The sequence below is a fragment of the Maniola hyperantus genome, chromosome 19, assembly GCF_902806685.2.
Source record: "Maniola hyperantus chromosome 19, iAphHyp1.2, whole genome shotgun sequence".
Lineage (NCBI taxonomy): Eukaryota > Metazoa > Arthropoda > Insecta > Lepidoptera > Nymphalidae > Maniola > Maniola hyperantus.
In genome coordinates this window covers 11,439,164-11,545,470 of record NC_048554.1, presented here as the reverse complement: position 1 = coordinate 11,545,470, position 106,307 = coordinate 11,439,164, and the positions used below count along the sequence as shown (strand labels likewise).

The window sequence follows — 106,307 nt, the reverse complement described above, 5'->3', positions numbered from 1 at the left end:
GTGAGCATCATGGAGCTAGAAATACGCATCACGCTAACAGTATTAACGGTCTGAGTGTGTTCTATATTTTTAATATTTTTTCTGGACCTACGTATTAGGAGGCCGGGCATCATGAGATACAACCTGCTAACAGACAGACGGACAGACGGATGGATAGCAGAGGCTTAGTAACAGGGTCCCGTTGGCATTCTTCGGGTACGGAACCCCTAAAAATCAAGAAATTCAACGTCGCACTAGACCCACGAACCGACTAAAGTCAAGCGGCACTAATATAGGCTCTTTTACCGTTTAAACTATCGTGAGTGATTTCCATATTAAACATATCTCACGCGTTAGATATATCTCACATAGCGCAGGCGTCGCGGTTGAGACTGTCAGTCTCAACCGCGACGCGTGCGCGAACTGACTCTTTTAAAAAAGGACCCCGGATGGGTTCGAAACCAGTCGGGCTAACATTCGACTAAACACGTGAGTAAAGCCGGGTGTGAGATATGTATAATATAGGCACTTTGTCTGTAAAATAAAACTACATAATATAATTCATAACAAACTTTAATAGCAACAATATTTTCATTCATAAGTTAGTCACATAAAACTGCTCTTTATAAAAATATATTTATTTATGGAATTTATAGCACACAATATATTAAATAATATGTATACTATACTATACTATCACACGAATCACTTCGCTTTATATGTATATATATAATCATATTATATATTCCGTCTGTACTCTGTACAGTCGAGACATTAATATAATTAGTGCACATAATGCTAATACCAAATGCCAGCTGATCAGAGATCTAAGGGTGAGATCTATAGAGCGCACTCTGACTTTACTAAGACTTAGAGTTAAAACGAGACAGATGTATATCTCTCACATAAATCTGTCTCGTTTTAACTCAATCTTAAGTCTGAGAAAAGTCAAAGTGCGCTCTATAGATCTCAGCCTAAGTTCTTAAGTTCAATACACTATTCTTTAAAATAAATATGGTATTTAATTTTTTTTATAAAATTATTAGATTGTCACATTTTTCATCATATTTAAATAAATAAAATAGTGAAGTCTGAAATACGTTTTTATAAATTACATATTTCTTTACATTTTCAAACAGCACCAGCGACAATACACTAAAAAAAAACTAAAAAAAATTTAAACACTTCTAAAAAATAATTAATTAAATAAAAAACATAGACGAGCAGAGCAACACGTCCGTCGCGGTGACAAAATAAATTTAATCTCGCAAAATTAAATTATAATATTTCGTCACCGTTAAACAAAAATATGTATTGCCATTAAGAAAGTGTAATCTCAAACTAAGTTCGCTAACATTTTTTTTCCTAAACAGGCAACGGGTGAGCGATTTTCGGATTAGGTGAATATAATTTATTAATGCGCGCTAACTTTAGTGACACGTAAAACTAAGAGGGTATAGTGATACCTATTATGTCTAATTTGAATAATTGCATTAGCGGTTTAGTGGGTTGTAATCGGGTTTTATTACTCGACTGCGGCGAAGCCCAAAGGAGGGTTACGTGTTTGACCTGTATGAATGTATGTTCCTATGTCCGCTCGTAACTACGCAACAGCTCAAGAGAGTTTGATAAATGATACGTCATTAGATTCGTTTTGAAGGCGCTAGTGTCACCTATAGCGCTAGTATACCTAGCCAGGTACATACAATTTTTAAAAATCAAAATGGCGGGTTTTATTTATAAGTAAACTGAAAAACAGTCGGGGTGATTTGAAATATTTTAAATAACTTGTTATTTTATCAGAGTGGTCGAAATATTAAGTAGAACGGCTCAACCCCCTTGCGTTCGCGTTTAGACTAGATACTATACTATGTAACTGACAGACTAGAGGAGATAGGATAAATGGAACACGACCAGCAGTCAATGAAGCCGGTTATGGGAAGCCAACTCCTTGAAGTATATTATCTTAGTGAAATCTTACTGAAATAAGAGCAGTGCATACTACGTCAGTATACATAACAATGTATGGGGCACACACCTTAAATTTCTTCTGATATGTGCACTGTATGCATATAGCCTCAATAGCTCAACGGGTAAAGGAGTGGATTGAAAAACCGAAAGGTTGACGGTTCAAACCCCGCCCTTTGCACTATTGTCGTAAAAATGACGCTTTTTTTAAATTATTCTCTTTAATAATGAATTCTAGCCCCATAAACTACCGCCATGCAAAAAATCACATCATTTTATTACTACAGTCCAAGACATTATTATTATTACAACTGCTATTGTTGTGATTAGCTGAATTTACAATTTTTCTTGTTGTAACAATGCATTGTAGCCAATAGTGAGCGAGCATCAAACAATCAAAGGTGATTGCCATCATCAATCGTATCAATCATCATCACTGTAGCTATCAAACTGGCTGGTAGCGCCCTAGGCTTCACCTTATCAATCACGTTTGTTTACATGAGCTCCGCCTACCTCTTCCCTCTAGTCTGCGGCCACTAATTGAAGACCTAGGAATGCCTAATCCGCGTTATGAGGCATATGATCTTGTACGCAGTCATGTATGATGTCGCGATAATAATATTGTCTCTGTTTTTCGTTGAACGACATTGTTATAAGCGATATTGACTAGTTAATACCGGCGACTTTGTCGGGATAAGGGTGCCTCTCCACTGAAGCAGAGCGCCAATTTGCCATTGCCTAAATTCTAAGACTGTAAAATAGATTTTTTTTTATTCAAATATAAGTAGGTACCTATATTTTACAAGTGCTTTTAATTCGCCAAAAGAACTTCCCACTGGTTCGGAATGCCATTCCTACCGAGAAGTACCAGAAAAAACTCGTCTCGACACCATACCCATTACCCATATTATAAATGCGATAGTGTGTTTGTTTGTTGGTTTCTTGGTTTATTAGTTTGTTGGTTTGCCCTTCAATCACGTCACCACGGAGCAAAGGATCGACGTGATTTTTTGCATGGTTATAGTTAAAGACTTGGAGAGTGGCATCGGCTACTTTTTATCCCGGAAAATCAAAGAGTTCCCACGGGATTTTTGAATACCAAAATACACGCGGACGAAGTCGCGGGCATCAGCTAGTTATATCATAAGTGGCACGAGTTATCCTACACGAAATAAGTAAGTACATATTGATAGACTAGCTGACCCTGCGAACTTCGTTCCGCCTAACAGTCGATTCAAATTTTTTTTTTTAAATCCTCACGATTTAGGACTTCAGTACTTTGCAGCATCAGGATTGAGGAGTTAGGATCCGAAGTTCAATGATGTAGCCTATGCTTGGTACCTAAAATAATTTTGCATCATCCGCAGTTCCTGAAACATTATAGTTTAGGAGTGCTGTACCCTACATCATCAGGGTTGAGGAGTTGAGACTTGAAGTCTGAGAATAAAGTCGTTGCTTCCCCTTTCTAACAAAAAAAGAATGAATGAAATCGGACTACGCGTTAATGAATTACAACTCAGTATACATTTTAACTTTCATCCCCTCTCCTACGGGAACCATGCTGAATTTCGGGATAAAAAGTATCCTATATTCTTCCTCATAGTATGACCTCAAATCGTACCAAGTTTCATTGGAATCCATTCAGTAGTTTCAGCGTGATGCGCGGCCGTGATACAGACAGACAGACAGACAGACAGACAGACAGACAGACAGACAGACAGATAGACAGACAGACAGACAAAATGAAAAAAATTACAGTTTTGTGTTCAGTATCGATTATAGAGTGCCCTCGAAAAAAAAATTTCAAAATATCTTCAATGTACAGAATTTGACCTGTTACAGTTTTATTATAAGTATTGATGACGTAATATTTTATCACGTCATGTCTCAAAAATCCGATTGATCGACTGATCATATCTCGGCACCGCTCGCTTAAGTGGACAGTCACCCTAATAGCGGAATCCATATTAGGCAGAGCGGCGGTCACAAAGCCCTGAGAACCACGACCTGTATACAAGGTGTAACCAGAACGCTAGCAAAATCGAAGACAAGTGATAGTACTGATGATTACTGATAAGATTCCACAAAAAACGCGCAAAATTAATAAAATTATCCTGTATTTTCGAAAAGTTTGCAATGTATTGCAAATAAAGCATCTGACTGGCACTTAAGGTCAATGACCGTTACGTAGATAAGTGCCGTGGGGTCAATGCCGCGTCGTAGGCGGGGCATTAACCCCGAATTTGCAAGCTATACATTGCAGGTTTGAAAAATACTAAATCACTAAACTTACAAGTATAAGGCAAATAGTTAATCATTATAATCATTATCATTATCATTTATTGTTCCAAAGCGTTGGTACAAGTATAAGAATATTTTTCCGACATATTATCGCGACAAAAGACTTCCTTAAGAAATAAGTTATTGGTATTAGATTATCTTTAGGCAGTATCATAATAGCACAAAGTTTTTGCTAGCGTTTTAATTACACCCTGTAGGTATACTAATACTGGACGGGTGATTCCAAACAAAATTTTTGTGGCCTTCAACTCGCTCTGACTTTTTGTCTTTGTCATTTGTATGGGATTGGGCAACAGAGAGGCCTATATTAACTTCTCTCCGTGAATAGAGTATAGTTGGTTCGCACCTTATCAGTTGTATTTATCATCGTTTGGTAGATTCATACAGCTGGTGCAGCTCTTCGAAGACAAGCAGCGAGATTATGGTGTGTATCGCCATCCGGATGTAGTAGGGCACGAAGCCCTTCCAGAAGTACAGCGCGCCCTTCCGGTGGACGATGTCCGAGAATATTTCACGCTGCGTCAGCCCACGATGCTTTACTTGATATCTGGAATTAAATTTTCTAATGTAACTTAAAGCTAGCCTAAAATAATTGATATTTTGATATAATAACTAGTCAAGCGCGAGTCGGACTCGCACATGAAGGGTACCATTACACAAGAAATAACATTTTTTTTTTTGTGATATAAATGACAAGATATGCCCAAGCGAACAAAAATTTTCAAGGTTTTGGAATCAAATAAATCAGCGCCACCTCTTAGATACAATTGAACGACCCGTTTGAAATCCAGACGTCACTGAGGTTGCATTGGTGCTAAAGCACCACTGAGTCGGTGCCATTTTTTTTTATCAATAGCCTCAATTTCACGGTTTAAGGATTTTTCCCCCTTACTCGTGCTATAAGACATTGCTAGCTGCCAAATTTCTTCGAGAAAGTTTAGAAAGATTTATTTAACTTATAAGCAAACTAAGGAAAACTAAGGTATAGTAATGTTTAGGGGTTAATAAAACAATTCAAACACACCTAGTCTTCACAAGGTCTATAGGCAGAGACACGAAGGCGGTAAGGAAGCTGGATATAAACGACGCATAGATGTGCAGTGACAACCCTTTGCTAGCTGCCGCTTGCGAAATTCTTCGCGTACCTGACAATAGCAGTCAACAAGATAGGTGATATGCGGTTCAAATATCGTCATCTGCTTCTTCTTCTTCACTCTGGGCTGGTTTCCGCACTTAAACGTTTCCGTCTGTTGTGCGTAGATCATCGTCATATCATCATCAATGCGAAAGTGCGTTTGATTGTTGGTTTATTGGTCTGTTGGTTTGTCCTTCAATCACGTCGCAACGGTGCAACGTTAGATTTTGCATGGATATAGATAAAGACCTGGAGAATTACATAGGCTACTTTTTATCCCGGAAAATCAAAGAGTTCCCATGGGATTTTTAAAAACTTAATTTCACGCGGACGAAGTCGCGAACATTAGCTAGTAATATCACAAATGCGAAAGTGTGTTTGATTGTTGGTTTATTGGTCTGTTGGTTTGTCCTTCAATCACGTCGCAAAAGAGCAATGGATCGACGTGATTTTTTGCATGATTATAGTTTAAGACCTGGAGAGTGACACAGGCTACTTTTTATCCCGGGAAATCAAGGAGTTCCCAAGGGATTTATAAAAACCTAAATCCACGCGTACGAAGTCGCGGGCATCAGCTAGTGGCTAATAAAAGGAAAAGCTGACTAACTGACTGATCTATCAAATAGCTCATACTATTGGACGGATCGGGCTGAAATTTGGCATGCAGACAGCTATATTATGACGTAGACATCCGCTAAGAAAGGATTTTTGAAATTTCAATCCCTAAGGGGATAAAATAGGGGTTTGAAATGCGTGTAGTCTACGCGGACGAAGTCGCGGGAATAAGCTAGTGGCCAATATTTTCTCATTCTGAGTGGAGACTCGTCCTCAGTAGTGAACCGGCGATGGGTTGATTGGAAGTTAATGCTTGCCTGAGTATAACTCCACACTTGGCAAATGCTGACCAGGACCGATCTGCCGAGGGTAAGGCTCCCGCCTCGCCATAAGGCACCCACGCCTTCCTGTGTGCATATCCTGTTGAAAAAAAATAATAATTTTATTTCACCAAAAATCTGACTGACTCATGAACACCTTATAGCCCTGAACCTAGAAAGCTGAAATTTTGCACAGAGATTCTATCCTCCTTTATAATGTAGACAAGGAATTATGCTGAGATCTATAGAGACTATTTAGACTGCTCTAACTTTACTTACAGCCGTACTCCGAGTCGCTAATCGTTACTTAAGATTGAGTTACTACGAGACAGATGTGAGAGATATAGCTCTGTCTCGTTTTAACTAAACTTAAGTAACGATTAAGTGACTCTGAGTACGGCTGTAAGTAAAGACAGAGTTATGGTGACACTGACATAATTTCGTCTCGTTTTAACTGTCTTTAGTCGAAGCAAAGTGAACATTATAAATCTAAGCTCACACTCTAACTCATAAAAATGGGGAATCGATGGTACCGATCACCAGCTTCTGGTAGATTATGGGCTCCTGGTAGTATTCCCTGTGGAGATTATGATACACTTACTTGTATAGCGCGTCAAAAGTGCCCCGGTAGAGACGCGAGCAGCTGCAGCCTATGCCAGGCCCCAGTGGTCCATCAGCCATCATGCGCACGAGGGCCACTTCCGACGGCGTGCCTGCCAGCGCCCCGCACAGACCTGCTGTGGTACCGATCACCAGCTTCTGGTAGAGTATGGGCTCCTGGTTGTATTCCCTGTGGAGGTTATGTGATCTGATAAACTGCTGTAGTCAAACAAATAAAAACACAAAAAGATATTAAAAACATAGAGGACGTATTATTTATTAAAAGAATATTGCGTGAAATGATTCGTGAGCAATCTTTATCGTGTAGAGCCCTTTTTTTTGGTGTTTCCTTTTTCTATCCTGTGTCTCTTCAATTCCACACGACATTGGCGAAGTAAATTGCGCCCGTTTGGTGCAGCCGCGCGCCATAAAATAAAATTGAATTGAATTTTTCTATCCTGTGAGACGACTATATGACAGTAAATACTTGCCTTTGAATGACATTGATCAGCGCATGGTAGACGGCCAGCGGGTGGCGGTCTAGGTGTTATAGGGAGCGACTGGGCACAGCGCCACAAGAACGTGGAATGTCCAGTAAGTCTAGCAGTGGACGTACGGGTGAGGTGACAACTGAATATAGACACTTTCCTTCGGAAGACATCGATGAGCGCATGGTAGACGGCCAGGCGCGTGGTGGTGTAGGTGGTCTGCCGCAACAGCCCCGCAGACAGGCCAGCGTACAGCGCCGCGCCGCCGCGACACTTGACGATCGCAGACGCCATCTGCAGGGTTGAGCACTCCCGCGGGAACAGCTGCAGCCGCACTTTTATCACGTCCAGGGGATGGACTACTGTTGTTGCTACCATACTGAAAAGTCAAATCTGAAACTTTTAGTAGCAGATGGAAATTGGGAAGGTAACGGTGGTGCAGGGTGCCGGAGGAGAGGACAGGGGCGTGCCGTGTGAGCAGGGGATGAATGCCTTACTTAAAATCAAATCCCGGATCGGACTCAAAATTATTAGGTTTTCTGTCAAGATAATGTTAGTAGCAGACCAGACCTTAGAGCCTCAATAGCTCAACCGGTAAAGGAGTGGACTGAAAACCGAAAGGTCGACGGTTCAAACCCCGCCCGTTGCACTATTGTCGTACCTACTCCTAGCACAAGCCTGACGCTTAGTTGGAGAGGCATTTAACATGGCTAATATTCTTTTTTTTTAATAAAAGAGTCGGGATATTGGCGGTGGTAAACTCCCTTCCCTCTCAGTAGAGAGCATGGAAGTGTGAGCAGGGACTTCTGAATCATACCATACTGAAAAATCACCCCAAACCGTACCAAAAGTTATTTGAATTTTTCTCAAGATATTCTAATTTCTCAGTAGCAGACCAGAGTTGGGAAGCTGGCGGCGGTACACGCCCTTGCCGATCAGAGTTGCTAATTGCTACCATACTGAAAAATCAATCTATCTATTTTATTTCGTGTCTACCCTCATTTTGAAAAATAACATAAAACTACTTACCCAGCCATTCCTCCCAACACCATCGCAACGTGCCATGGTACCTTCCTCTTCACAGGCGGATCTCTTACAGAGAGCGGCATATCTTAATCATGTTCTCTTTACAGTGAACCATGGTGCCTAGGAATCTTGGTGAAAGCACTAAAAGGGTTCGGATACATATAAATTTTGTGATTTTTATTAATAAGATTTATTTTCTTGTAATGTCCATGTTTTGTTTAATAATTTTGATGTTCTATGGGTAAAGATCTCAGAACACGCTCCGAATAACCACGATAGTACATTTCTAAGAAGTGACCACAGAACACATTTACTCCAGGAGGTGACATTCATTGCAACATTCATGACAGAATATTGTAAATTGTCAAAAATGAAATTGTTGTAAGATCTTGTAAGACTTTTTTGTATAAGACTTGTATAAGAGCTTTGATAAGAGCATAGAGTTTTTGACTCTACCATCATCAATCATCTGTGAGCATCATGGAGCTAGAAATACGCATCACGCTAACAGTATTAACGGTCTGAGTGTGTTCTATATTTTTAATATTTTTTCTGGACCTACGTATTAGGAGGCCGGGCATCATGAGATACAACCTGCTAACAGACAGACGGACAGACGGATGGATAGCAGAGGCTTAGTAACAGGGTCCCGTTGGCATTCTTCGGGTACGGAACCCCTAAAAATCAAGAAATTCAACGTCGCACTAGACCCACGAACCGACTAAAGTCAAGCGGCACTAATATAGGCTCTTTTACCGTTTAAACTATCGTGAGTGATTTCCATATTAAACATATCTCACGCGTTAGATATATCTCACATAGCGCAGGCGTCGCGGTTGAGACTGTCAGTCTCAACCGCGACGCGTGCGCGAACTGACTCTTTTAAAAAAGGACCCCGGATGGGTTCGAAACCAGTCGGGCTAACATTCGACTAAACACGTGAGTAAAGCCGGGTGTGAGATATGTATAATATAGGCACTTTGTCTGTAAAATAAAACTACATAATATAATTCATAACAAACTTTAATAGCAACAATATTTTCATTCATAAGTTAGTCACATAAAACTGCTCTTTATAAAAATATATTTATTTATGGAATTTATAGCACACAATATATTAAATAATATGTATACTATACTATACTATCACACGAATCACTTCGCTTTATATGTATATATATAATCATATTATATATTCCGTCTGTACTCTGTACAGTCGAGACATTAATATAATTAGTGCACATAATGCTAATACCAAATGCCAGCTGATCAGAGATCTAAGGGTGAGATCTATAGAGCGCACTCTGACTTTACTAAGACTTAGAGTTAAAACGAGACAGATGTATATCTCTCACATAAATCTGTCTCGTTTTAACTCAATCTTAAGTCTGAGAAAAGTCAAAGTGCGCTCTATAGATCTCAGCCTAAGTTCTTAAGTTCAATACACACCTGTAGAGTGAAGTGGAAATGTTAATAAATATGAAGTCTAAAAAGTTAAACAACCTGACTGTGGTTTTCCCTGCAACATGCACTGTTTTTTTTTTGTGAAAATGCATGCCGGTTTGCCAGTAATTGGGTGTACACTCTAAATTGTTTCTCTGTGAATTGTAATTGTTATTTTATAATATGTGTACTATCTGTTGGCAAACTAATAAAATAAAATAAAAATAAAAACGTGTTTTATTTTGATATCTTCGACTCTCGCAAGATTAAGACAAATCTATTGGTGCAAGAATCATCAAAACCGGTCCACACATACTCCACTGTACAGTACGCGGCCGAAAGTAATGTACATCGACCTTTAGAAGGAGATAGCAGATTTGTAGAGCATTGTCTCTGTCGTTGAGACCGACAAAACGTCATATACATAGGCACGAGTGACAGAGACAACGCTCTACAATGCCGAAATGTCATTCTAAAGGCCGATGTACTGTACTCTTTACTCCACTCCACTCTATACATGTACGCCAGACTTAAGTTATTACACGTTTACTGGAATACGTATGGCAGTGGAAAAATCCAACATCGGGAATAGAACCCGGAACTTAGAGAAGCTTTTAGCATTCACGATTCACATCACTGAGCCAGTGCTCATATATGTATGTATTGTAATATACTATCGTGCAAATAATTGTGCGTTGTTTTGTGAATAAACTCTATCAAAATAGTAAATGAAAACATACTTGGTAAGAAAATAATTCATAAACTCGTCTTGCAAGAATAAATTGTCCTAACGAAATTCAATTTCTTTTATACAATAACTTTAAATAATTTTAATGAAAAACAATGCAACTGGAATCAATTTAAACAATAACTTATTAATCAACAATAATTATATTATTAAAATAAAAATTACTCGCATAAGGTACTAAATTTTTTGAACTTTGATGAACTTCGTGATAACTATTTAAGGCGAGTCACCGAGGCGGGCAGCGCGGCTTTGAATCAAACCGCTTGGCAACGTTCAAATTCTATGTTTCAAACGTTAAATTTGAATTTAATAAATTATAGAAGTCCTGTTGAAAACCAAAATTTAGCAGGTTCTCTGTAGTACTTAAAGACAAATATTTCCATATAAAAATTATTTGCCAAGTCAGAAATTTTAGTATTAAATAGTTTAGTAGTAAATTCGTTTTAGACTTTTATTTCGGCTTATTACAAGATTTTATTTGATCGAGTGAAGTACTTATTGTGTATCAAAGTAGCACATTCTTTAGACAATGTCTTTAGGTATATTGTATATTTTTAGCAAGGCCATTATTTAATAGTAAATACCTAAAACATTTGATCTAGCAAACCAGTTTTTTACGCTTAGCCTCGGTGACACGCCTTAATATTAGTTTCTACAATGCAGGAACCACGGACTTGGAATGGCTACATACCGCAAGCTATCCGTCTAAGCGTGCCGAGCCAAAGGAAAATACCGAAAACTGGGCTTTATTGCATCACTCACGCATGCTACTATCTAAAGCCCGACCAGTACGCTTAATATAAGATTTTACGTCTCACCAAACGTTGCTAGAATTCGAGAGCCGAAACACAATACCGTCAAAGTAAAATGGACCTAAAGAGCCTTGAATTGAAGTCAAAAATTCAATGCCACTGATTTTAATTTCGCAACGTTTCCGCTTGGAGCGCTGGCTGTAGACGTGTAGACAAACTTGAGCTTTAAAACAAGGCAGTTAAGTTCCAGTTTACTATATATAATGCGGAAGGTTACACTCGAATACTATCAACATAAGTGAGACATAAAATCTCGTACAGCGTACAGAAAAATAAAACACCTCGCCATATTGCGGAAAATCCGTGGAACTAATTTATACAAGATCATATACTTGTAGAACATAAACAATATACTAGTGGCGCCCCCAGAGCAAGTTTTTTATATTCCTGGTCCGGGACGTCCACCCTGATTGCCATCTCGACCTTTTTAATTTTTTTAAATTAACATTATAGGCAGCCATATTTTTATTTTTTTATTTTTTTTTATTCAGATACAAGTTAGCCCTTGACTGCAATCTCACCTGATGGTAAGTGACGATGCAGTCTAAGGTGGGAGCGGGCTAACCTGGAAGGAGTATGGCAGTTTTTATTCAACCCTTTGGTTTCTACACGGCATCGTACCGGAACGCTAAATCGCTTGGCGGCACGGCTTTGCCGGTAAGGTGGTAACTAGCCACGGCCGAGGCCTCCCACCAGACCATTTATGAAATTATCATGTTGTAATAGCGGTAATAGAAATATATAATCAGTAAATTTCAACTGTCCACTTATTACGGTACATGAGATATATCCCACTGACAGACAGACAGAAAGACATTCATACTATTTAATGAACATGCGGCATCTAGCTATCCGTCCGTGATAGGATCTATTCTACTGACTATTTTGTACATTACAAAATAAGGAGGCGTGTGAATTTCATGCCATTCTCAATATTTGATATAGAACTGTAACAATTTTGTGCTCATGTAAATTCGTAAACTTGCATTGACGGTTGTCTTAATAAGTGAATACCTGAGAGAGAGCTTAAAATAGAGTCGAATGGATTTCTAAAATATGTATTGTTATTTTCGATAAACTACCCTTTTAAAATCAGTTAATCATAACTCCTCTCTTTAAAAAAATCAGCTATCCATATAGCTATCTTTAAGAATGAGATATTCATAACTTTTTTTTTATAGAATCGAATCAGTTACCCATAAGTCCTTTGTTTTAGAATCAGTCATCCATAACTTTTTAGTCTTTTCACTTTTTTTTCTTTACATTGTGCCTGCCTAAAAGCCCAACACGCCAATGCCTATAAAGCCAAAAGGCTTTTTTAAATATGTTCCTGTATATTAGTCGTATATCTTTAAGTGTAAGCCTAGCCTAGGTCTTGTCTAAGTGTTTGAACTTTGAAGCGGGGTGCACCCATCTGTTTAGGAAAAGAAATTAGTTAATTAAACAGAATATTATAAGTACCGCAAATTGCTAATGCGCGTGGCAGCCATTTTAGTGACGTCAGCACTAGACTGAAGTTTCGAGCTGATGGTATATTTTTATTTCGGCTGACTTCAAAATAACGTCATTTCGATGTTAATGACACATGGTTTCAGCGCAATAGCAATTTGCGGGACTTATACTTCCGCCGAGTTTGTCTATTAGCGTACCGAGAACGTGGATGTTGTAAAAAATAATAAAAAATACGACGGCCATCTTGGATTCCAACATAAAAATAATTTCCGCCAGTGCCCCGAAAAAGGGGAATGCCGAGATTTGGCCCAAAAATCCCCAGCATATTCTTATTGTGAAAAATGATATGATATTTGTTCCAAATTTTTAGGTTTTTAATACTTATGTATGATACATATATTTAAAACCATTTATCAAGTGGCAAAACCTTACTATACGATGCGTTTGTACACTTTGAAAATCGATCATTATGGAAAATCTAAATATATAAAAGGAAAAGGTGACTGACTGACTGACTAACTGATCTATCAACGCACAGCTCAAACTACTGGACGGATCTGGCTGAAATTTGGCATGCATCTTAGTTATTATGACGCAGACATCCGCTAAGAAAGGATTTTTGAAATTCAACCCCTAAGAAGGTAAAATAGAGGTTTGAACTTTGTGTAGTCTACGCGGACGAAGTCGCGAGCACAATCTAGTCTAAATATATAAAAGGAAAAGGTGACTGACTGACTGACTAACTGATCTATCAACGCACAGCTCAAACTACTGGACGGATCTGGCTGAAATTTGGCATGCATCTTAGTTATTATGACGCAGACATCCGCTAAGAAAGGATTTTTGAAATTCAACCCCTAAGAAGGTAAAATAGAGGTTTGAAATTTGTGTAGGCCACGCGAACGAAATCTAAGGAATAAGCTAGTTATTATTATAAAGTATGTCTTCGGGGTGTGGGTAGGCTATACAAGGGGTAGGTTACCTCGATCTACGTGTACTTGAAGTACGCGGAGTTCATCTGCTCGAGGAAGATGAACGTGAGCACAGTGTGGGGCCCGAGGCGCGCGTAGTACGGCAAGAACCCTTTCCATAGAGAGAACACGCCCTCATTCTTGAGGAGGCTGGTCACTACCGTCAGTTGAGATTGACCCTTAGCTGCGTTTTGGATTCTAAAAAAAAAAAAAAATAGATTACATAAATAACAGAGATATTTGACTCCAGCTATACCCTATCCGCAGAAAGAAGTTAGTATGGCGCTTTCTCTGTTGTGTAATCCCATACGAATGATGGAGGCAAAAATCTCAAGAGGCGTTAACCATTTTTCGCCACCAACTTTTAGAACTAACCAAGAATTTGAATTCGAAAATGTTTCAAAAAATATTCGAAATTAAATTAGAAAACATAGTTTCGTGACTGGTTGGTAACTCAAAATGGTAAGCGGCCAAGATTTCTAAACCATACCTAGTATTGTTTTATTTGAAAATATTGGTTATCAATATAATACTAAGTAATTCATTTGCATAAAATCTGTCTTGAAAAAGACAGGGTTATTTTCAGATGTGACAATCCACCACACCACCGTGTGTGGTGTGTGGCACCGATTCTAAGCACAACCTAATTTTAGAGTATTCGCACCCTCTTCTTACTATTGTAATATGAAAAGGACAGAAACAGTTTGACATTTCTAAATTTAATTTTTAGATGGTAAACCCCGTGATTTTAGCACGCACTCGCGAACCTACTGTTTAAAATTGTATTGTGCACTAAAATTTAGAGTCTTTAAATGTGAAAGTCATGTTCCGTTCCTTTTTTAGCATTAGTAAAAAGAAAAGGATGCAGATACTCTAAATTTAGTTTAGAGAGAGACTAGAGAATCGGGGCCAGTAGTTTAAAGTCTATAGTACGCGACAGGTCGAGATGGCGATTGGGCGGGGACACACCCCCATACACCCGCATAGCTCCCGCGCTAACCCGGTGAAGGATAACGTCCCCCGCCTCATACCCCGATTGGAAAATAAACGTCTTTTCTTTTTCGATTGCCATCTCGACCTATCGCGAAATATAGTTTAGACTGTGTACTAGTAAATTAGACTAAAAACTTAAAATGTTGCAGAATATGTACAGTACGCGGCAGAAAGTAATGTTCATCGGCCTTTAGAATGACATTTCGGCTTTGTAGAGCGTTGTCTCTGTCACTTATACCTATTTGTCAGTCTCAATGAAAATGAAAATGAAAATGAAAATCTTTTTTATTCGTATAAACTTTTACAAGTGCTTACGAATAGTCGGATGCATCTACCACTGGTTCGGAATGCCTTTCCTGCCGAGAAGAACCAGCAAGAAACTCGGCGGTTGCTCTTTTCAAATATTTGATATAGGTACAAGATTATGCCATGTATAAAATAGTATTTGCAGTCTTGTGCGTTGCTGGAACGAGCTGCAGGTCAAATCCACGCTCTTTTATCATTTAGATAATCTTCAATTGGATAATATGCTTTTTTCAGGAGCATATTTTTAAAAGATTTTGACAGGGACCACGCTCTACAAATCTGCTATCTCCTTCTAAATGTCGATGTACATTACTGTCTGGTGCGTACTGTACCAACCTTTAGTTATGCCTGTAAAGTGTAAGCCACTCACCGTGTCTTGATGATGTCTACAGGCATGGAGGCGATGGTGGTGACGAGGCCAGACACCATGGACGCACAGAAGTGCAGCGTGATGCCGTCGGGCACGTATCCCACGAACATTTCCCTAGCCTGCGCGAAACGACAACTACTATAATCATATCTAGAGATGGGAGTTATTGGCTATTTCTGGCTACGGTTATCCAACAGTTATTTAGTTTCAATACCGATATTGATAACCGTTGCCGAATATTGGTATCAGAGGTTTCCGTTGTAGTAACTAAGCTAGCTGCCGTATCAATACCGTCTGTATAGCTAGCGCGCGCATATTTCACTGAAATAAAACCAATTTTACTTTCATGAATAGCGTGAAGTAATCACAACCTTAAGTTCATAACAGCAAAGTTTAATTATAATGATCATTGACATAGGTCAAACTATAGTGGACGCCTGCACGGATAGTTTGCCACAGTCCAGTTAACCAAAAACATTTCACGGCGATTGATAAACCAAAGAAGACCTTATCTCTATTACTCTAAGGCTAACTGTAATAAAATTGATAGATCAAAGTGTAATGGACAAGTACTTGTACAGTTAAGCCTTAGCGTAATAGAGATAAGGTCGGCTTTGGTTTATCAAGTTCTTAGTTACTAAGCCGGTAGCCAATAACCGCTCCTTCTCAGCTTTCAGTGAAAGAAAGAAAGAGAAGGCAAAATTATTGCGTTTTTAGCTACCAAAAAACCAAACAAGGCTGTCAGTTGCCGGTTGGCAGCGTTGCGTTGTCAGGTGGTTCGTCATAGATGATAGCTGATAACCTTTGCTAGCTACGACAATAACGTTACGGTACGCTATAGGCACGGCACCGGTTTTCAGTTACGTTAAGCTATAGCGGACACATGTCTAATCATATCTACCATAACATAGACTAGCGCGACTTCGTCCGCGTGGAGTACACACATTTCAAACCCCGTATTTCACCCCGTTAGGGGTTTAATTTTCAAAAATCCTTTCTTAGCGATAAGAAGAAGAAGAAGCCTACGTCATAATAGCTATCTGCATGCCAAATTTCAGCCCGACCCGTCCAGTAGTTTGAGCTGTGCGTTGATAGATCAGTCAGTCAGCCAGTCAGTCAGTCACCTTTTACTTTTATGCATTTAGATTACGAAGAATTTGTAAAGGTTATTTCATCAGTACCCTTATTATAAATGCGAAAGTGTGTTTGTTTGTTGGTTTGTCCTTCAATCACGTCGCAACGGTGAAACGGATTGACGTGATTTTTTGCATGGATATAAATAAAGACCTGGAGAGTGACATAGGCTACTTTTTATCCCGGAAAATCAAAGAGTTCCATCGGGATTTATAAAAAACCTAATTCCACGCGGACGAAGTCGCGGGCATCAGCTAGTTTTGAATATTTCAGTGTAATTACCTGTGAGTATGTGCTCAGCTGTGCCGCGTTAACCACCATCGCGCGCCCAACAGTGGGCATGGCCCCACGCCATAACTTTAACACACCTTCCTCGCGTACTATCCTATAACAACGTTATTATTAATCGAGGTAAGAGAAATCTCTGACTTCTAAGTCTACTTGGGTAAAGTCAAGGTCAAATAAAAGATTGAGTATTGAAAATACTTTTTGACGGTTGTTGGATTTGTAAGATGTTATAGAGGTGATAATTAATTACGTAAAGCTTAAAACTAAAGCTACGAGGGTTCCAAACGCGCTAAGGTGTGAGAAGAGCCCACAACAAACTCAAGTTGAATCGAAACCTTATTACCTACTTTTGGATAATGCATTATTTGAATTCATTTTATTAACTAGCTTATGCTCGCGACTTCGTTTGCGTGGACTACACAAAATTTCGAACCCCTATTTCACCCCCTCAAGAGTTGAATTTTAAAAAATCCTTTCTTAGCGGATGCCTACGTCATAATAGCTATCTGCATGCTAAATTTCAGCACGATCCGTCCAGTAGTTTGAGCTGTGCGTTGATAGATCAGTCAGTCAGTCAGTCAGTCATTCAGTCAGTCAGTCAGTCAGTCACCTTTTCCTTTTATATATTTAGACTAGCTTATGCTCGCGACTTCGTCCGCGTGGACTACACAAATTTCAAAACCCTATTTTACCCCCTTAGGGGTTGAATTTTCAAAAATCCTTTCTTAGTGGATGCCTACGTCATAATAGCTATCTGCATGCCAAATTTCAACCCGATCCGTCCAGTAGTTTGAGCTGTGCGTTGATAGATCAGTCAGTCAGTCAGTCAGTCAGTCAGTCAGTCAGTCAGTCAGTCAGTCAGTCAGTCAGTCACCTTTTCATTTTATATATTTAGATTAATAAAAGTGCTCCGGGAAAATCGCTTAAGCGTTTTTCCGAAAACATTTCTGAGATCTTAGTCTGCTAAGGAAAACAGATAAGCTAGCTAAAGTAGCAGCGGGCAGGCAACGTCTGCCGCAGAACCGATGGCCGCTGGGGCAGACGTGTTCTGGAGTGGAGACCGCGTATCAGCAAGCGCAGTGTAGGACAACCTACACTACAACCCGCTGGACTGACGACCTTAAGAAGGTAAGTGGGTGGATGAGGAAGGCAGAGGATCGTGTATGGTGGTGCGCTCTTAGGAAGACCTTTGTCCAGCAGTGGACGCAAACAGGCTGATTGATTGATTGAAGGAAAGTAAAGCATACCTGACCAGTGCGTCCATAACGTTTTTGTAGTTTCTACGTTGTTCCTTTGGTAGTCTACCGTCGGCTGTCATTCGGATTAACGCAACCTAAAAACAGTCAGTATTTTACATAATATATATAATTTAAAAGCAGTGATAGATAGGTGGCTTCAGCCTTTTATTTGGGGGGCCCAGGCAGGCACGCACCTCTAACTTTTAAGATATCCGCATTTTAAACGCTTCAACGATGAAAAACTTCGTGAGTAAACTTGTATGCCTAAGAGTTCTCTATAATGTTGTCAAAGGTGTGTGAAGTCTGCGAATCTGCACTTGGCCAGCGTGGTAACCTAATGCCTTCACATTCTGAGACGAGACTCGTGCTCAGTAGTGGACCAGCGATGATAATGAAGAGCTGAAATAGTATTCTGGTTAAGTTGTATGCAGAAGAACCTGGGAAGCCATTATGAAGTACCCCAAGAAAATTCCTACCGTTATGTGATTATCAAAAGGGGTTGTGACCCTCAATAGAACAGTCAATAAATTATTCATAGTTACCTCCGCAGGTGTGCCCACGAAGGCACCTACGGAACCGGCTGCGACACCCAAGAACATTTTGACGGCAAATCCTGGTGCAGCGCCCTCATTGCGTCTGGAAAAAACCATTATTTTTTAACCTTCATCCCTAAAACGGCTTTTTAGGGTGTCGTACCAAAGGGTGCCAACGGGAACCCTAAGCCTCTGCTATCCATCCGTATGTCTGTCTGTCATGAACTGTATCTCATGAACCATACCTAATAGGCAGAGCATTGTTGTGCAAAATACACAGATTGTGTATTTTTGTTGCTGCTATAACAACAAATATTAATATATTATTTGTGTAATATATAGTTGTTACAAATGAACAATTTTGACCATCAGTAAACGTAACATTTTACCTATTCTGAATAAATAATTTGAGTTTGAGTTTGAAAAAATCGACCAGTTGCAAGTCGGGCTCGAACATGAAGGGTTTTGTACCATTGTACAAGAAATAACACTTTTTTTTCATGGTGGCCATTCAGTAATTTTTATTACTTGTTGTTATTTTTTTTTTTAATTAATAGACTAGCGCTTGGCTGCAATCAGACCTGGTGGCAAGTGATGATGCAGCCTAACATGGAGCGCACTTGCCTAGAAGATGCCTATTCACGAGATTTCAATAGAAATACACTCAGTGAAAATTTCAACTCTCTACCTATAACGGTTCACGCGATGCAGCCCGCTGACATACAGACGTACGAACGGACAGACGAAAGGAGAGTGGGGGCTTAGTAATAGGGTTCCGTTGGCACCCTTTGGATACGGAACCCTGAAAACCAACTAAACAGTCTGCAAGTTGCAACGCTATTGCAACCTCAAAAAAAATTTAAACCTTGTCAATTTGTTAACCTTGCTTGGTTAGTTCGTCACCTTTAATTTCACAGTGGCCAACCATTCTAAATTGTAATAGTGATTGTTTAAATTCATTTGCTATATGTATTTCCTCAACTTTCAAATAAGAAAACAATAGATATAATCAGGCTAATTCCGTTGTACACAATCTCTAAACTAAACTAAAATGGCACGTCTAAATCTATTGCTAGCCCTTTCATACTGTTACTTTTTTTCACTTTTTTTAAACGGATCTGGGCTTTGGCTTTGGCTTTTGGGCTTTGCCGTAGTCGGGTAAAAATAATATAAAAATAGTTTAAAAAATGATATTAAGATGCAGAATTTGAGTATAAGTTATTTAGTCATTTAGTAATTTATTCAATGCATTCCAATATTACAAAATTCGCTGGTTTGTAGAAAGAGCGAATATACAAATATAGATATTAGAAAATTTATATAGAAAAATGGCTTATTTGCCTTTCTTACAAAACTAGCGACGATATACATATAGTACACGACAGCTTGAGATGACAATCGGGGTGGGGACGCCCCGCACACCCACACAGTCCCCGCGCTAACCCGATGCGGGATAGCGCGGGTGACGTGCGGGCGTGCGCGGCGTGCCCCCGCCTCAAATCCCAATCCATACTAATATTATAAATGCGAAAGTGTGTCTGTCTGTCTGCTAGCTTTTCACGGCCCAACCGTTCAACCTATTTTGATGAAATTTGGTACAGAGTTAGCTTATATTCTGGGGAAGGACATAGGCTACTTTTTATCCCGGAAAGTTGAAGAGTTCCCACGGGATTTCAAAAACCTAAATCCACGCGGACGAAGTCGCGGGCATCATCTAGTTGTTTAATAAATCAATAAATCACGACCTGTCGCGTACTAAAGATTCAATTATTATTAACGATTATTTTTACAATGTCAATATTGGAACCCTGTAGCAAGTATGACTGATACGCGAGTTACTGAGTGATAATCGATTGTATTCTTATTTGAATAGTATATTTGCCTTTGTATTATTTACGTAACTAGGTACCTACTTATTCTTTGTAACTGGAGATCGTAACAATATTTTTATCAATCCATGTCACGTCGATTCTTAATTTATCTTGTGATTGTGTAATAATAATATGTAGTATTTGCCTATTACTTGGTAATAGATAAATAGGCAGGTACTCTTTTATTACCCGACTTCAAAAAAGGAGGAGGCTCTCAATTCGTCGGAATCTTTTTTTATAACCCAGGTGGTGACTGGTGAGGGTGAAATTGCTTACTATCATTGACACTCATCCAAAACGATGCTGCAAAGGAAAATGCATACTCACTCTTTATATGCATCAAACAGTAGATTATAGATCCCAAGTCGTGTGGTAGTGTATGTAGCCTGTCTGAGCAGCCCTGCGGAAAGCCCTGTGTACAAAGAGAAGAACCCCTCCCTGGCAATGATCTCCCCGGCCACTGCGAAGGATGTGCGGCCACCACCACTCAACTGCATCCGAGTTTTTATTAAATCCAATGGCTGGACTACACATGTGGCTGCCATTCTGAAAATCATTTATTTTTTTCTAGAGGATGCCCATGACTTCATCCGTGATTTAGGTTTTGAAAAATCCTATGGGAACTCTGATTTTCTGGGATAATAAGTAGCCTATGTTCTTCCCAGGGACGTAAGCTAACTGTGTACCAAATTTCATCAAAATCGGTTAAACTGTTGGTCTGTGAAAAGCTAGCAGACAGAATAGATACACTTTCGTTTCGCATTTATAATATTAAGTATGGACTGCGATACCAATGACTTTTGGTGGATGTGGATTTGAGTTTTTTTAAATCCTATGCAAACTCTTTTTATTTTCTGGGATAATTCAAGATAAGGGATAAAATAAAAAGTAGCTTATGTCCAGTGATGAACAATTTCATCAAAATTGGTTAAACAGATGGGCTATGGAAAAAGTGACAGATACACATTCACATTTATAATATTATATTAGTAATATTAGTATGGATACATAAGTTTACAATACATAATATCTCGCTTCTATAAACAAACTATTTCTTTGATTATTTAAATAAATACCAAAGTGTCTGTTAGCTTTTCACATCTCAACTAGTAAACCGATTTTGATGAAATTTGGCACAGATAGCTTGCCAACTGCTTGCAAGGGTACAGGCATGAGACACTATACCCTGGAAAATGAAGGAGTTCTCATGAGAATTCAAAAAAAAATATGCAAAGGTTGCTAAAATACCATATTGCAATAAATAATTTATTTTAATGAACGCAGAGTTTATTTTGGATATGTTTCCTTGCATTAAAAATTTTGGGAATGTTCCCATTTGTAATAGTCACAACAGTCTTGTTACATAATCTCTATAATAATTATTATGAATAACAACTAGATAATAATATGTTCGAGGTCATAACAATTACTACATAGTTCCTAATTCGCTAGACATTTCAATGCTAATAAAAACAGCAAAATTGCTTGAATTCATGTCACAAGAAAAAATTTAGTTCTGGTACATTTTTAAACTGGAACGGAATTGTTACCCAGATTGCAAAAACCTGCGGTAACACGGCATTCGGCAATGACATTGATCGTAAAAAAACAAGGTGAATAAATACCCGGCAAGTCCACCGAAGGCAAACTTGAGCCCATTGGGGATGTATCGTTCCTTAGGCGGCACCGCTACCTGTTGAGCCATCTTTGCTTTGCCACAGTATTACTTATCACTATTCCAAAGCAATAATACTTTTATAAAGAAATCTAGCACTACACAAACTTTTACCATTAAAAATTCAAATTAAAAATTGAAAAATAAAATCGAGTTGAGTTTAAAAATCGAGTTGACAATTGACATTGACACATTTTGCTGATAGGTGTCAATTCGTGCGACGATTATGTAAAATCAAGGTAAAATCGTTCTGAAATTCTAAGAATAGTTGAGGTGGGTAACATTGCATATATCCAGAGATCAGGTGCAAGACCGACGGCTTTACGTGCTCTGACTCGGCACGGGGGGTGAAACACTGCCAATTTCCTAACTCCGGGCTAGTAAGTACTGAGAATTTCTTAACAGAAAAACCCTATACCTATTTTTGAACCTCGACAGACCGACCCAGGACCTCGACATCCATAGTCGAAATGCTAACCACCAGCTAGATTAACGAGGCAGACATGGACAACATTGCAACAATTTATTGACCTTACCTACCTACCATCTAAGACTAACCTTCCTCGAGATAGTCTATCTATTGATAAAAAACCGGCCAAGTACGAGTCAGACTCGCGCACCAAGGGTTCCGTACTACAGTCTTATTTTTTCAACATTTTGCACGATAGGTACAACAAAAACTATTATACATAAAAATAAATATAAAACCAGTTTTAGAAGGTACAGCTGAAGCCCTTTCTTACGATACCCCACTTGGTATAGTTACTTTACTTTGAAAATACTAATTATTTGTTCATGAACATAATTTAATTTTTTTTTGATTATCCACATATTCACGGTTTTCGGATTTATTCCTTTTCTTGTGCTATAAGACCTACCTACCTACCAAATTTCATGATTCTAGGTCAACAAGAAATACCCTATAGATTAATATTTCTTAGACAGAACAAAGTGAGGCTATAAGGGTTCGAGGTACGGAACCCTAAAAACCAAATGAAAATCTCTTCAGTAGTATTTGAGATTATGTCGCATGGACATATTAACGCACACCTTTTTACACTGCTCTACTTTTTTTACAGTGACATACTGATTCTGAGCAAAACCTAATTTTAGAGTATTCGCATCCTCTTCTTACTAATGTAATATGAAAAGGACAGACGCAGTTTGACAGTTTGAAATTTAATTTTTAGATGGTAAAACCCGTGATTTTAGCGCACAGTCGCGAGGCTACTGTTTAAACTTGTAACGTGCATTAAAATTGCGTCTTTAAATGTAGTTCATGTTCTGTCCCCTTTTTAGCATTGTTAAAAAGAAAAGGATGCAGATACTCTAAATTTAGTTTAGAGAAAGACAACGGAATCGGTGCCAATGATGATAATGAGGAAATGTTTAATAAATCTGCCTAAGAATACTTTTATTATTATAATGTTATCCGGTCTTAGCGAGCAAGCGCTTGCAATTCGCAAATCCATAGTCCACTCCAAACTTATGAAACGGAACAAATAATGAGGCCGATTCTCTTGTACACAATTTCTAAACTAAACTAAATTAACAGGTCTAAATCTAGTGCTTTCCTTTTCCGCAAGCAACATTATGAAAGGGATAGCAATAGATTTAGACGTGATATTTTAGTTTAGTTTAGAGATTGTGTACAAAGGAATTAGCCACAATGGGGCTAATTCTCTTGTACACAATCTCTAAACTAAACTAAATTAACAGTTCTAAATCTAGTGCTATCCTTTTCCCCAAGCAATATTATGAAAGGGATAGCAATAGATTTAGACGTGTCTTTTTAGTTTAGTTGAAAGATTGTGTACAGCGGAATTGGCCACAATGGGGCCGATTCTCTTGTACACAATCTCTGTAAATCGTGTACAAGAGAATCGGCCCCATTGTTTGTTTAAATACAAACTTTTATAGATGGTGTCTCAAGACGCATACGGTTGATCGACCAATAGATACAGGTGTAACCAGAACGCTAGCAAAAACTTAGCGTTATTGTTATATTATTTAAACACAATCCAATACCACAATTTGCCTCATTTTGCAGCTTTAGTGATTTAGTATTTTCAACCCCGCAATGTATAGCGTTCAAAACTGGGGTCAATGCCCCATCTACGGCGTGGCATTGACTACGAATGGCCTACTAACGCAACGTTCGTTGACCTCTAGCGTCAGTCAGATCAAATATAGATGTTTTAACTTTTTTCGCGGTTTTTTTTGTGGTAGGTATATCAGTAATCATCTGGTCTACTAGTACTATCACCTGTCTTTGTTTTTGCTAGCGTTTTGGTTACATGAATGGGAGGACATGGGATATTCAAGGTCAAAGGTCACGAAAACAGTTTTTTTGGAAATATATCTCGCTTCCTTTGCCTCAAATCATATTTGTCTTAATTATTTTATTATAAAATATGTAAAAATTCTAAGACAGCGGGAAGAGCGCGGAGATTGAGATCAATCGGATAATGAGGCGGGGGATGCCTTTCACACCCGCTCGTCACCCGCAGCGGGTTAGCGCGGGGGCTGTGCAGGTGTGTGGGACGTTCCCACTCCGATTGCCATACATTGCCATAAGTCATAGCGTAAGGTCAATCGCGAATCCAGTCAATAATACAGTATTTTAACTTAATTTTTCGTTAATTACTAACTATTTACCTAATACTAATTATTTGCTCATGAAAACATTTTAATTTTTTTTTGTGATGCAACCACAAATTCAGTTTTCGGTTTTTTTTCTTTACGTGTGCTATAAGACCTACCTACCTGGCAATTCTAGTTCAAACGGAAAGTATAACGCGTAAAATTTACCTCCTCACGCGCCATTTTAACTTTTTGTGTCAATTTTCATGTGAAAAGTGCGGTTTCTGTCCTTATTTTAAAGGTGAACCCGTAGGGCGATTGTCTAAAACCTGCATCAATCATTATTACAATCTCAATTGTTCTGTGGCCCTACCGCGGTTGTTTGACAGCTACAATGTCACGATCGCAATCATCTCTGATTGGTTAATGCTCGCTCACTATTGGCCACAATGCATTGTTGCAACAAGAATCGCACAAATTCAGCCAATCAGAACAATTGAGATTGTAATAATGATTGATGCAGGTTTTAGACAATAGCCCTGCAGATTGGCTGAATTTGTGCGATTCTTGTTGAAACAATGCATTGTGGCCAATAGTGAGCGAGCATTAATGAATCAGAGATGATTGCGATCGTGACATTGTAGCTGTCAAACAACCGCGGTAGGGCCACCGTACTTTTAACATGACAGTTGATCCAGAGTCATTTTGTACGGACTATATAGACAAAAGTGCAGCTTTATCAGGCTGATATTTGGAACTTATCTCTTTCTAGGGTTTTGAATAATATACACCCTTTTGTTAAGAAGCCCCCAATAAACTAATATTTCACTGCGTTTCGTTGGTCTGTGGTTTATACCTACCACCAAAACAATTCTAGATAATTTTGTCAAGAATAATGTTATTACTACACATAATTTCAAAGTAGAAGACACATTTACGCCAAAGTTTGTATACTGCAATGAATTCCTCTGAATTTGGCACATCACACAGAATCGTTAAAGCTTTCAACAACGTTTGGTAAACTGTGATCATTTCCAATTGGCCCAGTCTTGATTCCATTGCTTTGAAGTCCAGTTTGGAGAAAAATTTCTTTTGGAACTTTGATAGTTGTTCTCCGTCGTTTTTCATTAGAGAATCAGAACTGCATCTGCCGCACCCGCAAACTGTTCCATGATACATAAATATTTGGAGATTTCTCAGGTGGGAGTCTAGTGTCTCATCATAATAATATCCATCCCTTTAATCATAATAAAAACAGCTTTAATATCAATATGATTGTGTACAACAGAATTAGCTACATGTCTAAATAGGGTATTCTACCCTTTTTTGAAAAGTGTCTTAATTTGATCCTAATAAAATAAAATAAAAAAAAGCCTTTTTATTCATCCTTAATAAATTATTAAAAAAACAATTGGTTGACAAATTTACAAGTTTTATACATGCATTTTTATTATTTTAAGACACTATAGAAACTTAGTATCGAGTCAGTTTGGTTATAATAAAATAAAATTTAGAAAAATAATTAAAATTCACAGTTATATAAATTAATTTACTTGTGCATGCATTAGTTAATATTTATTACTTCATCTTAAAATATAGTAATAATTAGAAATGTCATTATTTGTTTTATTTTTATTTTTAAGGATCTCTCATCGAGTAAATTTGCATAAGTGCAATAGAAATGCATTTAAATTTCACATTTTAAATTTTGCTGCCATATTTTTAGGTTTGAGTTTGAAAGCAACAGTGTTTTCAAAGTGAAATACATTACAACAAATCCATGTGAAGTCACAGTAGGAATTAACATGGCGGCTAGTTTCATGCATTTTGGATATTTTTAGAACAGATAAAAAAAGTGAAATCTTTAAAATGAATTACATATAAAATTTATTACATAATGTTATAAACTGAAATCAACATTTTTCGATTGCTTATTGCTAAAACTATCTTGTTTATATACAATTTTCTCCCTTGGTGTACAAAAAACTGTTTTGTCTTCTTTCTATCTATCCGTTTAACTGATTTTGACGAAAATAGGTACATAGATAGCTTGTATCCCGAAAATAGACATGATGCTTTTTTCCCTGGAAAATCAGAGTTTCAACAGAATTTTTGAAAAACCGTGAAAACATAGCAGACAGACAGGCACACTTTCGCATTATAAATATTGATATTGATTAGTATGGATAATAAATGTACAATAAACAAGCAGTACAAATACATATTATAATAAAATATAAATATAATATAATAGTTGAGAGTACTTACAAAAATGGAACAGTTAACTCCTCCCCACTCTTAATAGGACGAACAGCTATCAGTAATAATGTATTGTTATTATTAGCTATAATTGAGTTTGGATTGCAGGATTTCTTCAGCTTTGCAATAAAAGAGTACAATCCAAAATTTTTTATTCCGTAGCTACTTTCAGGCAATCTTACGTTGTTCTGACCCTGAATTATGTGAAGAGGTGTTTGATATACAGATATGAACATCATAATTCTGGCCATAGCTCGCATGGCTTGTTGTCTTTTATCAGCACCTTTTGGTAGAAATGAAGGGATTTGATCTTCAAGGCTATGTAAAAATGTAGCAGCAACAATACTCATATTATAAAGAACTCCATAAATGAACGTATTATCATCTTTGCAACTCAAAACTGAGTACTTGTTGTTGGCATCATATATTTCTGGGATGGAACCAGACTTGATCCTACCGCTGCCCATATTGTGAGATGCAGTGATAAATTCATCCCATGATTTGCATGACTTTTGTAATTTCAAACATGCTTTAATCATTAAATTTGTTATTTCATCCAATTCCCAAAAGACGCCCATGATTTTGCATTCATATTCATGATATTCCTTCATGCATTTATTCTTGCATTCTTCATCACAGAACAGCGCATAACAGCAACCATCACACGGTATTAGATTCAGATGCTTCTTTTGGCAAAAATGACACGAGAATGGCGCATTTATTTGCTGAGCGTAGCTCACATAGGCTCGTTCTGATGCTAAAACAGCCCCGACTTTTATGTTTGTGGCGGCGACCACTTTGGGCATCGCTGCCGAAGTAACAATTCTAATATCAGAACTTGCACACGGTATTTGAGTGTTACATCTCATGGTGTTGCGATCAATAAATTTTTCAGCACATTGACACATTGTCTCTTTCACTAAAGCCTCCATACCAAGGTGTGGTAATACATCATTCTGTCTTTTAGTTAACTTTTCTTTGATCTCACTTGGGCAGCCCATTAAAAAAACTCTGTTGATATCATTGTGGCAAGCAGTCCACGCTTCTAGCTTGTGGAACAGAGCAGATCTGTTGCTATATGCTAGTATCATTTCTTTAGAACCCTTTGGGGCTAATAATAGAGCTACATTATATAATGCTAATGCTCTTTGATGCAGGCCATTTCTGAACGCCTCATTACCTTCGTTACGTTTTGATGTGGAATTCTCTTTGGTCTTGCGATGATTTTTGAGTGCATAATGAAAGGAAGGAGTGTGGAAGAAATTATCTTTCCTCAGAATACGCAATGCTCTCATCACGACCTCCGACATATCGTCTTCAGCTAGGGCATCATAAATTTCGTCATGATAGTGGATCTTCGAGAGATAGTCTCGAAAAGTAGAGAGTGCGTTAATCATTTTTCATTCGTCCGTTTTTATATGCTAAAATGCAAAAGTTAAATCAAATTTCAAAATAATGATTCGATTCGAAGATAGATCAAAAAAGACTTACCTGGTATGTTACGCGACTAAATTCTTAAACTGAATTTCTTACCTACTCTTTGTTTCTTTGTAATAAATATAAAACAAAAGTAAGAAAGTGGGGGTTTAATAATTAATACTTAATTTAAAACCTAATTAATTAAACATTATGTGAGAAAGATTGATAAAAGCACCGACCAGAAATAAAAGGATAAAAGTTGGTACCATAGAGTAGGATGTATTAGTAGATAATCTATGGTATAGATAGAGGTACCCAAATCCCATTGTCGAAGTCCCCGTCCAAAGATAATCAGAGACATCACCAATAACATCATTTTTTTATTTTACGGCCCTGGATAACAGTCCTTTAAGGCCTAATAACACATTAATAACATCATATATATAGTAGATAATCTATGATCAAACAGTGCCATTATAGCTCAGCCTTAGATGAGCTCAGCACTAGCTCAGACAACAAAACAAAACTGACCTGACATAATCTGAAAAAGTTGTATGACAGAAGAGTTGAAATGGGTAACATTGGTGGTTTAGAATTTTTATTTGCATAATTATTATATTTTCTCATCTATAGTGAATAGTGATACATCTGTTCTGTTGTGTCTGTTGCTGATCGTGCAAACAACTTCCATGTACTACTATGGATCTGTGAGAGATAAGCTGTGATAGCCTAGCGGCTAGGACTTCCGCCTCCTAATTCGAGGTCGGTGGTTTCGATCCCGGGCACACAACTTTTCAGAGTTATGTATGTGCGTTTTATAATTAAATGTTACTTGCTGTAGCGGTGAAGGAAAACATCGTGAGGAAACCTGCCCTGCATGCAATCACGCAGCAGCACCTCGATTGCGGTAGAATGACAGCTACAATGTCACGATCGCAATCACATCTTACAGCCCTTTCACACGGCGGCGTCCAGTTTTTTCTAGGCGTCCAGTTTTTGATGGCGAATATGTTTATATGCTAGCAAACATCCAGCATGCGGGATGCTCGTGTGAACTCTAGCATACAAACACATTCGCCATCAAACGGGATCCTGCAAAAAACTGGACTGCCGTGTGAAAGGGGCGTTATTGGTTGACGCTCGGTCACTATTGGCTACAATGTATTGTTGCAATAAGAATCACACCAATTCAGCCAATCACAACAATTGAGATTGTAATATTGATTGATGCAGGTTTTACGAACTCAACCAACTGCTTAGGTCTGAGGCTTAGGTAAAGTGTCAGAAAGGGGTGCACAACAAAAACACAAGTTTGCGCGTTTATCGTCAAGAGGACCTCGTTTACCTTACCTCTTCTCTTTCAGAGCACTTCCCTCACTCCTTCCAACCATTCCAGCATTAGGATTCTTGGAGTCCACATAAGTCCAATTTCAGGATCATTGGTAAGGCCATAAAAAAACTGGCCAAGTACGAGTCAGACTCTTGCACCGAGGGTTCCATATTAGTCGTAGTTTTTTTATGCATAAAAATCTGTTTTAGAATGTACCTACAGGTAAAGCCCTTTCATATTATGATGCCGCATTTCGTATATTAATCTTACTTTGAAAATACTATAATTGTATTTGTTTTTATGAACACATTTTAATTTTTTTGTATTGTGACCACAAATTCATGGTTTTCGGATATACCTCTTACATATGCTATAAGAGCACGTGCCAAATTTCATGATTCTACATCAATGTCGGGAAGTACCCTACAGGTTTCTTGACAGGCAAACAATGAAGTGATCCTATAAGCGTTCCTTTTTTCCTTTTGAGGTACGGAACGCTAAAAAAGGAGTCGTAGGACAGATACAGGCTTGGTTTACACACTGCAGTGACAATGATGATAATAAGGAAATGTTAAATAACTCTGAATATTAGCAATCACTTCACATGTTTATTCGAAGTAGAACAACCGTTAAAACATACAATTTCTTCAAATAGTTAGGTACTAGGTAGCAATAACTTTACCACAGTACCCGACAGGAAACATTGCACATCAACCTTGAGAAAGAGATAGCGGTTTCGTAGAGCGTTGTCTCTGTCGTTAAGAGTTGAGACCGACAAAACGTCACAAAGGTAGGAGTGACAGAGGCAACGCTCTACTAAGCTGAAATCCTCAAAGGTACAATATTTTCTGCCGGCTACTATAATTGTGGTTACGTCGCGTCGTATACATGCACATTGCGATGAACAGTACGCAGCCGAAAGTAATGTAAATCGCCCTTTAGAACGACATTTCGGCTTTGTAGAGCGTTGTCTCTGTCACTCATACCTGTATGACAGTGCTATACAAATTTGCTATCTCCTTCCAAAGGTCGATGTACATTACTTTCGGCCGCGTACTGTACCTATGCGTGTCGGACCAATCTGTTTCTATCGTCACGAGCAAGCGCACGCAATTCGCAAATGTATAGAACTGTGGAACCAACTCCCATCGGCGGTGTTCCCACTAGATTATAACATGGGGTTATTCAAGGGGCGGACCAACAAATTCCTAAAAGGCCGGCAACGCATCGGCGGCTCCTCTGGTGCTGCAAATGTTCATGGGCGGCGGTAATCACTTAACATCAGGTGACCCGCCTGCTCGCTTGCTCGCTATATCTATTAAAAAAAAAAAAAAAAAAAAACGTAAGTAGAACTTACTACATATTCTGTGGCGTAGGCAACAACCAATAGCGGACGGACGCGCGCTATGATTGGCAGAGATATTCTCGCGCCATTCAAAAATTAGATTTCTGCGCAGGTACATCGGCGCAACTATTAAAAGTGGTAGTACTGTACTAAATTCTTAAATAGGTAGATAGACCTAAATGGAATCCCTACTTAAGGGAATTGGATTCGCTAATGACAGTTGCCGTTTCACCTTGAAACTAGCAATTTTTGTTTTGGCGTTTGGTTTTGGCGCAATTTATTGACATTTGATCAGCTGATACTAATTACTAACACGCACTTTTAGTACTTTAACGTACTAGGGTAAAGGACTCCAGGAAATGAACGAATACGAAACCTCGAAAAAATCGGTGTACATACATTTAAAAAAACGGGCCGAATTGAGAACCATCTCCTTTTTGGAAGTTGGTTACTAAATGCGAAAGTGTATCTGTCTGTCTGCTAAGGCTAATTTTTAACCCGTAAAATTAGAGAGTTCCCACGGGATTTTCAAAAAGCCTAAATCCACGCCCACGAAATCGCGGGCATCATTTAGTATTTTTTTATTATTTTGTGTATCTATATTATAGTCATAAATTATTTAATAATCAAAAAGAGCAAAAATAATGCGCGGTATTAATTATTGTTATACTTATATTTTTTTATTTAACAGGAAAACTTACAGCTAATTGGAAAAGTAAATTGATAAGAACAGAAGAAAATTGAAGCTGATGACAAGTTTCACAAATAGAATTTATACTAGCTACTAGCTTATGCTCGCGACTACGTCCGCGTAGACTACATAAATTTCAAACACCTATTTCACCCCCTTAGGAGTTGAATTTTCAAAAAATCCTTTCTTAGCGGATGCCTACGTCGTAGATAGATAGAAATACTTTATTGCACACAAAAAATATTACATAACATGACAAAGCAACTAAAACGAAAAAAAAATTGTATGCAAAGGCGGCCTTATTGCTCACAGCAATCTACCAGGCAACCTTTGGTGAAAGGAGAAACTAGGTGTGTTGGATAGTACTTACACGCAATACAGAAAAATGAAGTAGTATAAAACAATATAATATAATTAATTAATAAGTACCTAACTATTTCAGTAATACATACATAACTATCATACATATACATATCTATTATAAATATCAATATATATACAATCCATATTAGTAATATATATATATATATATATATATATATATATATATATATATATATTACTCGACTACGACGACGATAGGTATATACCTATCGTCGTCGTAGTCGTAATAGCTATCAGCATGCCAAATTTCAGCCCGATCCGTCCATTAGTTTGAGCTGTGCATTGATAGATCAGTCAGTCAGTCAGTCAGTCAGTCAGTCAGTCACGTTTTCCTTCTATATATTAAAGATCAAAAAACAAAAAAAAAACTCGACTGAGGGAGAGAGAGAATAGAGGCAAAAGTAGTAAATGTTTGTCGTATACCGTCAATTGTAACACCTACAGTTGACGATTGATTTTTAAAAAACCTAATTCTACGCGGACGAAGTCGCAGGCATCACCTAGTAGTTTATAAGTCACTTAGGACTTAGGACCTTTGTAAACAGCGTCATACTTACTCATAGGCGAGCAAAATCCGACACGATTTTATTCCGAACGTAGAGGGCTGGCAAAACACCCGACATTTCTTGTCGGCGCCAACACAAAATCGGTTTTAGTCAAGCGTGCATCATATAAAATGTTCTGCCACTGGAACATCCGATTAAAATCCGGGTCCGACAACCGACAAGTGGGAACCGACTCTTACGGAAATAATCGACTGTGATAGACAAACAGACGGAAGGACGGAGCAAATCGAACCATAAGGGTTCTATTTTTAGGGTTCCGTAGCCAAATGGCAAAAAACGGAACCCTTATAGATTCGTCATGTCTGTCTGTCTATCCGTCCGTATGTCACAGCCACTTTTTTACGAAACTATAGGAGCTATACTGTTGAAACTTGGTAAGTAGACGTATGCTGTGAACCGCACTAAGATTTTCACACAAAAATAGAAAAAAACAGTAAATTTTGGGGGTTCCCCATGCTTAGAACTGAAACTGAATAATTTTTTTTCATCAAACCCATACGTGTGGGGTATCTATGGATAGGTCTTTAAAAATGAAATTGAAGTTTCTAATATAATTTTTTTCCAAACTGAATAGTTTGCGCGACACTTCCAAAGTGGTAAAATGTGTGTGTGTGTGTGTGTCCCTGTTACTTCTAAAATACTAGAATGATAAAACAAAAAAAAAATATGATGATATTACCATGAAAGTTTGCTTTCACCGAAAATTGGTTTGAACGAGATAGAGTAAGTAGTTTTTGATTTATCGTGCAAAATGTCGATAAAATACGATTGAAGTACGGAACCCTTAGTGCGCGAGTCTGATTCGCACTTGGCTGGTTTTTACGATTATGGTACGGAAACCCTTAAAAACTCTTATTCATAAAAATTTGTATCAGCTGGTTTAATTCCTGGTAGTTTTTATTTATGGTAAAAACCTGTGATTTGTTTATTCACTTGAGTCTTTTACCCTAGAACCTGATTAAACCGACCGCCCCATATCGAAACCCAGTAAATGACATTTTTTGAAAAATCGATATCTTATGTCATAATTCTTACTTCAATAGTATCTCCCATTATTGTAAGGAAAACAGCATTAAAATCTATACTTCCACATCCATAATTATCTATACTCCATACCTACTTAATATTATAAATGCGAAAGTGTGTCTGTCTGTCCGTCCGTCTGTCTGTCTGTCTGTCTGTCTGCTAGCCTTTCACGGCCCATCCGTTCAACCAATTTTGACGAAATTTGGTACAGCGATAGCTTGCATCCCGGGGAAGGACATAGGCTACTTTTTATCTCGGAAAATCAAAGAGTTCCCACAGGATTTTAAAAACCTAAATCCACGCAGACGAAGTCGCGGGCATCCTCTGGTTTTCCATATAACAGAAATTTTGATACCTCTAAAGTCTAAACCTACAGTACGCGACAGGTTGAAAAAATGGTAATCGGGGAGGGAACGCCTCGTATACCCGCACAGCTCCTGCGCTAACCCGGTGCAGTCGTGCGCCTTATGACGTGCGGGTGTACGGCGCGTCCCCTTGCCATATCCCGATTACCCTCTCAACCTGTCGCAGGCTATATATAGTAAGTGCACCTTATACAATGAGAAAACCAATTCAAAGCCTAGTAAGTCGCTGTGACCATTTTAAAAACATAACCCATGATCTAAAATCCAAATCAAAACAGTAAAGACGTTTAATAATGCATTAAAAGTAAGAATAGGAAAGGCAATAAGCTCTATAGTACGCGAGATGAATGATGAGAAAATGACAGATGGAAATCGGGGTATAAGGCCCGCACACCCGCACAGCCCCCACGCTAACCCGGTGCGTGATAGCGCGGGTGACGTCCCCACCCCGATTGCCATCTCGACCTGTCACGTACTATAGGTACATGTTAAATGTTTGCAAGGAAAATACTTTGCATACAATAATGTTTTTTCTGCATTATTTAACAAAGTCTAACTACTAGAAAATCTACTGAAAATACTTAGTCTTAAAATAAAATAAATTAAATTATCTCCCTGCGATCTCGTCTGATGTCGTTTACAGGGTTTGGATTTTAGGCAGCCGAAATGTCACTGTTGACGCTATCAGAAGACCTAAAGCTTACGCTAGAACACAGAACTGTCATAATTCGTGTTCACTTAACCTAACGTCTCTCAGAGGGCTGAGAGGCAATAAATCTTTTTCTTATAATCCATACTAATAGTATAAATGCGAAAGTGTGTCTGTCTGTCTGTCTGCTAGCTTTTCACGGCCCAACAGTTTAACCGATTTTGATGAAATTTAGTACAGAGTCAGCTTATATCCCAGAGAAGGCTACTTAGGCTACTTTTTATCTCGCAAGAGTTCCCAGGGGATTTTAAAAAACCCAAATCCACGCGGACGAAGTCGCGGGCATCATCTAGTTTTAAATATCAATTTAATTTGAAATAGCCTTAATAATTATTATTAAGGCTTCAAGTTAACAGGTTATGCCAGATGCTTTCAAATTTTTTTTTTCAAAATTGAAGAAGAAGAAGAAACGCATAATCATCATCATCATCATCATCATCAACCGACAGACGTCCACTGTTGGACATAGGTCTCTAATAAGGTCTTCCTCATGGCACAGTCTTTCACCGCCTGAATCGAGCGGCTCCCTGTGACTCGTTTGATTCGTCTGTCCACCTAGAGGGGGTCTTCTAACGCTGCGCTTTCAGGTGCGAGGTCGCCATTCCAGAACCTTGGGAATTGGGATCGTATTTTGTAAATATATATTGGCTTTTCGAATTACGAGCGCTCATTGCCACTTGAAATGAAATGAAATTAAATGAAATGAAACTCAAATATGGATCTGACACATAGGTATAATACTTACTTAGAAAATATTACTGTCTGTCAACATAATCTATGACAACCTCACAACTATTACGTAATACTACGATAATTTTAAAATAAATTTGAGTAGTGAGCAGGCTACATTTTGAGATAAATAAATCCCTATTTTATTATTCAACCATTACCAGTACATATAAACACAACTTTCATTCAAAAATAATAAGTTTATAGCGTAATTTTACGAAGAAATGGATGCGCGCAGCTCCGCCCGCCATGAAAGCCAAAAGGCTACTGACAGGATTTAGCGCCTGCAAGAAAATGAATAATTTCCGTTCGTTTTAGATTATTTAAGAAATGAAAAACATTTAGTTTAAAACCAATAATTTAAAATGATAAGATAACCTAAACATATTGTTTTGTGATGGTTTGAATTTAACACGTTTAGCCGTTAAAGAAAAAAACAACAAAACAAGTTGATCATAGCAATGTTTTCAACATCAATTCTTCAAAAAACGGGATAATTTGAATAAATGTGATATAGGTCATTATGATCTTCACAAATTGAAGTTTTTTATTACATGTATTTAATAGCTATTAATGCTTTAGGAAAGAAAATCTTTTTCTTCAAATTTACAGCATTTTCGCGATTTGACAGTTCCTTTCCCCTTAAACTAAAACCTTTTTTTAAAAGAAAATCAGGATTTGGGAACACCAGCTTATTATGCAAATAACACCTTTCTTAACTAGCGATTAATAGAAAAAAGAGGTGACCACCAGGCTTGTTGCGGATGCCAATATTTTAACATCCGCGGATGCGGATTATTAGAAGTTTACATCCGCGGATGCGGATTTCTGAATTAATGCGAATGTTCCGAATTGGCGAATGCGGATGCGAATATCCTTACACCCATGTTGGGTACCATTGCACACTTTTTGATTGGTCGGTTAGCGAATGAAGATATCAACTAGCAAAGACGCGCGAGGCACGCGCCACTGGTCCCGCCAATGTTCTTTACAGGTTGTTAGCTTGTTGCAAATATGAATCCGCATCCGTAAAATCTCCGCAATAATTGATGCGATGTCTGAATTAATGCTAATGTTCCGCATTTGCGGATGCGAATATCCGTAACACCCCTGGTGACGACCATCAGCAATGAGAATTATGGCGATGCAGAGATCAAGAGAAATAATTATGAAAAAACTACAAACTTAAGTTGTTTTAAATGTACCTAATGTAGTTAAATGTAATTATTATCCAAAATATCAAAGGCACTTAATATCAGTTTACAACAGATCAATTATTATCACAGCCTTTTTTACCATTAAACTTATAAAATAATATAATTAAACTTACAAAATAGTAAAAATAATTATAATGGAAATACATAATGCAAAACAGATCCAAACCGCACGAACTTAGTTTTACGAAAATTGAAGATAAATTAAAGATTAAGTAAAATAACAAAACTATTGTTTGATTTAACACGTCTCTTAAAATATTATCTTCCTTCTGTATTGTTTCAGTAAGTTTTATGTGGAAAAATTAAAACATACCGTTTATGACGATTCAAAAAGTTTTGTAGATTGCGTATGTATTTCAAAAAGTTTTGTAGATTGCGTATGTATTTCAAAAAGTTTTGTAGATTGCGTATGCGTTATGTATTTTGCGTAAGTATGTATGTTTAATCGCTAAAATATGTATGTCCTATTATAATAGTTCGAATTTGGGGCAAGCGTGAGGCAACAGGCGAAGTTTACGCACTGCTTCGTGCTTGGTTAATACAAATTATAAATGTATGGACTTTTTAGCTAAACAACAGAATAATAAAAAATCAAAAACACCCCAAATGCAATGAAGGTATAGTACGCGACAGGTCGAGATGGCAAATCGGGTTACAGGTGGGGGGGACACCTCGCACGTCACCTAGCTGTCCCGCATTGGATTAGCGCAGGCGCTGTGCGGGGCGTCCCAACTCCGATTGCCATGTCGACCTGTCCCGAACTATATTAACATGTGACTTTTTGTCAGTGAATTATCGAGAGTTTTATAACAAAAAAGTTTAAGCATAGACAACTGCAGTTCTACAGAAGGGACAAAAAATGTGAATGTAATCAAAACTAGCTAATATAAGGCTGATATTTGGAGCTAGGTAAACATTAGACCTAAACCAAATTATTATCGAGCTTGTTTTGTTCTATGACAAACGGCATTTTTGTTATGGCATATACACCTTTTTGTCATGAAGCCTTCGATATTATATTATAAACTGTAACACTACAAAGAAAATAATTGAACAAACTTGCTAAGTGAAAACTAGATGGCGCTAACTGTAGGTTGGCAAATCACAGATCGCATTAAGAGAGACACCACAACTCTCTTATCACTAAACGTACAGCAAGCGGCAGAAAATAATGTACATCGACCTTTGGAAGGAGATAGCGGATTTGTCTCTGTAAAAAGGTCATATAGGTATGAGTGACAGAGACAACACTCTACAAAGCCGAAATGTCATTCTAAAGGCCGATGTACATTATTTTCTGCCGCTTACTATAGTGTCTTCACACAACATTGTCTTTCAATCACATCGTCCGAATCCCGAACCGTCGACGACGCGGAATCTCCTTCTTACATGACTAATATTTCACTGGATTTACAGTGCGACAAGGCTCTCTTGGCACTTGAATGACATTGACAGGGGGGCGCTGTTGGAGAACAAAGATTAAGAATATTCAAACAAGAACAAAGGGGACACTTGACGGCAACGTTAGTTTCGATTTTCGCCACGCGCCAAGATAGCCTTGTCGCACTGTAGTTTATACCATCAAAACAAATTCTAGACAATGTCAAGAATATTGTTATCACTACACACAATTTCAAAGAAGGAAACACATTTACGCCAAAGTTTGTATACTGCAATGTATTCCTCTGAATTTGGCACATCATACAGAATCGTTAAAGCTTTCAACAACATTTGGTAAATTTTGGTTACTTCCACATGGCCCAGTCTTGATTCCAATGCTTTCAAGTCCAGTTTGGAGAAAAACTTCTTTTGGAACTTTGATAAATGTTCTCCGTGGTTTTTCACTTGAGAATCAGAATTGCATCTGCGGCACCCGCAAACTGTTCCGAGATACATAAATGTTTTGAGGTTTCTCAGGTGGGAGTCTGGTGAATCATCATCATATCTGTGCCATCTGTAACAAATTATACTCATGATAATAAAAAAAATCGGTCAGGTGCAAGTCCGACTCACACACGAATGGTTCCATACTATCGTACAAAAATTAAGTTTTTAATATATTTTTTGTGATGTAAATAAATAACGATATATCAAAAACTATTAAGCATAAAAATAAATTAAAACTTGTTTTAGAATGTACAGGTAGGTACTTTCATTCATTCATTTTCATTCATTCAAAAATACTAATTAATTGTTCATGAACACATTTTAATTTTTTTATGATGTAACCACAAAATGGTTTTCCTTTACTTGTGCTACAAGACCTACCTACCCGCCAAATTTCATGGAATGACAGCTACAGTGTAATGATCGCCATCACCTGATTGGCCGACACTCTCTCACTATTGGCTACAATGCATTCTTGCAACAAGAATGCCTTAAATTCAGCCAATCACAACAGTAGCAACTGATATGATTGATGCAGGTTTTCCGGAATAGGCCTACAGTAAACTTGACTATATCGCTGATAGCCATACACTGTATATAATAATAATAATAAATACACTTTATTTGCACAACCACAAGAAGGATTACATTAAAGAATAAAAAACACAGACAGAAGGAAGACACAAAAGGCGGCCTTATCGCTAATTAGCGATCTCTACCAGGCAACCTCATATATAGTGCATGATGCACGCTAAACTTGACTTTTAATAACCTAAATCCAAGCAAATGTCGTGGGCATCAGCTAGGTAATACCTAAAAACCTTCCAACCGTATTTATACAAATCAATTCAAGATGGCTGCCCCGCCACAGATCGCGCGATATCGGTCCAATTCACCAAATGAAGTTCAATAAGCTAACAAAATTAATATCGATTACTAGTATGGATTGTTAATAGTCACGAGTACTTACAAAAATGGAACAGTCAATTCCTCCCCGTTTCTAATAGGACGGATAGCTATCAGCACTAATGTGTTGTTATTATTAGCTATAACTGAATTTGGATTGCAGGATTTCTTCAGCTTAGAAATAAAAGAGAACAATCCAAAATTTTCTGTACTGTAGCTACTGTGATCCACTCTTAAGTTTTTCTGACCCTGAATTATGTGACGAGGTGTTTGGTATACAGATATGAACATCATAATTCTGGCCATAGCTCGCATGGCTTCTTGTCTTTTATCAGCACCTTTTGGAAAAAATGAAGGGATTTGATCTTCAAGGCTATGTAAAAATATAGCAGCAACAATACTCATATTATAAAGAACTCCATAAACAAACGTCTTATCATCTTTGCAACACAAAACTGAGTACTTATTATTGGTGTCGTATATTTCTGAGATGGAACCAGACTTGATCCTACCGCTGCCCATATTGTGAGATGCAGTGATAAATTCATCCCATGATTTGCATGACTTTTGTAGTTTCAAACATGCTTTAATCGTTAAATTTGGAATTTCATCAAATTCCCACAAGATTCCCATGATTTTGCATTCATATTCATGGTATTCCTTCATGCATTTATTTTTGCATTCTTCATCACAGAACAGCGCATAGCAGCAACCATCACACGGTATTAGATTCAGATGCTTCTTTTGACAAAAATGACACGAGAATGGCGCATTTAAATCCTCAGTGTAGCTCACATAGGCTCGTTCTGATGCTAAAACAGCCCCGACTTTTATGTTTGTGGCGGCGACCACTTTGGGCATCGCTGTCGAAGTAACAACTTTAATATCAGAACTTGCACACGGTATTTGAGTGTTACATCTCATGGTGTTGCGATCAATACATCTTTCAGCAGAATGACACATTATGTCTTTCAAAAAACCTTCCCTACCAAGGTGTGGCAATGCATCATTCTGTCTTTTAGTTAACTTTTCTTTGATCTCACTCGGGCAGCCCATTAAAAAAACTCTGTTGATGTCATTGTGGCAAGCAGACCACGCTTCCAGCTTGTGGAACAGAGCAGATCTGTTGCTATATGCTAGTACCATTTCTTTAGAGCCGTTCGGGGCGAATAATAGGGCTTCATTGTATAATGCCAATGCTCTTTGGTAGAAGCCATTTCTGTAAGCATCATTGCCCTCGTTACGTTTTGATGTGGAATTCTCTTTGGTTTTACGATTTGAGAATCCAGTATGAAAGAAAAGCGTGTTGTAGTCATTGTCTTTCTTCATAATACGCAATAGTGTCATCACGGCCTCCGACATGTCGTCTTCAGCCAGGGCATCAAAAATTTTATCTTCATATTGGGCCTTCAAGTGGGAGTCTCGAAAATTAGAGAGTGTAAACATTCTTAATAACTTTTTATAAGTATCCTAAAATGCAAAAGTTAAATTAAAATACATAATTCTCTAATAGACCAAAAGAAGACTTACATTCATTTACATGCAAGTATAGGTACTGCTTACCTGGTACGTTCCACAGGTACGTTCACAGAACACTATTTTCTCCTACCGGAGGGTACGTTACGCGGCTGAAAGCACCGACCAGAAATAAAAGGCTGAAAGTGAATTTCTTTGCATAAAGACAATATAAAGAAAACAAAAGTAACGTAAATAAATAAGAAAGTACCTACTTTTGGTGGTCGTCGTCGCTAATCCACAGAGTACATTTGCGCTAATCAAAGACACCGTCAAAGAGAATATAATCACCACCGACCAGAAATAAAAGATAATCACTAGGTACCTAGGTACCTACGTTTTATCGCTAATATTATAATCATCCCACTCTATGAACACCGACCAGAAATAAAAGGCTCTATGAATATAATCAACGACCAGAAAAAAAATATAATTCTACTCTATGGTCCGTCTCGTCAGTGGCTTGGCGGCTGAACCAGAAACTTGGCGGCATAGGTAGGTACATATAAATTCCAAGTATAAATTGTTATCACAGATACAGGTAGCCTAAAGAAGTAGCCCTATTGTGACACTTCCTGTTAGAGCGAGATAGCTAAATGCATTTAAGCTCTTATTAGAACGTGACAAAATGATTATGTTTTGTCCTTATCACCGTGCCCACTTTTTTTTGTTTGCCAAAATGTATTTGTACGTGAGTATTTGGCAAACAACGTGAAGTGAGCTTATGTTGACTCAAGTATTGTAAATAAAAAATTGATTCGTTTTGTTGTTTTTTGGTTTGAAGTTATTGTGCAATGGTGGGTTGCAGTACAATAGCCGAAGCGAACGTAAAATAGACGGAATAACATTTCACAAGTAAGTACCTCTGCTTGAGCGAGAGGGACTGAGGGGGCCACGCTAGTTGCATATCTGGACATAATATGATGGTGAGAGAATCGGAACCGAAGAGTATGTAACCACTACGTTCTAAGAGCCGGCAAATATAAAAAAAAATATTAGAAAAACCGACTTCCAAAACCACTACAAAGTAAAAATTAACTTTTGTTTCTAGTTTCTACACGTGTAGGTGTGTATGTTGAAGTCGGGCGAGCTACACGCTTTGATTTCTAGTTTCTTTTATGCTCGCCCGACTTCATACATACAGTTACCTACACGTGTTGAAACTAGAAACAAGTTATTTTTTACTTAGTAGTGATTTTGGAAGTCGTTTTTTCTTATAAGCTGTTTAAGGAACGAGGAGCTGCACGAGGCTACCGACCGAAATATAGCGGATGCGGATTCTTGGGCTGCCCGTGTTCGAGGTGACCGTCGACTCGAGAAGAAAAACATAATATTCTATGCATCAATTCCCTTTTCGCGAATTACCTCGGGATTTTTAAAAACCTTTATCCACGCGAAGTCGCGGGCATCACCTAGTTAATAATAAACGAAAATATTCATCTCTGCTTTATTTAAATTTTTAATACAAAAATAACAACAATCTACATATAAAACATTACTATGACTAATAACATTTACTGGAGTTCAATGTCGTTTTCTTGTGTACTTTTGAACTGTTCCCTCCAGTAACTTGGCTCCTTATCAAATGCCTGAAAACAAAATATACTCAGTATCATCAGCAAAGACAATGTACAGGACTCGCCCGTGGCTTTGCTCGACGAAAATATAAATCCTTTGAAAAAGGCCCCCGGATGGGTTCGAAACTAGTCGGGCTAACGTCGACTAGACACGTGAGTACACCCGGGATAGATAGATCTATCCCGGGGATAATGATCCCGTGGAAATTTCGGAAACTCCGATCTTAGGGCGGTTTCAGACTAGTGTATTTTTTTGCGCGTATACGGTCGATTCAGCATACGCGCTTCAAAAAACCGGACTCGCGTATACGGGCATATTTCGGCGTGTTCGCTCGAATCGGTGGTGTTGTCAGTATCAACATGGATGCACAAAAGACGGAAACGTTTAAGTGCGGAAACCAGCCCAGAATGAAGAAGATGGATGGTGTCTCTCGCGGCTCGCGCTTATACGAGCTTAGAAGTGCGTCAACGCTCGTACGAGTTGAGCGTGTGCCAAAAGGCGCGCCTATACGCGCCTACATGCGCTTCCAAAAACGAGCTCATACGCGCGTATAAAACGCTAGTCTGAAACCGCCCTTACTCCTTGTCTAGATTATAGAGGGAACGTCTGTGGAAATTTGAGCTTTCTAAGTTCTAGGGTATAGGGTATACGGTCAGATGCTAAGGGCCACAATGATGAGAAGGGAGGACAGAGAAAAGCAAGAAAAGAAGGAGAGAGAGCAACCAGAGGGTCAGCACGAATGAATGTAATACGGTTCCGTGCTGATCTCGCAGAGGGGAGGTTCTTTTAGTCCGTGCAAGTCGGACACACCCTGTCGACAGACAGCAGTCCGTTAGGGATTTTTCCTCCTCCTAGAAAAATAAAAGCGGCAAAGTGCGAGTCAGGCTCGCGCAATGAGGGTTCCGTACTACAGTCGTATTTTTTCGACATTTTGCAGGATAATTCAAAAACTATGATACATAAAAATAAATAAAAATCTGTTTTAGAATGCACAGGTGATGACCTTTCATATGATACCCCACTTGATATAGTTATCTTACTTAGAAAATTGAAAATACTAATTATTAGTTCATGACCACAATTCAATTTTATTATTATTATTATTATTATTTATTATTATACCATAATGTGCACTGTCCTTACAGGGTAGTCCTAATGCGACAGTGCACTCTAATCTATCTTATACCTATTAACAATTATACTTAAAATTAAAAAATAAATTATTTACAACGATAATAAAATTATTAATCTACTACTTAACGGCTATCTTATGAATAACTTATAATCCACATTGCTATCCTTGTGAGCTCAGTCAGAGAGCAACAAAAAATATCTATTATTTCGGCTATTAAGTTAAGGGTGCGGAGTGCGCGCGTCAGCGGCGCCTGCCTGAGCAAGTTGGTACGCCCGTACGGCACGGCCAGCAGCGGCGGCCGGCGTCTCCGCTCCACGTACCTCTCCGGGGCACACAGACTAACCTGCGCCAATATGTCTGCATCGCAAACCTTCCCTCTCAATATCTTGAAGATATATGTAACGAGCGCAAGTTCCCTCCTTACCCTCAGCTCGTTATATCCTACCATCCCTAGAACAAACAATGTTGGGTACATTAGAGGATAATATGGATATACCCCATACAGCCTCATATACAAGTACCTGACAAACTTGTTCTGTACCCTCTCCAACATCATACAATATTTGGTTTCATGAGGAGCCCAGATGACTGCATTACCTTCTAATTGGCTTCTTACAAGCGCATTGTATAAGGCAACGACAGCCTTCATATTACTAAAACCGCGAACCGTGCGAAGTATAAAGCCTAAATTTCGATATGCTTTTTTACAACATTTAATTATATGAGAACGAAACGTTAGCTCAGTGTTCAGACTAACCCCCAAGTCCCTTACCTCTACAACCCTCGACATTGGCATCCCGTTGATTTTATATTGATTTAGGATTGGAGCATGTGAACGAGAAAAACTGATGACTGCACACTTTGAGATATTGAACTGCAAGAGGTTATCCTCGCTCCATCTTACCACTCTGTCGATATCCCTCTGCAGCCTTGCACAGTCAGCCTTTTCGGTCACTCCTACAGAGAGCTTGAGGTCGTCCGCAAATAGCAAGCATTTTGCTTCCCTGACTACTCTCGGCAGATCATTTATCATTATGATAAACTGCAAAGGTCCCAAGTTGCTGCCCTGACTTACCCCGGATCTTGTGCAATACGGTTGGGACTTATGCCCTCTGTATTCGACATATTGTTGCCTGTCCCTCATGTAACTGGCAAAAAAATATAATAAATGTGGGGTGAACCCGACGCCTGCTAACTTTTTAAGCAAGACATCATTATCGACTAGATCGAAGGCTTTTCGAAAATCGAAGTAAGCAGCATCAGTCTGGCTCCCCCTGTCAACCGCTGGCACAACACTGGACATGTAGCTAAGGAGATTGCTAGTCGTGCTTCTTGCCGGGCGGAACCCATGCTGAGCGTCCGAGAGCTGCGCGCTTACCTGCTTGTATATGCTCTTGTGAATAGCCGACTCCAAAACTTTTGCAGGAGTCGACAACACGGCGACTGGCCTGTATCCGTCCAACTGTGTCCCAGATCCTCCTTTCGGTACTGGAACAACCCGAGTTATCTTCCAAGTGTCGGGAAACACGGCTGCATTCAGACACTGGTTATATATATACAGTAACGGTTCCGCTAGCACTGACCGGCAATCTCTAAGAATGTAAGGAGGTATACCATCCGGCCCCGCAGACTTCTTGGGCTTAAGTTGTTTAAGCGCCTGTCTCACTTCATCAATAGACAGACGGTCCAGGTGGACACGCGCCGCTCCATTCTCTCCCCCCGCTGCCGCTATCGCCGCGCTCACATTCAGATCGGCTCGCTCTGTCCTATAGACTGACTGAAAATAGTTCGCAAACTCGAAAGCGCATTGCTCAGCACTTAACAAGACCCCATCTTTTAAAATTTTTTGCGGACCTCTAGAACCTCTTTTCGACTTAGTGTAATTCCAGAACGACAATGGGTCCCTAGAGAGCTCATTTTGAGCCCGCTGCTCATAGTCTTCTTGCGCACGAGCTATCATGCGTTTTACATTTGCCCTACACTGAGCGAACGCTTCGTAATCGTTGGACGATTTGCTCGCCTTATATCGTCGGTGAAGGTCAGCTTTTAATTTTATGTTGCGAATTATTTCAACCGTGTACCACTCGGGATAAACGTACCTCGGGGTAGCCGGACTTCGCTTTTTTTTTTGGAACGCAGTCATCGATAATAGAATTAATAGTATGATAAAAATAACTTAAACTATTATCCAAGTCTAACTCATACATCGGAGTCCAGTCCGTGGTTGCAATCGCTGAATATAATGAAAGGAAGTCAGCTTTATTTTTTTATTGTGTGATGTAACCACAAATTCACGGTTTTCAGATTTTTTCCCAAATGTCAGCTATAAGATCTACCTACCTGCCAAATTTCATGATTCTAGGTCAACGGGAAGTACCCTGTAGGTTTCTTGACAGACAGACGGACAGACAACAAAGTGATCCTATAAGGGTTCCGTTTTTCCTTTTGAGGTACGGAACCCTAAAAAGGGCTAGGCGTTGATAAGTGAATCCGTCAGTTAGTTGAAACTTTTCTTTTGGGCGAAAGAAACCGACTAACTTTTCGCCCGTTTTTTAGCTATTGATCGTTTTTATTTTCAGAAAATAAAACCTTAGTTTTTAAAATTAATTTACAAAGTTGCGAGCATAATCTATGTACCCTATCCGCTTAATGAATTTAATACAGTGCTCTCTCTGTCTGGCTCTATCATTTCTTTGAATACATAACAGGGAGAGCACTATACTATCTTATCTTGTATAGAAGCAGGCTTTACTTTGCAGAAGTCCATGATATACAATGAACCAAAAGCTTAATTTGCTATAATCTGCTGAAACAGGTCGAATCTGTATGGTGCAACATGCAGCATGCGAAATGCACCGCCCGCCCTCCCACTGCTAAACATGCAGGAAAAAACCAGGCAAGCAATACCACCACACAGCACCACACAAATCCCAAAACACGACGCACGTTTCGCCCCGACACTGGAGCATCCTCAGGAGATGTAGCAATTGTCGATTGTAAGGTGCAACATGCAGCATACAGATTCAACCTGTTTCAGCGGATTATAGCAAATTAAGCTTTTGGTTCATTGTATACTAACTTATCTGCGGAATGAAGTTGTATAGCACTCTCTGTTTTTGTATGGGTTTAGGTAGAGATAGAGCTATATTAACTTCATTCGGCGGATAGGGTATAAGTAAGTAATAAATAAATGAAAGTCTTACTTGAGCCATTTTATTTAAAATAAATTCTTTTGGTAACTCCTCATCTGCTCTCTGTCCCCAGCTGAACTCGAATCTAGGATGCTCATTGGTGCCAACCTGTAATGATAATATTCAGCCATCTTTTAACTCAAAAACTGTGAGGTGTAAAAAATATTTTTTGAGTTATCACCAAGAAACTTTGGAATTTCCAAAAACTAATGTTTCTAAAACAATAATTGCACTATGGGGATCCACAGGCGAAAATAATCTCAAGGGCGCCACAAGAGGTCCGGTCAATGCAAGCTGTCATCTTCATAATTTCGAATATGAAGGTTTCGTAAGTTTACATGTAATTTTTTTTAATTATGGCGTTTAACAGCTCAGTATAGCCAGTTCCACAGATGATACTACTTCCATGGCCAGTTCGCTTATGCGCCACCTGTTGAGATAAATTGGTAGTGTGGATCCCCATTGTCCTACCCACACAGACTAAGAATCAAGGAGACTTGTCAGACGAGTATACCCCAAAGGGACAAAACAACAAAAGAATTCATACTTACGTATGAAAGGTTGTTTCATAATTTGCGTTCACTACAACTTTTACAGTCGATTACACAGCAATGCACCATAAATGGATTCTACACACTATCGATACTAAATTTAAAACAGAAAACTAAATAAAAACTCGTAATATTCGCATAAATTATTATCACAGAGGTTTGTTGGGCACAGATGGTAACTGTGCCCAACAAGCTAAACTACGACAAAGACCAAAAAAACTGTGTTTTTGTCTTTATCACTCTTCAGAACTTTTCTATACACCTAACTTGCTCTAACAAGGTATTGTTATTCTAGCATAAGCTTTAGTTGGAGAGGAAAAGAGAATGAATTAGTCATGATTAACATGGCTAATATATTTTTTAAACATTCCAAGTACTTTTACAGGATATTAGATAGCTTTTACAACATACTTTATTATATTCCAAGTAGAGCTGTTTTGGGAATGTGTGTGTAAGGATTTTTCTGCCCTCCATATCATGTTCCTGCAATAACTTTGTCTTGTCTAGGAAGTTCCACATATCGGCTGGGAAAAAAAACAAAGTTTACTTGATTTGTTCTGTTTACAGTTTACGGGTTTGAATATTTTTAGAATGTATGTATAAAATTGCTGCTCAGCACATTGCTGGAGCTATCTGCAAGTCAAATCAACACTCTTTTATCATTAAAACAATCTTTGATTGTGTAATATGGTGTAGTAGGAGCATACTTTTAATAGATATTTTTAAATGTAAAGGAGTCTAAAATCAATTGTGTAATTTTGTTATGAAAGGTCATCAATCAACCTCATCAACTATCATTCCTACAAATAACTTTTGAATATTCTTGAGCTCTAAGTAATAATATAATCAGTACATTAGAGTTCATTAATAAGTTTTGGTAGTGTCTGTGTCCTTACAGTTTCCATAAATTATGGTTTTATAATCTGTTAACAAAACTCACTATCTTTGATGGTCCCACCAGACATGAATATATGAGTCAGGGCAGCTATCAAGAGCTTGCGATGACTTGGCTCCGGGTATGTGGACGGTAGGTGTTCACAGGTGCTTGGCAATGTTTCACTTAGCACCATTATGTACTGTATGCCTTTGCCCTTCAGCTGGACTAGTTTGTAGCCGTAGACCTGAAATTTAAATAAGATCATGATAAATAATAATTGGATGGAGTTGCAGCTTTGTACAGTAAAAGTAGGGACTTGTAGGGTGGTTTTTGACATAGTACAATGGATGACACACAAGTCCTACTGCAAGGCGTGCCAGGCATGAGCTAGTCCTAATCGTTATCCAAATCTATATAAGGAAAAGCTGTTTCTTACTCCTTCACATCATAATGACTGAACTGATTTGCCTGAAATTTGGAATGTAGATAGCTTATACCCCAAATTAACACACAGGCAGGCAGACACTGAGGCAGATATAGCCCTGAGCAGGGCAATATCTGCCTCAGTGATGAGGGAAACACATCATGCACACCAAGGAAATTACTTTAATTCCAATCAGGAAAGTGCTGCTGTGCCTGAAGACCTGAGTTGGAGCGGAACTCTAAAATTGGCAGTGATCACAATGTATCAGAAACAGGGAATTCACTTTTTTTTTGGGACTGTACAGGTCCCAAAGAAAAAAGTGAATTCCCTGTTTCTGATTAAAAAAAGGGAACTTTTTATCCCGCGAGAGCAAAGACTTATAGCGGGCATCTTTACAGTGTTGAATAAAAAGGTAAACTTACACTTTTCAAAACTTTGTTAGCATTCTCAATAACAAGTTTTTTGTTCACTGGCGTCTGTAAAACGTCGGTGAGATGCTTCTCAATATCTGCCTGCCTTATCGGCTTCTTGCTACCCTCGCGGCAAACCAGGAACTTCACACATTCGTTCACAGCTTCTGCGGGACAGGTGTTTTCCGACTGAGATCTGTTTATGGTCCTGCGTTGACTCATTGTTTTATAATCAAATCAAATAGTATATATTTGTGTTAATACGTCTTATTTTTAGCAGGTACTTTACACTTTTTCACCAACAATTTGTATTACTTTGGTTTGTTGTAAAGTATGTGTCAACTACACTTCACTACACAATACGAGTCGGCACTGCAGCAGTGCATGAAACACGCAGAAATATTAGACTATCTAACACAAATTATTTATAAAATAGTAGCACAGGTTTTGAAACTTTTGATTTTAAAATACCACCAAATACCACGACAAAACAAATTCAAAATTATTTGACCAAAAATCAAAATGTCAAAATAAATCAAATGTATTGCCAACTTAGAAAATAACATTCATAGATTATTACACTATGGTCTTGTCTTTACTCTATGCTTTTTTCCAGTTGACAGTTGCAGTGTTTCCACTCTTAGGAATTTCGCCCTATTTTAAGACGAAACGACTTATATTGGTTACGGCTTACTTCTTTTTTTATGTTGTCAGGGATTTAGGATAATATGGGGCAAACTTTGGGTAACCCAATCTAAATTTCGTAATATTTTACATTTATGAACAAAAGGGCAAGAAAAGGTTGGTAATAGAAGAAAGAAAATTTTCCTTCTGTATTACGGAATAATAACATAATAATTAATATAATTAACGTGAAATAATAAAATTGTTAATGCCCTAAATGATCCCTGTTCCCTAATTTTTTTTAGTACTCACTAAAAAAAATTAGGGAAAAGGGAGAATTCATACAAAGGGTAAACCAAAATCGTAAGTGGAAGCACAGCAAATTTGACATTGACAGTTGGTTACATTCATGATTCACCGACTGGCCACAGACCCTGACCTAGCTCAGCCAAAAAAAAAGGTCGTTGTTGACTGTTGACCGGTGTTGACTGTTGTCAGTCTATATTACTTTACTCTATGCTGTTGTCTGTTCTTTAGTAATAAATAAAAATAATATTCTGTTCCTCAGTGATTATATTCTCTTTGTTCCTGTCTGTTCGTCAACGGAGCTAGTAGTTGTTGCACGTCTGTATTTGCTCGTAAATTCAAAAGTAAGTTTAATTATTCACTATAATTCCAAGCTTAATATAATTGAGTTTTAAAGTTATGCAAACAGAATTTTCAATACTTTATTGCTGTGACATTAACGTTTCTTAGCTTCTTAGTAATGGTCATAAGTACCTAGCTAATGAATATAATTTTTATATGCAAATTGCGAAACTGCCGGCCGGTTTCCCGTCATCCGTCATGGGAGTGTGATTTGGGCTTGTTAAATACTTGAATACTGAATAGGTAGTGATTACCTACAAATCTTTATTTATAAATTAAAGTTAAGGACACGCCACGGCTTCGCACGGGTAACGAGTTGCCATAGATTTGATTTAGTAGGTATGAGTAGGTTGTATTTTTTATAATTTTTGGTTAACTACTTAGAACTTAGAAATTTTGTAGAACTAGGTAGGTACTTACACACAGGTTTATATTTAAATCATTGCTTGCCAGGAAATCTGTTACTTACACTTAGTTTAGAAAACAAGTCTTCCGCCGGTCGGTCTGCTAGACGCTTCCTATACCTAGTTTAAGCCTTCCATCTTAAACTCAGCATAGCAATTTTCATGAAACCCATAGCCATAATTAGTGTTTCTATATGGCTTTGTATAAAGTGAGATCGTTTGAGCCACAGCTTTGTTGGCAGGGTAATAACTAAACTAGTCATGGCTGAAAGTCTCCAACCAGACCAGACCTAATTAAAAAATTAGCTATGAATTTTTAAATTCACAAGAAACTGCATTAATCACTGCGGTAGGGACAAAGCAAGTGCGCAAAAGATAAAGTTCTTTATTTATTGGGGTCATTCTGTCAGTCAACTGATTACAATCTGTAAACTTAAAATTTGATAAGTAAATAATATATAACATAAAATAATGCGATTGAAACCTACTTGAAACAACTACAGCTTGTGTAAAAAACACTGAAACTAACAAAAAAAACTACTTACTAAATAAAGCTTTAAAAAATCTGATATAAGTATTTATATTTATTTGTACCATAAACATTTACAGTAAACAGATAAAGAGAGCAAAAGTGGACAGGGAAGCACTTATCTCTATGATATATCTTTTTTATCTATATATATCTTTTTTTAAAGATAGATTTAAAGCAGCTATAGTCTATTCTAATTTGTAGTATATTTCCAGCAAGATGCCGAACGTAGTCTTCTATTACTTCCCCGTGAAGGCTCTGGGCGAGGCAGGCCGCATGCTGCTCGCGTATGGCGGCCAGGAGTTCGATGATCGTCGGGTACCTATGGAACAGTGGCCTGAGATCAAACCTAGTAAGTACTCATCATCAATCAATCAGCCTCTTTGCATCCACTGCTGGACATAGACCTTCCCAAGAGTGCAACACCACACACAGTGCTCCACCTTCCTCATCCACTGTTAAAACAAGTGAAAAGTTAGAGGTGCGTGCCTGGGATCGAACCCCCGACCTCCGATTAGAAGGTGGACGTCCTAACCACTAGGCTATCACAGCTTGCAGTCATTGCAGTAACTCGTTCAGAATAGGTTTATTTAAAATTAACAAAAAATCAACCTCTGTATCACTACCCAAGTTATAAATGTGAAAGTGTTTGTTGGTTTGTCCTTCAGTCACGCCGCAACGGAGCAAAGAATTGTCGTGACTTTTTGCATTGATATAGGTTAAACACGAGAATTACCTCTAGGCTACCTTTCATCACTGAAAATTAAAGAGTTTTCACGGGTTTAAAAAAATCAAATTCACGCGGAAGCAGTTTTGGGCATTATCTTCTAAAAAATAAGTTCATTTACTCAAAGTTATCTATAATCTCTACATAGTATACAATAAAGTTGCTTTCCGCTGTCTGTATGTATGAACGCGTAGTTCTTTTAAACTACGCAACGGATTTTAATGCGGTTTTCACCAATAGATAGAGTGATCCAAGAGGAAGGTTTATAGGTATAGTTTAATATTGGTTTGTGTTAATTTGTTGAAATATGACGATATTTGAACAAAATGTCGGAAGAATCACTCCTCACTGACACCACATTAGTATCTACATTGCACCTATGCGAAGCAGGGGCGGGTCGCTAGTCTTACAATAAAAAAATTAGTATCGTTCGTTATCAGTTTGTAATGAAGATAATAAAAATAAATAGATATCATTAATCATTACGCAATGGTAAAAATTCTACTAAACACGTAAACACTATGATATGCTAATTGCTATAGGTACCTAACGTAAACATAAAAAATATAGGGAGTAAAGATCATTAGATTTTAAAAAAGAGAATATTAGCCAAATTTATCATGCTGATTAATATTCCTTTTTCCCCTCCAACTAAGCGTAAAGCTTGTGCTAGGAGTAGGTACGACGATAGTAATGTTAGCAATTCATTTGTTCGTAATTCTATACGTTTTTATAATAAGGTTTTTATAATAAGATTAATAAGCTTCCAGAAGACATATTGGAGATGTCTCTCAACAAGTTCAAAGTTTTCATAAAACCTAAACTTATTGAAAAATCCTATTACTATGTAAAGGATTATTTAAACGATAAGAAAGCTTGGGAATGAGTTGCTTAACAGCTTTGTGATAGTTCTAATAGGTTTAAGTGATTTTGTAAAGTGATGAATTGATGATAATAAAAATAATACCCGGCTGAGTTTGTTGAGTGTGGGCTCTTCTCAGACTTTGGCGCGTTTGGAACCTTCGTAGCTTTTGTTTTAAGTACGTAATTAATTATTACTACTTACTATATTATCATCTTACAAATTAACAATTTTGACCATCAGTTATAAGTTATATGACGACCTCCCTGGCGCAGTGGTAAGCGCTGTGGTCTTATTAGTGGGAGGTCCCGGGTCCCGATTCCTGGCAGGGATTTGGAATTTAATGATTTCTAAATTTCTGGTCTGGTGGGAGGCTTCGGCCGTGGCTAGTTACCACCCTACCGGCAAACCGTACCGAACCGCCAAGCGATTTAGCGTTCCGGTACGATGCCGTGTAGAAACCAAAGGGGCATGGGCTTATTAAAAACTGCCATACCCATTCCAGGTTAGCCCGCTACCATCTTAGACTGCATCGTCACTTACCACCAGGTGAGATTGCAGTCAAGGGCTAACTTGTATATGAATAAAAAAAAAAGTAATACTTATATGAAGGTTGTATAGTAATGACCTACATAAAACATCGAGTCATGACTCAAGGCCTCATAGCGTAGCATGGTAACCAGACACAAACTTTGTGATGGTAAGTGATAAACAAATATTGACACATGTGGACAATATCAGAGCTATACATGTAGGTTTTATTTATTTACAGCTATATTAGTGAGCAAAAGTCGTCTATACACGATCATATAGTTGTTTGTCGTATTTATGAGCTGGCTTTAGGATTTTTTTTTTCATATATAGATAGCGAGCAAACGAGCAGGCGGGTCACTTGATGTTATGTGATTACCGCCGCCCATGAATATTTGCAACATGAATATTTCCCATGCGTTGCCAGCCTTTCATGAATTTGTTGGTCCGCCCGGGCGCGCCCCTTGAATAACCCCATGTAATAATCTAGTGAGAACGCCGCCGATGGGAGTTGATTCCACAGTTTGTATGTGCGTGGAAAGAAGGATCTGGCACAACGGACGTTTGAAGTGCACCAGGCACCCAGGTGGATTTTAGAGCGTACAAGAGAAGATTGAATAGACATTTAGTAAAGGCAGGCTTGCTAGGATGCAACTGCATGATCACATCTAAGGATTAGTAACAATGTAGTAACAATAAACAATTTCTAACCCCATCCGTTGCACTATTGTCGTTTCTACTCCTACCACAAGCTTTACGCTTAGATGGAGGGGAAAGGGGAATATTAGTCCTGATTTAGCATGGCTAAAATCCTTTAAAAAAAGCGAAATAAAACCGAAAAATAATGTCCTGTTGACGCTGTCATAGCCTAGTGGTTAGGACGTCCACCTTCCATTCGGAGGTCGGGGGTTCGATCCCGGGCACGCACCTCTAACTTTTCGGAGTTATGTGCGTTTTAATTAATTAAATATCACTTGTTTTAACGGTGAAGGAAAACATCGTGAGGAAACCTGCATGCCTGAGAGTTCTCAAAGGTGTGTGAAGTCTACCAATCCGCACATGGCCAGCGTGGTAGGTAAACTATGGCCAAAACCCTTTTCACTCTGATAGGAGACCTGTTCTCTGTAGTGAGCCGGTGATGGGTTGATCATGATGATGACTACCTGTTGTGGATGTCGTGACGCCTCCTGTTCATGCTTAGTTAGACTCGGCTTGCCGCCCGGGTTTGAGGGTTGAAACCAGAGACGTCACGAAGGCTAGTTTGTGAATGTTTGATTATGCACTCACCCTTGCTCGATGCGCAGTCTGCTTGCGCGTGCGACACCAGGTTAATGCGCCGTCTCCGCGGCACTGAGGCGACGGGCGAGGAAGCGGCCTTCCTCCCCGTCGCATAGGACAGAATCCACTGCCTCGCACTCTGTAATACATATATGGGACGGGCAGATTTCGCCTAGACGAAATCTGCCGGGGCTACTGTCTTCCTCGCCGCTAAGCGGGGAAGACCAGTGCTGACTAGCGCTAAATTAAAGGAGGAACGGTTCCATCATTAGCCTAGCCATTAGGATTATAATTGGGTCCCATTGACCTACCGCGTTTCGGTCAGGTAACTGGCTATTCGTGCCGGCTCAAAGTGCCACACCTTTGCTTGCTACTTACGCCGAGAGTTAGCCGGGGTCGTCACTGACGTCGAGAGCTAGCTGGTCTCGTCATCTGTATCGAGAGTTAGCGGTTCGACGCTAAGGCCTGCCACCCGAGGGCCCCTACGACTCTCGATACTGACGGATTACTTTCTCCCAGCCAAGTCCTGCCAACAAGGGTCCCAATGGCTCCCGACGCTGACGATTTACTATTCCGACTAAGGCCTGCCAATAAAGGGCCCTTACGACTCTCGACGTTGGCTACATGGAAACGTTCCTTATGCACACAATTAATAGCAATTAAATATAGTTACTTATAGTTAGCCACTTACGAGTAATAATACAGGATGCGAGGCACCGAACTGATGACGGTGGGCGTGCTGTGAGGCGAGGCTGCCGTGCTCGGATCCAGTCAGTTAACAAAATGGTGGGCGCCGTGGTTCGAGGCTTCGACCACAGACAGTCGGCGTCGCGTTTCAAGTATAGACCATTAGACCCACAGAGTAAAGTCACAGACAACTTACCATAGTATTTTAAGCGTCCGGCTCTGGATTCCTCTCCTTCTAATCTCGTTTTGCTCGTTATTGTAATTAGATATTATAATTGGATGATTTAATTTTACGATGATTACTATTTATATTTTGTACAATTAACTATTTCGCGACGTTCGTCGCGACACTCCCCAACAACGGAAGTTACAATAAGACGATAAGATTCTGCGTCCATTCCTTAATCTTCTCGAGGGCCCTGACAGCCGCTTCTCTCTTGGGTCTTGGCTCCTCGGAAGAAAGGTCTACTTCGTTTTCGTTAGTAATCTCCTCTGGCAGAAGTTGATCCTCTAACATCGTCTCATTATGGTCTTGTATGGTGTGATCATTTTCCTTTTCAGGTGCATCGATTTCACCACTACGTATCTCACTGGTTTCTCCAGTGGTTTCTTCGTGCACTTCTCTTGTTATGCGTTCGGAAGGTATATAGTTGTAACTTGGTCTAGGTTTGTCAGCTAGAGCGTGAGCTTCTTGTTCGTCCATTTCCAGTGGATATAAGTGTGAAATGGATCTAATATATTCGCTATTATCTACTTTTACTTTCGCTGTTCTGCTAAATCCATCCTTCCCCTTCATAAGTTTTGTTATTTTCCCAACTCGCCAGCTTTCCCGATTGGGATGTTCCCCCTTTATCTGGACTATTTGTCCTTCTTGAGGTTCTAATTTCGAAGTGACTCTTGGATCCCTATGTGAATGCTGGTATCTTTCTCGAAGGCTGAGAAGGTAACGATTAGAAAACATTTCTCTAAATTCTTCCTGGATTTTAAGAGCTCTTTTCCAACCTTTAACTAGTTCCCTTTTTGTAACGGTTCCTTCTGCTAAAGGTTCCTTCCGGGTAGTCTCTACTGTTATACATTTTCCTACAGCCAAGAAATCAGCTGGTTTCAATATATGATCCAGCTCGGCATCTATATGGGTGAGTGGACGTGTATTTACCACGGCTTCAATTTCCTTCATTACTGTAGATAGTTCGTGATCCTTAAGACAGTGTTTTTATAATGTTCTTGTTCCTTTTCGTTTATTCTATATTACAGAAATAGTTTCATTAATTTCAACTTCCTCATCTTCACTATCATTCGGAAGAGCCTCCCGAAACAAAAAGGGATCACTATTCGTTGCCCTTTGTGGCAATGTATCAGATGCTTGTAACAAATATTGAGATCCAGCTAATTATTTCGCTTTATCTTGACAAGCGCTGTAAGGTTTTGTTGCTACATCTGCTGGATTTAGCTCTGAGGGAACATATCTTATGATCAATTCTTTGTTTCATTTAATTTCTTGGATTCTCCTTGCTACGAATGGTGGAAAAAGTTTAGAAGACTTGCACCATCCGATTACAATTTGGCTATCGGTCCAAAGAAATTTATGTGTTACTTTTGCAGAAAGAAAGTTCCGAATAAATTTTATAAGACGACTTCTTAAATAATTTAGCAGGTAGGATATTATGTGGTGCAACAAATCCGCAAGGATCGTAGATTGAAGCGATCACTCTCAATACTTCCCGTTTATTGTTCGCATTAGAGTCGATCTTGTATCTCAATTGAAGTAGATCTTCCTTTAAATCCCAATCAAGTCCTAATATCTTAACACGGATTTCCTTTGACGAGTCTGGGATTTGTTCCGTAAATTCGTAAGAATTAGAACTCCACTCCCTTAAGTTCATAGACATTTGTTTAAATGCTTCTCTGGAGTCGTTATACAATTCTAAAGCTTCCGCAACGGATGAACTACCAGTGACTAGGTTATCTACATATATATCGTTGGCTAGGTCTCTAACCTTCGGTTTGTCATCGTTTGACAGATGGAGCTTTATCGTGGCATTCAACAGAAACGGACTGCTGATAATTCCGAATGGCACGCGACAGAATCTCATGTAAATAATGTTATCTTCGGTTGGTGGTTTGTTAAGATCTTTGATCCACAAGAATCGAGTCACATCTCGGTCTCTCTCATGAAGTGCAATTTGTAAAAAAGCCTTTTCTACGTCAGCTGATAATGCGATTTGATGATATCTAAATTTTACCAATAATCCAGTCAAATCTTCTAACATCATTGGGCCACAATATAAGCATTCGTTCAGACTGTTGCTATCCTTTGTTTTAGCTGAAGCGTCGTATACAATTCTAATAGGTTTCTCCTTCTGGCGAACACAATGATGCGGCAAATAATGAACAGGGTGTTTTTCCTGGTTGGTGTGTTTCGATACTAATTCTATTACGCCTTTGCTAATTTGTTCCTTTAAGATGTTATCATATTCCAATAATGTGTTTGAATCGAGGCGCTTTAGTAATGAAACTAATCGACCGAATGATAGCCCGAAATTGGTTGATAGAGATGGAGGATATTCTGTCCATGGCCAAGATACGGTATACCTATTATCGATAACTTCGGTACTTTCATTGAAGGTTTTAACTGCTTCTTCATCGGCACTGATCTTAGGTGAGTCGGTAATTCCTATTGATTCTAGATCCCATAATGATTTTATGTCAACGTTGTTTAAAGGTAAATCTGGTTTATTCAGTTTCGTTTCTCCGCAAGACAGAAAGTAAGTAATTACAGATAATTCGTCTACTGGTTTTAAATTTGTCTCACCAGATAGTATCCACCCAAGTTTAGAATTTACCAGGTATAAGTTTTCTCTAATTTTAAGCTTTCCGGTTTTCATAACATTATGGTAATAATCGTTTCCAATCAGGATGTCAATCCTAGATGATAATGATCCGTCATCGGCTAGAACAGTCTTATTTTCCCAATGTCCTAATTCCGTATCGGGATATGGTACGCATTGCGATATGTAAGGAACGACGTTAGCGTAAAGTAATAGTGTTTCATTGGTTCTGGTTAAGAGTTTAATTTTTACTATGGGACTATCTATGATTTGAGGTGTTTTCGACCCAAAGGTAAATATAGAAAGTCGGCTTTCTTCTTCAATTGGAAGATTCAATTGTTTCGCGACTTCTCGTGTTATATATGTGCGCTGACTTCCTGAGTCTAATAGAATACGGCATTTTGTCTCCACGTGTCCTTCCTTTTCAGATTTCGCGTTCACAACTGCTGTTTGAAGTATAGTAGTACCTTTGGCGTTTAGCTGCATTAGAGTGTTAGTCGGTTCTATCTCCTTCGATAAAGTTCTAGGACAAAGTGCCCGATTATGTGATCCAATCTCGTTGCAGTGTGCGCATTTTGGTTTTCTCACACATGTCTTTACGGTGTGTCCTATGCGAAGACATGCGTAGCATCGGTTAATTAATTTATTTTTCCTTTCTCGTAACGTTGTAAAGGCTTTGCATTGATCGTTAAAATGGTTCTCCTGACAGAAGATGCAGTGAAGTTTTCTTTTCTTTTCGTGTTGCCTTTCTTGGTTTCCTACTGGCTCTTCCCATTTTCTTTTGAATTGTTTCCTAAAACTTCCCTGACGACCTTGAAATAGTCCCCGATTTTTATCTTGTTTCTTTGTGGACATTTCTTTACTTGTTGGCCCTTTGGATTTTAATTTCATATTATTGTCGTCGGATGCATTCGCGTGTAGAGATTGGGTAGTGTAATTGTCTTCAGATTTTCCTTGGATAACTCTCTCTGCGTCTTCCCTAGCCGTGATAATGACTTCGAGGCATTTCCTTATCTCCTCGATGGACTCGGTGTTTATTTTCATTTTCATTTCGTAAATGATTTCTTGCGGGAATTTTTCCATGATTAGGAAACGTAGATGGTTGTGGTTTATGTCCTCGCCCAGCGATTTAAGCACCCTAAGATGTCGTTCGATCTCGTTCAGTGTTTGTCTCACCTCCGTGACATTCATTGCGGTGGAAGCCTTGACACGATACAGCGCTGAGTAGTGTGCATCAATTATGTGGTTTTCCTTTCCATATCGATTTTTTAATGTCACTAGTGCTATACTGTAATTCTTGTTTGTTGTCTCTAAGCCTTCCACGATCTTCTTCGCTTCACCTTTCAATGAAGCTTTTAAATACAATAGCTTGTCGACATCGGTTAAGTTTCGTTTGTCAATATTTGAGCTGAATTGATCCCAAAATGTTGACCATTGCAGGATATCGCCGTCGAATTCCGGTAAACTCAGTTTCGGTAGCCGGCTGTTTAGATTCGGATTCGTATCCCTGTTGACTTGATTTTCTCGTTCAATTACTTTAATCTTTTCTTTAATTTTGACTTTAAGTTCACACAATATATCTTCGGCTTCTAATTGTACTGTAGATATCTCGGATATGTCATCAGGCGCAGGATCGTTGCTTAATCGAAAGTAGTTGGTCAATTCGGAGCTCAATCTATTTAACAAAGTTTGTAATTTCGAAGAAATAATTTCTGCTTCTTGTATAATCGTTGGAGATTGAGTGGTTGGATCATCAAGAGTTTCTATTATTTGAGATGCGTTGGTTGATAAATTTTGTAATTTTGTTTTCATTGAGTGCAATATCGCCAAGAGACTTTGATCCATCTTGTCGGTATGTTCGAAATATTAGTAGATAAAAGTTTCCTTAAAACGGGTTAGTTGTTTATGGTTTTTTAGATTATTAGTTTATGTCTTCAATGTGACCGGGAACTTCGTGGCTCGTCTCTCTATAAATGAAATAGCACCGCTTAGGAGAAAAGCGAGAGAAAAAGAAAGGAAGCGGATTGGCCAAAACAAAAAAAAAAATTTTTTTTTTTTAATTTTATTTATCTGTGTCAGTATCGTAGATCTATTTTTCAAATGATCGTTCATCTTTCATTTATTTCACTTTAAAGTTCATTTAAAACTTCTATTTAGTTGTTGTGTTACATCAATGTCCTATGGTTTGAATATTCATGGTGACCCTTGTTCTATAAATCTCATATATTCATCAAATAATTTATCAAATAAATTTCAACGACTAGTTATAACGAAATAATTTTGTACCGTTGTTGTTGTAGAATGAAATTAATTAGTATCGCGGATAAAGTAAGTAACCGACTTTATCATAAATCAATTTCATAGTCCGGCCCTGTCGTCATAGTGTGACAACGACCTTATCAATAATTGTCAGTCATCTGCCCACAGATGTGTACACAATTCCACTAACATGCTAGAAGGGTTATGCCTACCCTTGCAACAAGATATAGAATGTAGTAAAATAGAGTAGCATTATACCTCTATTCAATAAACTTCTACAAATATTCTTAAATCTCTGTACATTCTACTGGCTTTTATTTCATGCCTAAGGTTCGCATTGCTAAACCGGGTCTCAATTTTAGTATTTAATCATTTCAGTTACTAGGTATGCGTGGGCACACACACTGTGTGACCATTCAGCATAAGCATTCAATGATTGACCCCTTCGTATCAAAATTGTATGATCATAGCAATCTCAAGTCGGGTAGGTATGTGTGTAACTATTTAACCGTTCTAGCAAGTCCAGTGTGAATGCACCGGCAAAGGTCAGTGTACTATCGCAGGTGACTGCTCTAGGTACCTATCGTTTATTGTTAATGTCCATATCACTTCACTGTTTCATTCATAAAATTTGTGAAAAAAAAAAGAATTTCTTGCGCACCGAAACCAAGGGTTTTTTCACATTTATAACTGTTATACAAGAAACGATAACCTTTAGAATTGATTTTCTTTCTTACTAGGATACTTTTGAAATTGACTCATCTTTAAGTCTCAGTTGAATATGATATTATAATAATCTTAATTTGTCAGAATGTTGATGCGAGCTCAAACTTTTATTTTAATTGATTTAGTCCCACATGGATCAACATAATTATAATAATTATTCCACTAAACTGCAATAACAGTGTCACTTTATTGTGAATATAATAATTCAGAACGTTGGTAATACCGTCGCATCTTTACAATTAGACTTTAACAGAGAATGAGGTTATTCTTAATTTTCGGTTTCCTTTATTCTATTATAGGACTATGCGCACAGCATCCTCCTTTATTCTTCACATTAGGTAGGTACCTATCCTTTATTAAATTAAACATTGAACATTTGTCACTATTCACTACAATGTATTGTAGGTATTTATATTAAAACTGTCTAAAAAAACGTTAAAATCATCAGTGAAATGCAACATAACTTTGCTTATTTAAAGTAGATATTAGAGTTTAAAGTGTTAGTTATAAGTAGAATTATTCATCACCTGTAGGTAGGTATCAAAACTCAATAGTAGGAAAAATAATTTTCATGTGTAGGTAGGTAGGTCATTCACGCTTAAGAATAATCATATTCAGAACAAATCACATAGCTACGAGAAAACAAGACATGAAAATAACCTATTAAGGTCTAATGGTCTTTGCCGCTCTATACGTGTCGAGACTTGTCGAGACATGTCTGATTTAGGTCAGTGCATAACAACATTCACAACTTATTTGACAACCCTCTTTCTTTTAGCATTTTTTGCTGAAAGCTCATTTACTGATTTATCAGATCCTCAGCATCTCCACCATGTCGTGACGCCTCCTGTTCATGCTTAGTTAGACTCGGCTTGCCGCCCGGGTTTGAGGGTTGAAACCAGAGACGTCACGAAGGCTAGTTTGTGAATGTTTGATTATGCACTCACCCTTGCTCGATGCGCAGTCTGCTTGCGCGTGCGACACCAGGTTAATGCGCCGTCTCCGCGGCACTGAGGCGACGGGCGAGGAAGCGGCCTTCCTCCCCGTCGCATAGGACAGAATCCACTGCCTCGCACTCTGTAATACATATATGGGACGGGCAGATTTCGCCTAGACGAAATCTGCCGGGGCTACTGTCTTCCTCGCCGCTAAGCGGGGAAGACCAGTGCTGACTAGCGCTAAATTAAAGGAGGAACGGTTCCATCATTAGCCTAGCCATTAGGATTATAATTGGGTCCCATTGACCTACCGCGTTTCGGTCAGGTAACTGGCTATTCGTGCCGGCTCAAAGTGCCACACCTTTGCTTGCTACTTACGCCGAGAGTTAGCCGGGGTCGTCACTGACGTCGAGAGCTAGCTGGTCTCGTCATCTGTATCGAGAGTTAGCGGTTCGACGCTAAGGCCTGCCACCCGAGGGCCCCTACGACTCTCGATACTGACGGATTACTTTCTCCCAGCCAAGTCCTGCCAACAAGGGTCCCAATGGCTCCCGACGCTGACGATTTACTATTCCGACTAAGGCCTGCCAATAAAGGGCCCTTACGACTCTCGACGTTGGCTACATGGAAACGTTCCTTATGCACACAATTAATAGCAATTAAATATAGTTACTTATAGTTAGCCACTTACGAGTAATAATACAGGATGCGAGGCACCGAACTGATGACGGTGGGCGTGCTGTGAGGCGAGGCTGCCGTGCTCGGATCCAGTCAGTTAACAAAATGGTGGGCGCCGTGGTTCGAGGCTTCGACCACAGACAGTCGGCGTCGCGTTTCAAGTATAGACCATTAGACCCACAGAGTAAAGTCACAGACAACTTACCATAGTATTTTAAGCGTCCGGCTCTGGATTCCTCTCCTTCTAATCTCGTTTTGCTCGTTATTGTAATTAGATATTATAATTGGATGATTTAATTTTACGATGATTACTATTTATATTTTGTACAATTAACTATTTCGCGACGTTCGTCGCGACAGTGGACAATCGTGGATCTGTTTCAGCAGATTATAGCAAATTAAGCTAATCAATATATCATGGACTAGCTTATGCTCGCGACTTCGTCCGCGTGGACTACACAAATTTCAAACCCCTATTTCACACCCTTAGGGGTTGAATTTTCAAAAATCCTTTCTTAGCGGATGCCTACGTCATAATAGCTATCTGCATGCCAAATTTCAGCCTGATCCGTCCAGTAGTTAGAGCTGTGCGTTGATAGGTCAGTCAGTCACCTTTTCCTTTTATATATTTAGATTTCCGCAAAATAACGGCTGCTTCTTTACCAACATTATTTTGTTTTAGCGACCCCCTTCGGTCAAATGCCAGTGCTCGAGATCGACGGTAAGAAGTACGCACAGAGCTCGGCCATCGCACGTTACCTGGGCCGCAAGTACGGGCTTGTTGGCAAGGACATCGAGGAAGACTTCGAGATCGACCAAAACGCCGAGTTCCTCAACGACATTAGAGCTAGTAAGAGATTAGAACTATTTTCTATCCACCACTCCCTTCTTTTTTTCCTCTCTCTTTCTCTCTGTCACTCTATCACCTTTTTGTTTTTGTTCATTAGTTTGGGTGTTTTATGTACTAGGACTACATTGAACTGCAGGCAGTAGAATCCAGCTTCTAGGTTATCGTGATTTTAGAACATGTCTGCTCTTATTGCTAGTAAATAACCCCTGTCCTCCTAGTAGATAAGTGGTGTACCTACTAGGAGGACAGGTTGATAAGTAGTTGCAAGAAAATGTACGCTTAGAGTTTGGCGATCTGACGCTACTTGAGCCGCAAGCACTGCCTTCTTGGCAAATAACAAGACAACAAGACTTAGTGGAAATCGAGCATCGACCAAAACATCGGGCTCCTGAATTCATTCTCCATCTTTGAGTTTGATCTCTTGCTGTCTTTCTATTTTGATCACCCTTCTCTCTCTGCTCCCTGTACTAGATTGCTATAACCTGGTACTAGGGTTGTATAATATTACAAATGGTCATACAAATGAACATTTTTAGAAGCGGCAACGGTGCAATACGAAGCGGACGAGGCACTGAAGGCCAAGAAGCACAAGGACTTCTCCGCGAACGTGTACCCGGCGCTGCTGACCAAGCTCGATGAGATCATCAAGAAGAACAAGGGACACCTCGCTCTTGGAAAGGTAAAGAAAAAACCATATAGGCATTGACTTATATATTACTTCGTAAGGACAGGGCCATTGAACAAGCAAAATGGCACCGATTCATTTGTCCTAAAATGTTTATTTAGCACCAATGCAACCTCAGTGATGTCTGGATTTCAAAAGGGGTCGAATGTGGAGTCACAAAACAATATGAAGAGTAGATAGACAGTTCGTGCGGCTTATTGGCACCGGCTCCAAAAAATAGTAATATAGAACTACAATAACTCTTGTATACATAATATATTGGGTAATAAATTAAATTATTTTTTACTATTTAGTGTTTGTGGTTATTGAAGTCGGTTTTTAATTTTTATTTGAAAATTTTATGTATGAAACAGTACCTTGACTGACTGTCGGACAACGCAGTCTAAATTGGTAGATCTAAAACTTGGAATTTAACATGTAGGTTATCCCTGATTTTGATTTTCCCGGTTAATTTTCTATTCCAGCTCACATGGGCAGATTTCGTGTTCGCGGGCATGTTTGACTATCTGAAGACGATGCTGCAGATGCCCGACCTCGAACAGAAGTACCCGAGCTTCAAACAGGTCGTCGACAATGTACTGGCCAACCCTAAAGTCAAGGCCTACGTCGACAAGGCGCCTGAAACCACTTTCTAAAACTACCCTCACAAAAATTTCTTTTAATTATTATTATTGATTTGTCCAATATTAACATCTTTTTTGGCCAATGGTCTCTCGCTCGACGTTATATTGCTCATTCCTGAGTGATTATTATTAACCCAAGAAAACCCCCTACCATTACAAATGCATGGGAGAGGCTTTCTTGGGATAACAATGCGGTGGGTCCCATGAACCTTTCACATTTCAAACAGGTTATTGACAATGTGCTGACCAACCTTAAAGTGCAGGCCTACGTCGATAAGGCCTGAAACTATTTTCTAAAACTACCCGCACAATTTTTTATTTTTTTCGAATATTAACGATTTTGGCCAATAATAATAATTTCCGTGACCTATATAAGTGCCTTAAAAGTATTTCATATATAGACCTATATTACTCGTATTATATTAACTGCTGCTGATTAACTCGTATTATATAGCTAAGTATAAGACTTTTAAACTGTGAAGTCTAATTTACACTCAGCAAGTCTACTTGACCAAACTTAAATTATAGTTATATCGTTTTACAGAGACGGCTCGTAGTCGTGAGCGTTGCGGGTTGCGGGAGGGGGGCAGTTGACGTAAAAATCAAGGAATTCAATGTAGCTGTCACCTTTTTTTTTAACGTTGGGAATTGTATTTACGCATCCCTCCCGTGAACGGGCAAGGTATCCCAGGACTCGCCGGCCGAGAGGCGACCGGAATACCCACTAAAACCCAGCGGCGCTCCTGCACGTCGCCTGGCGACTGGGTCACGGGAACACGGAAACACTTCTACCGCGCCCAGCCAGCGACGTCCACCGAGGCGGACCTTTACGTCAGGTTACTAGTGATCCTAATACGGCCATTATTTATGTATTATGTAGCTGTCACCTTCCGCTACCCGCACCCTTACGATCCGTCTCAGTTAAGCGATATATTCAAGTTTACTCTCCTCTCTTGATTTTAACAAGTGAGTTCTACGGTCAAGTAACTAGCTTGGTGTGAACTAGACCTTATTTTACTATTCTCAAACAAAGTACGATACTTATGTAAAGTAAGCTGGTATTAAAGTAAAAGAACATAAGATAAAATAAAAATAAAATAAAATAAAAGATCACATAGATTAATTATCTGATTGTAACTTAAGAGATAACTTAATACAATAAAGTTTTATTTTATTACGTCATGATAGTTTTATTTTGATCATGCAAATATTATTACTAGCTGATGCCTGCGACTTCGTCCGCGTGGATTTAGGTTTTTAAAAATCCTGTGGGAACTCTTAAATTTTCCGGGATAAAAAGTAGCCTATGTCCTTCCCCGGGATGTAACCTACATATCTCTATACTAAATTTCGTCAAAATCGGTTTGAACGATTGCGCCGTGAAAAGCTTGCAGACAGACAGACAGACACACTTTCGCATTAGTGAGGATTCTAACCCCAGACCCCCAACTAGGAGGCTGACGTCTTAACCACTAGGCTATCGCCGTTTTTCACTAGAGACCTCAGACCCCCTCAAGCTTCTTATTTTTGAATGATAACCAACTTTATCGACTTTACTAAATTATTATCAAACGAAATAAAAACCACTTGTGAAAAACTGCTGTATCATGGTTACAAGGATATTCTTGTATATGAGTAATATGTGAGTATGTACATGGACATGACAACTATAGCTGTGTGAAGCGATTTACTAATTATTAGAAATGATTAGTGATTCTTGATTACTACCCGTGCGCGATAAGTTGAGACTCGCCTGGAATGCAACCCTGCGCCCGCTTCCCCTGTAACCTCCCCTCAAGCTCCCGTGTTGTACTGTAGACAACGCCATTTTTTTAACATCTTAGTCCCGTACTTGCTTACGTCACGCAACGACGACGCGCTGATTTTTGTCTACAGTACAACCACGCGTCTGTGGCGTCACCGCCCCCCAGGGTCTCAACTTATTGCGCACGGGTAGTAGATACACTCTCGGCACGGTCAATTTTTAGGGTTCCGTACCCGAAGGGTGCCAACGGGACCTTATAACTAAGCCTCCTCTGTCCGTCCGTCAGCGAGCTGTATCTCATGAATCGTAATAGTTTGAGTTGAAATTTTCCCAGAATGTGAATTTCCATGCCGTTAGAACAACAAATAACAATATTCAAAATGGCCGCTACGAAAACAAATATTCTTCTATAACCGGTATTTTAGAAATCCCATGGGAAGAAATGGGCTGTGAAAACCTGACCCAGCTATCGATGTGCTGGGATGGATAAACGACATAGGTAATCTAAAGCGATAGAAAATCGTTTAATAAAATTGTCATATCCTTTCTAGATTAATCCTTTTCCATCTTAGACTGCATTGTCACTTACCACCAGGTGAGATAGCAGTCACTCGTCTTAACTTGTTATCAAATAAAACTTGGGTAAGTAATATTTTTATCTAAGCCGTTATTAGTTGTTGCTATGTAATAATATATTCATATGAAAAAACTTAATGATAAAAAACTCTCGTACGGTAACCTACTACCTACTATCTTATCTGAATTTTATTTTTATATGTTTGTTTGTAGGTACTTTACAAATAAAGATATGAGTTAATAATAATTGATAAAACATAATGTTATTATTACAGTCGTGTTGATAAAGTAAATGTAAGTGAAGTCATATCTACTTAAATAATAAACGCTGGTTCCCCGGGAACGGGGACGGGCGCTAATGTGGGACGCAACTTGCGTTGACACATTGGCCCCGTGTCATATCAGGGAGATAGCATTAAGACCGGGAGCCGCAGCAGAAACAGCTTAAAACGTCAAGCGGCGCAAGTAGGTATATGCCTCTCTTATAGAGAAGTACATTCTTGTTCCGTTTGCCGTGGAGACCCTGGGGCTATGGAGTCTTAGTGCTTAAAAAAATTTACGAGACATTTCACCGCGATTAATAGCCTCATCTGGTGACAGAAGGGCTGGCTCATTTTTTGCGCAACGGATCAGCCTGGCTGTCCAGCGCGGAAATGCAGCCACTATTCTTGGCACCATTCCACGCGGGCATGATTTGTATAGTAATTAGATAAGGCTAGCTTTAAGTTTTATTGTAATAGTTATCCATTTTTGTAAAATTGTGTTTTGTGGAAATCTAGGTCTCTTGCAGGCTATGTTTTATGAAGAAATAGCGTTAATTTATAGCCTTGATTACGAAATTGATATTTTTCTTAATTTTTTACTTGAATTTGATCCATATCACTTGTTTTTCATATCACTTCCTCATTCGTGTTTTTCTTCTATTTTAGTTTTTAGGTATTGTCCTATCGCATTACATAGGTACAATACTAAGATATAAATAGATAAGTACCTACAGTAGCCGAGAGCAAATATTTCGGCTTCACAAAGTATTGTCTCTGTCACTCATACCTATGTGACGATTTGTCGGTCTCAACCACAGAGACAACGCTCTACAAAACTGCTATCTGTTTCTAAAGGTCGATGTACAATACTTTCTGCCGGGTACTGTACGGTTATTGAGTATGCGCGCTACAACGTACCTACCTACCTGCCTATCCAAAAATTCAGACATGATAAAGATCAAATTTAGATAATTGTTAGTAATTTAAAAAAATAGAAAAAAAAAGATTCCGAAGAATATACCGTTCGTACCGTATACCGTACCGTACCTGATATCGAGTAGCGGAACTATTCAGTTGAAATAACAGGTTTCCGCTACTCAACACCAGGATCTCTGTGTACTTAAAAATAGAAGATGAAGAAAAACTGTCCCCCCTAGGCCTTAATGTTAGAGCAAGACAACACACCTGTCAGAAAGATCTCGAAGATATAGAACTAGTAGGTACTTTGCTACGGTACTTTGTAAATATAATCTAAGTTCGAAATTCAAAGCTAGTTAGCTAGGAGCTAGGAGTGTATGAGTGTAATAATAGGTACTTAGGTACTAATAAGTGTTAGTGAATGTTTGTTCACACTATCTGATAATGATAAGCAGTGGCGGATTTGCCCTTAGGCACAATAGGCCCGAGCCTAGAGCGGCCACATATTAGGGGCGGCCGCTCTGCAATGCATCGTATTAATACTTATAACTAACTTGAACTTATATAAATAATCAATAAGTTCAAGAAAAATCAGGAATAGAAAGTGCGTAAGCAACCAATAAAAGGACAATAGATCATTGTTTTTACGTGAACGAAACAATAGGTCAAGGATCGAGAAAGGCAAAAGCGTAAACACTTACAACCCATATTCACAAATGTTACTATGAGGTCTCATGTTGCGTTCGAACGCACATGGTACAGAAAACCTATTCATAAACAACAGGAGGGACGGACGACACCACCAAAACGAGACCATAAAACTTTACGCGATACATTTTGGCAAAACAATACAGATAGGGTATAGGGTGTATGTCCGAGTGTTTGTGTGATTTAAATAATTTCTGTTTGAAAAATCGCGATTAATAAAGTAAATCCTTGAGAAAACATATAAAGAGCGATCACTACAAAACTTATACCTACGTGATATAAAAAAAACGATTATTACGGTGCCGATGAATTTTAAAGATGCTAATGGATGCTATAGATTTTTTAGGGTTCCGTAGCCAAATAGCAAAAAACGGAACCCTTATAAATGTATAATATCATGTCTGTCTGTATGTCCGTCCGTATGTCACAGCCACTTTTTTCGAAACCATAAGAGCTATACTTTTGAAACTTGGTAAGTAGATGTATTCTGTGAACCGCATTAAGATTTTCACACAAAAATAGAAAAAAAACAATAAATTTTGGGGGTCCCCTACTTAGAACTGAAACTCAAAAATTTTTTTTTTTCATCAAACCTATACGTGTGGAGTATCTATGGATAGATCTTCAAAAATGATATTGAGGTTTCTAATGTCATTTTTTTCTAAACTGAATAGTTTGCGCGAGAGACACTTCCAAAGTGGTAAAATGTGTCTCCCCTGTAACTTCTAAAACAAGAGAATGATAAAACTAAAAAAAATATATGATGTACATTACCATGCAAACTTCCACCGAAAATTGGTTTGAACGAGATCTAGTCAGTAGTTTCTGATTTATCGTACAAAATGTCGATAAAATGCGATTGCAGTACGGAACCCTCAGTGCGCGATTCTGATTCGCACTTGGCCGATTTTTTAAAGATATTGTTATGAATCTACTTTTGTCATTAATAAATGCAGATCTTTTGACAGTTACCAGTAGAGGACATCCAGTGCCTCCTATTTTATTAGTTACTAGTGACTTTAAAATTTTATTCATTGGGGAGTTGAAAAAACATTAAAAACATTAAGAAAAAATATTAATTATTCAGTACATATTATTATGTGATTTGAAAAATATACGACTATTTAGTTGAATTCCGAATTTCCGAATGTTCATCTATTGGTCCGGGTACCCTAATGACAATCTTAGTTTTGGGTTTTAAACGATGTATGATGCCATCTGGACACCATCTGGTAGTCACTCGAGTCTTCACTCTCGCGTATCCAAACTAAGTTGACCAATCCCTTAGCAGAGTCCTTTAAGTGCAGACGAGTTTTGTAACACACTATCTGATCTGCCCGGGCTTCACTCGGGTGGGATTTAGAATATCAGCGTGGGGGTGAAAATATAGTCCTAGTGCAATTCAAAGAACACACGAACAAAGTGAAAGCATAGTGCTAGTGCAATTTAAAGAACACAAGAACAATGTGTCTACCAATAAAGACTCAATAGACCGATTCTTAGGTATAGTAAGTACGTTTATAAGTTTAGGTTAATATAATATTACTTATTAGCCTCTCTCATAGGCTAGATTGTAATGATAGTAAAGTATTGTTGTCAGCACTTTACGATAGTAAAAAAAAGCATGGGGGTGGAATTTTCAAAAAACCTGAAACACGTATTTTTTCATTTACCTACATACTTACCAATTCTCATGGAAATAACTTGAAAAACAACGGACATTCATACAAACTTACACCCCCTATTTTACCCCCTTGGAAGTAAAATTTTCGAAAATCATGAAATACTTACATAATATTTTTATTTTTAACCGAAAGCCACATACATACTATTTGATATTACTTCGTATGGACAGGGCTTTTGAAAAATCAAAATGGCACTGACTCAGTGGTGCTTTAGCACCAATGCAACCTCAGTGACGTCTGGATTTCAAACGAGTCGTTCATTAGTACCTATCTAAGAGGTGGCGCTGATTTATCTGGTTCCAAAACCGTGAAAAATTTTGTTTGCTTGACCATAATATCTTGTCATTTATATCGATGCTTAAATAACAATTTTTATCGATGTAACTTTAAAAATAAATGACTTTCATACAAACTTCCATATCCTATTTAACCCCCTTAGGGGTTGAACTTTCAAAAATCCTTTCTTAGTGGGTGCCTACGTTAGAAAAGGAACTTACTGTCAATATTTCATGTTTCTAAACCCAGCAGTTTAGGCTGTGCGTTGATAGATCAGTTTGTCAGTCAGAACAAGTCTTTTTATATATATTTAAACTAGCTTATGCTCGCGACTTCATCCGCGTGGACTACACAAATTTCGAACCCGGAACGGATCGGGCTGAGATTTGGCATGCAGATATCTATTATGACGTAGGCATCCGCTAAGACAGGATTTTTGAAAATTTAACCTCTAAGAGGATGAAATAGGGGTATGAAATTCGTGTGGTCCACGCGGATGAAGTCGCGAGCATAAGTTAGTCTTTAATATGATGAGAGCTGGGAAAGGGGCGGCTCTGGCCTGGGGCCTAGAGCGGCTAAGACTGCAAATCCGCCTCTGATGATAAGTGATAGTAAACATGAAACCTGCACTTCATGTTTTGTGGAAAACAAAACACTTTACAACGCAACGTCGAGTTTTCCTTACTTATAGCATTTATAGTATTTTTGTACTAGGTAGGTATCTTCAAGTTTTGAATTTTTCCGACGCTGATATCGATCGCGCATACGAATAGGTGGCCTTGGGCTGTAACTTGTTAAATAGTGTAAGTCAATATTATAAAAGTATAAAAATAATCTATTTTTATACATCATTGGTAGGTAACTCAGTCAAGTAGAATTACTTAACTATCCGGTCTGTTTCCCTTCGCTTCTGTGGTGTGATTAAGTACCTAATCATGTTTTTTATCAAGTTTTTTAATAAAATTCAGCTAGACTATCGTGACTGGTAAATAATACTATATATATATATCGTTCACATAATTAATACCTATGGAATAACATCCTGACGCTAGATGTCTGTGTTGTGGTCAACCATTGATATAAATTTTATTATGGTAGGTACCCGAAAAGTTATTTATTATAATCTAAAAAAGATATTAAAACAGTTTTGGTTATTTATTATCACGAAAATTTTCTAATAATCATCTAATACATATTAGTTATGTACATAACTAAATAAACTTTACTAACTAACCACATCGTCAAACAGTCCGCCCCTGGTTGGCCTGGGCCAAAGGTGCCCTGATGGGCTGGCACCATTGCCATTCTGAATGGCGATGGACAATCTATATGGATATTAAAACTATTTAAAAAAAGGAATTATATATATTTAAAAAGGAATTATTGTACAATAAATAAAGCATAGTTAGGTACTTAATACAGTTTTTCCATACAGATAAATAATCGAGTTAGGAAGCAGAAACTGAGGTTATATCAAAAGGTTTTGAGTAGAAAAAAATTGATCTAGAGGTGCGATATGCGTTTTTAGGGTTCCGTAGCCGAATGGCAAAAAACGAAACCCTTATAGATTCGTCATGTCTGTCTGTCTGTCCGTCCGTATGTCACAGCCACTTTTTTCCGAAACTATAAGAGCTATACTGTTGAAACTTGGTAAGTAGATGTATTCTGTGAACCGCATTAAGATTTTAAGTGCGCGAGTCTGATTCGCACTTGGCCGTTTTTTTAAAATGAAAATCATCCTAAGTAGGATGTTTGTTTGTCTGTTTGCTTGTAACTTTTTTGATTCTTCATATCTGCTGAACTACTAGTGTCTAGTGCTACTATATAAAATTTCGTCAAAATCGGTTTAATGGGTGGACGATGGAAAGGTAACAGAGAGATAGACGAACGGATGGACAGACACACTTTCGCATTTATAATATTAAGAGAACGTGATTTAGAAAAAATCTAAGGATCTCTGTGAAGCTATAACTTGTAACCTTATATGGAAGTCGAACCTTGTATTGTAACTATCTTTGGAATTTTTATATCAACGTAATCATTGCATTTTATTCAAGGGCATCCGGCGCGCGCGCAGTACGACGTGGTACGACTGTGGTACGACTATTTATTATGTGGTACGGTTTGACTGGCTATACTTTGCTGGTCGATTCCAGAAAACTTGCATCAATCATTACAACGACAATAATTGTTGTTATTGGCTGAATCTATGGTATCCTTGTTGCAACAATGCATTGTAGCCAATAGTGAGCGAGTGTGAGTGATCGCGATTATTACACTGTAGCTATCACTTTACCATAATCGAGCACCGGTAACCGGTTGCCTGATTGAATTGTAAACTAGTAATCTGTTATTCTCAACGCAGACGCCACGTCTGTTCGCTACGCTCGCGTCTTTGGGATAAATTAACTCGATTTTCCTTTAAAAAGGTAAGTTTTTTTATATATTTACTTACGAGTAGGTATGTATATTCCAATGTATTTCAATTATATTTTTTTGTAAAATAAGTATAATACGGTATCGTTATTCTATCTCGATTAATTGTAAGAGCCGGCCGGTTAGTGTAACCTAAAATGTAGGTACCTACTTACCTATAGATATCTAGGTACTCGTGTGCCTATAGATTTTACAGAATTTCACTGTGGTGATTAACTATTATAATTGCACCAACCAACCGGAAGATTACAAATTGTAAAATAGCGTTTTGTTTACTTCGGTATTTACCGGTATAAAATGAATAAGTAATTAATATAGTAGATATACTAATTATAGAATAAGCATAAATTAACAAATAGGTAGGTATTAATTTCTTAACAAGAGGTAGGTACTAGGTAGGTAAGCACACTCCTACGCTAACCTGATGCTCGACAGCGTGGGTGTGCGTGGCGTCCACCCGCCTCATATCTCGATTGCCATCTCGACCTGTCGCGTACTAATTAGTTAGGTACTACCGGTACTACTAATACCACAGAATATGTAATAGTACTAACGCACTAATACACCGGTCACAGAGTAATAGAAACAATACAACTAGGGCCATCTATCGGCAGTTCTCGGGTAGTAGTCGGGTTTTAGTTGGTTAAAAATGTTTCCACTCTGTTTGCAGAAAAATGCCGAAAGTCACAGTCTACTACTTCCCCCTGAAAGCTCTCGGTGAAGGCATCCGTCTCCTGCTGGCGTACGGCGGAGAGGAGTTCGAAGACCGAAGAGTTACCAAGGAGGAATGGCCTGAAGTAAAGCCTAGTAAGTAGAAATACTATCAAATAACATTTTTCTTTGGACTTTATCTTTGTTTTTAGAACAGATAGACATTATTATTTAATGATTGAAAAGTTACATTAAGGGCCTCCACAGACGAGGAACTATTGTCCGCGGAGGAATAAAGTCACATACAATGCGACAAGGCTCTCTTGGCAATTGAATGACATTGACAGGGGGCGCTGTTGGAGAACAAAGGCTTGGACTATTCTAACAAGAAAGGGGACACTTGACGACAACGTTAGTTCCGATTTTAGCCACGCGTCAAGATAGCCTTGTCGCACTACTGTTCGAACCGATAGACGTTGGGGTCCGAAGGTGCTAAAATGATAAAACCCTTCCCTCATTATGTGATTGATGGGAATATTACTAAATTTATAATTCATCAATAGTTTCTGATGACTAGCAACAACGTAAAAATTGCTTAGTAATACGACCGTCGGACGAATAATAATAATAGTCTTTGTTTATCATTGATTCCCAAATAATTAATAAAAATAAAATGAAAGACTGTGTGACGGCGATGGGAAGCCAATATACTTACATATCCTGCAATCACCTGCAATAGACGCAAACGGGTAGATAGATTGATTGATGTATAATAAAAACGCTTAATATTCGCAGCGATGCCGTTTGGTCAGATGCCAGTCCTGGAGGTAGACGGCAAGAAGTACGCCCAGAGTCTTGCTATCGTGCGCTACCTCGGCCGCAAGCACGGGCTCGGTGGCAAGAATATTGAGGAGGACTTCGAAATCGACCAAAACATCGAGTTCTGGAACGATATTCGCACCAGTAAATATAAACTTTTTCACCTTTAACCTAAGGCACAAAACACTGGGATGGCAAGGTAGCGTCTAGAGTGACGGCACTAGGCTGCCGCGGCTACGCAATTCTGCTCAGTTCAGTTCTGTTTGCAATCTAGATAGCCTCTGGAAGAAATATCGCCTATATGGGAGTTGACAAAGTTGTCAACACTGGACAGAGGGAGCGGCTCAGAATAAATACCTTTCTGCAGTAGGTATTTTAATATCATTATTCATTATGAGGTTTCTTAGACAGTTTTAGAAAAAAAATACCGTTTACGAAATAGGTAATGAATTAAATTAGCAACTAGCAGGACTACTGAACCGGAAACTCTACCTTATATGCGTGTTTTAAAACTTCTGATACCAGTTATATTATTTTAAAAACTTGTTAGTTTTGGTTTGATTTATTTTAGTGTACCTACCTAAGGTTTCTTAAAAAATCTATACAATTTGTAGAAGCAGCGTCGGTATTCCACGAGCAGGACGAGAAAGTAAAAGCGACGAAGCAGGCGGATTTGGAGAAGAACTTCTACCCAGTCGCACTGAAGAAGCTGGATGACATCATCGCCAAGAACAACGGACACATGGCCCTTGGCAAGGTATTATATGAATAATTCAAGACTAATTCAGCCTTTAGATTAGAATAGAATAAGTGTTGTTTTGAGCTGGATTCAGGGGGGAAGTCCCTACAAGAGACCTACATTTAGCTGTTTAGTATAATATGGGTTCATTATGATGATGGTGACGAAGATAATGAAAAGTTATTTTATTCAACTAAACTTATACAAAGTGCTTTCTAATCGTCAAGTTAATATTGGCTATGATATCGGCGTTCTAATAATACACTACATTTTGTAATTCCAGTTAACCTGGGCAGACTTCCTATTCGCGGGTATGTACGACTGCCTGAAGAAGCTCCTTCAAATTCCCGATCTTGATGAGAAGTACCCGAGATTCAAGAAGTTAGAACAGACCGTATATACTATCCCCAAAGTGAAGGCATATGCTGACAAGGCGCCGAAGTGTGACTACTAAACATTAGATTCTTTTGAAAATATTATTTTGCTTTATACCTACCTAACTATGTTTTTAATACAACTATTTTTGTTTAATAAATGTTTTTTATTTAATATGTAGTAGGTAAGGTCTGTTGGGCACGTATCTCTATCTCTTCAGAGTTCAGAGTTATGTGCGTTAGCAATTAAATAAAATGTGGAAGTTTAATATAATGCGTGAAGAAATGTAATGAATGAATTAAGATAGGTAGTTAAATGATTTCCTTTAATCGCATTGGACTTCCGTCATCTGAGTTCTATCCGTCATCTGTGAGAATACCAGCGATTATCTAAGACATATGTCATAAGCTCCCATACAAAACAAAAAGGAACGTATTTTCACGGACTCGGATTGGATAAGTGCGTAACCGTGGTTACTGAGCACACTGTCCAAAGTGGGCATGTAATGTATACCTATCCGAAAAAGTAAGTTGAGCAGTTTCATCTGCGTAAATGATTGATCGCCAATAGCGATCTATTGAGTCTAATGCATTGAGTCAGTACTTGGCAGAGTCATCCCAAAGGTGATATCTGATAACAGTACTCCATGCCAGAGTTCCGATAAAGAGTTTACACTGAATTTTTATCAACGAGATTATTGTATTTATTGAAGGTCACCGCCAGCGTAGGCGCAGATGTGTTTACTTACGGTTTTATACTGCACTAGCTTATGCCCGTGACTTTGTGCACGTGGACTACACACATTTCAAACCTCTATTTTACCCCTTTAGGAATTTAGTTTTCAAAAATCTCTTCATAATGGATGTCTACGTCATAATAGCCTATGTACATGTCAAATTTCAGGCCGATCCGTTCAGTAGTTTGAACTGTGCATTGATAGATCAGTCAGTCAGTTAGCTTTTATTTATATATATATAGATAACCAGCTGCTTATTTATGAATTTTGACTATTAAATTGCGATTCGCAACGCAGAGGCCACGTCTGTTCACTACGCCTCGCGATAATAGCTCGATTCCTGTAGAAAGGTAAGTTTTCTTTGTTTTTACTTACAGTAGGTATGTATATTTCGAAAATTGCATAGATACCCACGGTGGTTTAGTTAAAGACTGGAGATTGACATAGGCTGCTTTTATATCCTACGGTATTTTCAAAACCTAAATCTATGTGGAAGAAGTCGTGGGCATTAGCTAGTCATAAATATCTATTTGAAACATATATAGGTAAATACTCTGTCAAATATATAATCTCATTACTTACAAAAGTAGTCCGAAAAACCGAATCAAAAAAATTACGCATGAATTGAAAACCTCCTTTACTTTTAAGTCGGTTAAAATGTTTTCACTCTTTGCAGAAAAATGCCGAAGGTAATAGTGTACTACTTTCCCCTGAAGGCAGTTGGTGAACCAATCCATCTCCTGCTGGCGTATGGCGGCGAGGAGTTCGAAGACAGAAGATTTACACTGGAAGAATGGCCAAGTGTCAAACCTAGTAAGTATAAAATAAAAAACTCCGAAGCATGTAATGATAGTCATAAGACCCCGTTAGTAGGTAGGGTATAAGGTTAGGGTATAGTTAGGTAAGTAAGTGATAAGATAGACACTAACGTTAGCTAGTCCGACGGTTGAAGGAGTAGGTACCTAATGTATCGATGGTATCAATTTTATAAACTTAGTCATACGACTGTCGGATGAACAGTCTTTGATTATCTCATAAATAAAATAAAAATTAAAAATTAAAGAGCGTGTGTGTAGACGGGAAGCCCATATTCGCAAACGGGCAGATACCTTGATTGATTGATGCTTAACAAAAATGCTTGATGTTCGTAGCGATGCCGTTCGGTCAGATGCCCGTGATGGAGGTGGATGGCAAGAAGTACGCTCAGAGTATTCCCATCGTGCGCTACCTCGGCCGCAAGCACGGACTCGGCGGCGGCAACATTGAGGAGGACTTCGAGATCGACCAGAACGTAGAGTTCTGGAACGATATTCGCTCAAGTAAATATACCTAATAATATTATTCGGTGAAGATCAAAGTCTTCGAACAGTGCGTGTTGCCAGTGATGACATATGGATCCGAGACATGGTCGCTAACTATGGGCCTCATAAGAAAGCTCAGAGTCACTCAGCGGGCGATGGAGAGAGCTATGCTTGGAGTTTCTCTACGTGATCAAATCAGAAATGCGGAGATCCGTAGGAGAACTAGAGTAACCGACATAGCTCAACGGGTCGCGAAGCTGAAGTGGCAATGGGCAGGGCACATAGTTCGTACAACCGATAGACGTTGGGGTCCCAAGGTGCTGGAATGGCGACCTCGCAGCGTTGGAAGACCCCCCACTAGGTGGACGGACGACATCAGACGAGTCGCAGGGAGCCGCTGGATCCAGGCGGCGCAAGACCGTGGCACGTGGAAGTCCCTACAAGAGACCTATGTCCAGCAGTGGACGTCTATTGGTTGATGATGATGATGATGATGATTCGGTGAATCATAAGTTTCATACGTAGGTAGTAAGTACTTTGGGGACCTAAAGCTGTGCCTAAAGTACTAAAATAGGGACCTCACACCGGTCATTGTTCAACATCAAAATTGGCGCACAATAGTTGGTACTACTTCGTTCAAAGATGGCAGTCACATAACAGCTATTCTGTTTGGCGGCTTTTAAATACAGAATAATAGGAGTACTTACCGCGAACGTCTTTTCCGTCCGAAAAAAGATCTAAGTACTTTCAAGTCACGCCTAAACAAAATTAGTTTTACTCTAATAATGATGCCAATTCTCTTGTACACCCTGGTTCATTTATGAAGAAGGAGCAGCAGTATTTCACGAGAAAGATGAGAAGGTGGCAGCGCGGAAGCAGGCGGAGCTGGAGAAGAACTTCTACCCCGTCACGCTGAAGAAGCTGGATGACATCATCGCCAAGAACAATGGATATATGGCTCTTGGCAAGGTATGAACCATATTATTATATAGACAAATTCAAGTTTCACCGTTGAAAAATAGATAATTTTGAAAAGTAGATACTTAAGTAGTTTTCATAGCGTTATCTGAAACCACATAGCGGTTTCGTTTTGTTCTTTGAAAAACCCACAACCGAACAATCCTGATTCTCTATCGCCTGAATACTGAAACGTCTCTATTAGGATCTAAAAGCTTCTCATAGACCTTTTATTTGTCAAATAAACGACAAATAAAAGGTCTATGGAGCTCCTTTAGATAAGACTAGAACTAGAGAAACTATTACCCTTCTCCGAATCAACCCACCTATATCAGTATAGACTCCAAAAAGGTTATCTAAGTAGGAAAGGCATTTTTTCTTAATTTCAGTTAACCTGGGCAGATTTCTTATTCGCGGGCATGTACGAACGTCTGAAGACGCTCCTTCACATGCCAGACCTCGATCAGAAGTATCCAAGATTCAAGCAGTTAGAGCAGACGGTGTATGCTATCCCCAAAGTTAAGGCGTATGCTGAAAAGGCGCCGAAGTGGGACTACTAAATATTATTAGGATTATTTTGAAAATATTATCTTGCTTTATAACTAGGTATAGTACCGGCAGAAAATAATACTACAGATTTAGGAAAATATAACAGTTTCGTAGAGCATTGTCTCTGTCGTTGAGACCGACAAAACGTCACATAGATATGAATGACTGAGAAAACGCGCTATACTAAGCCGAAATCTCATTCTAAGGGTCATGTACAATTCTTGTCGGCTACTGTACCTATATTTTTAATATTTTTAATACAACTATTTTTGTTTAATAAAATAAATGTTTTTTATTAATCGTTGTGACGATTCTACCTACCTAAGTTTTGTTGGGCGTGTGTCCAACAAAATTTAGGTAGGTAGGTATAATTAAATAAAATGAGGAAGTAATCATGATCAACCGATCGCCGGCTTACTGCTGTACCTACTGACCACTGATCTCCTCTCAGAATAAGGAAGTGGTGGCCACATTGGCTAATTGCAGATTGGCAGACTTCACACACCTTTGAGAACATTATGGAGAACTCTCAGGCATGCAGGTTTCCCCACGATATTTTCCTTCACCAATAAAGCATGTGATATTTAATTGCTTAAAACCCACATTAGCTCCGACAAGATAGAGGTACGTGCCCGGGATCTTTCTGTTCTGTGGTAGAAAAATGAAGGAGGAAAAAGATCATGAACTTCCTGCTAGCATGCTCTTCAAAGTATATCGGATTTAAAGACTGATAAGCAGGCGACTTTGCGCCGCTACTGTAAGCAATTTTCACCTGCGTAAATGATTGATCGTCAATTATTCTTCAAATATGGCGATCTCTGGTACTTGGTAGGGCCAAAGGTGACAGCAATACTCCATACCAGAGTTCCAATAAAGAGTTTACACTGTATTTTCATCAACAAGATTATTCTATTTATTGAAGGCCAACAGCGGCTTGGGCGCAGATGTGTGTACGGTTTTATACTGCCCAGTAACCAATTGCTTATTTGTGAATTGTGTCTAGTAAATTGTAATTCTCCAAGCAGAGGCCACGTCTGTTCACTACTTGCAAATATAACTCGATTTTCTTTTAAAAGGTAAGTTTTTATGTATTTACTTATAGTAGGTACCTATCAACGTATATTTTGATGTATTTTCCTCTTCTAATTTACTGTAAGTACCTACCAATAAAATAAAATTGTATTAAGTACTTATGTATCCTGCCTCGATTCACTGTAAAAGCCGGCCGGATATCGAAACTAATAGCATCTTGTTGTGGAGTTATTGTTATCTATTGTAGTTTATTTTTATTTAATCGCAGGCAACCTGCAACCTAAAGATACGTAAATTTATACTAATTATTATAAATTATGTGAAATTGTCTGTCTGTCTGTCTGTCTGCTAGTTTATCACGGTCCATCCGTTTTTGACAAATATTGGTACAGAGAGATCTGGGGATGAATTTAGTCCCGGAAAATCAAAGAGTTCCCGCGGGACCGCTTACCGATTTTAATGTTTAATACGATCAGTCAGCCCTGTTTGGGGGTTTTTTCATTCAAAAAATTGCATTTAGATATCCAGACAATTTTAGTTGGGACCTGGAGAGAGTAACATTGGCTACTTTATAAAAGTTCCACAGGATTTCAAAACCTAAATCCACGTGGAAGAAGTTGTAGGCATCAGCTAATAATACTTAAAAAAATATATCTGCCTACAAGTATTCTGTCAAAATTTAAGTACCTACCTATGAGTAATCTCCTCTTTTCGTCGACATAAAAATTACACGTGAATTGAGACCCTCCTTTTTTTGAAGTTGGTTAAAATGTTTTCATTCTTTGCAGAAAAATGCCAAAAGTCACAGTCTACTACTTTCCTCTGAAGGCAGTTGGTGAACCCATCCGTCTCCTATTGGCGTACGGCGGCGAGGAGTTTGAAGACAGAAGAGTTACCCAGGAAGAATGGCCAAGTGTCAAACCTAGTAAGTATAAAAAGTAATATTCAGATTCTTATTTTAATTTTATATAATATCATTTTTTTAACCTTGCTATTTGTATTACACAGTTTTAATAATTTATTTATGAAAGATCTGGACCCTATAAGTCCTGCAAATTGCTAATAGGCGTGGCCGCCATTTTAGTGAGGTCAGCACTAGACTGAAGTTTCGAGCTGATGGTAGGTATATTTTTATTTCGGCTGAAATCAAAATGACGTCATTTCGATGTTAATGAGACATGGTTCCAGCGCAATAGCAATTTGCGGTACTTATACCGCATTATTATCCTAAAAACCCCCCATGTGATCTATGGAAAGGGGTCGCCAAATTAAAAGATTGCCTAGTCGTCCGACTGTTGGATGAATAATAATATGTAGCCTTTACCGTTAATTCCCTAATTTAATTTTTTTAAAATGCGAGTCGGACTCCCACTTATACTAGATAATTATAACACTTGTAACACTGCAAGTTAATATTTGGCAATAGACGCTAACGGCTGATTGAAACGATTGATGTATAACAATAATGCTTAATGTTCGCAGCGATGCCGTTCGGTCAGATGCCCGTGATGGAGGTGGACGGCAAGAAGTACGCTCAGAGTATTCCCATCGTGCGCTACCTCGGCCGCAAGCACGGACTTAGCGGCGGCAACATTGAAGAGGACTTCGAGATCGACCAAAACGTCGAGTTCTGGAACGATATCCGCTCAAGTAATAGTTATTTGTTATGCAAGGTTGCAAAGTTGTTATTTTGTCGCGAGAGTTTGTATAGAATTCCGTGAAGGTTGAAAATAGGTTCAAAAATAGAATCCTGAGCGTAGCGAGGAACTCTAAGGGTCGAGGGAAAACCGATAGACGTTGGGTTTCCAAAATGACAACCTCGTATTGGAAAGTAGCGTTGGCAGACGCCCACTAGGACTAGGTGGACAGACACTACACGACACTAAACGAGTTGCAGGGAACCACTGGATCCACGCGACGGCGCAAGACCGTATAGCACATGAATTCCCTATAAGAGACCTATCTCCAGCTGTGGACGTCTACCGGTTGACGATGATGATGATAAAGTTTTATACAATTTGTATTGGCAATACTGATATCTCCAGTGCTATGAATTACTGACCTTTACGATCTGTATAATAATGATGCATATTCTCTTACACACCCTCTTGTTGCTGTGTTGCTTGTAGAAGGAGCAGCAGTATTCCACGAGCAAGATGAGAGGGTGGCAGAGCGGATGCAAGTGGATCTGGAGAAGAACTACTACCCAGCCGCACTGAAGAAGCTGGATGACATCATCGCCAAGAATAACGGATATATGGCTCTTGGCAAGGTATGAATCAGTGAATGTTGCGGATTTTCAGGGAATTTTGATATCCGCGGATACGGATGCAGATGTCCGCATGTTCCGCATTTGCGGATGCGGATGCAAGTATCCGTAAGACCCCTGTTGGGTACCAATGTACACTTTTTGATTTGTCAGTTAGTGAACGAAGATATCTAGCAAAACCGCGCGAGGCACGCGTCACTCTGGACCCGGCCACTTTCTTTGCAGGTCGTTACTTGTTGCAAATATGAATCCGCATCCGTAAAAGGTCCGCATTAATTGATGCGGATGCCGATGTCTGAAATACTCCTGTTATGAATACCTACAAGACCAATTCAAGTTTCAACATTAGGGTCTTCTGTTATAATATACGTAGATATCTCTTTCTAAATATCTCTACTACCTAATATGGGGTAGGGTCCTGATTCTCTATCTGAATAACTGAATAGCGAAACGTCTCTATTAGGACTTTTAGAGCTTCTTTAGATAGGACTGCAACTAGAAGAACTACCCGGCCATCTGTATAGACTCTAAAAAGGGTATCTACATAAAGCCTAAAGGCATTTTTTCTTTATTTCAGTTAACCTGGGCGGACTTCCTATTCGCGGGCATGTACGAATGTATAAAGAAGATTCTTCACATGCCAGACCTCGATGAGAAGTACCCAAGGTTCAAGCAGTTAGAGCAGACCGTGTATGCTATCCCCAAAGTTAAAGCCTTCTCTGATAAGGCGCCTAAGAGTGAATTCTGAACTGGTCAGAATTCTTTGGATAAAGCCTGATTTACATTTTGTGAAGTGTGGGTGCAAGTGACAAGAGATTTCATGAGTATTATGATCCACCCATCGTCTGCCCACTAGTGAGCACGGGTCTCTTCTCGGAATGAGAAGGGTTTAGGCCATAGTCTGCCATGCTGGCTAGGTATGAATTGGCAGACTTCATATACCTTTGAGAACATGTTGAACTTGCGGCGACTTCGTGCGCATACACACGGCGACATACAAATTACAGATTCTCTACTGAGTTGCCGGGCGACTAGTTAACCGTGTGTAATGGGTTTTACTAGGTACATGCTGATCTTACCTACTTATCACTTTACACTTCTCTGAACTTGTTACTTAACAAATTGTAAATCAGACATTAATTTTTTTACAACTGTTATTTTTTATTGAGTTTTTTCTGTACTTTACCTATATTTTTAATACAAAGTTTTTTATTTGATAAATGTTTTTATTTGAGACCACTGCAGCGAGGCATTGCACCCAAGATGCTGGCAGTATTGACCCTTTGGATGGAATTCTTTGTCCAATGTAGCTGTTATGCAATTAATTACCTACCTTATCCCACGCTACGTGGGGTCGGCACAATATGTCTTCTTCTTCCACTCACTTCTGTCATTCGTCAACGTATTATCCACCCCTTTTTCACGCATATCCTCTTTCACGAAATCCATCCACCTTTTCTTTGGTTGTCATCTCTTTTTTCCTTCCACATTCATACTTAACATTCTCCTAGTGACATGGTTTTCTTCACTCTGCATTATATGCCCATACCATGCCAGCCTATTACCCCTTATCTTTGCAATAAATTACATAATAAATAGAAATAGACGTATACTAAGAAACTTTATTCCTCTTAAAATAACTCGCGTCACACGATATGCATTGACGCAAATAAAAGTAAACATTTACCAGAATTGAACAGTGAGTAAATAAAATCTGTATTATAAATCGAAATAGAGCACTCAAACCAAATATTGTAAAGAAGACGCGCATTATATTCCTTTAATCAGGTGCTAAATGACGGATAATGCTCGAGACTGAATTGTTAGAATTGTAACGATAATTTAAATAATAAATATGAAGCTTAATATAAAACGGGACGTACGATACAAGCGGGACAGTCATAAGCTTGGTATTGCTTCAGAACTAAACTTTAAAATAGCAAATTATTATTAACATAAAAAGTATATACTGCTTTGAAATAAATAAGTCTTACTGAAGTCATACCAAAAATATAAGTGCTTGCAATCTTTATACCAACTAATCTGTGATTTTTGAAATCAAATTCTGCTTCTCTAGTTCTATTTTATATTGAGTGGTATCGTTATCGAAGCTGAAGAAAAAAGAAGAACTGATTTTCTAAATAATTTATTTGTACTACGTATAAACAACTGAAAACCATAATAAAAAAGGGGATAAAGGTACCTACAATATAAAAGTACAAAAAATAAGAACTAAAATGGAACTAATATCCAAAATAACGGCAACAATTCTGCTGTATTGTGTTCTGGCTGTGCTCTCGAAACCGATTGAAGAATCTAGCCTTCAGGAAAGTTTTGAGGCTTTCGAAGAAAATTTATTCCAAGAGAAGGAAATAAGCCGCCATTTTGAAAAGCGATCCCTGAGTGAAGATGGTGACGTGGTATTTCCGGCAAGATTTGAAAATGCTTTTGAGGGACCCCATAGAATACGAGTGGTGACTGGTTTCCTTCACTGATAAATCAGAAAAGGAGACTATTGTACCGATAAGTAGTAGTGGTAAAATAGTGTCTTTAAATTGATAGTGAGTTCGATTATTATTTAGGTACGCTGTAAGTTAATTAAGTACCTAGGTATTACTTAAATATTCTCAGTTAATAATAGTGTAGGTAAGTAGGTACCAGTGGCGTGCACAGTGTTCGAAGCCAGGGTAGGCATTGGTTAGGTAGGCTGTTTACATGCAGGTCATAATGAAAAGTAGGCATTGAGCTATTACAACTGGGGTAAGCAGTGCATTTATGCCTTTATGACCTGCACGCCACTGGCAGGTACCTACCGTAACTTAACAAGTAATATTTTGGACGTGTATAGGACTTTTCGTTAACTTAGCATACGTCATTTTTTATCGTTTTAACGTGTCTATTCTTTACCAATTTTTGTATGTAACTAACTAAATATTTATATTTTTTGTAAGTAAATAGAAAATAATAAAAAATAAGACTTATTTTCATTTCTATCTTTTCACAGAGACCGTATGAATGGTGACACAAAATAAAATTAAAGTTAAAATTTAAAAGTGATTTTATTTATAAAATTTAAAATCTCATACATTTGATAAAACTAAGTACATAACAAATTACAATAATAATATTTTCAGCAATAATAATAGACAAAAGGAAAAGATACCCTACCCATAAAGTAACTTTAACAGCCGCAGTTACTTAAGATTTAGTTAAAACGAGACAGATTTATGTGAGACTTGAGAGATAGCTCTGTCTCATTTTAACTAAACTTAAGTAACGATTAAGCGACTATGAGTGCGGCAGTATGTCCCAATACAATACATCGCTTTCGTATCCCTTACACGAGGAAAGACCATAGATCTTCTGTTATCTAGGGGAAGACCAACCTTCTAATATTAATGAATTATTTTTCTTAGCCTAGGTACATTAAAACATAAAATTGAAATAATTTCAACAATCTGCGTTAATTTGTGAAAAAAGTTTTTTTTATGGTAAAATAGTAAAAACCATATCAATGGCCATAGCTCAGACAGGTAGCGTTGAACTTTTATTCGTTAGGTCAGAGATAAGCTTGTAATAACAATAATAAGGTAACCTCTGATTAGCTAAGTACATATTAAAGTATAATGCAATACGTAAGTAATAATAGAAACTGCCAGACCCCTTCCAGATTAGCCCGCTTTCATCTTATATTGCATCATCACTTACCACCAGGTGAGATTGCAGTCAAGGGCTAACTTGCACCTATCTGAATAAAAAAAAAGTATAAATGAAAAAAATATTCCAGAGATTTTCTATTCCTTTTTTTTGTCATGTCCTACATTCACCAACATATCGTATTTGTTTTCTATACTACATTATGTCAAAGTGAAAATAGGTGATTTACGAAAAAAACAATTCAATAATAAAATCATTTTCGATGCAGAACTGAAGAACCTACGGATGAAAATCATGCTTGTCTAAAAAATGTGCGTGAGCCTTAAATTTTTGTTAAGGTTTGTTTAAACAGCAACTCAAAAGTATTGTGTTTTTCAAACATAAAATATTGACACTAAGTATTAATTAAGGAAGTAATCTGTTTAAAATTGAATATTTTCTAACGTTCTAAAGCACCGTTGATTCAGCAAATTATTTATTAAAATTAATCTTAAAGTTATTGTTTTCAAACAAATTGATGGAAATTAAACTTAAATAAAGTGACATATATTTAATAACATTATAATATTATTTCTTATAGGTAAGTAGGCACTTTTAATTAAGTATCTTACTATATGTAAGGCCACAAAACACTTCGTTAGGTACCTAAAACTTTGGAGGTTGAATTCGCCAAATTTTCGGCTTCATATTGAGGAGAACTTATAATTTAAACATAATGGTTTTAATGCGATCAGTGGGGCCGATTCTCTTGTACACAACCTCTTAACTAAACTAAATTAACAGGTCTAAATCTAGTGCCATCCTTTTCCGAAAGCAACAGTATGAAAGGGACAGCAATAGATTTAGACGTGACATTTTAGTTTAGTTTAGAGATTGTGTACAACGGAATTAGCCACATTATGTATCTATAGTAACCTCCTAATGCCGATTGATCTTTAGACGGAGATTGCGGATTTGTAGAGGTCTCCGTCGTTGAGACCGACAACATAGAGGTATGAGTGATAGAGACAACGCTCTACAAAGCCGAAATGTCATTCTAAGTACCGATGTACCTTATTTTCTGCCGCGTACTGCACCTAGGTATACTACCTACGACATAGATGGATGTAAGATGGATCTTCGTTCTATCGTGTTCTATGAAGCTGTCAAAATTATAATTTTTTTCCAATTTGACCATCAAGTTATACAGGGTGTAACCAGAACGCTGGCAAAAACGAAGACAGGTGAAAGAATTGGTGATTACTGAATACTGATATGATACGCACAAAAAAAACGCGAAAAAATATTTGAAAAAGTCCTATATTTTGTATAAGTTCACGATATATTGCAAACTGATACACTAGAGATCAACGAACGTTGCGAAAGTAGGTCAAGGTAGGAGGTGACTCTGAGTCAATGCCACGTCGTAGGTGGGGCGTTGACCCGAGTTTTGCACGCTATACATTGCGGGTTTGAAAAATACTAAGTCACTAAAACTGCAAAATAAGGCAAATGGTTATTGGTATTATTGGATTTTGTTTAGGTAGTATAAAAATTACGCTAAGTTTTTTCTAGCATTCTGGTTACATTCTGTATATGCAAAAGAAGAGCAAAAGCGAGTTGCAGTCAGCAAAAAATTTGTTAGAATGACTGACTCACCGGTCTAGTGCGTATCTAGGTCATGAACCTGAGACATGTTAAGAGAAGTAACACGCGCTCCCCAAGCTCTCCATACAAACGTAGTTTAGTTCTCATTTGAATAGATATAATTATGTAGACACGTTCTAGAAACAAATACTGTGTCTGTAATCTATCAGATTTTCGTAAAAATGTGTAGTTTCTTTAAAACTACGTTTGTGTGGAAAGCGCGCTAGGGGGCTACTTCTCTTAAGGGTATCATTAAATTCTTAAATTATATGCCTATTTAATAGCAGGAGTTTAAGCTTAGATCTAATGAAGGTACCTATTTTAAATTTCGAACTTCTAAGTACACTTGTACCTAATAACTTAGTAAGTACCTATATCATAGTAAAAATAATCGTATAAAATCTCAATGTCATGGCACTTGACTTTATAATATTAAAACTTAACTATGTATTTTTGGCACAATGAGAATTCACTGGATCTTTGGATGTTAGTTTTTTAACGATTCTGTTAACGTTATTAATTAAACGTTAAATAGTTACTGAAATAACACATAACAGAATAACGTTATTTTTTGATAACGTAAAAATATTAAGGCTTGTTAGTTGTTATAATCTCTTTAAATTAAGTTTTAACAGTAATTTGTTAGTCATATAAGTAGGTATAGCACATAGTACGATTTTAATATTTAAAAAGTTAACAATAATCATAAATTTATATATCTTATATACATATAAATTTCATAAGTAACTTTAATGCCATTTGGAGTATAATAAAACTTAATACCTACCTATTAAAATATTACATACCTGCTATGTTATATTTTGATTTTATACTTAAATTTTTCGAAATATACATTTCATATTTTAACTTTAGACACTTACTTATATATTAATCAAAGAACAAAGATAAATATAAAATCTAGAGATATAAGAAAAATATAATAAGATAAACAGTTTTAAAAACGGCAAATGAAATATGTAATAATAATGGTTTGTACCATGGACCTAAATACCGTTATACTTATAACGCGTACCAATAAAGAAATTAATCGATCAGAGCGATTTTAATCAATGGTCATTTTGATTCGTTTCTTTATTGGTACCTACGCGTGTTATGTAAGTTAGGTTCGAATATTTCGAACACTAAATAATATTGGGTTTCAATATTTAATATATCTGTATTAGATTGTATATTGAAATCGGACATCATTATAAAAAATATTAACAAAAAATTATAACATAAACTTTGGAAATTCGTTTTTGGCTAAACAGTTCATGTGTAATCAATGTACCACCTACTTCTCCAGCTAAGTACATAACTAATATGAAACTAAAAGAAAAAGAAAATAGTGCATTGATACAAAACTAAAATAAAAAAAATTGTCAAAAATACAAACTTAAGTACACAACTTAATCGTGTTCTGAATTTTCAGAATTGCTTTGAAAAGTTGTTCGTAAAAGAGTTTAGTGTTAAAATGACTTGAACATTAAACAACTAAAAAAAATTAGGGCCCCATATTTTGTCGTGTAATACCATAAAGAAGCCCTTGGTAAGAATAAATTAAAACTCTTTCATAGTAGGTACTTACAATACACATCCAAATAATCAACAAAAACGAATACTATTTTTGACACTAATTAAAGACACTGTACCTAGTTTTTAAATTTTGAAGATCTTTGAAAATGTTGAAGAATTTTAGATGACTCAATTTTGGATATTTGCAAAGAAATCCTTAATATTCACGTCGGCAATAGTAGCCCAGATTACGGCATTTCTGGCAGAGATGTTGGGGATGAATCTTGGACTGGTCGCTCACATCGAGGCCGTCAGGTTTCTCCAGGGGTCTCTGAAATTGAGAGACATCTTCTTGAAATTACAAGTCATCTGTACTACTTTTGCGTATTATTACTGTGGCTTTGTGGTGTCGCGACATTATAATTCATTACGCTTTTGTGCTCGCCAGAGACACATCTCGTCAAATATTTTTGGTTTTTATTTAATTTATCGGTTTAATGGATTGGAATAAGAAGAAATACTTTGTATTTTGTACAATTAATATGGAAAAACCCATTATTTGGGAATCTCTTTATAATAACATTAAAATAACCAAAACTGTGGACACGTCTTTCTCGAATAAAGTTCTTGTTTAAATAGATAAGTTACTAACTGGCATAAGAATTGTTGCTTTTACCGCTATTAATAATGGTAACAAGATAACGTATGGGTATCGTTATTTTTAACTTATCGGTAAATTGGTAACGTTACAAAAAATACCGGAAATTTAGTCTCACTGGTCCCTTCCCTTAAAATGCGAAAACAAAGTAACCAGGCGATTGTTTACCCACGAGTTGCTGCTCATTTAATTCAGGCACTTTTACTCATCGAAGCAATGCTTCTTGCGTTATTCTTCACCTACCTATTACCTTTTATATTACCACAGTTTTACTGGGATATTATTGTGGATTTAGGAAGCAAGTTACCTGCTTATGCGGAAAGAGGTTGACTCTACACTTCATGCATTCCTGGCCGTTGTTCGCCCAAGAGTTATCGCACAATATCTATGCACTAATTGCACTTCAGGCACTAGAACCTACTTGCCGAAGCAGCACTTCTTGCCTTATTTGATGATCCATGACATTACTGCGGATTTAGGTAGCAAGTTACGCACTTATTGAGAGTCGTTGACCTTGTTCGTTCGTCACGAATTCCAGCTAATCCATTTGTGATGACACTTCTGTCACCTTTACTCGCCGAAGCAACGCTTCTTGTCTTATTTAATGACCCCTTACATTACTGCGGGTTTTACCTGCTTATGCGGGAAGACGTTGATCCTACACTTGATGCACTCCTGTCCGTTGTTCGCCCACGAGTTGCCGCTCATCCACTTGCGCTTGCACTTCGGGCACTTGTACTCGCCGAAGCAACGCTTCTTGCCTTGGTATGGAGTCAAACCTTCGCCTTTCGGGCGGGCCTGAAACCACGATATTTTAAACAAGTTAAAATTTAAATTACTTACTTAAATTTTAGAATAGGTTGAAATTTCTTCATTTACTGTAGCGACCTCTGTATAGAAGTTGTAATTATACTAGCTAAACACAATACAATACTAATAACAATTTGCCTTACACTTGTAATTTTAGAGTAAGTATTTTTTAAACCCCCAATGCAAATAGCGTGCAAAACTCAGGGTCAACGCCCCACCTTCGAGTGGCATTGACCCCGTGGCACCTATCTACACAACATTCGTTGACCTCTAGGTGCCTCTAACGTCAGTCAGATGTTTTATTTGCAACTAGCGTATGCTCGCGACTTCGTCCGCGTGGACTACACAAATTTCAAACGCCTATTTCACCCCCTTAGGGGTTGAATTTTCAAAAATCCTTTCTTAGCGGATGCCTACGTCATAATAGCTATCTGCATGCCAAATTTCAGCTCGATCCGTCCAGTAGTTTGAGCTGTGCGTTGATAGATCAGTCAGTCAGTCACCTTTTCATTTTATACATTTAGGTACATTGCGGACATTGCAAAAGTACAAGTTTAAAAAAATCGCGTTTTTTGTGGTAACGTCTTATTAAAAGGTATTAATATAGTTAAATGATAATATGAAGTTGTCTGCGATTTAGGACGCCACTTACATTTTGATTAAGGTTAAAAAGAAATACAGATTAATAAGAAATTACAAAGAAGTAGACCTATTTGCGTTAAATGAACCAAAGCAATCGACGATCTATAAGGGCATGGCTTATTCTATATTTTGGAGATCTATATAATATGAAATATTGTGTTAGAAATAGGACATGCAATCAATGCTTCCTTTAAAACATAAGATCCATCTTAGTTCGAGCGCTGTGTTATCTATTCCAAAATAAAGGATTCTTTGTATGGCATGAAATAGGTTAACAAGATCGCTGTCCGGTCAGGAAAGGTTGACGAATGAAACTAAAAGATTACGATAGTAGCCTATAATTAATAAGTATCATAATTTTTTTATTTGCATGTATGTAACCAACTTCATTGTTAATAAACTGGATGATGCTCGCGATTTCATCCGAGTGGATTTAGATTCTTTTAAATCCCGCGGTAACTCTTTTGATTTTCCGGTAACCGGGTCATAAATCATAATGATCTACTTTTTGTCCCGGAAAATCAAAGTTGCCACGGGATTTCAAAGAATCTAAAATTTTAAACCTAAGTGGACGAATTCACAGGTTTCATCTATTTGGTACTTACAGACTATAATCTTGCATCTCAGAGGTAGATAAAGGATAAGTACTTTTTATTCCGGAAAATCAAATTGTTCTTACGGGATTTTTAAAACCGTAAATCCACGCGCACGATATCGTGGGCTAGCTACCTACTTGTATTGTAACCACTACAAGGTAAGTACGTCCCAGAATACACAGTAATCCGACGATGACATATGGGTTCCGAGTCAAGAATCTAATATTTCTTTTATAGAGAAAAATATAAAAATATTTCTCTGTACGTTCTGGCACAATGCCAGAGCGACTTATGGCGGAAATAGCCACATTACAGAGACGTTGCTGATTTGACCGCTAATTGAAGACATTTTGGTGAGGGAAAAGCTTGTAGGATTTACAAAACACAGAACACCTTTACTCATTGCCTGTAGGCTTTAGGCTAGTCCTATCCTGACAATGATATACCTACTTACCTAGCGAAAATTTGGCGAATTTTCAATCATTCTTAGGGATATCTCGCAGTTAGTTAATAGCTAAGTTTAGTTTATTGCATATTCAAATACTTTAAACAACAAGACACCATTCAATCACACCAAATGTGGATGAGTGGAGTTGAGCGAAGGCTGCCAGTGAGCTAGTGTCTGTACTGTGAGATAGTGTCAATGTAGTCTCCTTTATTGAAGCACAAGTGGCATAATATGTACGCCGCGGGAGGGTGTCACGCCGGCCAGCGTAGAGACAACGCTCTCATAGGCTTAACGTTTCCTACTATGTTGAGCCTTTTTGATGTGACCTCGGTGACATTTGTTTGTCCTTCGTGCTGTCTCTCAACTTTTGTGTCCGGCATGGTTTTTTCCACGACACTTCTGACACCATATGTATAATTTATAATACTTTAGTATAAATAATGTAACAATAAAATAGCCTGAATCAAGTGTATATAAAATATATAATTTATAATAATCACAAATCACAAGATGACCTTTTTTAACCAAGACTAATGACACGGACCTCTTGTATCAAGATTGACACAGACTATGTATATTCATAACACCAGTGAGCGTCTTTATAGTGGTATACCTGTGGACAATCGCCAATGTAGTGTCCTTTCTTAAAGCACAAGTGGCACATGTACGCTGAGGGCGGGTGCCGCGTCGGCCGGCGTAGAGATAGAGCTGCCAGTTGGTCTGCCAGTGAGCTGGTGTCGTCGGCCTGTTGCGTGGAGCCGGTTGCCGCAGTTGGTAGAGGTCCCCATACTGAGCCTGGCACCCACTGAAAATTGAGAAAATCGATTTTAGAAAGTTCTTTCCCCGCATTACATGGTTATAGATCGTAACCTATAGCCACGACCTCTCTGCAAAGAGTGAACGAATAAGCAGAAGAAGAGTTTTAGAAAAATTGAGCATATAATCTTTGCACTATAGTTAGTGCCAAGATTTTATGCCAAGTACCACTAGGTACTTGAAACTAGTAGGTAGCGTGGTAGGTACTTGGTATTTTCAAAGACCTCGATAAAAGATGGTCGCTGCAAACAGCTGTTTTGGTTGCCATTTTAAATACGGACGGAAGTAATGACCGTCCTACTTCCGTCTGGTTTCTATCTTAAAGATCTGAGTTAAGTACAGAGGCGTCTTTATCTATGGTGCAGGGTGTGCGGCGCACACGGGCGCCGGGTCTAAGGGGGCGCCGAGCGCCCTCTAATGCGACCCCTCCGAAGATGCGTCGATGCCGGCGCTCTCAAAGACCCTGCGCTCGTGTTATGGCCGACGCCGTCAACATTTAAAATTGCACCATTTGCATCCGAATTTCCGTTTGAAAATATAACTGTTGGTATTCCATTTTGACCCTGCTCCTACTAGACTAGAGGGCGCCAGGGTACTGGTTGCACACGGGCGCCACAAGGGCTAGAGGTAGAGACGCCTCTGGTTAAGTAGGTACTGTTAAGTCCCGCTTAAGAAGTTTTACTCCAAAAATATTATGGATAATCCTGAATCATAATGGCCATAAGTATTTTGTTACTTTAACTTTAAAGACATTATATTTATTGAACTTTTAATTAATTATGTGATTAAAATTTGCTCGTAGTCGCAAGCCACTAACGAAATCAAAGCGAAGTTTGATATGAGACTTGGCTACGCACAGTAATTTATAAAGTACTAAGTCTGTATGCTGCCATTGACAGACATAAACAACTGCACTTATTTCCAATCTAATAGGTATCTATTAGTAACCACTTTAATTAGCACATAACATGTTCCAGTAGGTATTTAACAATATGCTCTACTTCTATGACATTTAAAACATTCTGCCTTCTAGAAAATAATTAATTTTTTTTAAACTTTTAACAGAACAGAAGATCTACACAGTAGGTACGCGGCAGAAAGTAATGTAAAACATCGACATTTAGAAGGAGATAGCAGATTTGTAGAGCATTTTCTCTGTCGCGTGTCGTTGAGACCGACAAAACGTCATATAGGTATGAGTGATAGAGACAACGCTTTACAAAGCCGACTTCATTCTGAACTCTAAAGGTCAGAAACCAGAAAACTGAACCAGAAAACCAGAAACTGGAGAAAAATCTGATGCTGCAATTTGCCTAGCAGAGACTTGCCTGAGGTAGACCAAAGCTTTATTATCAGTACCCTTATTATAAATGCGAAAGTGTGTTTGTTTGTTCGTTTGTTGGTTTATTGGTTTGTCCTTCAATCACGTCGCAACGGTGCAACGGATTGACGTGATTTTTTGCTGCTACGCACCAAAAAGCTAAAATTACTAATTCACCAATGTATCGCGGTTTTTTTTAATTCATTATAGGCAAACGCTTGACCACAATCACACGTGATGGAAAGTGATGATGTGGCCTAAGATGGGATGCGTTTACCTAGAAGATGCCTATTCACTCTTGTCTTAAAGATACCCGGGTTGTAATTGGTAGGAAAGGAAACACATATCGCGGAAGAGTATTCCAAACCTTAGCCATATGTATGAGGAATGATGACGCAAAACGTTTCGTGCGTGTAGATGGAATGTCGACGACATAAGGATGGAAACTCGTCCGACGTCTTGCGGTTCGGTGATAAATTTAAAATGTAAAAAAAAATTAAGGCTAGCTTTAAGTTTTATTGTAATATTATTTTCATAAAAAAAATTAAAAATGTAAAATTTAAATGACTGTTTTTATTTCTATTTTTTCTCTTGGTTTTGTATGACTTAATTAATCTACTTTTTGAATATTATATAATTTTAAACATTTTGTAATTTATATGTACATACCTACTTATATGTTTCTAAAAATTTAACTGTAATGTAATATTTAAATATTCATACACCAATATTCTAAGGTAGAATGCATAAGGCTCGCCAACTAATTTTATAACTATGTTATGTCACCTGCATTCTTATGAATAAAATTATTTATTTATTTATTTATTTAAAATGGTATGTTACATAGGAAGGTACAGACGCTGACAACTGTGCGTGATTCCAATCAACATTTCGACGGGGGTCGATTAGACAAATGAAATCGCAGGCAATAAGAAGCCAGCATTTCCATTCCCGGGCTAGGGGTACCAGCTGTGCCGACAATGTTCGGACATGTCCTGGTTTGAATTCGAGATTATTGATTTGCTTTTTGAAATTAAAACTTCACAACTTAAAGATGTGCGCCCCCCGCTTCATAAGTCATACCCCGATTGCCATCTCGACCTGACGCGGACTATAGTTAAGGATAAGTTAGTCATGCCAGTCAGTGCCAACTCGCCAACAAACTGGCCCACCTCTGACAGGTGAGAAATATTTTGTAAATAACGATTGTGCATCAAAATAAAAAATATTCTTGAAAGTTCCGAGCCCGGTGCTAATAATATCCTAATAATATAATAATATCAAGATGCTTATAGTTACCTCGATGCACCGGTTGATCTTTTTGACTACCAAGTTTATTTTCGAGGACTGTCCTAATTTCTCAACGCCCATGGCCACCCGACCAGTGCGCTGTGCACGCGCATGTGTTTAACTAATTACGAAGCAAATCGTTCTAATTCCGAGCCGAGCTCGTTGGCCTCTTTGATCACAGTTTAGTTGTAGAGCTGAAGTTGATATAATGCTGTGTCTATACATAATGACGACATCACTGATATCTTTATCTCTCTCTCTATGAACTTACAGATTTTTCGTAAATATATCGAAAATTTCGCACTCGCTTCGCTCGCGATTTTGCTCTGTGTTAGTTGTTGCCCGCCCACAACCTTGACCGCATTGATTAAGGTTTTCAAAAAGCCGTAGGAACTCTTTGATTTTCCGCATAAAAAGTGTATGCAGGTTTCCGGGATGAAAGCTTTCTCTCTGTTTAAAAAGATAGACCGTGAAATGGTAACAGATAGGTAGATAGATAGGCCTCTTTGATCACAGTTTAGTTATAGAGTTGAAGTTGATATAATGCTGTGCCTATACATAATGACATCACTGATATCAATAAGCATGGTTCAACTTGTTTTTGAGTACTTTCTATATTTGAACTTGTCCTAATTTTTCGACGATTGTGGTCACCCTAGCCATGCGTTGTGCACGCGCATGTGTTTAACGAATTACGGAGCAATTCGTTCCAGTTCAGCCGCGTGCGTTGACGCACTGAGTCACCCAGTTTTGGACACCAAGTCAGTAAGAAGGAAGGGCTACCTTCCTTCTTCCGTAATATCGGTATTAAAAACTTTCATGATCAACCCATCACCGGCTCACTACATAGCACGGGTCTCCTCTCAGAGTGAGATTGGTTTGGCCTTAGTCTACCACGCTGGCCATGTGCGGATTAGTAAACTTTGACGCAATATCCAAGTAGGTAGGTCAAGAGCCAAGGTTTGGTGTCCAATGTAGGAACTCGAGTATCTTCTCATCTTCTATCGAGTAGGTAATGAGTAGTCATTACACCGCGACTTCTTATAAGCCGCCTTTGAATCCCGACACCGTAGAGTGGACCAGACTGTTACCTATATAATTTGTCATATATTTATAGTCTAAGAGATGTTGATATTATGCTGTTGCAAGTAGGTATTAAGTTTTTTTTATAAGTCTGTTTTTATCTTTTTTTTCCGTACCTCGAAAGGAAAAAAGGAACCCTTATAGGATCACTTCGACATCTGTCTGTCTGTCGCATCTGTCTAGAAAACCTATAGGGTACTTACAGTTGACCTAGAATCATGAGATTTGGTAGGTAGGTAGGTCTTATAGCGGAAGTAAAAGAAAAAAATCCGAAAACTGAATTTGTGGTTACATCACAAAAAAAATGTGTTTCAAAGTAAGATAACTAATTATATCAAGTGGGTTTTCATTTATGAAAGAGATTTATTATCAGATTTTTATTCATTTTTACGCATAATAGTTATTGATTTTTGAAAATCTCATGAAAAATATTTATTTAAATTCTAAAATAAACTCTGAATATAACTGTCGGTCACCTTTTCCTTTTATATATTTAGATTAATTAAGTATCACAGTTTGTCCACCATTTCTTGGCCTATTATCTTGAGTCCTAATTTGGACTGTTTACATTTTAGCGGTTCTGTGAAGATGAGAAAGGAAACGCATTTGTTTATAGTATTTTAGTCATCTGTTTGTAGCGGTAACAAAAAGAGAAAAAGTACAATAAACAAAGAATAAAGTAATATAAGTAAAGTACTTAACAGCTTCATGAGAACCTTTTTGGCACTGAGGATTCGTGTTCGATTCTCGGTTTAACAATTTTCAGGGGTCTGTAGTCAACACAATAGTCATCCGTCATCCGAGTTCTATCCGTCATCCGTGAGAATACCAGCGATTATCTACGAGACTACGACATACTCGTATCTGTGCTCGTATGTCATAAGCTAGCCTGTGATAGCCTAGTGGTTAGGACGTACGCCTTCTAATCGGAGGTCGGGGGTTCGATCCCGGGTACGCACCTCTAACTTTTCGGAGTTATGCGCGTTGTAATTAATTAAATATAACTTGCTTTAACGGTGAAGGAAAACATCGTGAGGAAACCTGCATGTCTGAGAGTCTCCATAATGTTCTCAAAGGTGTGTGAAGTCTACCAATCCGCCATGGCCAGCGCGGTAGACTATGGCCAAAACCCTTCTCATTCTGGGAGGAGACCCGTGCTCTGTAGTGAGCCGGCGATGGGTTGATCATAATGATAATGATGATCTCATAAGCTTCCATACAAATCAAAAAGGAACGTATTTTCACGGACTCGGATCGGATGAGTGCCTTACCGCCGCCGTTATAGTTTCCTGCGCTCCGACAGCGTAAGATTCTTTGTAAGACATATAAAAATAAAATAAAATCAGCACCATCTGAGTAGCATTCCCACCATAAAGGAAACAAAATAGCGATAGGCGGTATAATAAAACCAGCGGGAGTTGTGAATGTGTTCAAAACCAACAGAAATGCGTACAGTCGGCCACGTGTTTCACATCGGGAAGTTACTCTAAAGTAGGGCTTACATCACTTAAACATTTTGCGGACATAATGGGGCTAGTTTTAATGTACACTCTTTAAACTAAAATATATTGACAGATCTATGCCGTCCTGTTCTTGCAATTCACGAATTCACAATTTTACTTGTGGTAACGTCGTTGTCATTGTCATTGCGTAAGTGTGCGTGCATGTCGGACTGAATCAGTCGCAAGCAAGCGCTGTCAAACGCACAAAAGTGTACCTTACGTATACCGATACGACTTAAACACAAGCATGAGTCAGTGGCCTTCGTGAAATACAAGAACTATACAAGTTAGCCCTTGACTGCAATCTCACCTGATGGTGATAATGTGATGCGTGTGATGTGTGATGTGATGTGATAACCTGGTGGTGGTGATGATACAGTCTAAGATGAAAGCGGGCTAACCTGGAAGGGGTATGGCAGTTTTAAAATATAGTACGCGACGGGTCGAGCTGGCAATCGGGTTGGGGATGCCCCGCACACCCACACGTCACCCACGCTATCCCGCGCCGGGTTGGCGCGGGGGCTGCATGGGTTTTTGCGGGGCGACCCCACCCCAAGTGCCATCTCGACCTGTTGCGTACTATACATGCAAAATCTAAAGTTTATCTTTGACACGATAACATCTGTCATCCAACAACCTGATATAATGCGTACAAAATGAGATCTCACTCGCCATTTTAACTTTGTGTCAACAGTCATGTACAATGTAGAATTTTATTCCTTAATCCTTATTTTAAAGATGAACCGTACTTTTGACATAAGGTTATCGCCTATTAGTCATTAGCTAAGTCGACTGGGATTTAGAATAAAATGAAACTTCAGGTGGTAGGTACTCCTGTTTTCCACACAAATAACCCACCATGTATTAAATTAATCTGTCTTATGGTATGATTGGACACCCTACGCCACAGATCTAATTTTAGTCTACTACCTGTATGGTTAACATCACGTGCTTGTGCATCAAAACAATACTTTTATGATGATAATGGCATGAATGGTCCCGTTGGCACCCTTCAGGTACGCAAACCTAAAAACTAGGGCCACGACCCTCAGCAATTCGCAGAGCTCTGTGGGAGTTAATCGCGAATCGAACTACCCACCGCTATGAGCAAGTACCGAACGGGCGCCCTCCCGCGTTTCGGCCCATATAACCGCGAGGTTGGTGGGGCCATGGGAGGTGGTGGGTTACCCACCGCTATGGGATACTTATGGGATACTAGACTTACACCTACGATGTTAGATGGGACCGTAGATACGCGGGGAAGTGGGGCCGGTCTTCTACATGGACCTCGTCTCATCGGAGGGGAACTACAACCGGCTACGGGAATTCGCGCACCATTGGCATAAGAGGCGAAGGAGCTCGGAGCGTACAGGTGTCATGCCGGCACCACGGAGGATCTCACGCGGGATCTCAGCTGTGCTAGTGACGTCTAGCCCCTCAAGAGGGGAGAGTGAACATAAGGGACAAGAAGGAGACATAAAATAATTAGTAGGGAGTCAAGAAGGCGTCCCGGGAAAACGCCAAGAGCAAGTTACCGAACGGGCGCCCTCCCGCGATTCAGCCCATATAACAGAGAGGTTGGTGGGGCTGTGGGAGGTGGAGAGATGTATGTATGTATGTATGTGTGTATGTATATACTTTATTGCACCACAAAAACACAAATGACAGGTTACAAAAAGAAATCTTAAATAGTAGGTACAAAAAAGTAGATTGTCCCTACCCACCTAATTAGTAACCACTTCGTAAAGGATGGGCATTTTAATGTCCATCATACCAAGGCCAGTAAAGTTCGTAAACAAAGGTCAGTACAACAGCTGGGTTTTAATTGGCTTTAATTTGTATGAGTCGACACACGCAATTCAAAAAACTATTCAGTGATCAGAATAGTACCTATATCAGACTTGATAGTCTGTTGCAGGTTTGTAATATACCTACCTACCCCTTTTCTGAACGACCTTGTTTACCTATTAAGTACCTATATTATATCTACAATGATAGAGCATCTAAGAGCTGAAGAGGCAGTGGGTAGGCCACGTCTGCCGCAGAACCGATGACCGCTGGGGCAGACGTGTTCTGGAGTGGAGACCGCGTATCGGCAAGCGCAGTGTGGGACGACCTCCAACCCTCTGGACTGACGACCTTAATAAGGTAGCGGGAAGTGGGTGGATGATCGTGTGTGGTGGCGCACTAGTAAGTATAGTAAGAAGAAACATTTCAAACAACGAAGACGATAGCACTCTTGTGGGTTTATGGGGAAGGATTATAATATCTACATACCAGCAGCTGAGGTGGGCATGGCAAACTTTCATTACATTACAATGGAAATGGAGTAGGTTAGAGTTTGGTTCGGGTATGTGAGAAAGTATAAAACTGTTTACGATGGTTATAAATTAAAAAACAAAAAGACGCTTTTTGCATTTTTCTTGATAATTTAGAGGTTATGGTCGATAATGGTCAGTTAGAAAGTTTTAGATTTTTTTTATTATCTACAACTTCACATTTGATTTTTTTCGATAGGAGTAAGCCGTAAATCGCAAACACGATTATCCGCCCTTAAACACGCTCCCCACCCCCCTTCCGGGACTTTTACTCAGTGTCGGGTTGAATTTTCACCATTTACTACATTTTCTGAACATTCGTATGCTATTAAGATTTTTTTGCCTTAAACATTATCGACCCTGGGCCTGGTCCACATATCTAAAAAGCCGTTCATAATAAATAGTTTAAGAGATCGCCGAAAAAATTGGGAATTTATAAAACTAATGTTTCTAAGAAATTTTGCTATATAAGGACCGAACTAAAAATCTTTATTCTACGAAGCATTATTATTGAAACATCAGTTTTAGAAAATTCTCATCTTTTGTTGGGATAATTAATTCAGAACACTACACATGCGAACATATCGAAAAGTAGAGCAATAGTGATGTCCATACCTGATCGTTCTGATCGTGGGTGAGGTAGAGCCAGCCTAGCAAGGCCTGCGGACAGCTCTCTGCCTTGCCGCACCACTGCGGCAGCTCGCCGATAGCAGTAGGTGCCATCGCCACATCCGTATGACGTGAGCCACTCAAAACTGCACTGCACATGCGAATTTATCGATAAACAAGAGGTGACGTTCACCTCTCTATCAAACCGTTTGAATTTCGAATTTTTAGTATTGATATTTTAAGAGAGTTGATTTAATTTTACAGTCTATTTATCGATACACTAACACTAATTCAGCACTTGCGAAATGAATTTTCAGACGTCCAAATTTAAGTCGATAAACGGAAGCTAAATCCACACTTTCGCTACATACATGAATTGATATTTATCGATGTCAACAAGGGCCAATTCAATACTTTTAAGAGTTTTTTAAACGTCTAATTGTTAAAAGCGGTTTAAACTATTGGTTTATGAAATTGGTCGGTGACGCGTGTAACTGGGCTATGCTGTAGCCCGCGGCCCGGCGGCGCGGCGTAGTGGCGGTACTGAAAGTATTTTTGGATCGCGCTCCGTTCGGGAAGCGCGCGCGCCGGCTACTATGTGACTAGCGGCCGCTCCTTGAGACGGGAGATGCAGGGAATAGGGAGACGAGTAGCGTTTGTTTTAATGATAATCGATATCGATAAACGGGTGCTCACTCCACACTTTCCAGCTGTCTAAATGTCGATAAACGGCCATCAGTTCATAGAAAGTCGTGATTCATCATATTAATCGGTGATACTTTTAATCCTAAGGCCTGAGTGCGGTGTGCACAGTGTGCGGTCATACGAGCAAAAGAGCGTCTAGTATCTGGATCTGGACGCATTTTATTTCTATCTATACAAACAAGACATCAACGATTAGGTTATGGGTATTAAAAACAATATAATAACAAAACTTCGTAACTGGAATATCTAAAGTTTGATTACCTGCATGACCAATTTGTAATAACTAAATAATTTCTGCGGGGTGATTCGCTAACTCAGTGTCTAACACTGAATGATAGCCACCGAATTCATTTGACATTGATTGGTTGAACATTGCTGCTTTATTAAGTGATAGGTACTTATAAAATATTTTTTCGTAGAAAAGCTTCAAAAGATTAAAAATGAGTGTCAAATGAGCTCGATGGCTATCATTAATTGTTAGAAACTGACTTAGCGAATCAGTATCCAGTCTAATGGAAGACTTCAGCTGGGCTAGCAAGCAGTTTAGCTTTCTAATGCAGTGTCATAGTGCCGTGAGGCTGATTCGGATAAAGGATTTAAAAAGTTCGAATTTTTCCATAAACATAATTAATAATCTAAACGGAATATTTACACTAATGAAAAGTTGCTCTAGCCGATGAAAAACATCGATAAATCGTACATCGCACATCACTATAGAACATGTGGGCGCACCCGCAGAGTCCATGCAGCAATATTTTCGTTCAGCCCCCCTACCAAGACAGTTCCGATTCAACTGTCGAATACCTATCGTTTATCTATCGTTCAGCATCTTAGTAGTTGGTAAACAGATGCGCGATATAACTCATTGATCATTGGGACGTTCCATTTACTAAAGGTTGATTGCAAGATTGAAAAGATCACGTTTAAATAATACTAGCTGATCCCCGCGGCTTCGCCCGCGTAGATTTAGGTTTTTAAAGATCCCGTATAGCCTATGTCACTCAGGAATAATGTAGCTTTCTACTGGTGAAAGAATTTTTAAAATCGGTTCAGTAGTTCTAAAGATTACCCCCTACAAACAAACTTAACGACATTACCTCTTTATATAATATTAACGACATTACCTCTTTATATAATACAACGGGCCGTGCAGCAGAAATCGTAATATTTTAATTTCGCCATAACTTCAAAACCAAACGTCCAATTTTAATCATTTATTTTGATAAGGATTAATAGCATGAGTAAGATAAACGCGTTTAAATGTAGTCCAAAAAAAATTCAAGATTTTTAAATAAAAAAATGGTTGCTGTGCCTCACTCGACATAGATGGGTATAGTGTGTCGCGGACTTTTTTGTAGATATTTATAAGATCTACAATTAATTAGAACATTTTATGGTTCTATCTTTTATAGTTTAGGCAGCGTACGCGAAATAAGTAACTTTTCTGGTTGATTTTTTACACCTTGTGTCCGAAAAACCCAAATATCTTACGGAACCCTATTTTTTTCCAAAATAAAATATAGCCTATGTTACTCGTGGATAATGTAGCTTTCGAATGGTGAAAGAATTTTTAAAATCGGTCCAGTAGTTTTTGAGCCTATTCAGTACAAACAAACAAACAAACAAACAAACAAACAAACAAAGTTTTCCTCTTTATAATAAAAAACCCAAATATCTTACGGAACCCTATTTTTTTCCAAAATAAAATATAGCCTATGTTACTCGTGGATAATGTAGCTTTCGAATGGTGAAAGAATTTTTAAAATCGGTCCAGTAGTTTTTGAGCCTATTCAGTACAAACAAACAAACAAACAAACAAACAAACAAACAAACAAACAAAGTTTTCCTCTTTATAATATTAGTGTAGATAAGGACCTAGCTACTTTTTTTTTACTTAGGTACTACTTTTTTTACTTACTTTTTATTTACTTAGTAAGGTAATTTTCTAGTAAGTTCAGAGTAAGCTCTGAGTCACATTATGTAAATGCACGGTAAGAGATTTATCGATAGCAGGTACTGACAGAGTCGAGTGGCCAACATTTTACCTTTTTGTCTGGAATTCTCATAATTCATGAACAAATAAAACTATATACTTTATTAGTTGCTGCTGATTTGTTATTAGTGGTTGCTGTTGACTTGAGCGGTGTAGGTTTTCTGTTGGCGTACAAATGATAGTGTAGGAGTCAGGAGACGACCGTAATATTTGTTGTGGATTGTATACAAATACTAGCAGACCCGCCCCGGCTTCGCTCGGGTGGAATATAGAAAATCGAGGTGGGGGATGAATTTCCAAAAATCCTGGAACACGTATTTCTTCATTAGTGACCGAAAACCCAAATACCAATTTTCATGCAAATAACTTGAAAAATGACAGACTTTCATACAAACTTTCACCCCCTATTTAACCCACTTAGGGGTGGAATTTCGAAAAATCCTTTCTTATTGGATACCTACTCTTTACAAAGAACACACCCTCAAAATTTCATGTCTCTAGGACCAGTGGTTTAGGCTTTGCGTTGATATATATGTCAGCCAGTCAGTCAGGACTTTGAATTTTATTTATATAGATAATTCTTAGTTTTAGTTTCTTTGGTTTTTTTTCGTGTATGTAATATTTTTTGTGTGTAATAAAGTATTTCTATCTATCTATCTATCTATAATTCACATTTCTTTTTTTGACTTATGCTGTGGCATGGATGTAAAATATAACTACATAACTGTCCACTATTCTCTTATCTAAATATATAAAAGGAAAAGGTGATTGACTGACTGACTGACTGACTGACTGACTGACTGACTGATCTATCAACGCACAGCTGAAACTACTGGACGGATCGGGCTGAAATTTGGCATGCAGATAGCTTTTATGACGTAGGCATCCGCTAAGAAAGGGTTTTGAAAATTCGACCCCTAAGGGGGTGAAATAGGGGTTCGAATTTTGTGTAGTCCACGCGGACGAAGTCGCGAGCATAAGCTAGTCTAAATATATAAAAGGAAAAGTTGACTGATTGACTGACTGATCTATCAACGCACTGCTCAAACTACTGGACGGATCGGGTTGAAATTTGGCATGCAGATAGCTTTTATAACGTAGTCATCCGCTAAGAAAGGATTTTTGAAAATTCAACCCTTAAGGGGGTAAAATAGGGATTTGATTTGTATAGTCCACGCGGACTAAGTTGCGAGAATAAGCTACTAGCTAGTCTATAATAATTCTCTATATGCCATGGCTGATTTAGGCATGTATATGTACAGTACGCGGCAGAAAGTAATGTACATCGGCCTTTAGAATGACATTTAGGCTTTGTAGAGCGTTGTCTCTGTCACTCATACCTATATGACGTTTTGTCGGTCTCAACAGAGACAACGCTCTACAAATCTGCTATCTTGATGTACATTACTTTCTGCTGCGTACTGTAGATACCTCCTTAGGATATACTAGCTTATGCTCGCGACTTCGTCCGCGTGGACTACAC

At 38.4% G+C, this 106,307-nt stretch overlaps 9 protein-coding genes and 1 long non-coding RNA gene across 13 annotated transcripts; 2 read left to right on the top strand and 8 right to left on the bottom strand.

The window, feature by feature from the left end:
* Positions 1-7,311: 7,311 nt before the first annotated feature.
* On the bottom strand, positions 7,312-8,489 carry LOC117991010 (mitochondrial 2-oxoglutarate/malate carrier protein-like). Its single transcript, XM_069505129.1, has 3 exons — positions 8,376-8,489; positions 7,475-7,725; positions 7,312-7,316 (listed from the first exon to the last, which is right to left on the bottom strand). Exons 1-3 carry the CDS (start codon positions 8,453-8,455, stop codon positions 7,312-7,314), a joined length of 336 nt encoding a protein of 111 aa, XP_069361230.1. The 5' UTR covers positions 8,456-8,489.
* An 888-nt stretch (positions 8,490-9,377) lies between these two features.
* Positions 9,378-24,036, bottom strand: LOC117991009 (mitochondrial 2-oxoglutarate/malate carrier protein-like). The gene is made up of 8 exons (XM_034978533.2): positions 22,157-24,036; positions 20,859-21,077; positions 18,670-18,763; positions 18,137-18,222; positions 16,884-16,986; positions 15,468-15,586; positions 13,810-13,996; positions 9,378-12,789 (listed from the first exon to the last, which is right to left on the bottom strand). The coding sequence occupies exons 1-7, from the start codon at positions 22,234-22,236 to the stop codon at positions 13,816-13,818; spliced, it is 882 nt and encodes a 293-aa protein (XP_034834424.1). The 5' UTR covers positions 22,237-24,036; the 3' UTR covers positions 9,378-12,789; positions 13,810-13,815.
* Positions 24,037-25,301: 1,265 nt separating this feature from the next.
* LOC117991506 (SET and MYND domain-containing protein 4-like) lies at positions 25,302-28,737 on the bottom strand. Of its 3 annotated transcripts, none has more exons than XM_069505074.1 (3): positions 28,582-28,737; positions 27,058-28,469; positions 25,302-26,026 (listed from the first exon to the last, which is right to left on the bottom strand). In XM_069505074.1, the coding sequence occupies exons 2-3, from the start codon at positions 28,443-28,445 to the stop codon at positions 25,663-25,665; spliced, it is 1,752 nt and encodes a 583-aa protein (XP_069361175.1). In that variant the 5' UTR covers positions 28,446-28,469; positions 28,582-28,737; the 3' UTR covers positions 25,302-25,662. The 3 variants fall into 3 exon arrangements, with proteins under 3 accessions (XP_069361175.1, XP_034834991.1, XP_069361176.1); XM_034979100.2 differs by having other exon boundaries at positions 28,540-28,715; XM_069505075.1 differs by having other exon boundaries at positions 28,570-28,674.
* Positions 28,738-37,448: 8,711 nt separating this feature from the next.
* LOC117991016 (SET and MYND domain-containing protein 4-like) lies at positions 37,449-42,434 on the bottom strand. 2 transcript variants are annotated; one of them, XM_069505076.1, is made up of 4 exons: positions 41,353-41,379; positions 41,186-41,277; positions 39,687-41,092; positions 37,449-38,783 (listed from the first exon to the last, which is right to left on the bottom strand). In XM_069505076.1, the coding sequence occupies exons 3-4, from the start codon at positions 41,066-41,068 to the stop codon at positions 38,423-38,425; spliced, it is 1,743 nt and encodes a 580-aa protein (XP_069361177.1). In that variant the 5' UTR covers positions 41,069-41,092; positions 41,186-41,277; positions 41,353-41,379; the 3' UTR covers positions 37,449-38,422. The 2 variants fall into 2 exon arrangements, with proteins under 2 accessions (XP_069361177.1, XP_034834431.2); XM_034978540.2 differs by having other exon boundaries at positions 41,186-42,434.
* Positions 42,435-42,570: 136 nt separating this feature from the next.
* Positions 42,571-49,841, bottom strand: MAGE. Its single transcript, XM_034979117.2, has 5 exons — positions 49,316-49,841; positions 48,533-48,713; positions 48,004-48,116; positions 47,054-47,149; positions 42,571-42,726 (listed from the first exon to the last, which is right to left on the bottom strand). The coding sequence occupies exons 1-5, from the start codon at positions 49,523-49,525 to the stop codon at positions 42,652-42,654; spliced, it is 675 nt and encodes a 224-aa protein (XP_034835008.1). The 5' UTR covers positions 49,526-49,841; the 3' UTR covers positions 42,571-42,651.
* Positions 49,842-50,511: 670 nt separating this feature from the next.
* On the top strand, positions 50,512-76,474 carry LOC117991505 (uncharacterized). The gene is made up of 9 exons (XM_069505088.1): positions 50,512-50,577; positions 51,724-51,860; positions 63,705-63,872; positions 64,409-64,551; positions 65,022-65,191; positions 74,475-74,614; positions 75,254-75,421; positions 75,892-76,034; positions 76,300-76,474. The coding sequence occupies exons 2-9, from the start codon at positions 51,728-51,730 to the stop codon at positions 76,468-76,470; spliced, it is 1,236 nt and encodes a 411-aa protein (XP_069361189.1). The 5' UTR covers positions 50,512-50,577; positions 51,724-51,727; the 3' UTR covers positions 76,471-76,474.
* LOC138403674 (uncharacterized) lies at positions 54,916-56,658 on the bottom strand. The gene is made up of 2 exons (XR_011237890.1): positions 55,598-56,658; positions 54,916-55,045 (listed from the first exon to the last, which is right to left on the bottom strand). It is a non-coding gene; the product is annotated as an uncharacterized lncRNA (long non-coding RNA).
* On the bottom strand, positions 56,837-63,378 carry LOC138403685 (uncharacterized). Its single transcript, XM_069505105.1, has 3 exons — positions 63,228-63,378; positions 57,312-60,388; positions 56,837-56,899 (listed from the first exon to the last, which is right to left on the bottom strand). Exons 2-3 carry the CDS (start codon positions 60,264-60,266, stop codon positions 56,837-56,839), a joined length of 3,018 nt encoding a protein of 1,005 aa, XP_069361206.1. The 5' UTR covers positions 60,267-60,388; positions 63,228-63,378.
* A 933-nt stretch (positions 76,475-77,407) lies between the features above and the next one.
* On the top strand, positions 77,408-86,216 carry LOC117991525 (uncharacterized). The gene is made up of 9 exons (XM_069505087.1): positions 77,408-77,477; positions 77,804-77,940; positions 78,279-78,446; positions 79,255-79,397; positions 79,775-79,944; positions 81,752-81,891; positions 82,449-82,616; positions 83,096-83,238; positions 83,813-86,216. Exons 2-9 carry the CDS (start codon positions 77,808-77,810, stop codon positions 83,981-83,983), a joined length of 1,236 nt encoding a protein of 411 aa, XP_069361188.1. The 5' UTR covers positions 77,408-77,477; positions 77,804-77,807; the 3' UTR covers positions 83,984-86,216.
* A 97-nt stretch (positions 86,217-86,313) lies between these two features.
* Positions 86,314-102,481, bottom strand: LOC117991524 (zinc finger CCHC domain-containing protein 24-like). The gene is made up of 4 exons (XM_034979118.2): positions 102,133-102,481; positions 93,801-93,992; positions 91,325-91,489; positions 86,314-90,364 (listed from the first exon to the last, which is right to left on the bottom strand). The coding sequence occupies exons 1-4, from the start codon at positions 102,283-102,285 to the stop codon at positions 90,251-90,253; spliced, it is 624 nt and encodes a 207-aa protein (XP_034835009.1). The 5' UTR covers positions 102,286-102,481; the 3' UTR covers positions 86,314-90,250.
* Positions 102,482-106,307: the final 3,826 nt, after the last annotated feature.

What these genes read in the sequence shown, in the direction of transcription:
- LOC117991010 (XM_069505129.1), bottom strand. Translation starts at nt 8,455, where the DNA reads ATGCCGCTCTCTGTAAGAGATCCGCCTGTGAAGAGGAAGGTACCATGG. An exon ending in GTGTTGGGAGGAATGGCTGG is followed by an intron (nt 7,726 to 8,375) that starts GTAAGTAGTTTT and finishes TTGACTTTTCAG; the next exon opens with TATGGTAGCAACAACAGTAG.
- LOC117991009 (XM_034978533.2), bottom strand. Translation starts at nt 22,236, where the DNA reads ATGGCTCAACAGGTAGCGGTGCCGCCTAAGGAACGATACATCCCCAAT. An exon ending in TCGTGGGCACACCTGCGGAG is followed by an intron (nt 18,223 to 18,669) that starts GTAACTATGAAT and finishes GACTGTTTTTAG; the next exon opens with GTTGCGTTAATCCGAATGAC. An exon ending in GTTATGGACGCACTGGTCAG is followed by an intron (nt 16,987 to 18,136) that starts GTATGCTTTACT and finishes ACGTTGTTATAG; the next exon opens with GATAGTACGCGAGGAAGGTG.
- LOC117991506 (XM_069505074.1), bottom strand. Translation starts at nt 28,445, where the DNA reads ATGATTAACGCACTCTCTACTTTTCGAGACTATCTCTCGAAGATCCAC. An exon ending in GAGTTAACTGTTCCATTTTT is followed by an intron (nt 26,027 to 27,057) that starts GTAAGTACTCTC and finishes TTATGATTAAAG; the next exon opens with GGATGGATATTATTATGATG.
- LOC117991016 (XM_034978540.2), bottom strand. Translation starts at nt 41,068, where the DNA reads ATGTTTACACTCTCTAATTTTCGAGACTCCCACTTGAAGGCCCAATAT. An exon ending in GAATTGACTGTTCCATTTTT is followed by an intron (nt 38,784 to 39,686) that starts GTAAGTACTCGT and finishes AATTTGTTACAG; the next exon opens with ATGGCACAGATATGATGATG.
- MAGE (XM_034979117.2), bottom strand. Translation starts at nt 49,525, where the DNA reads ATGAGTCAACGCAGGACCATAAACAGATCTCAGTCGGAAAACACCTGT. An exon ending in CTAACAAAGTTTTGAAAAGT is followed by an intron (nt 48,714 to 49,315) that starts GTAAGTTTACCT and finishes TTTAAATTTCAG; the next exon opens with GTCTACGGCTACAAACTAGT. An exon ending in TGGTGGGACCATCAAAGATA is followed by an intron (nt 48,117 to 48,532) that starts GTGAGTTTTGTT and finishes TTTTTTTCCCAG; the next exon opens with CCGATATGTGGAACTTCCTA.
- LOC117991505 (XM_069505088.1), top strand. Translation starts at nt 51,728, where the DNA reads ATGCCGAACGTAGTCTTCTATTACTTCCCCGTGAAGGCTCTGGGCGAG. An exon ending in GCGCCTGAAACCACTTTCTA is followed by an intron (nt 65,192 to 74,474) that starts AAACTACCCTCA and finishes CCACTCTGTTTG; the next exon opens with CAGAAAAATGCCGAAAGTCA. An exon ending in CTGGAACGATATTCGCACCA is followed by an intron (nt 75,422 to 75,891) that starts GTAAATATAAAC and finishes TACAATTTGTAG; the next exon opens with AAGCAGCGTCGGTATTCCAC.
- LOC138403685 (XM_069505105.1), bottom strand. Translation starts at nt 60,266, where the DNA reads ATGGATCAAAGTCTCTTGGCGATATTGCACTCAATGAAAACAAAATTA. An exon ending in ATGCGAACAATAAACGGGAA is followed by an intron (nt 56,900 to 57,311) that starts GTATTGAGAGTG and finishes TTGTTTCGGGAG; the next exon opens with GCTCTTCCGAATGATAGTGA.
- LOC117991525 (XM_069505087.1), top strand. Translation starts at nt 77,808, where the DNA reads ATGCCGAAGGTAATAGTGTACTACTTTCCCCTGAAGGCAGTTGGTGAA. An exon ending in CTGGAACGATATTCGCTCAA is followed by an intron (nt 78,447 to 79,254) that starts GTAAATATACCT and finishes TCATTTATGAAG; the next exon opens with AAGGAGCAGCAGTATTTCAC. An exon ending in ATGGCCAAGTGTCAAACCTA is followed by an intron (nt 81,892 to 82,448) that starts GTAAGTATAAAA and finishes TAATGTTCGCAG; the next exon opens with CGATGCCGTTCGGTCAGATG.
- LOC117991524 (XM_034979118.2), bottom strand. Translation starts at nt 102,285, where the DNA reads ATGTGCAGTGCAGTTTTGAGTGGCTCACGTCATACGGATGTGGCGATG. An exon ending in CCCACGATCAGAACGATCAG is followed by an intron (nt 93,993 to 102,132) that starts GTATGGACATCA and finishes CTCAATTTTCAG; the next exon opens with TGGGTGCCAGGCTCAGTATG. An exon ending in ACATTGGCGATTGTCCACAG is followed by an intron (nt 91,490 to 93,800) that starts GTATACCACTAT and finishes TCGTGGTTTCAG; the next exon opens with GCCCGCCCGAAAGGCGAAGG.